The sequence below is a fragment of the Pan paniscus genome, chromosome 15, assembly GCF_029289425.2.
Source record: "Pan paniscus chromosome 15, NHGRI_mPanPan1-v2.0_pri, whole genome shotgun sequence".
Taxonomy (NCBI): Eukaryota; Metazoa; Chordata; class Mammalia; order Primates; family Hominidae; genus Pan; species Pan paniscus.
In genome coordinates, this window is record NC_073264.2 from 57,093,864 (window position 1) to 57,201,859 (window position 107,996).

At 40.4% G+C, this 107,996-nt stretch overlaps 1 long non-coding RNA gene across 1 annotated transcript; it reads left to right on the forward strand.

Moving 5' to 3' along the window:
• Positions 1-424: 424 nt before the first annotated feature.
• On the forward strand, positions 425-106,382 carry LOC134728895 (uncharacterized). The gene is made up of 5 exons (XR_010109756.1): positions 425-559; positions 54,825-54,902; positions 83,242-83,358; positions 86,592-86,727; positions 103,331-106,382. It is a non-coding gene; the product is annotated as an uncharacterized LOC134728895 (long non-coding RNA).
• The last annotated feature ends 1,614 nt before the right edge of the window (positions 106,383-107,996 follow it).

Genomic DNA, 107,996 nt, shown 5'->3' on the forward strand with positions numbered 1-107,996 from the left:
GTCACACCCCAGGGACCCTATCCAGTGGTTGCCAGTTCTGTTTCTCCACCCAGTGATAGAGCTAGACTGTTTTTATGACATTGCGATCCAGCCAACTCTTTGCTATAATCAATGTTTCCATTCTTTTCCAAAATAAACATGTGGATGGTCATTTGCAAACAGGGAAATGAAAGTTTTCCATCCCTAGGTGCAGTGCATATATTTTTGCAAACAAAGAATTTAGAAAAGGAATGTAATCTAATCTCTGGTGACTTTGAAATATGTCTGGGGCATTAGATCTTGGAAGGTAATTTGTTTCTTTCATTTAGATTCAGGTAAATTCCCCCACCCCACCCCACCCCAACCCCCAACCTGCTTTCTGGCTTTGTACAGAATTATCAAGCAGAATGGCTTAAAGACAATCGGACCTTATTGTATCACATTTCAGGAATGAGCAATGAGGAAACAGGAGCCAAGCCTGGAAATGAACATGTCCTTGTAAATGACCAAGAGAAGACAGGAGTTAAAATATGCAACTGTTATGGTGCCAGAAAATTGCCTGCCCTCTTTGAACGGACCGGTGAGTGCTATTTTGCATTTATATCAGGTTTTAAAAATAATAAATGCAATTCTTCCTGCTAAAATGACATGTAATTTCATAACTACTTTGAAGACAGCCCTACCTTTTTGTATTCAAAGAAATGAACAACTTAATGCCCTAAAAATCCCAGATATCAAACCTGTTTAATGTAAACAGATTTTGTTTAGTCTGAGTGATTGTTAATTTTATTTCAGAAAGAATGACTGATTAAGAGTTGTGCAGGTGTCATGATCATAGCTTACTTCTTGTTCACTGGGGATGTCAGAGGCAGCCATGCTGTTTATGTATCCACTGAGCTAAATTAGTATCGTTATCACTTTAGTAAAGCTCAGATATTACTGTGTTCTCTGCTAAAGAAACCAATTACAGTGTCTGCTGGACGGTATATTAAATGACACCATTTAATTAAAGCCTAATCTCTCTCCAAATGAACAATATTTAAAATTATTGTACATTATTTCATTCAATTACTGCAAACCTCTGTCCATTTTTAAGCACAGAAAAAACTCATTTGGCACCCTGACAGCCAAGAAGAAGAATTGCCGTTTTGTGTTGTGTTTGGTGCTGAGAGCCCAGTAACAGTCAATCCAGGACACGCATCAGTTCATGAGCTCTTTTAGTTTTAAAATATTTCAGATTTGTTTCTCAGGCCTCTTGGCAGCCAAAGGCCCTATTCTTCAATTGCCAGGGCTCCCTCCAAGGACTGGGGTATAATGGAGATCTCTAAAAAGAATATGTTTAGATGAATAAAGCCATTAAAGAAATACAATTCCCATGCCAGGAGCCAAGCTATGTAACTGACAGGATAGCAATTCATTTAGAATGAATATCTCATAAGGGAATGCAAGAATTAAAATGGACATAACAGTGAACTCAAGAGATAACCTGCAATAGAAAGGAAAATTCACTTGTTCAAGGGAGAAATGAGTTAAAAAGATGTAACTACTAAGAAAAAGAGATGGGGGGAGCCAAACGTGAATGGACTCTCATTCCTGCTAGTCATTTAATTTAGCCATGGAGAAATGTTGGCGCACATTTAGGTGGCAGAGCACAGCAGCCTCTAGCCAAGTAACAGTATATTGCTTCTTTAGCTTTATAATATCAAAGAATATGGTGCATGGATTGAGTGTGTTTATCAGTCTATTGGCTCATTAATAAGATCCCAAGAAAGATAAATATTAATAGCAATGATGCATCCCACATAGTGGAAATGGACTCCAGAACCCAGACTGTGGGTGAGAAGGTTAGAACTCAACCCTAGGCTCTAGCACCATGACTTGCTCACAGGAAGTCTTCTGCCAATGTCTTCCGGTTCCCTGAAGACATAATCTTGGTGTGTGAATTTAATGGCCCAAGGCGAAACCGATCTATTTCTTTTGGCCAGTCCTTGATAGGTGTGGCCTGTTGGAGTCCACGTTCAGACCTAGGGAACGGTGGTGGTCAGTGATGGCTATAAAGATGAATAGTGTATAGGGTAGGGAACCTCCACTCATAGGTCCCCTTACTTGTGCAGCTTCCTGGATTTTTTTCCCTTAGTGTTACATTTTGAAGACAACTGTTAATTTTATGTAATTTTAATCACCTACAGTTAGGGAACATATGCAATGTCCAAGGCTTATTATCGTGGCTATAAATTAGTCCTGTATAACATAGAGATTAAAAATATAGGTTTTAGAGTCCCTTACTCATTCACTCATTTAGCAAATGTTTACAGATTCCTAAAGAGACCCTACCCAGAAAAAAAACTCAAATTCCAATTCCCAGCCCACCCTTGCTAACAAAATAGTGTTGAACATATTACTTAACTTTCCTCATCTGTAGTGTGAGGTTAATAATACATATTTCCTGGGCTTACTGTGAAAATTAAGAGAGCCATTTCAGTGCCTCCCATGTAACAAATACTCAGCAAATAGTAAATACACTATGATTATTGCTTTACATAAGTAGATGCCAATTATCTTCCAAAGATTTATAGTTTGGCTGAGAGGCTGTACACAGAAAGTAATAATGATTTATTAAAAGCAATAGGTAAAGAACCAGCAAAAGTGACTGCCAGCTTGTGTGGGACTGTACCTCTTAACATCTATATATATGCATATACATACACAGAGAGTTTTTAAAATGAAATTATGCTTGCTGTCAAGAATTCTTCACACTGGAAATGGTGGTAGGATTGCTCTCTGTACTGGCAGAGTCCCCAGGATCGGGCCTGAAATTATTAGATGTAATCATCAGGTTGAGTTACTTATACAAAGCCAGTTATTCGCCATCTGCCATTTGGAGATGTGCCCTTGGGCCCTGCTTGGATACCAGCCCATTGCTATGCAGCAGGGGGAAATGTTTCTGTCCAAATAACTTATCTCTCAGTTTCGAATTCTAATGACAGAAAGGACTGCAAATAGATGCTCTGTCTTAATGATAAAGTGAACAATGGGCATTCATTGTGCTGCTCATGGGCAGAAACAATGGATAGGACATGCATTTGGAGGATTCTGAGATAGAATTGAAGAATAAAATATCTAGAGAACTCAAACTTTGTTCAAAAGATAAATTCTGTAGAAATTTGGCTAGGTAGGAGGAGAAAGTCCCGTGTGTCTACCCTGAGGCAGGGGTTAAGGCAATGCGGAATATGTGAGGGTTAAAAATTATAAAGCAATGTTAAGATGATGTGTGAAGCACGTTAGGCGCAAGTCATATTTACTGTGGTCTGGCTGAAATAAAAATAGTCATCAATAGGAGAGGCTTGGCCCTACCCTATGGAGAGTCTGAGAAACATGTGGGGCCAGGTAGTTAATGACACAAAATCGTTTCCAAGTAGTGATGGAACCCAGATGATTGATGAGAGAACTGAATCTTGTTATTGGATGTGTAAGAGAGCCCACTGTGCAAACTCTATACTTACAATCAATGTGGCTTTTATGGTTTTTAATGCCAAAAAAGCGATGAGGAGACAAAGCTTACTAAACTGACCTCCACCTTCTCTTCTTTCCCTGTCATGACTCACCCATACATATTGCTGAATAATTCTTCCTAAAGTACTGCTTTGACCATATCACGTCCCTGGTTAAAAGCCTTCAAAGGCTCCTCAGTGCACTGAACCAAAGTATAGGCATACCTCATTTTATTGCAGTTTGCTTTACTGTGCTTTGCAGATATGGTGTGTTTTTTTACAAATTGATTTGTGGCAACCCTGTGTCAAGTAAGTCTATCAGCATCAGTTTTCCAAACATCAGGTGCCCACTTTGTGTCTTTGTATCACATTTTGGTAATTCTTGGAATATTTCAAACTTTTAAAAATTATTATTTTATCTGTTATGGTGATCTATGATCAGTGTGATTTTCAATGTTACTACTGCAGTTGTTTTGGGGCACCACAAACTGTGCCATATAAGACGGTGAACTTCATTGATCAATGTTGTGTGTGTTCTGACTGCTCCAACAGTCGTCTGTCTCTCCTCGGGCCTCCCCGTTCCCTGAGACACAACAATACTAAAATAAGGCCAATTAAGAAGCCTGCAATGGCCTCTAAGTGTTCAAATGAAAGGAAGAGTCCCTGTCTGTCACTTTAAATCAAAAGCTAGAAAAGATTAAGCTTAGTGAGGAAGACATGTCAAAACCCAAGACAGGCCAAAAGCTAGGCCTCTTGCATCAATCAGCCAAGTTGTGAAGACAAAGGAAAAGTTCTTGAAGGAAATGTAAAGTGCTACTCCAGTGAACACATGAATAATAAGAAAATGAAACAGCTTCATTGTTGATAAAGGCTGAGAGAGGTGAGGAAGCTGCAGAAGAAAAGTTGGAAGCTAGCAGAGGTTGGTTCATGAGGTTTAAGGAAATAAGCTGTCTCCATAACATAAAAGTTCAAGGTAAAGTAACAAGTGCTAATTTAGAAGCTGCAGCAAGTTATCCAGCTCCAGCTAAGGTAATTGATAAAGGTGGCTACACTGAACAATAGGTTCTCGATGTAGAGGAAACAGCCTTCCATTGAAAGGAGATGCCATCTAGGACCTTCCTAGCTAGAGAGGAGAAGTCAATGCCTGACTTCAAAGCTTCAAAGGACAGGCTGACTCTCTGGTTAGAAGCTAGTGGAGCTGGTGACTGTATGTTGTAGCCAATGCTCATTTTCCATTCTGAAACTCCTAGGGCCCTTAAGGGTTTTGCTCAAGCTACTTTACCTATACTCTATAAATAGAACCAAGTCTGATGACAGCATATCTATTTATAACACAGCTTACTGAATACTTTAATCCTAGTGTTGAGACCTACTGCTCATTTAATATTCATTTCAAAATATTACTGATCATTGACAATGCATTTAGTCACTCAAGAGCACTGGTGGAGAGGTACAAGGTAATTAGTATTATTTTCATGCCTACTTATATAACATCCATCCTGCAGCCTATGCATCAAGAAGTAATTTCAACTTTCAAGTCTTACTATTTAAGAAATATATTTTTTAAGTCTTTAGCTGCCATAGATAGTGATTCTTCTGATGGATCTGGGCAAAGTCAACTGAGAGCCTTCTGGAAAGGATTCACCATTCTAGATGCCATGAAGTACATTCATAATTAATGGGAGGAGGTAAAAAAATCAATGGATGTCTTTGGGGGCTTCAAGGCTTCATATGGAGAAATTAACTGCAGATGTGGTAGAAATAGCAAGAAAACTAGAGTTAAAAGTAGAGCCTGAAGATGTAACTGAACTGCTACAATCTCTGATAAAACTTCAAAGAATGAAGAGTTGCTTATTATGGATGAGCAGACAGTGGTTTCTTGAGATGGAATCTACGTCTGGTGAAGATGCTGTGAACATTGTTGAAATGACAACAAAGGACTTAGAATGTTCCATAAACTTAGTTGATAAAGCAGTGGCAGGGTTTGAGAGGACTGACCTCCATTTCGAAAAAAGTTCTACTGTGGGCTAAATGCTCTCAAAAAGTATTTCATGCTACAGAGAAAACTTTCATGAAAGGAAGAGTCTATCAATATGGCAAAGTTCATTTCTGTCTTTATTTTAAGAAATTTCCACAGCTATCCCAGGCTTCAGCAACCATTACCCTGATCAGTCAGCAGCTATCAACACTGAAGCAAAACCCTCTCTCAGTAAAAAGATTATGATTCACTGAAGGCTCAGATAACTGTTAGCATCTTTTAGCAACAAAGTAATTTAAAATTAAGCTGTATATGTTGCTTTTTAGACATACATTTTTGCTCACTTAATAGACGACAATATAGTATAAACATCACTTTTACGTGCATTAGGAAACCAAAAACTTCTTATAAATACAAAACAAAACTCATAACAATTGCCAGTATTTAATTCAGTGCTGTGCTGACGCTGTGCTAAGGGCTTTACATGGATTGCCATATTTTAGTCTCCTCAAAAACCATATAAAGTGGATACTGTTACCACCTTCATCTTGAAGCATTTGAGATCCAGAGAGGTTAAAGTCAGCATATGATAACATATCTGGTAAGGGCCAGAGGTATAATTCTTTTGTAAGGCAACTTTGTCAAGGACTTTCAAAGCATATTTGAGAGGAGAGAGGTGGGAGTAAGAGGAAGGTAGTTGCCTGCCTCATATTCCCTGGCCCACCTGAGACCACCTGCAGCTGCAGGGGAAAACAGTTTTCAACACACCAACAGCTTCCCTCCTCAAGCACCTGCCACTCACTTCTCTGCCTGAGTGGTTCCTCCTGCACTCTCCCCATGCCTCCATGAATTCTTGGGGATAAGTTGGAAGTGCAGGGGAGCTCATGCCCCTGAGGCAACCCTCCACCAATGAGAGATGGCAAAGGTGGATAAGACCCAACTCTGTGTCCTCCAGTGTGGTGATTCTGAGGTGTGCTCTCCAGGGGACTTGAGCCTCAGCTACCCATAGTAGTAACCCTCCCATTAACACACTCATTGTTGGCTTTCTCCCCTGCCTATCTCATGTTCCCACTCCCTCAATTCTATGTCCAGGAATCACCACTCAAATAAACTACTGTCACTCAAGTCTTCATCTGGGGACCTCTTTTGGGAGGTTCCAAAACTAAGACAGTTTAGAGGGGGTGTATTTAAATCATCTACGCTCATGAGCATTCCATTTAGAAGAGAGCCCTATGAGGATTCTATCTTGACTTTTACCAGAAGGGAGAGGACAAAAATTTGAAAAAGGATGTTGAGGAAGATGAATTGTTTTACCAATGGTAAGGGCTGCAAATGAAGTTATAAAAGGAGTCTTTAAAATGCCACTTGCAGTATCTTGAGAGCAGCACCTTGCAGAAACTAGGCCTGTTTCCAGAGGGTTGGTGATAGATGGCATCCCCCAAGCCTCTGGGTGATGGAGAGACAGCCTGGGAAAATGCAGGAGAATTCTGTCTTTGTCCTGGGCTGTGAGTCCATCCTTCCCTCATTCTGTGCATTCACCTCAGACAGAGATAAGCTGATGTTTCTTGTTTCACAATATTTCAGAAAGCTTTGACAATGGAAAGTAACATAAGCACCTCTTTGTATTCTGAAGGAGCTGACTTTTTGAAGCCTAATTGCTAGGCATTGGTTCTAATACTTTTCTCCAAGGAACTGGTTTAATCTATTTTTATCCTCACAGGTCAGACACAAGATTTTGGTGATTTCCTACATGCTTTAAAAGCATAATCCCCACCATTTTTGGGACATCCACATCTTATTTAGCTTGATTTTATCTAATGCCTTTTCTAACTGAAAGTGAAGGATAGCATACATTTGTTTCTCAAAAAACAATAAATAAATAAAAGCATTGAGATTAATTTGCTCAGACATTTTCGAAGAAAATGTTCTATGTCTCTTGAGATAATTTTATACATCTCTCTGTGTGTTTCAATTAGGATTGAGGATGGATGCTCCAGAATTCAGAGAAAGACCCCTATCTAGCTCATTTGGAATTCCAGGGCAGGGGTATGCTCAAGGCTAATCAAACTGTGGATGCTTTCCCGGCCAGGTTATATATAAGCAGCATCAGATTCAGAAACAGTCGAGTGGTTTGCCCAGTACATTGCATGTAGATGATTTCCAACAGATATTTACTTAATTTTACTTAAACCAGAAAAGAAAGACATACTATATCAGAAAAAAAGTTTGTAATTAATATTAAGATCAATTCAAATATTATGAGTAAAATAGCACAGGCAGCACTGTACCTCCAACTTGAGTTTGCTTCCTTAGGTCATGTGCATGAGTGTGTGGTAGTCTACATGCATGTTCATGATTCAGGACTGAGCGAATATGTGAATTTCATGTCAATTTACTAGACTCCTACAGGCTTAAAACAATGCAATTACCGAGTTTCTGAAATTAGAAATCTGAAATTTTGTCAACACTAGGCTTTTGAGTTTGTTAGTATTCAGTTTGAATACTTGTTCTGCCTTGGTGGATATGTTACCTATGGCAAGTCTCTTTATTTCCCAGAAACCCAGTTTTTTAAGATGTAAGGTTGAGATGATACTCAGCCTAGACCTCTAGGAAGAAGAGCCAAGGCAAGGATTAAAGCACTGAAGCTTTCTTTTGACAAGTGCAAACCCAGAGCCATGCATGGAAAGGGAAGTAGGGAAGCAAGGCAAGGAAAGATGAGGAAAAATGTGATGCCATGTGCTGCTGGGCTGGCCACCACTTTACAGGAAGTTGTTCAGCGGGGTATTCATTAGAAAGCTTATAGAAACCGTATCTCAGAGCTATTCATGCAGGGGAGAAAGGAGAGGGACTTACTGGTTCAATCCCTTACTATCTCTTGTCTCCCACTGGTACAGATTGACCTCATTGGCAACTACCTTCTCCCCAGCTTCAAGGTTGCATCTTCTAGCCCTTTGGTGACTGCTCAGGAATCCCACCCCAATGGTCTGCAGTGTGGCATTTGATCCCAGTGTGGAAGCAGAAGGGGATTCAGAGATGATGAGGCTCAGCCGGTGTGGTGTGAAAGCTGGGCAGACTCAGGGGTTCACGTGGATGCTGATCAGCCAGGGGTGCTGGGCAGGGGCACAATAAAGGTGCTCACAGTGGTGCAGCCTGAGAGACGCCTTTGGAATGAAGCAGGTGACCAAGAGAATTGAGAAACCACACAAAGTTTATGCCCAATACATGCTGGTACCTACCACGTAGAACTCTAGTCAAAATTGAATCCATGAAAAGTATAGAGCGCAATACCTGGTGTCAGAGTGACCATGTGGACTCTGAACCAGATGACTTGTGTTGACTTTAGCTTTGCCACTTGAAACCATGTAAATGCAGGTAAGTCACTTGCTTTAAACCTTGGGAATCTCACTGTAAAAGGAACGATAATAATTGTATCGATTTCGTAGAGTTTGGGGCAGGAATAAATGAGATAATAAAGTGCCTAGCACAATGTCTCATGTGGGTAAGTGGTCAGTAAATGTTAGCCTTGATGGTGATGATGATGACAAAGATGATGATAATGAACCAACAGTGTTTTTATGTAAAGCAAAAATTTTGTTCCCTAGATTCCTGGGTTCCTGAAGCAATTCTTCTTTAATGTCAATTATGTATAATTGTCTGAGGAAATCATTTGTATCTGGCATTTTCTATTTTTTGGTTGCATTCTTGTTGTAGTTGAATTATATTAAATTTGATTTCAGTTTCTCTCAAAACCTTGGTTGCTGGAAATTTACCCAGTGGCTGAACATGATAGCAGCAACTGCTGTAAGAAAATCACTATGCAGACTATCGGGCAGCAAGATCTCTTAATAAATCTTGAGCCTGGTCTGAAGTTTAATAACTTTGAAGGCAACCATAGTTGGCCAGTCAACCAAAGACACACCAACTTTATTAATATGATGTTATGGAGTTCTTATCAATGTATGCATCAGTGGGCACCCTAGCAACAGAACCCATCTCAGTGCTGTCTACAAACATTTTTGGTTTCTGGTTTCTGCAATACTTTCTGAGTATGGATTGATCTGTGTCCTCAACTAGAGGCAAACTAAATGATTTTCATCATTCAGGGCTGAAATGTTCCTCATGAAAAAAAGAACTCATTATATATACTTAACTTTAGACACTTTTGTGCTTTCTTGAAAGAAGCCAGGAAACAAGTAGTTAAAAAAAATGGAATATGTTGCCTAAATTCACCATAGATGTAGGACAAATCTCAGCAATGCAGATCAGATGTCCATGTGGTCTGTATACCTTTGAAAGCTAAGTCAATTTGGAACAGGGTGTGTGGAGAAGGTGCAGGAGCCAGGGTACTTCCAAGGAGGATTTACACAATGCAATTTCCTTAGCCTGTCACTGTCTCTCCCCTCCTCCACATACACTTCAGCCTGTGAGCCCGTCTCATCTAGCTCATGTGCCCTGATAAATATAAACCTCTGAGAGTTGCCTCAATAAGAAAAAAAAAAAAAAAAAAACCTCAGTTAGTGACCTGGACCAAGGGCAGTAGTTCTGTATTGAAGGGAATCATTTTCTCAGCAGGCTTACTCAGCTACATTTTCTCAGCAGGTTTACACAGGTACTAGAGATTGGTTACAACCATGGATTTAGACTCACTCAGATATTAGTTTGAATCCTGTCCTGTCATTTACCATTTATGACTCTAGGCAGGCTACTGAGTCTCTGCTCCTCAGTTTTCCTATTTCTAAAATAGGGTTGATGACGAAAAAAAGATGATAATGGTAATTACTCTTTAAGAAGCCCCCTAAATGCCCCCTAAACTATACTATGTGCTTCATGTACATTCTTTCACTCATCTTCACAATCACTCTTTGATGCTTGTACCGTCACAAAAGACAGCACTCTTTAAGGAGTAGTTACTATCATGCTCACTACAAATGTCCACCCCTGTTACTCCAGAAAAACTCTTTCATTCCTAACTCCAGATACTGCTGCTAGGGTATGACAAATATTCTCATCTGTTTTCTTGAGGCATCAAAGCCTTTCCCTTTTTGTCCCAGTGCTAGATATATCCAAGATGTACTGATGGAAAGGATATTTTGTTCCATCATTCCTCCAAGAGCTGTGTAGTACAAGTAGTTTTGTCTTATATTATTTAAGGATATTGATCTGTTCTACTCCACGTTTACTTAATGAAGGGTCCGAATGAGGAATTGTTCTACACAATCAGGCTTCCTTATAACTGAACAAAATTTTAAAAGATAAAAGTAAAAGCCATAATAAAAATAATCTTCCCAATAATCCTGTAAAATATCTTTTGGATTTAGGTATTGAATTTTCTTTGGCATTGTTGGGAGATTTTGTAATTCAAACTGTTCTTTATGCGGCAGTTACTTTGTCACATTAGCTCCATTTTATAGATCTGTTCTATTGATGCCGGTGCCTACAGAGCAGCAGCCCTGATCAAGACAGGTAGTCAGCCTCCAGGAAGGTGAAATCTCTACTGCCAGAGAGAATATAAATACTCATTTCAACCTTTGGCTGTGATTTATTAGTAGTGTTTGGATGGTAATTTAACTTAACCCATAATGCATTGCTTATGGGTTATCAGCAGTTTATCATAGGCAGTGCCATGCACTCTTAAACTCCTGAACCCATCCTGAGAACCATCACAGACACAGAATTACTTGTGCTTTTCCAAAATGGCATATTTATTTTAGTTAAAAATTGTAACTTCCTGCAACCTAACTATTAGTTGACACATTTTTTAAAAAATCAAGCACAGTTGCCTGTAAGAATGTGCAGAACTATAAGTAATCTAACTGCAGAAACTCTGCACTGCTTGTGGAATACACACTAGACTGCAGTATCCATTGGCTCACTTGAGAGCGTTGGGAAGGGCAGGGGCTCCTACGCTCACTTCCAGGAGGTCTGGGTTTGGGCTTCCCTTGGAAGGTGTCCCCCACTCAGGACTCTGAGCATAAAGCCCACTTGGAGCTCATTTCAAGGACACCCTGGAGTCCTCTTCTGTGTGCAGTGAGACTAAGCAGAACCCAAGGAGCAGGTTTATGTCTGGGGTTGCCCAGAGGCAGAGGATTGGCTGGTGTGACTTACAAGGTTTCTTCTAGTTTAATGAAGTCTCTTCTGAGAGACTGTGATGCTGCCACTCCTCTTTAAAAGCCAGGGTTGATGAAGACAGATCTGAAGGAAGAAGCATGGCTATGGTATTTTAAGCAGCTCAGCAAAATGGTCATGAGGTGATTCGCGAACAGGACCAACTGAATGACCTGTAGGGCCTGTTGAACACGCAGGTCAGGGACTAGTCTACAGAGCTTTTGATTCAACTTTTTTGTGGGGCCTGGATCATTTATTTTTTGTCAACTTTATTGAGCTATAATTTGCATAACCTTTTGTTAGGGCCATATCCATATGGACTCATTTTAAGTACAAAGTTTGATCAGTTTCGATGGTAGTATATGCCCCTGTAACCATCACCACAATCAAGATACAGAACATTTCCATCACCCAAGAAAGTTTCCTGTTTTTTGCACTCAATCCCTGCATACCCCTGGATCCAGCTATCCAATGATCTGCTATCTGTCCCTATAATTGGTGCCTTTTCTAGAATTTTATAAATATGGTGTTATATAGCATATTTTTTGTATGTCTAGCTTATTTCTCTCAGCATGATGTTTTGAGATTCATTCTTTTTTTTACATTTCTGATTGATTCATTCCTTTTAATTGGTAAGTAGTAGTCCATTGTTGGGCTATATTGCAGTTCATTTATCTGTTCACTTTTTGATGGATATTTGGGTTGTTCCAGATTTTTGCTATGAGCAACTATGTAAAAGGTCTCTGTGGAATTGCTGGGTCATAAGTGTATGTTTTACGTTATGAGAAACTGCCAGATTGTTTTCCAAAATGATTGAATTAATTTTGGATTCTAATCAGCATTGTTCGAAAGTTTGTTACTCCATATCCTCACCAACACTTGGTATCATCAATCTTTTTAATTTTAGTCATTCTAGTTGGATACATATATATTATTACTATACTTTAAGTTCTGGGAAACATGTGCAGAATGTGCAGGTTTGTTACATAGGCATACATGTGCCATGGTGGTTTGCTGCACCCATCAACCCGTCATCTACATTAGGTATTTCTCCTAATGCTATCCCTCCCCTAGCCCACCAGCCCCTGACTGGCCTCAGGGTGTGATGTTCCCCTCCCTGTGTCCATGTGTTCTCATTGTTCAACTCCCACATATGAGTGAGAACATGTGGTGTTTGGTTTTCTATTCCTGTGTTAGTTTGCTGAAAATGATGGTTTCCAGCTTCATTCATGTCCCTCCAAAGGATATGAACTCATCCTTTTATAAGGCTGCATGGTATTCCATGGTGTATATGTGCCACATTTTCTTTATCCAGTCTATTATTGATGGGCATTTGGGTTGGTTCCAAGTCTTCCCTATTGTGAATAGTGCTGCAATAAACATACAGGTCCATGTGTCTTTATAGTAGAATGATTTATAATCCTTTGGGTACATACCCAGTAATGGGATTGCTGGGTCAAATGGTATTTCAAGTTCTAGATCCTTGAGGAATCACCACACTGCCTTCCACAATGGTTTAACTAATTTACACTCCCACCAACAGTGTAAAAGCGTTCCTATTTCTCCACATCCTCTCCAGCATCTGTTGTTTCCTGACTTTTTAATGATTGCCACTTTAACTGGCTTGAGATGGTATCTCATTGTGGTTTTGATTTGCATTTCTCTAATGACTGGTGATGATGAGCTTTTTTTCATGTTTGTTGGCCACATAAATGTCTTCTTTTGAGAAGTGTCTGTTTATCTCCTTCACCCACTTTTTGATGGGGTTGTTTGTTTTTTTTTTTTCTTGTAAATTTGTTTAAGTTCCTTGTAGATTCTGGATATTAGCTCTTTGTCAGATGGATAGATTGCAAAAATTTTCTCCCATTCTGTAGGTTGCCTGTTCACTCTAATGATAGTTTATTTTGCTATGCAGAAGCTCTTTAGTTTAATTAGATCCTATTTGTTAATTTTGGCTTTTGTTGCCATTGCTTTTGGTGTTTTAGTCATGAAGTTTTTGCCCATGCCTATGTCCTGAATGGTATTGCCTAGGTTTATCTTCTAGGTTTTTTATGGTTTTAGGTCTTACATTTAAGTCTTTAATCCATCTTAAGTTAATTTTTGTATAAGGTGTAAGGAAAGGGTCCAGTTTCAGTTTTCTGCATATGGCTAGCTAGTTTTCCCAACACCATTTTTTAAAAAGGGAATCATTTCCCCATTGCTTTTTTTTGTCAGATTTGTCAAAGATCAGATGGTTGTAGATGTGTGGTGTTATTTCTGAGGCCTCTGTTCTGTTCCATTGGTGTATATCTCTGTTTTGGTACTAGTACCATGCTGTTTTGGTCACTGTAGCCTTGTAGTATAGTTTGAAGTCAGGTAGCGTGATGCCTCCAGTTTTGTTCCTTTTGCTTAGGATTGTCTTGGCTATATGGGCTCTTTTTTGATTCTATATGAAATTTAAGGTAGTTTTTTCTAATTCTATGGAGAAAGTCAATGGTAGCTTGATGGGGATAGCATTGAATCTATAAATTACTTTGGGCAGTGTAGCCATTTTCACGATATTGATTCTTCCTATCCATGAGCATGGAATGTTCTTCCATTTATTTGTGTCCTCTCTTATTTCCTTGAGCAGTGGTTTGTAGTTCTCCTTGAAGAGGTCCTTCACATCCCTTGTAAGTTGGATTTCTAGGTATTTTATTCTCTTAATAGCAATTGTGAATGGGAGTTCACTCATGATTTGGCTCTCTGTTTGTCTATTATTGGTGTATAGGAATGCTTGTGATTTTTGCACATTGATTTTGTATCCTGAGACTTTGCTGAAGTTGCTTATAAGCTTAAGGAGATTTTGGGCTGAGACAATGGGGTTTTCTAAATATACAATCATGTCATCTGCAAACAGAGACAATTTGACTTCCTGTCTTCCTATTTAAATACCCTTTAGTTCTTTCTCTTGCCTGATTTCCCTGGCCAGAACTTCCAATACTATATTGAATAGGAGTGGTGAGAGAGGGCATCCTTGTCTTGTGCCAGTTTTCAAAGGGAATGCTTCCAGCTTTTGCCCATTTAGTATGATATTGGCTGTGGGTTTGCCATAAATAGCTCTTATTATTTTGAGATACAGTCTGTCAATATCTAGTTTATTGAGAGTTTTTAGCATGAAGTGGCGTTGAATTTTATCAAAGGCCTTTTCTGCATCTATTGAGATAATCATGTGGTTTTTGTCATTGGTTCTGTTTATGTGATGGATTACGTTTATTGATTTGCGTATGTTGAACCAGCCTTGTATCCCAGGGATGAAGCCAACTTGATCGTGGTGGATAAGCTTTTTGATGTGCTGCTGGAGTCTTTTTGCCAGTATTTTATTGAGGATTTTCACATCAATGTTTGTCAGGGATATTTACCTGAAATTTTCTTTTTTTTGTTGTGTGTCTGCCAGGTTTTGGTATCAGGATGATGCTGGTCTTATAAAATGAGTTAGGGAGGAGTCTCTCTTTTTCTATTGTTTAGAACATTTTCAAAAGGAATGGTACCAGCTCCTCTTAATACCTCTGGTAGAATTTGGCTGTGAATCCATCTGGTCCTGGGCTTTTTTTGGCAGGTAGGCTATTAATTACTGCCTCAGTTTCAGAACTTGTTATTGGTCTATTCAGGGATTCAACTTCTTCCTGGTTTAGTCTTGGGAGGGTGTCTGTGTCCAGGAATTTATCAATTTCTTCTAGATTTTCTAGTTTATTTGCATGGAGGTGTTTACAGTATTCTCTGATGGTAGTTTATATTTCTGTGGGATCAGTGGTGATATCCCCTTTATCATTTTTTATTGTGTCCATTTGATTCTTCTCTCTTTTCTTCTTTATTAATCTGGCCAGTGGTCTATCTACTTTGTTAATCTTTTCAAAAAACTGGGTCCTGGATTTATTGATTTTTTGAAGGGTTTTTCATGTCTCTATCTCGTTCATTTCTGCTGTGATCTTAGTTATTTCTTGTCTTCTGCTACCTTTTGAATTTGTTTGCTCTTGTTTCTCTAGTTTTTTTAATTGTGATGTTAGGGTGTCGATTTTAGATCTTTCCCACTTTCTCCTGTGGGCATTTAGTGCTATAAATTTCCTTCTAAACACTGCTTTAGCTGTGTCCCAGAGATTCTGGTACATTGTGTCTTTGTTCTTATTGGTTTCAAAGAACTTATTTCTTTCTGCCTTAATTTTGTTATTTACCCAGTGGCCATTCAGGAGCAGGTTGCTCAGTTTCCATATATTTGTGTGGTTTTGAGTGAATTTCTTAGTCGTGAGTTCTAATATGATTGCACTGTGGTCTGAGGGACTGTTTGTTATTATTTCCATTCTTTTTTTTTTTTTTTTTTTGAGACGGAGTCTCGCTCTGTCGCCCAGGCTGGAGTGCAGTGGCGCGATCTCGGCTCACTGCAAGCTCCGCCTCCCGGGTTCACGCCATTCTCCTGCCTCAGCCTCCCGAGTAGCTGGGACTACAGGCGCCCGCCACCACGCCCGGCTAATTTTTTGTATTTTTAGTAGAGACGGGGTTTCACCGTGTTAGCCAGGATGGTCTGGATCTCCTGACCTCGTGATCCGCCCGCCTCGGCCTCCCAAAGTGCTGGGATTACAGGTGTGAGCCACCGCGCCCGGCCTATTTCCATTCTTTTGTATTTGCTGAGGAGTGTTTTACTTCCAATTATGTGGTCAATTTTAGAATAAGTGTGATGTGGTGCTGAGAAGAATGTATATTCTGATGATTTGGGGTTGAGAGTTCTTTAGATGTCTATTAGGTCCGCTTGGTCCAGAGCTGAGTTCAAGTCTTGAATATCCTTGTTAATTTTCTGTCTCGTTGATCTGTCTAATACTGACAGTCAGGTGTTAATGTCTCCCACTATTGTGTGGAATTCTAAGTCTCTGTGTAGGTCTCTAAGTAGGTCTCTAAGAACTTGCTTTATGAATCTGGGTACTTTAGGATAGTTAGGGTAGTTAGCTCTTCTTGTTGCATCGATCCCTTTACCATTGTGTAATGGCCTTCTTTGTCTCTTTTGATCTTTGTTGGTTTAAAGTCTGTTTTATCGAAGACTAGGATTGCAACTCCTGCTTATAATTATTATTATTTTTTTTTGCTTTCCATTTGCTTGGTAAATATTCCTCCATCCCTTTATTTTGAGCCTATCATGTGTCTTTGCATGTGAGATGGGTCTCCCGAATATAGCACACCAATGGGTCTTGACTCTTTATCCAGTTTGCCCGTGTGTGTCTTTTAAATGGGACATTTAGTCCATTTACATTTAAGGTTAATATTGTTGTGTATGAATTTGATCCTGTCACTATGATGCTAGCTGATTATTTTGCCCATTAGTTGATGTAGTTTCTTCATAGTGTTGATGGTCTTTACAATTTGGTATGTTTTTGCAGTGGCTGGTACTGGTTTTTCCTTTCCATATTTAGTGCTTCCTTCAGGAACTCTTGTAAGGCAGGCCTGGTGGTGACAAAATCTCTCAGCATTTGCTTGTCTGTAAAGGATTTTATTTCTCCTTTGCTTAGGAAGCTTAGTTTGGCTGGATATGAAATTTTGGGTTGAAAATTATTTTCTTTAAGAATGTTGAATATTGGCCCCCACTCTCTTCTGGCTTGTGGGGTTTCTGCAGAGAGACCTGCTGTTAGTCTGATGGGCTTCCCTTTGTGGGTAATCCGACCTTTCTCTCTAGCTGCCCTTAACATTTTTTCCATTTCAACCTTGGTGAATCTGATGATTATGTGTCTTGGGGTTGCTCTTCTCGAGGAGTATCTTTGTGGTGTTCTTTGTGTCTCCTGAATTTGAATGTTGGCCTTCTTGCTAGGTTGGGGAAGTTCTCCTGGATAATATCCTGAAGAGTGTTTTCCAACTTGGTTCCATTCTCCCCATCACTTTCAGGTACACCAATCAAATGTAGGTTTGGTCTTTTCACATAGTCCCATATTTCTTGGAGGCTTTGTTCATTCCTTTTCATTCTTTTTTCTCTAATCTTGTCTTCATGCCTTATTTCATTAAGTTCCTCTTCAATCTCTGATATCTTTTCTTCTGCTTGATCGATTTGGCTATTAATACTTGTGTATGCTTCACGAAGTTCTTGTGCTGTTTTTCAGCTCCATCACGTCTTTGCATTTTACTCTAAACTGGTTATTCTAGTTAGCAATTCCTCTAACCTTTTTTCAAGGTTCTTAGCTTCCTTGCATTGCATTAGAACATACTCCTTTAGCTCTGAGGAGTTTGTTATTACCCACCTTCTGAAGCCTGCTTCTGTCAATTTGTCAAACTCATTCTCCATCCAGTTTTGTTCCCTTGCTGGTGAGGAGTTGTGATCCTTCGGAGGAGAAGAGATGTTCTGGTTTTTGGAATTTCCAGGCTTTTTGTGCTGGTTTTTCCTCATCTTCATGGATTTATCTACCTTTGGTCTTTGATGTTGGTGACCTTTGGATGGGGTTTCTGTGTGGACATCCTTTTTGCTGATGTTGATGCTATTCCTTTCTGTTTGTTAGTTTTCCTTCTAACAGGCCCCTCTGCCGCAGGTCTGCTGGAGTTTGCTGGAGGTCCACTCCAGGCCCTTTTTGCCTGGGTATCACCAGTGGAGGCTGCAGAACAGCAAAGATTGCTGCCTTTTCATTCCTCTGGAAGCTTCATCCCAAAGGGACACCTGCCAGATGCCAGCCGGAGCTCTCCTGTATGAGGTGTCTGTCGACCCCTCCTGGGAGGTGTCTCCCAGTCAGGAGGCATGGGGGTCAGGGACCCACTTGAGGAGGCAGTCTGTCCCTTAGCAGAGCTTGAGTGCTGTGCTGGGAGATCCGCTGCTCTCTTCAGAGCCAGCAGGCAGAACGTTTAAGTCTGCTGAAGCTGCACCCACAGCCTCCTTTTCCCCTAGGTGCTCTGTCCCAGGGAGATGGGAGTTTTATCTATAGGCCCCTGAGTGGGGCTGCCTTTCTTTCAGAGATGCCCTGCCTAGAGAGGATGAATCTAGAGAGGCAGACTGGCTACAGCAGCTTTGCCGAGCTGTGGTGTAATCCCAGCTACTCAGGAGGCTGAGGCAGGAGAATGGTGTGAACCCGGGAGGCGGAGCTTGCAGTGAGCTGAGATCGTGCCACTGCACTCCAGCCTGGGTGACAGAGCGAGACTCTGTCTCAAAAAAAAAAAAAAAAATAATAATAATAAATAGCTTCTGATAGCCTGAAAGCAACCCCATCCCCAAGTCCCAACCTCAGCTCTGAGGCTGCCCCTGCTGTTTTACCCCCAGGCTCACCCCTAATAAACAGGGCCTTGGGGACTCAATCTTTTTGAGCATCCAGGCTTGCCTTCTCTCTGCCACTCTTGCCCACTAACTCTGTAAAGACCATCTCCATGTGCTGTCCTCACACCTGCCAACTCCATTACTAGTCCCTTGGAGCTGAATTATATTGGATGAGTAGGTGTTGGAAGTGTAGGGGGTCACCTTCCTGACAGAGGGACAAGCAAGAACAAAGACTCATAGTCATAAAATAGCCTGACCCCTTTGGGAAGCCAAAAGTAAATAAATGTCCTTGGAGCATGGGTCAGAAAGGAGAACCAGCCTACAGAGGGCCTGTCTGCCATGGTCCAGGGTTTGAACTTTCTCCTTGGGCAGGCTGCAATGTGTGTTTCAGAAACTCTTCCGTGTTTCTGAAAAATTACCCCAGTATCTGGGAGGAAAATTAATTGGAGGGGAGGAACAAGGGAATAGAAAATTAGAAGTATCTTGTTGTATTCCAGATGTATCCCCAGGACTTAGCCCAGTTCTGACTTCTTGTAGGTACCTCATAATTATTTTTAAATTAAAGAGTGAAAAAAGGTGAATGAATCTTTTTGTGTTACTCATTTGGGTTTTTCTGTGTCTACCCCCACTCTCCAACCCACAAAAGGTAGTAGAACATATTGGGTGCAGAGCGGGAGGCACTGGGCCCTTCTCAGGTCTAAAGATCATCCCGCCAAGGTAAAGTACCTTGCCGGTCTCTGGGGCTGCCTTGTCATCGTCGTAGTTTTGGGACCTTTCCCACCTGGTCCTCACTCATTGCTTCATTCAGCAGTCTTTGAATATTTATTAGAAGCCAGGCGTAAGCTGGGCATATGAAGATGAGAAAACATTATCTCTGCTCTCAAGAAATTTGTATTCTTTCCTCTCATCTGTAAGTCTTAAGCCAGGGCCGGCGAACTTTTTCTATCAAGGGCCAGGTAGTATTTTTGGCTTTGCAGGTCACGTGATCCATTGCAACTAACTCGGCCTTGGTAGTGCTAAGGCAGCCACAGACAATCATAAACTCAGAGGCCTGGCTGGGCTCCAGTTAAACTTTATGGGCACAGAAACTTGAATTTCATGTTATTCTCATGTACCATGAATGTTAGTCTTCTTTTGGGGTTTTTTAAAAACCATTTAAAAATGATCAGGGGTTGTTCAAAACCAGGTAAGGGCAGGGCAGAATTTGGCCCATGGGCCTCAATGTAGCTTACCCCCTGCCTTAGGTGCTCTTCTCATAATGTATGGACAGAAATCTCTTTATTTTAACCTCAATATGGTCACCACTACCAGGAAACTCTCTCATGCTTGCCTCTTTGTTTCACCCTCCCACCCCCCATCCCTCCCACTCGAATCCAAAATCTGTGCTATCAGAATAATCTTCCTTCAACATAAACATGATCCATTATTCAACACCCACCCTCCAGGTGCCCCCAGAGCTGTGCTGTGGGTGAATCCCAGCCCCCCAGGCCCTTCTGTGTCTGCTCCTCATGGCTCCTCTCTGTTCTCCTCTCCAGCTTCTTTCTTGCCCCTTCCCATCCCAACACCCCGTTACCCCAGCTGTTCTAAGCCTTTTGCAGCAGCTCTCTCCAGCCTGTGTTCCTGGGCCCATTGTGTTTTCTCTGCCTTGGATCCTTAACCTTTCTATGTGGTGAACTCCTACTTGCTTTGAAGGCTCAGCTCACTTTTCACCTTTAGGTAGTATTCCTTGACCTCTCACCCCAGGCAGAATTAGACATGCCTCTCTGGGTTCCCAGTACTCCATGATGCCTACTAAACTTGTAGCACCTTGAAGGTTGTGTCTTGTCCTTTCCTGAGTCCCCAGTTCAGTGTGGACCATATAGAAGATGCTCTGTAGATATTTTCATGAATTCTCAAACATCAAGACCTATTTTTATATAATATATAAAAAACAAGTATTGTACATACACTCCTTTATTATTTTTCTCTTCCTAGTTTGATATGTTACTGCCACTATTAAAATTTAAGCTTTTAAGTGTAGACATAGAGTCCATTTTTCAGTATAGACCTTCCCCTTCCTTTAGAATACATAAAATAACACTCTACAGCTCATGGACTCACCAGTGGGGCCTCTGGGTGATCACAGTGGCCTTCATTAAAATAACTTTAACCACCTTCCCTACGAGGAAGCACAGAATGTCACTGAGGTCCTGTTGGTCTTTTCCTTTGACAGATGAGGAAACTGCAGCCCCAGAACAGTGAAGCAGCTTTCTCAAGGATACTCAGCTGGTAAATGACAAAAACAAAACAGGGGCTGGGAGCTAGGCCTTGGCATTACTAGCATTCTGATTTTTGAGGCAGCTTGCCAGTGAAAGCATTGTGCTGTGAATGTAGATTTGCAATTTATGAGCATGGAGGTGTGGGGTGGGTGGGGGGCGTGGGGGTGTGCCCAGGAGGCTGGGCCGTGGTAACCTTTCGTTCTTCACATTCTTTGAATAGGATGCCTTGTTTGCTTTTCTTGCTGCTTTCGTGTATCAGTCATTCCCTTAAAACAGCCACACTCATTATAGCTGGCAAACAAACGGTCGGGAACTAGGCAACTCCAATTATTTAACTCAGCATGTGAAACCATTTAATCAGAGCTCACAGGACTGAGGGGCAGTATTAAAAAGAAATAGGCACCCTGTCTGGCCCCCAGAATGAACTCTTTTCAGGAGAGAAGAGAGCTTATATTATTTATTGTGGCAGGACTAAGATATACTGTAGTATGTAAATGAGAAAAGGACTAGATGATAAGAGTGTGGAAACGAGGGTTCCGTCTGAACTCCCTTGCTGAGTCCTAGTTCTTTCTTCTTCCTTGTTTTTAGTTAAAATTTTGGGAAAATTATTTAATTATGGTGTAACTTCATTTCCTCACCATAAAATAGAATCACTGTTATTTTGTATCTTGGAAGCTGTCTTATGATACTGCTGTGAAACCTGCCATGCTGCTGCCTTCATCATCTTGCACTCATTCAAGTGGTTATAGTTACTGAAGTACCAAAAAGGCCACATTAAACAGTGGTTTCAGCCGCAAGAGGTAGAATTTGGTGGCAGTTCCGCCATGCACACAGACACATTTTTAAATGTTTAGAAATCATAAGCACACATTTAATCTTTCATTTAATTTTGTGTTCACCATCTTTTGCCTTTTTTTAAAAAAAAATAGTATAGGCAGCCTTTTGTTAAATATAAGATTGTAGGGGATGGGGCATTGTCTGGGAAATGTAATAATTGAAAAGCACATTGAAGACTGATTCAGACGGAGATGCCGCAGATGGCAAGAGTGCTTCCTCTCTCTGTATCATGTCTGGTTTCAGAAAAGAGCCTCGCAGGGCTAAGCGTGCAGGGGAGCAGGAGGCTCCGAGGGACAGGAGACTTCCTCACCAACCAGCCATCACTCAGAGCAGCACGCAGGGCTCTGCACACCCCCTTTCTGTCTCTCCTGAGGTGTTGTTAATTTGTAGAATATTATTTGAAAAATACTTGCTCTGTTTGTCCTCAAGGATATCATGCATCTTTTCTCAGAAAAACAAATTAATGCTCTCCTCTTGATGAAGTTTAAATAAATAAATGTACAGTCATGAGAAATATGATAGGATGCAACTTCTTTTTTATTTTCTTTTTTTAGAGTTGGGGGTCTCACTCTGTTGCCCAGGCTGGAGTGCAGTGGCAGGATCATAGCTCTCTGCAGCCTCCAACTCCTGGGCTCAGCCTCCTAAGTAGCTGACTACAGGCATGCACCCTCACACCTGGTTAATTTTTAAAACACTTTTTGTGGAGATGGGGGTTTCACTGTGTTTCTCAGGCTGGTCTTAAAATCCTGGCTTCAAGTGATTCTCCTGCATCCTTTGCCTCCCAAAGCACTGGGATTCCAGGCATGATCCACAACACCCGGCCTAGGATGCAACTTCTAAATAACTACATAGAAATATGCTTTTCTCAAAACACACAACAGCATGGGCTAAACTGTAATACCTCCATTCAGTAAAATTAATTTTGCTTAAATGCTACCCAGAAAGCCCCTTTTGTTTTGAGGGGTGTGTGTGTGTGTGTGTGTGTTTTCTGTTTTGGAATTTTTCTCTTTCAGTTCTCATTGTCCCTCAGAGCAGTTCTCTCTCATATGGCTTTGGGAGGCTACTGCTAGCCAAATGCTGCACAGATAGTCAAAGTCGGTAGTGTGCAGTGTGGGCAGTGCAGGAATTACTGGGGATTCAACCCATGTATAAGGTTCATGCAGCCTTCGTGAAGTCTGGACCCTGTAATAGGTCTTCTAAGTGGGCCTGACGAGGATTTTAATTATGTCCTGTCTCTCCCATTTCATTTGAATTGAGCTCTGGGGTCCAATGTCAGTGGAGGAAACTGGTGACATGTGCCCCTAGCAAAATGTCATATTCTTTCACTGCACAGAGAGCAAGACCTGGAGGAAAAGAGGACTAGCAGGAGAAACAGGGTAAGTGGTGGGCAGGCCCACGTTAACTATTGTAATTTGATTGGTCAAACAGAATCTTGGAACCATTAGATCACTCTTTGGATTGTTTTGCATTTCTGCCTGTCTCTTTTGTTTTAAAATCTCTATGTTTTAAAATTCATACCCCCCCCCAAAAAAACCCCAAATATATATATATACGTGTGTGTGTGTGTGTGTGTGTGTATGTGTGTGTATATATATATGACAGATTTTAACAACTCTGGCCAAGAAAAGCCATTCCCAGTAGAAATCATCCTGAACCACAACTCAACTGTGGGCCTGAGGCAGCCAAGAAATAATCTTTTTAAATATTCTGATCAGGGACTTGGAAAACAGAAAATTTAAAACTTCAGCTCAGAAGTGTATGATTAACTCTGAGCGGATGTGGTGGTTCTAGCCACGTAATTTTAGGCGTTCTAATTGGCAGTTTAAAAATAGCAGAGTCGCAGGCTGCTCCTCTGTGCTGCTTCTCCTTTGTTTCACCCATGAGTATGCACTGTACTTAAGGAGTCTTAAGGCTGCTGGTGACGGGCTGGGAACCAGGACTCTTATCTCCCGTCTCCCAGGTCTGCCGGACTCTGTCCTGACACACCACAGCGTCATAAAAACTTGTGTTTTCTTAGGATTCCTCCTAGCCGCCGGCTCACAGACGTATTCCTCTTCCTTCTCTAATAACTAGGTGCTTAAAGGTAGTGCTTCGATGATAATATTCAAGTAAATCAATTTCTGGGTACCTGAAACTTCCAGCTGAGCTGCGTCATTTGCTTGCCAGGTAACAAGTACTTCAGGATGTCATCAAGAAAAGGAAAACACTGATTTCAGATAACCAATTATTTACAAAATTCTTGCCCATATCTGTGTGAGGCAAGGTCCGTAAGATAAAACAAATGTTTGTTTCTCTTTACTGCTGTTTCCATGGGCAGCAAGATGACACATCAGCGTAGACACCCACGAGGGAGCTGCATTTTTCCCTTTTGCATTTCCAAGGAACCCCAGGAGTCCCATCTGGTCCGACATAAAGTCACGTATCTTTACCTAATTTTGGCCTCTGAGTTTTTCTTCTGGGAGACACTTGCTGCTTCACTGTGGAGGGGTCTAGGGGTAGAAAGCCAGCTGGAGCTGTGGAGCTGTTTATAACACCCCAAGGACTGTTGTTCTGCCCCAAGCAGGGGGTTTGTTAGGGCCCATGCAGGGGGAGTCTCAACGGGCAATCCCCCGTTCCTCGTGGGATGTGGTTTATTATTCCTGCTTTGAGTTTCATTAACGTGGAATCTTGCACTTTCCCAACCAATGACGCCACAAAAGAATAAACTATATTAAGTCCATAAATCTCAGACTGCCAAGTCCCTGGAATATCAATTGATGAAACTCTCCGCTTTCTAACCTGAGGTGAGTAATAAGTTTCCCTCTTCATTTGCATCACGGGCCTCAGGGTGGAGAGAGCACTGCTATTATCAGGGCACCCTTTTCTCTCTGCTCTCTTCCCTACAGGGTCTTGTAACCACTGCTCTCATACATCTTAAACCCTCTTGTAGGCCAGCATCGCAGTTCAGGCCTGTAATCCCAGCACCTTGCGAGGCCACAGTGAGAGGATCGCTTGAGGCTAGGAGTTAGAGGCTGCCATGAGCTGTGATTGTACCACTGCATTCCAGCCTGGGTGACAGAGCCAGACCCTATCCCTAAAAAGAAAAACCAAACAACAACAACAACAACAGCAACAAAAACCCTCTGATAACGCACTGTTTTTGAAAACAGGAAACAAACAAAGTTGTTTTTGCCTAGCTGACTGGGAACAGAAGGTGAGGCCTGCTGAAGGATTCTTGTCTTTCCTCCCAAGCTCTTGGATACATTTTAGGAATATTAACCAAGGCATGTGTTCCTCTCCTCACTCCTCAGTGTCTCCTTCAAGCCTCTTCCACAGGAGCCAGAAAGAAGAGGATTCACAGGAAAAGAGAGGCCATTCCCTCTCTTACTTCCCAAAGAGTCATGGTGAGAAAGAAGGCCCGAGGGTGGAGAGAGCCTTCCCTCTCCTTTCTTTTTTTTTGCAATCACGGGTGTGATTTTTCCTCTACTATCTTTATTTATTTATTTATTATTATTATTTTTTATTATTATTATGCTTTAAGTTTTAGGGTACATGTGCACAATGTGCAGGTCAGTTACATATGTATACATGTGCCATGCTGGTGCGCTGCACCCACTAACTTGTCATCTAGCATTAGGTATATCTCCCAATGCTATCCCTCCCCCCTCCCCCCACCCCACCACAGTCCCCAGAGTGTGATGTTCCCCTTCCTGTGTCCATGTGTTCTCATTGTTCAACTCCCAACTATGAGTGAGAATATGTGGTGTTTGGTTTTTTGTTCTTGCGATAGTTTACTGAGAATGATGATTTCCAATTTCATCCATGTCCCTACAAAGGACATGAACTCATCATTTTTTATGGCTGCATAGTATTCCATGGTATATATGTGCCACATTTCCTTAATCCAGTCTATCATTGTTAGACATTTGGGTTGGTTCCAAGTCTTTACTATTGTGAATAATGCCGCAATAAACATACGTGTGCATGTGTCTTTATAGCAGCATGATTTATAGTCCTTTGGGTATATACCCAGTAATGGGATGGCTGGGTCAAATGGTATTTCCAGTTCTAGATCCCTGAGGAATCGCCATACTGACTTCCACAATGGTTGAACTAGTTTACAGTCCCACCAACAGTGTAAAAGTGTTCCTATTAAAAACCCTAGAAGAAAACCTAGGCAATACCATTCAGGACATAGGCATGGGCAAGGACTTCATGTCTAAAACACCAAAAGCAATGGCCACAAAAGCCAAAGTTGACAAATGGGATCTAATTAAACTAAAGAGCTTCTGCACAGCAAAAGAAACTACCATCAGAGTGAACGAGCAACCTACAAAATGGGAGAAAATTTTCGCAACCTGCTCATCTGACAAAGGGCTAATATCCAGAATCTACAATGAACTCAAACAAATTTACAAGAAAAAAACAAACAACCCCATCAAAAAGTGGGCAAAGGACACGAACAGACACTTCTCAAAAGAAGACATTTATGCAGCCAAAAAACACATGAAAAAATGCCTTCCCTCTCCTTTCACAGGCCCCCCCTTCAGCATTGAAGTCATTCAGTCATCAAAGGGACCTGTAAGACGATCTGCCTGTTCTCCTGTGAACAATGGTTAAGAACGCATTCAATGCCTAGATTTTCTTCTAGGGTTTTTATGGTTTTAGGTCTAACGTTTAAATCTTTAATCCATCTTGAATTGATTTTTGTATAAGGTGTAAGGAAGGGATCCAGTTTCAGCTTCCTACATATGGCTAGCCAGTTTTCCCAGCACCATTTATTAAATAGGGAATCCTTTCCCCATTGCTTGTTTTTCTCAGGTTTGTCAAAGATCAGATAGTTGTAGGTATGCGGCATTATTTCTGAGGGCTCTGTTCTGTTCCATTGATCTATATCTCTGTTTTGGTACCAGTACCATGCTGTTTTGGTTACTGTATCCTTGTAGTATAGTTTGAAGTCAGGTAGTGTGATGCCTCCAGCTTTGTTCTTTTGGCTTAGGATTGACTTGGCGATGCGGGCTCTTTTTTGGTTCCATATGAACTTTAAAGTAGTTTTTTCCAATTCTGTGAAGAAAGTCATTGGTAGCTTGATGGGGATGGCATTGAATCTGTAAATTACCTTGGGCAGTATGGCCATTTTCACGATATTGATTCTTCCTACCCATGAGCATGGAATGTTCTTCCATTTGTTTGTATCCTCTTTTATCTCCTTGAGCAGTGGTTTGTAGTTCTCCTTGAAGAGGTCCTTCACATCCCTTGTAAGTTGGATTCCTAGGTATTTTATTCTCTTTGAAGCAATTGTGAATGGGAGTTCACTCATGATTTGGCTCTCTGAAGAAAACCTAGGCATTACCATTCAGGACATAGGCATGGGTAAGGACTTCATGTCCAAAACACCAAAAGCAATGGCAACAAAAGACAAAATTGACAAATGGGATCTCATTAAACTAAAGAGCTTCTGCACAGCAAAAGAAACTACCATCAGAGTGAACAGGCAACCTACAAAATGGGAGAAAATTTTCGCAACCTACTCATCTGACAAAGGGCTAATATCCAGAATCTACAATGAACTCAAACAAATTTACAAGAAGAAAACAAACAACCCCATCAAAAAGTGGGCGAAGGACATGAACAGACACTTCTCAAAAGAAGACATTTATGCAGCCAAAAAACACATGAAAGAATGCTCATCATCACTGGCCATCAGAGAAATGCAAATCAAAACCACTATGAGATACCATCTCACACCAGTTAGAATGGCAATCATTAAAAAGTCAGGAAACAACAGGTGCTGGAGAGGATGTGGAGAAATAGGAACACTTTTACACTGTTGGTGGGACTGTAAACTAGTTCAACCATTGTGGAAGTCAGTGTGGCGATTCCTCAGGAATCTAGAACTAGAAATACCATTTGACCCAGCCATCCCATTACTGGGTATACACCCAAAGGACTATAAATCATGCTGCTATAAAGACACATGCACACGTATGTTTATTGCGGCATTATTCACAATAGCAAAGACTTGGAACCAACCCAAATGTCCAACAATGATAGACTGGATTAAGAAAATATGGCACATATACACCATGGAATACTATGCAGCCATAAAAAATGATGAGTTCATGTCCTTTGTAGGGACATGGATGAAATTGGAAATCATCATTCTCAGTAAACTATCACAAGAACAAAAAACCAAACACCGCATATTCTCACTCATAGGTGGGAATTGAACAATGAGATCACATGGATACAGGAAGGGGAATATCACACTCTGGGGACTGTGGTGGGGTGGGGGGAGGGGGGAGGGATAGCATTGGGAGATATACCTAATGCTAGATGACGAGTTAGTGGGTGCAGCGCACCAGCATGGCACATGTATACCTATGTAACTAACCTGCACAATGTGCACATGTACCCTAAAACTTAAAGTATAATAATAATAAAAAAAAAGAACGCATTCAAGTGGTTTCCAGGGGGATGAGGCTGGGTGTGGCGGAGAGGGCTTGGGATCATTATTTAATTCGCTTGGCGGGAACACTGGTCCATTTTCCTTTTGTGATATGCCAAGGGAAAGGGTCTGGGACACCAGAGGTCCCTCATTCCTGATGATCAAGTGTGGCCATGCCTTCTTTTCTATGGAAGCATGGAATTGAGCCATAGTTCCCTGATTCTTCATTTCATTACATAGTGTGGGCTTCCTTTTGTGCTTTGAAAAGTATCTTCATTACCATTCTCATCTGATCTCTTTTTTACATCTTGCTAACAAGGCCTTCTGTATATTTGCAGGTGTTGAATTGTGAGTCTTTTTTTCTTTACTTTTCTTTGTATTTGCATTACTTTTTAAAAATTAATAGATTATATTTTTTGGAGCAGTCTTAGGTTGACAGAAAAGTGAGCAGAAACTGCAGTGCTCCCATATGGCTCCTTACTGCCCTCAGTTTCCCTTATTATTAACACCTTTTGCTTTTTATTAACATTATGAACAGCAGTGCCAGGTGAGAACTTTTGTGATGACAAAGGTGTGGGGAAAAGCAAGAGAGATCAGATTGTTACTGTGTCTGTGTAGAAAGAAGTAGACATAGGAGACTCCATTTTGTTATGTACTAAGAAAAATTCTTCTGCCTTGAGATTCTGTGACCTTACCCCCAACCCCGTGCTCTCTGAAACATGTGCTGTGTCAACTCAGAGTTGAATGGATTAAGGGCGGTGCAAGATGTGCTTTGTTAAACAGATGCTTGAAGGCAGCATGCTCCTTAAGAGTCATCACCACTCCCTAATCTCAAGTACCCAGGGACACAAAAACTGCGGAAGGCCGCAGGGACCTCTGCCTAGGAAAGCCAGGTATTGTCCAAGGTTTCTCCCCATGTGATAGTCTGAAATATGGCCTCGTGGGAAGGGAAAGACCTGACCGTCCCCCAGCCCGACACCCGTAAAGGGTCTGTGCTGAGGAGGATTAGTAAAAGAGGAAGGAATGCCTCTTGCAGTTGAGACAAGAGGAAGGCATCTGTCTCCTGCCTGTCCCTGGGCAATGGAATGTCTCGGTATAAAACCCGATTGTATGCTCCATCTATGCTCCATCTACTGAGATAGGGAAAAACCGCCTTAGGGCTGGAGGTGGGACCCGCGGGCAGCAATACTGCTTTGTAAAGCATTGAGATGTTTATGTGTATGCATATCTAAAAGCACAGCACTCAATCCTTTACATTGTCTATGATGCAAAGACCTTTGTTCACGTGTTTGTCTGCTGACCCTCTCCCCACAATTGTCTTATGACCCTGACACATCCCCCTCTTCAAGAAATACCCACAAATGATCAATAAATACTAAGGGAACTCAGAGGCTGGCGGGATCCTCCATATGCTGAACACTGGTTCCCCGGGTCCCCTTATTTCTTTCTCTATACTTTGTCTCTGTGTCTTTTTCTTTCCTAAGTCTCTCGTTCCACCTTAGGAGAAACACCCACAGGTGTGTAGGGGCAACCCACCTCTACAAAAGGACTTTCACTTCCATTATTTCATTTAATAGCAGACTGCACAGGAAACAAGAGTGTTACATGATGGTAAACATCATCATAGTTACAGATGGGTTGGGGACAGCTAGGAAGCCCACAGAGTCTCACCCCACTCCAGTTCTCAGGGACCTAACCATGGTGAAGATGGATTCATAAAAGAAGTAGGGCTTCAGGTGGGTTCCCCAGTGCCCAGAAGGGAAAAATGGGACTATTTCCTATTGTTGCTATAACAAATTACATTAATGCATTAGCTATTTATCCTGATGCTAAATAAATAAATAGCTAAATGCATTTAGCTAAATAGCTAAATGCATTTAGCTATTTATCCTAATGCTCTCTCTTCTCCCACCCTTCCAACAGGCCCCAGTGTGTGATGTTTCCCTCCCTGTGTCCATGTGTTCTCATTGTTCCGCTCCCACTTATAAGTGAGAATATGCAGTGTTTGGTTTTCTGTTACTGCATTAGTTTGCTGAGGAGAATGGCTTCCAGCTCCATCCATGTCCCTTCAAAGGACATGATCTCGTTCCTTTTCATGGCTGCATAGTATTCCATGGCATATATGTACCACATTTTCTTTATCTAGTCTATCATTGATGGGCATTTGGGTTGATTCCATGTCTTTGCTATTGTGAATAGTGCTGCAATGAACATATGCATGCATGTATCTTTATAATAGAATGATTTATATTCCTTTGGATATATACCCAGTAATGGGTTGCTGGGTCAAATGGTATTTCTGGTTCTAGGTCTTTGAGGAATTGCTACACTGTATTCCACAATGGTTGAACTAATTTACATTCCCACCAACAATGTAAAAGTGTTCCTATTTTGCCACAGCCTTGCCAGCAACTGTTGTTTCTTGACTTTTTAATAATTGCCATTCTGGTTGGAGTGAGATGGTATCTCATTGTGGTTTTGATTTGCATTTCTCTAATGATCAGTGATGTTGAGCTTTTTTCATATGTTTATTGGCCACATGACTGTCTTCTTTTGAGAAGTGTCTGTTCACTTCCTTTGTCCACTTTTTATTGGGATTGCTTTTTGAAGAATCTGTTTTCTTGCCTTTTCCAACTTCTAGAGGCTGTTTTCATTCCTTGGCTAATAGCCCTTTCCTCCACCTTCAAAGCCAGCAATGGCAAGTTGAGTCTTTCTCATATCACATCTCTCTGACATTGACCATTCTTCTGCCTCCCCCTACCACATGTAAGGACTTTTGTAATTAAGTAATTAAATTATACGCATGTGCGTAAAACAGGAGAATCTCCCCATCTCGAGGTCAGCTGATTAGAGCTTCATTCCATCTATAATCTTAACTCCTCCTTGCCAGGTGAGGTAACATATTCACAGGTTCTGGGAAATACGACATAGACATCTTCGAGGACCATTTTTCTGCCAACTATATGAAGCATTGTCCTGCAGAAGTGGAGCCTGGAGTCAAAGTCACCAGTGAATTGCAATCTCATCCTCCTCAGGGGTAAATGAAAACTGAATGACTTCTTCATTCAGTTCATGTGTCATTCCCTCCGGGAAGCCTTCTGTATTGTCTGGCCTGGCCAATACAGAAGACAATAGACATATGTGGCTATTGAGTACTTGAAATGTAACTAGTCTAAGTGTAAAATACACATTAGATTTCAGATACTTAGCACAAAAAAGAATAAAATACCTTACTAATGGTTTTGTTTGTTTTGTTTTTTCAAAGACAGGGTCTCATCCTGTCGCTAGGCTGGAGTGCAATGGTGTGATCATGGCTCATTGCAGCCGTGACCTCTCAGGCTCAGGCAATCCTCCCACCTCAGCCTCCTGAGATGCTGGGACTATAGGCACATGCCACCACACCTGGCTAATTTTTATATTTTTCTGTAGAGGTGAGGTCTCACCCTGTTGCTCAGGCTGGTCTTGAACTCCTGGGCTCAAGCAATCCACCCACCTCAGCCCTGCAATGTGTTGGGATTACAGATATAAGCCACCATGCCCAGACTTACTAATGATTTTTAAAATATTGAATATATGCTGAAATTTTAACATTTTGATATATTGGGTTAAATAAAATTGTGAAATTACCAACTTAATTTCGCTTACTTTGTTTTGTTTTTTGCTTTTTTAATGTGGCTACTAGAAACTTTCAAGTTGCATATTTGGCTTGTTCTACATAAGAGGTCTTCAAAATTTCGTGGAAAATGCATATTATGAAACTATGCATGGATTTCAGTTTGTTTTGCACCAAAATAAACTTTTAATAACTTGTTACAACATGTCTGAATAGGATCTAGTTTGAGGCGCTAAGAAGGTTAAGCCATCAGTTTGAAAAGAGCTTCCATCAAAGCAACATGAATTCTGCTAAAACTGAAGCAAAAACCAACATCAAATTTATGATAAAGCTTGGGTGGAAGAATGATGAGATCATTGATGCTTTATGAAAAACTTATGAAGACAATGCCCCAAATAAGTAAGCAGTTTACAAATGTAGAACTCATTTTAAGAGGGGGCTAGACAATGTTGAAGATGAAGCCTGCAACAGCAGACCATTCACATTAATTTTCAAGGAAAAAGTCATCTTGTTTTTGAAGAGGACAATTAACAGAAAAAATAGCTGACACCATAGACATCTCAATTGGTTCAGCTTATGAAATGCTGACTAAATATTAAAAGTTGAGCAGATTTTCCACTTGATGGATGCCAAAGCCTTTGCACCCAGATCAGTTGCAGACAAAAGCAGAACTTTCAATGGAAATTTCAAACAAGTGTCATCAAAATTCTAAAGCGTTTTTTCAAAGAATTGTAATAGGAGATGAAACATGGCTTCACCAGTGTGATCCTGAAGACAAAGCACAACCAAAGCAATGGCTACCAAGAGGTGGAAGTGGTCCAGTCAAAGCAAAAGAGGACCAGTCAAGAGCAAAACTCAGGGCAAAAGTTTTTTAGGATGAACAAAGCATTTTGCTTGCTGACCTTCTGGAGTGCCAAAGAATGATAACACCTGTTCATTATGAGAGTGTTTTGAGAAAGTTAGCAAAGCTTTAGCAGAGAAACACTCAGGAAAGTTCCAGAGTGAAGGACTGGAGAGTCCTTCACTACAACAATACTCCTGCTCATTCCTCACTTGCAGAAGGACAATTTTGTGAGAGTTTCCATGGGAAATCATTGGTCATCCACCTTATAGTCCTGATTTGTCTCCTCGTGACTTCTTTGTTGTTTCCTAATCTTAAAATATCTGCAAAGGGCACCCATTCTGTATAATGTATAAAAACTGCATTGACATGGTTAAATGCCCAGGAGCCTCAGGTCTTTAGGGATGGACTAAATGGCTGGTATGACCACTTACAAAAGTGTCTTGAACTTGATGGAGTTTACATTGAGAAACAAAGTTTATATTTTTTATTTTTATCTTTTCATTCCACTTTCTACAAACCTTTTGAAGTTCCTTTGTATTTTTATTGGCCAGGTCTGCTCTGGGCTGAGCCAAGTGCTTCTTCCATGTGCTCCTGCTGTCCTTTTTTTCTACTCTAACACTTACCTTCCAGCATAATTACCAACTTGCATGTCTACTTTCCCCACCACATGGTGAGTTCTTAAAGGGCAGGGGCTATGTCTTGTTAATCATTGTATCCCTTGTTCTAGTATAATGCCCAGAATGTTATAATACTAATCATTGTCATAATCATAATTAACATTTATATCGTGCTTACTATGTGCCAGGCTCTGTTCCAAGCACTTTCCCTAATAACTCATTTAATCCTTACAACACTCTCTAGCTATGCGAGTTTAGGAAGTTATTTTAACATTTTGTGTCTCAGTTTCCTTAACCATAATATGAAGATAGTAATACCTACCTCATAGCTACTCATAATATGAGGGTGGGTTAACTAGTTATTTTATATATACATACATATTCACATACACATGTACAGATACACATACATCCATATACATACAGTAGTACTCCGGTCTGCAGCTTCACTTTCCATGATTTCAGTGACCTGCAGTACAATAGATATGGAGACAGAGAGAGACAGAGAGAGAGAGAGACCTCATTCATATAACTTTTATTACAGTATATTGTTATAATTGTTCTCTTTTATTAGTTGTTGTTAACCTCTTAGTGTGTCTAATTTATAAATTAAACTTTTTCATAGATCATATAACAGGTATCATAGGTATTTCAAGGTATACATTTTGCCTATATGTATAATATAGGAAAAATATAATGTATATACAGGATCCTGCACTGTCTGTGGTTTCAGGCATCCCCTGGGGGTCTTGGAAAGTATCTCCACAGATAAGGGGAGACTACGGTACATACCTTTGTATACATAATGTTATATACATAGTCTATACATATAATATATAAGTATGTATGAATGTATATAATATTTATAAAAAGTTTAGAAGAGGTCCTGCACGTCCTCCATGTGATGAAAATGTTTTTTAAATAAGCAACTCTTTGAGAAAGGCGCTACTCTTACCTCCATTTTAAAGATGCCAAAACTGGCACAGAGAGGTTAAGCAACTTGCCCAAGTTTGCAAAGCTTGTTAGTTTTAGAGACAGGATTGTAACCCAGGCTGTCTACACCTTTTAAATACTATGTTGTACTGCTGCTTAATATTTGAATGCATGAATGAAAATATAAGTGAATTAAAGAAAGCTCTACAATACAGTGATTTACTCAACACTGCACTGCTTTTTGGAAGAAAAGTTGGGGCTAAAAGTCAAATTTGTAAAATTGAAGATGATTTAAGAGGATGACAGTGGGTGGTGAGGAGCCTATACATTATTCACACCTTAATGAGAATCAATTTAATAAGACTGTTATCTCTCTGCCATTTCCTGAGGTTAGTTGTACCGAGGGAGAGAATGGGAATAGCAATGGAGAAGAGCAGAGAAGAATCTGGGGTTGTGAGTGTGACGTTAAGAAAGACCAAGACTGGGTAACATAGACAGTGAATGTTTTGCCAGCAGGGAGACCTGGGGACAGGTTTGACTTTAGAAAAACTTCAAAGTTGTAGAAGTTTCTTTTGCTATAGTCAGGCCTGCTCAAAGAGTAGACTAGAATTGGCCATGACTTGGAGATTACAAGCCTTGCCCGTAAAGAGTACAGGGTGCAGAAGAAGGGATTGCTGCTCCCATTTCCAGGCCACACACATTCCGTTTGCTTAGGTAGAAGCATTCTACCCTGACTTTGTCTCTCTCATCTGACAAACTGACCCTAGAGAAGAAGCAGGGACAGATGGGAGACTCACATACTTGTCTAGAGTCTTCTGCTGTGACCCACTGTTGTGTGGTTTGAATATGGCCCCCAAAGTTCATATGATAAAAACTTAATCTTCAATGCAACAGTGTTGGAAGATGGAACCTAATGGGAGGGGTTTAGGTTATGAGGGCTCCACTCTCAAGAATGGATTGATGCCAATTATAAAAGTGCTTGTTCCTGTGAGTTTGATCTCTTGCTCTCTCTGGCACATATGATCTCCTGCCCTTCTGCCTTCTACCATGAGATGACACAGCAAGAAGGTTCTCATCAGATACAGACTCTTGACCTTGGACTTCCCAGCCTCCATAACTGTAAGAAATAAATCTCTATTCTTTATAAATACCCAGTCTCAAATATTCTGTTATAGCAACACAAAACCAACTAAGACACCCACCAAGTATAGGAACTTACCGGTGAGATGGATTTTTTTTTTCATTTGCTTGCTTTTTTTTTTATTATTATTATACTTTAAGTTATAGGGTACATGTGCACAATGTGCAGGTTAGTTACATATGTATACATGTGCCATGCTGGTGTGCTGCACCCACTAACTCATCATCTAGCATTAGGTATATCTCCCAATGCTATCCCTCCCCCCTCCCCCCACCCCACAACAGTCCCCAGAGTGTGATGTTCCCCTTCCTGTGTCCATGTGTTCTCATTGTTCAATTCTCACCTATGAGTGAGAATATGTGGTGTTTGGTTTTTTGTTCTTGCAATAGTTTACTGAGAATGATGATTTCCACTTTCATCCATGTCCCTACAAAGGACATGAACTCAACATTTTTTATGGCTGCATAGTATTCCATGGTGTATATGTGCCACATTTTCTTAATCCAGTCTATTATTGTTGGACATTTGGGTTGGTTCCAAGTCTTTGCTATTGTGAATAATGCCGCAATAAACATACGTGTGCATGTGTCTTTATAGCAGCATGATTTATAGTCCTTTGGGTATATACCCTGTAATGGTATGGCTGGGTCAAATGGTATTTCTAGTTCTAGATCCCTGAGGAATCACCACACTGACTTCCACAATGGTTGAACTAGTTTACAGTCCCACCAACAGTGTAAAAGTGTTCCTATTTCTCCACATCCTCTCCAGCACCTGTTGTTTCCTGACTTTTTAATGATTGCCATTCTAACTGGTGTGAGATGGTATCTCATTGTGGTTTTGATTTGCATTTCTCTGATGGCCAGTGATGGTGAGCATTTTTTCATGTGTTTTTTGGCTGCATAAATGTCTTCTTTTGAGAAGTGTCTGTTCATGTCCTTCGCCCACTTTTTGATGGGATTGTTTGTTTTTTTCTTGTAAATTTGTTTGAGTTCATTGTAGATTCTGGATATTACCCCTTTGTCAGATGAGTAGGTTGCAAAAATTTTCTCCTATTTTGTAGGTTGCCTGTTCACTCTGATAGTAGTTTCTTTTGCTGTGCAGAAGCTCTTTAGTTTAATGAGATCCCATTTGTCAATTTTGTCTTTTGTTGCCATTGCTTTTGGTGTTTTGGACATGAAGTCCTTACCCATGCCTATGTCCTGAATGGTAAAGCCTAGGTTTTCTTCTAGGGTTTTTATGGTTTTAGGTCCAACGTTTAAGTCTTTAATCCATCTTGAATTGATTTTTGTATAAGGTGTAAGGAAGGGATCCAGTTTCAGCTTTCTACATATGGCTAGCCAGTTTTCCCAGCACCATTTATTAAATAGGGAATCTTTTCCCCATTTCATGTTTTTCTCAGGTTTGTCAAAGATCAGATAGTTGTAGATATGCGGCGTTATTTCTGAGGGCTCTGTTCTGTTCCATTGATCTATATCTCTGTTTTGGTACCAGTACCATGCTGTTTTGGTTACTGTAGCCTTGTAGTATAGTTTGAAGTCAGGTAGTGTGATGCCTCCAGCTTTGTTCTTTTGGCTTAAGATTGACTTGGCGATGCGGGCTCTTTTCTGGTTCCATACGAACTTTAAAGTAGTTTTTTCCAATTCTGTGAAGAAAGTCATTGGTAGCTTGATGGGGATGGCATTGAATCTGTAAATTACCTTGGGCAGTATAGCCATTTTCACGATATTGATTCTTCCTACCCATAAGCATGGAATGTTCTTCCATTTGTTTGTATCCTCTTTTATTTCCTTGAGCAGTGCTTTGTAGTTCTCCTTGTAGAGGTCCTTCACATCCCTTGTAAGTTGGATTCCTAGGTATTTTATTCTCTTTGAAGCAATTGTGAATGGGAGTTCACTCATGATTTGGCTCTCTGTTTTTCTGTTGTTGGTGTATAAGAATGCTTGTGATTTTTGTACCTTGATTTTGTATCCTGAGACTTTGCTGAAGTTGCTTATCAGCTTAAGGAGATTTTGGGCTGAGACGATGGGGTTTTCTAGATATACAATCATGTCATCTGCAAACAGGGACAATTTGACTTCCTCTTTTCCTAATTGAATACCCTTTATTTCCTTCTCCTGCCTGATTGCCCTGGCCAGAACTTCCAACACTATGTTGAATAGGAGTGGTGAGAGAGGGCATCCCTGTCTTGTGCCAGTTTTCAAAGGGAGTGCTTCCAGTTTTTGCCCATTCAGTATGATATTGGCTGTGGGTTTGTCATAGATAGCTCTTATTATTTTGAAATACGTCCCATCAATACCTAATTTATTGAGAGTTTTTAGCATGAAGGGTTGTTGAATTTTGTCAAAGGTCTTTTCTGCATCTATTGAGATAATCAAGTGGTTTTTGTCTTTGGTTCTGTTTATATGCTGGATTACATTTATTGATTTGCATATGTTGAACCAGCCTTGCATCCCAGGGATGAAGCCCACTTGGTCCTGGTGGATAAGCTTTTTGATGTGCTGCTGGATTCGTTTTGCCAGTATTTTATTGAGGATTTTTGCATCAAAGTTCATCAAGGATATTGGTCTAAAATTCTCTTTTTTGGTTGGGTCTCTGCCCGGCTTTGGTATCAGGATGATGGTGGCCTCATAAAATGAGTTAGAGAGGATTCCCTCTTTTTCTATTGATTGGAATAGTTTCAGAAGGAATGGTACCAGTTCCTCCTTGTACCTCTGGTAGAATTCGGTTGTGAATCCATCTGGTCCTGGACTCTTTTTGGTTGGTAAGCTATTGATTATTGCCACAATTTGAGATCCTGTTATTGGTCTATTCAGAGATTCAACTTCTTCCTGGTTTAGTCTTGGGAGAGTGTATGTGTCGAGGAATGTATCCATTTCTTCTAGATTTTCTAGTTTATTTGCGTAGAGGTGTTTGTAGTATTCTCTGATGGTAGATTGTATTTCTGTGGGATCAGTGGTGATATCCCCTTTATCATTTTTTATTGCATCTATTTGATTCTTTTCTCTTTTTTTCTTTATTAGTCTTGCTAGCAGTTTATCAATTTTGTTGATCCTTTCAGAGAACCAGCTCCTGGATTCATTAATTTTTTGAAGGGTTTTTTGTGTCTCTATTTCCTTCAGTTCTGCTCTGATTTTAGTTATTTCTTGCCGTCTGCTAGCTTTTGAATGTGTTTGCTCTTGCTTTTCTAGTTCTTTTAATTGTGATGTTAGGGTGTCAATTTTGGATCTTTCCTGCTTTCTCTTGTGGGCATTTAGTGCTATAAATTTCCCTCTACACACTGCTTTGAATGCATCCCAGAGATTCTGGTATGTTGTGTCTTTGTTCTCGTTGGTTTCAAAGAACATCTTTATTTCTGCCTTCATTTCATTATGTACCCAGTAGTCATTCAGGAGCAGGTTGTTCAGTTTCCATGTAGTTGAGCGGTTTTGAGTGAGATTCTTAATCCTGAGTTCTAGTCTGATTGCACTGTGGTCTGAGAGATAGTTTGTTATAATTTCTGTTCTTTTACATTTGCTGAGGAGAGCTTTACTTCCAAGTATGTGGTCAGTTTTGGAATAGGTGTGGTATGGTGCTGAAAAAAATGTATGTTCTGTTGATTTGGGGTGGAGAGTTCTATAGATGTCTATTAGGTCTGCTTGGTGCAGAGCTGAGTTCAATTCCTGGATATCCTTGTTGACTTTTTGTCTCGTTGATCTGTCTAACGTTGACAGTGGGGTGTTAAAGTCTCCCATTATTAATGTGTGGGAGTATAAGTCTCTTTGTAGGTCACTCAGGACTTGCTTTATGAATCTGGATGCTCCTGTATTGGGTGCATATATATTTAGGATAGTTAGCTCTTCTTGTTGAATTGATCCCTTTACCATTATGTAATGGCCTTCTTTGTCTCTTTTGATCTTTGTTGGTTTAAAGTCTGTTTTATCAGAGACTAGGATTGCAACCCCTGCCTTTTTTTGTTTTCCATTTGCTTGGTAGATCTTCCTCCATCCCTTTATTTTGAGCCTATGTGTGTCTCTGCACGTGAGATGGGTTTCCTGAATACAGCACACTGATGGGTCTTGACTCTTTATCCAATTTGCCAGTCTGTGTCTTTTAATTGGAGCATTTAGTCCATTTACATTTAAAGTTAATATTGTTATGTGTGAATTTGATCCTGTCATTATGATGTTAGCTGGTTATTTTGCTCGTCAGTTGATGCAGTTTCTTCCTAGTCTCGATGGTCTTTACATTTTGGCATGATTTTGCAGTGGCTGGTACCAGTTGTTCCTTTCCATGTTTAGTGTTTCCTTCAGGAGCTCCTTTAGGGCAGGCCTGGTGGTGACAAAATCTCTCAGCATTTGCTTGTCTGTAAAGTATTTTATTTCTCCTTCACTTATGAAGCTTAGTTTGGCTGGATATGAAATTCTGGGTTGAAAATTCTTTTCTTTAGAATGTTGAATATTGGCCCCCACTCTCTTCTGGCTTGTAGAGTTTCTGCCAAGAGATCAGCTGTTAGTCTGATGGGCTTCCCTTTGAGGGTAACCCGACCTTTCTCTCTGGCTGCCCTTAACATTTTTTCCTTCATTTCAACTTCGGTGAATCTGACAATTATGTGTCTTGGGGTTGCTCTTCTTGAGGAGTATCTTTGTGGCATTCTCTGTATTTCCTGAATCTGAATGTTGGCCTGCCTTGCTAGATTGGGGAAGTTCTCCTGGATAATATCCTGCAGAGTGTTTTCCAACTTGGTTCCATTCTCCCCATCATTTTCAGGTACACCAATCAGACGTAGATTTGGTCTTTTCACATAGTCCCATATTTCTTGGAGGCTTTGCTCATTTCTCTTTATTCTTTTTTCTCTAAACTTCCCTTCTCGGTTCATTTCATTCATTTCATCTTCCATTGCTGATACCCTTTCTTCCAGTTGATCGCATCAGCTCCTGAGGCTTCTGCATTCTTCACGTAGTTCTTGAGCCTTGGTTTTCAGCTCCACCAGCTCCTTTAAGCACTTCTCTGTATTGGTTATTCTAGTTATACATCCGTCTAAATTTTTTTCAAAGTTTTCAACTTCTTTGCCTTTGGTTTGAATGTCCTCCAGTAGCTCAGAGTAATTTGATCATCTGAAGCCTTCTTCTCTCAACTCATCAAAGTCATTCTCCGTCCAGCTTTGTTCCGTTGCTGGTGAGGAACTGCCTTCCTTTGGAGGAGGAGAGGCGCTCTGCTTTTTAGAGTTTCCAGTTTTTCTGCTCTGTTTTTTCCCCATCTTTGTGGTTTTATCTACTTTTGGTCTTTGATGATGGTGATGTACAGATGGGTTTTTGGTGTGAATGTCCTTTTCGTTTGTTAGTTTTCCTTCTAACAGAGAGGACCCTCAGCTGCAGGTCTGTTGGAGTACCCTGCCGTGTGAGGTGTCAGTCTGCCCCTGCTGGGAGGTGCCTCCCAGTTAGGCTGCTCGGGGGTCAGGGCTCAGGGACCCACTTGAGGAGGCAGTCTGCCTGTTCTCAGATCTCCAGCTGCGTGCTGGGAGAACCACTGCTCTCTTCAAAGCTGTCAGACAGGGACATTTAAGTCTGCAGAGGTTACTGCTGTCTTTTTGTTTGTCTGTGCCCTGCCCCCAGAGGTGGAGCCTACAGAGGCAGGCAGGCCTCCTTGAGCTGTGGTGGGCTCCACCCAGTTCGAGCTTCCTGGCTGCTTTGTTTACCTAAGCAAGCCTGGGCAATGGCGGGCACCCCTCCCCCAGCCTCGCTGCCGCCTTGCAGTTTGATCTCAGACTACTGTGCTAGCAATCAGGGAGACTCCGTGGGCATAGGACCCTCTGAGCCATGTGCGGGATATAATCTCCTGGTGTGCTGTTTTTTAAGCCTGTCGGAAAAGCACAGTATTTGGTTGGGAGTGACCCGATTTTCCAGGTGCCGTCTGTCACCCCTTTCTTTGACTAGGAAAGGGAACTCCCTGACCCCTTGCACTTCCCGAGTGAGGCAATGCCTCGCCCTGCTTTGGCTCGCGCACGGTGCGCGCACCCACTGACCTGCGCCCACTGTCTGGCACTCCCTAGTGAGATGAACCCGGTACCTCAGATGGAAATGCAGAAATCACCCGTCTTCTGTGTCACTCACACTGGGAGCTGTAGACCGGAGCTGTTCCTATTCGGCCATCTTGGCTCCTCCCGAGATGGATTTTACTAATCATGTCTTACTAAACATAGTGGTTTTACACTTCAAAATTATTCAGTCCCTGTAGCTCAGACATAGGTAATCAGGCCAAAGTAAGTAACTTAAAAATGATTTAACAAAGAAAAATATATCTTTGTCCATGACTCCAAAGCAAGGAGTCAATATCGTTAACTCAAGGAGTTCATTGGAGCCACCAATAAATTGTTCACTTCTTGATGTATGGTGTTAGGGTCTTCTCTAGATGTGGTTTGGGTAAGTCCCAGAGACCTGCCAAACTGGGCACATCTACACTGGCAATCTCTTTGGTTCCATCTCAGGCTATTGGAAAATCGAGGTCATTCTGCAAGGCATGGACTGTAAATTTCCAACTCCGAGTCTAAATGTGCACAGAGTGGTATGTGTATGTCTCCAGCCAGATTTCACTGCCACAGGAGGTGGGGGAATCAAAGGCAGGGGCTGGTCTTTAAAAGGCCTGGAGAAATTTATGACTCAATTTAAAACCACTTGTAGTTTATTGAAGCAAAGGAAATGGAATCGCGAGCTTCAGGGCAGGAGCAGATTTTCTTTAATAGTGAAAGAGGAGCCTGTCCTTTTATCTAGTCTTTCATGACAACAGAACCTTTCCCCAAATCTCACAGATTTGGCAACAAAGCAATGATTAAGTAAAATTTATAAATGTCAAGACTGCCTTTTTTATCCTTGACGAATTGGAGGGTCCAAGAGCCTCCTGGGATGGCTCAATGGCAACAGAACAGTAGAAATACACAGCATAGGGGTACCCAAAGCTTTGGGTTTGGTCTCAAACTTGACCATTTACCTATATAACCTTTGCCAAGCAAGTAACTATTCTTTATGTAACAGATTGAGGGGAATGGAATAGAAGATCCCTCATCAAATGTTCATTAGTTATTTGATGGTGTACAGGAGTCCAGTTTGCAAGCCATATGAACAAGTACATTGAAGCACACTGGTAGATTTCTGTATGTATGACCTAGGCTCTGGGAGATAGATGTACCTGACCAGAATGGGTGCAATTAAGCAGTGTTTATAGCTGCTAGGAACAGAGACCTGACCAAAGTGGCTTAAACACACAGGATTTATTTCTTTCACATATTGTGAAGTCTGGAGGTAAATAGAGACTGGCCATGGCTCAACAGCACAAAGATATCACAACTGAGGTGTCTGTGATTTATTTGGACATTCCCTCATTGTTTCAAGATGGCTGCTGGAGCTCCAACAATTGCAATCTGAACTTCAGGCAACAGAAAGGGCAGCAGGGATAAAAAAGGGCCTTATTGGAAGCCTCAATCAGTGACTTTTGCTTCCATCACATCTGCCACCCTTAAATGTAAAGGAGGTCGGAAAATTTAAGGTTTTTCCCTGCGAGGCATATTTTTGACTCCAATAATGTAGAGAGAAGGGGAAGGTGGATATTGGGTTGGAAACTAGCAGTTTCTTTCTCAATATACAACCAGCGATTTAGTAGTGTGGGAAAATATGAATACAGCTGTGAGGGACATGTAAACTGAACTTGTGTGCAATTTGATCAAACTTTTCTATGTCTTTATGCACTCATGACTTACTCCTCTTCTCTCTCCTTAGATTACTTATCTAAAAAGCCCTTTTGCTCTCCTCAAGGTCAGGGGCCTTATTTGCTCACTGATTAGCAATGTACTTTGCCCATAGTAGGTCCTAAAAAAGACGCATTGAATTGTTTGATGCATGGGAACTGAATTGGATGCTTGGCGATAGAAATGTTTATACACATACTTACTATATGAAACAATTACTGATATTCTCAACTGTTTTAGACTGAGAAAAAGGTTACCAGGGAGATGTGTCGTCTTAACACTTCTTCAAGATATATTATTCTGTGAGACACTGCTTGAATGAGGGAATAAAACTGAAGTTTCCTGCTTATCCTTCCACACCCATCTTAAGTGTCACGCATTCTTAAAACTTTCTTTTTTATGTAAAAAGAGAAGATTACTCTGCCAGCCAAACATGGTACCTACCATGCACCATGCAAGTCGAAGAGAAGAATCTATTGGTGATTTCTGATCCTGACTGCAAATCAGAATCACTGGAAGAATTGTTGTGCAATACAGATTCCCAGGGCTCTGCCCCAGCGATTCAGATCCAGAGTCTGTAATTTCATATAGCACTCCAGATAATTAGGCTGTTCAGCCACACGTAGACATCTCTGGGGCAGAGTCCTCCCTTCTTTGTACCACGGCCATGGCTTCCCTTTGTAGCATTGATCACATGCTAGGTTAGCCTGCTCTCCTGTCTGCAACTCCACCAGACCCTGAAGGTGGGGCCATCTTCTCTCTCAGCATTCTCGTCCGCAGCCCAGTGTCTGAAGGCCTGATGCATAGTAGATTCTCTGTAATTATTTAAGATAATTCTGGTATTTAAGCAAATTGAAAGTACAGTTATCCACCTCTACAGACTCCCAGGTGATGCTGAGAACACTAGCACAAAGAAGCTTGTCTTACCTACCAAGCAACTTGTCTTAACTTTGACCTCTGGGACAGAATATTCTATGGATGTGACCAAAAAGGAGTTTCTAACACACTGGGTGGTGAGTTACCTTGCGAAGCCTGAGCATCTTCAACAGTACTTAATTGTCACCAAATAACACGTCTACAAATGGTTGTGATGCTGGTTACCTGTGGTGGTTATTAGGTTTATGAAATAATACATGTAAAGTGCTTAGCATGGTACCAGGAGCAAAACGATTACTCAATAAATGTTAGTTGATAATGGTGATAATTACAACTACAACTACAAGAGAAAACTTTGCTTACTAAAAGAAACTTAGGACATATAGAAAAGCATAATGAAGAAACCAAAAATTTACCTTTAATTGTGCCAGGCAAATCAATAGCCTTGTATTAGTATAATTTTTTCCAGTTTTTTTCCAAGCATCTATACTAACACATATTTTAAAAATATGCATAGGATATATTAAAAGTTCATATGATTTCTAAATATTTTAATATTTTACTTTGAATGTATTATTTATATCACATATAAGTTATATGTTAAATATTTTAAATATAAACAATATGGTATCTTTTACTACGACATAATATAAATAATGTATATAACTAGGAATAAGTATACCCAATTTTGTATCAAGCAGCCGCATCCCTGGAGATGACTCTTTATGCCTTTCCCTGTTTCACTAGCTTCATCATTCTGGGGTCCTTTAGCCACTACCCTCTCTTCCACTGTCTAGAGAACCCTGCCCTTGCTCCACATAGGCCAGGCTGGGGTGGCAAGGCTGGACTGTTCTAATAGTGACAATAATGGGTGTGTGAGCAGGAGGCCTGAACAGCCTGGTCCTGCTTGTGGGGTCCGCTGAGCTCTGGTCACTTTATGTTGCCAATGAGGGGACTCTTTCACCTTCAAGCTGTGCTCATGTTCATTCACGGGCCTCCCTTCTGTGCCAATCAGAAAGATGACATGTGGCTGTCTCTCTTGGTTGCCACACGTTAAGCCTCAGCTCACAATGGGTACTTGGTCTGGAACTATCCTGGGCATTTGAAAGTGACATTGCTATTTCCTACAATCTAACACTTGTGAATAATTTCTAGCCGAAGGTAAAAATTTACATTTCAATGACCAGCAAGTTTTAGCACATTTAAGAAATTGGCCTGAGCCTTCCAGGCCTTATACACAGGTTTTGTTAATGAATCTGGCAGAGAGTAGTTGCATTCCTAGGCTAAGTACTAGAACAAAAAGGACCTGTTTTCCTACGTAATGAATTGCTGAGAAATTATTCAAAATTTGACTTAAAAAGCCTCTTGCCAGTGAGCTCAATTCTCTGAGCCATGAATTAGATAAAGGGCTTTTATAAACCCACAGAGGGAAACCCTCTGAGGATTTATGTGGGTGAGGAGAGAATGTCTGTTCAATGCTACCATCTCCTCCCAAGTGCTTGTGCATGATGCAGAGGCTCAGGGACCTTGCATACAAACGCCAAGGCTGACTGGAGCCACTGCAAGGGTGGGCTCAGCAATGTTCATGCTGCACCCTGGCCCCAGACTCCCAGCTGCAGCTTCCACTGAAGTGTAGCAGAGTACTGCCTCTCCCCTGCCCCGGAGTCAGAGGCCACAGGGGAAAGAATGGTCAAGAGGACAGGGAAGGCCTCCTCCCCAGTCCCTAAAGCCATTGTCCTTCCTAAAGGACAACATCTTCCTTAAAAAAACTCTTCCTAAATACTTTGCTAAAGATGTTGTCCTGGCCAGGCATGGTGGCTCACACCTGTAATCGCAGCACTCTGGGAGGCCGAGGCGGGAGGATTGCTTGAGCCCTGGAGTTCGAGACCAGCCTGGTCAACATGGTGAAACCCAGTCTCTACTAAAAATACAACAACAACAAAAAAAGCCAGGTGTGGTGGCACATGCCTGTAATCCCAGCTACTCAGGAGGCTGAGGTGGGAGGATCACTTGAAGCCAGGAGACAGAGGTTGCAGTCAGCCAAGATCTCACCACTGCAATCCAGCCTAGGTGACAGAGGAAGACCCTGTAACCAAAAGAAAAAAAAAAAAAAAGACGTTCCTGCCTCCATCCTCAACACTAATTCAGATAAGATCTGAAGATCTGAACGTCTCGTAACACTGAGGCTTTTAGCTCCTGAGTGTATATGAAAGAGTGTTTAAAGATGATTCCAGGCCAGGTGTAGTGGCTCATGCCTGTAATCCCAGCACTTTGGGAGGCCAAGGCGGGCAGATCATAAGGTCAGGAGATCGAGACTAGCCTGGCCAACATGGTGAAACCCTGTCTCTACTAAAAATACAAAAATTAGCTGGCCGTGGTGGCGCACGCCTATAGTCCCAGCTACTCGGGAAGCTGAGGCGGGAGAATCTCTTGAACCTGGGAGTTGGAGGTTGCAGTAAGCCAAGATCGCACCACTGCACTCCAGCCTGGGTGACAGAGCCAGACTCTGTCTCAAAAAAAAAACAAAAAACAAAAAACAAAAAAACATGATTCCATGTAAATGAAGTCCCACACACTAGGAACAGAATTCCTTTCAGGAATAGAGCTCTAAGAATGAAGGATGTAGTGACCGACCAAGAAGGTATCAGACTGCAATGGGATTTCGTGATGTCCTTTAACCAAGCTTTCCCTAAAAACAAGGGCACTCACAGTCACACAGAGCTGTTCAACGCATTGACATTTTCTCCCGCCTACATTTTCCCTGATAAGAGATAAAAAGTCAATTTCTTGCCTTGTTTAACTTTCATTACCTATCAGCCTACCTGCCTTCCCTGACCCAGGTGTATCTCCGATTCAACTATGCCTCATGCCCACTGTCCACTCCAACGGTGTATGCCCTTGGACTGCCAGCTTGGAGTTCTGGCCTGGCTCCCACTAACTACTTGGGCATGAGGACAACCTGGATATGACATCTGTCAGCCCAGTGATGGCCAAGATAGTCTGGTGAAACCTACTTTGTTTGATTTCCAAGAGGTTCCAAAAACTATTTAGCAATTCCATGGAAGCAATGAGTGATTTCCTCTCTAACCAGGGTTTACATGCTCTTTAAGAAGGAAATAAGCAAGGGGCAAGAGGGCTTTTTTTTAACATTGGAGCCAGAAAGATACAATGGGTGAGCATGTCCAGAAGTATTGCGCCAGACTTCCCCAGTATAAAAACTATAAAAGCACAAAATTCCCTTCATGGATAGTCACTGGGCCTGGAGATGTCATCATTCTAGGTGTGAAAAACCCCATGTTTCTACTTCTAATAGCTGTCTTCTCAAAGTTCAAGAAAGCATAGACCAAGAGCTCGCATTGTTTCCTAGGAGCTAGAAAACAGATTGATATTAACAAGCGTTTTGGTGGATCCTGGAAGTGTGGCCTGGAAGCTGGTTGGCTCAGTTGATTAGAACCCTGCAGCAAGTGGATTAAGTTTGCATCAGCAGATGGCCCAGCCAGCATTCTTCCCATTTGTGGATACATTCATTACCCCCCATTTTCTGTATGGTCACATTGGGACAGATGAATGAGTGTTTATGTCATTCTGCCTTTAATCCAGTACATCTGTACTGAGTACAATCGCCAGCACTGGAGTAGGTGCTTCAAAATATAAAAATAAGTGTAAGTTTTTAAAGTAGTTGAAGATTGCTTCGAATTCATCATTTTGTTTTTCCTCTTCATTCTAAGGCTCTTGAAGCTGAAATCTTAAACTGGAAATCTCAGCCCTAAGTTTTCCAGCCATTGTGCGCCAAGTTAGCAAGGTATTAGCAGTTATACACTCTCCAGTTGTTGGAATCTGGGATTTGTCTGGCAACTGCATGCCCTTGATCAAAGCCATGACCAACTGCCCAGTCATCATTGTGCTATTATTGCCTTTGTTTCTTGATTTGTACCTAAAGGTGCCTCCTGGACATGAAGTTTTTCTTTAAATACTAAACTACTTTTATGAGGTTTGGAGAGTTCGCCTAGCTTTTGCCAGTACCTATTCTTGAGGAATGAACACTGATCTCTCTGTAACCAGCACTACTGGGTGGAGTCCTAGACTACACTTGGGCCACCCCTTGACTTACATGCTGTCTTCTGCCTGTGCCACTTCCACATCAGGAACACTTGGCTATTGACGCTATTTGGTCAGGGCTGAGCATAACATTTGCCATTTGGATGACTGGTGAACAGTCCCTCATGATCCACCTTTGGTCTTACCATGTCCTGGCTTCCTGTCTCTAACTGACTCACACTGAGGTTTCTGCATAAATTGGAGCTGAAACTCTTAGGACATAAAAACTTATGCTAAGTGAATTCTACCATCCATTTTATGCTAGTTGTCAGTATTATTCCTTTCCCATATAGATAGAACCCAGTATTGTAATCTCTCAAAGCATTTCATAAATCAGAGCTATTTCACTCTCTATGTCAGTATTCCTCAAAGCTTCCAAACCCAACCATCTCATCTGTTTAAAACAAAGAATTTTAAATCCCTCCATTTCTACATCGCTTTGGTCTTACCAAACATGCACCTCTAGGTTGAAAAGCCAGAACTTTAGAAGTTAGAAGAATGAGAAACTTATATAAATAACAGATACTTAATAATAAGTACTAGCTGTACTACAAATTAATTAGCAGTAAAATGTAATTAGCTGTAAAATACAGTAAGATGAAAAGGGTGCGACCAAGAAAGCATCCAAAGATGTTGCATTTGTCACATGCAACATCTTGTCACATGCAACATTTGTCACATGCAACAACAAATAATGTGACAGTAACACATTATTTGTCCTTCTGTTTTTTAAAGTTCTTGAATTGCCCATGGAAGATGCCTGTTGTCTTTTCTTTCTAAGTATGCTCTCTTCTGGTGATGATGAAATCACTCTTCTTTTTTTCTCATGCTCTGCTAATGTAGTACCCCTGGCTACAAGGGTGACATGTGGACCAGGCCTTGCTAATCAGAACACTCCATTCCCCCAGCCACAGGATTAGTTCAAGGATGAACATGTGACTTAAGCCAGACAAATCAGGGGCAGCCTATTTTTGGGGTATTAATGTTAACATTAAGGACTATGGGAACTTTTGTTTGTTAGGAGCTATTTTGTCCACCATACATAGAAACCCTGCTATCATGGAGGAAAGCAAGGTCATAAGATGCAACAAAACATATTTCTGATGATGCCACCTGACCTAGCCAAGCTTGCAGTTCCGTCTCATGAACTATTCAGTGGCATGAACACTTTGTGCTTTCCTTGCATTAGCATGAGTTAAATGTCTCTCATTTTAAATCAAAACATTCCTGACAACTATGGGTCTTCTCTTTAGGAATGATGAGGATTTAGTCGGGGACACAATGAAATTATGGGGGTAGAAAGTAGTGGGTGTTCCTGTACATACAAGGCAAGTAATATACAAGCCAAGCTCACAGCAGTTAACAGGTTTAGCTTTTAAAAGTATTTCTTCTCTTTCAGAGGGAGATTGACATTTGAAAACAAAAGATGTATTTTACTCTAGAGGCCCAGATAGTTATGACATGAAACCACAGTTTTCAAATATTGCTGGCTGAAGTCATTGGAAATTGCTGCATGATCAAACAAACTTGAGGGAAATCCAACTGTTTTTCAAGCATTTAGAACTAAAGTACAATGAATCACATGAGAAACCTCTCTGCTCTTCCACTTTGTCATGAAAATGCTAAGTGCTGAGACTTATCACATGAACGCATCATGATACATAATTTATTTTAGGACCAGGGTAATTTGCAGGCACTATCAATTGGCAGCATATAACAGAAAAAAATGAAAGTAATAGTGGCTTGAACAGGACAGGAGATTGTGTCTATCTCAAATGAAAGAAGTGTGGAAGCAGCCAGAGAAGAGCTGCTCTGGCAGCCCTACTGAGTCATCAGAGACCCAGGTCCCTCCCAGCTCTCCCCTCTGCCCTCCCTGGGGCTCTGAGATGTCTTCTTGAACTCCAGCCTCATATTTTTGCTCTAGGCAGCTAGACAGATGTAGGGACCAAGAGCATGACCCTCCCTTTTTGGAAACTTCCCAGAAGTCACATGGAACTCTATGGCCAAACTTGGTTACATGGTCACTGCCAACTACTTTATGGCTTGGTGAAGGTAGTCTTTCAATTGGGTGGCAATGTGCCCAGGTAAAGAGCAGGGATCATATTACATAGAAAAAGGACAGAATGGATGTTTAGGGGTAACTACTAGTCTGTGTGTGTTGGGAGGGGTATGTAACAGGGTGGAAGCAAGAATTCAGGGATCCTGAATCTTTTGAGGCTAACAGATATCAGTGCTTCCTAAACTTCGTATGTTTGAGAGGAAGCTATCGAATTGTTCATCATGGTGAATACTTGGTCTCTTACTTCTTTGAAAAACTTTGTGTTCCAGCTTTCTCTGCTTTGTCTCTCATAAAAATCAAGTTCCAAAAATGCACACAGTAGACATTTCCATTACCCACGGCTTTTTATTCATTGTATCAGCTAGGCTATTCATATGTTTGCTGATAATGGCTATAAGTCAAGATTTTAATAATAAAAATGAAATATGAATATGTTATTTTCTCTCTTACTATGCATATTTTCTAGTTCTTCCCTCTGAAAAATGAAAGCAAAACAATCATAGCTCTTAGATTCAATAAAAATTCATTTGGTTTAAACCTTTAGATGATGACAGAAAGAAGAATACTGCAGTTTGGAGGAGGTAGACTGAAAGTTCTTTCTCAAACGTTCATTGTTTATCAACTCCCACTGCCTCCTCCCTACCTCTCTGCAGCCTTCCAAAATTTAAAAGGCCCTTTATGGGGCAGGTTGGGGAGTCTCTGCATGGAACTGTGTATGGATTCTAGTCTGTGTCTGTTTGGTTGATTGATTGGTGAGTAGGTGAGTTGATTGGTGAAATAAAGAAGGATTAAAGAGTGTATAGAGACCTCCAGTCATAATGTCACATATGTTTATACTTTGATGTACTCATGCAAAACACATGGCAAAAATGGGTTTATTAATGTGAACTGTATAAGACTGCTGATATTTTATCATTTTACCAAGAAACTAGCAATTTCATATGGTCCAGTCTAGTAATGTAAAGAGAGAAAGAAAAGCAAAATGACATAGGATCAAAAATAAAACAAACATAACTTAAGATTTGGGAAAGAATCACTAAGTGATGAAAGGGGCTGAAACCACTGGTGTATATGGGATCTTGAACTCAGACAGTGGTATATAGGAGTTTGGCTCTTGTAGGGTAATGAAGACTCAACATGCTCTGTGTGAGATTTCTGAAGCTCACTGCTTGAATTAATGGAGCTACCCTGATCCTAAGAGGAGTCTGCAAAAAACTACTTCAAACTGTTGTCTGGGGCAAGGCTCTTCACATGATACAGGTCTAGGAAAATAGGAAGAACCAGATATAATCTCGCAACCTGGAGACAAACTAAGCCACTGGCTGGCTAGATGAATCTGCATGTCACCAATATCACATCAAGGCAGGAAAACTGAACTTCTGTTATGTTGCCAGATCTGGAAGCTAACTAATGACATCCATAAAACCACTGCACAAGGATAATTGCGCATAGGGGGAGAAAGAGAATGAAAAACACTGAAAATTGACCTGCAAACTCAAAATGCAAAACATGCAAAGAAATTTAATGCTAACAAAGATGACAACTTTGAATCTTTAACATGAATTTATTTTAGAGGAAATGAATCTTTTAATAAAAGTTTTATATTAAGCCATAAAACAAAACTAAAGATAAACTAAGAATGAGAAAATAAATAATTAGAAATTTTCAAAATTAGAAAAATAGTCATTGAAATAAAAGTTTAATAGATGCCGTTTACTTTAGATTGGAATGAATGAAGAGACAATAAATGAATAGGTAATTTGTACAGGACATAACACAGAGAGACAAAGAGTTTAAAATTATGGCTGAACTGTTAAAAGATACAGGATAAATGAAAAATCTCCAACATATATCTAATATAAATGCTAGAAAAAGAGATGTGAAAGAATAATAAAGAGTAATTATGTGAAGAGACAATAACTTTAACTTCTAGTTATGAAAGCATTTATTACTGCTTCCTACCAAGATTTTACTAACATGACAGTAAAAATATCACAAATAAATCGATTAAGTTATAGCTAGGAGAAATGAAAACAGATCCAAAACTTAAGCTTGAAAATAAATGAATAAATTATAGCAGATTTGGTGAATGAGAGCTTAAGCCAAATCCACAAAGGGAGAAGTCAACAGTAACCAACATGATTTATACTTCAAAAAACAAGAATGGTTCAGAAATTGGAGACTTGGATATATCTGACAGGAAAATTGGTTGAAAGTCTTTATTGAAGAAGCAGTGAACTACCCAGATCTCCTTTTTCACCAGGTCCAGCCAAGTCAAGTCACCACCCCTCCTCGCTCTCTGGGAAAAGACTGGAGTTTTGTTTGTTGAAGAAGTTATAGTGAGGGACTCTGGAATCAGGGAAAACAGGAACAGATGAAATGACTTAATTCCATTCAGTACAATTACAAGTACTGAAGAAAATGTGTTTCTAGGTTACCAGGGCCCACCAAATCCTCCCGCAAAAGAAAAAGACCCACACCAATGTATGTTATTTTGAAATTCCAAGTCCCTGGAGATTAAGAGGAGTATCCTGAGGTCAGGAGCTCAAAACCAGCCTGACCAACATAATGAAACCCCATCTCTACGAAAAATACAAAAATTAGCCAGGCGTGGTGGTGAGTGCCTGTAATTCCAGCTAACTGGGAGGCTGAGGCAGGAGAATCTCTTGAACCCAGGACGCAGAGGTTGCAGTGAGCCGAAATCGTGCCACTGCACTCCAGCCTGGGTGACAAGAGCAAAACTCCATCTCAAAAAAAAAAAAAAAAAGAATCTAGTATATTTTATTTATAAAAGTTCAAGCACAAAATATCAAGAATAAGAAATTTAAGCTGCCCAACAGCAAATTCTGAGAAAATTTTTTAGTCTAGAATTCTCTTTCTCTCTCTCTCTTTATTTTTTTCTTTTTGTTTTTGAGATAGGTCTCACTCTGTCACCCATAATGGAGTGCAGTGGTATGATCTCGGCTCACTACAGCCTCTACCTCCTGGGCTCAAGTGATCCTCCCACCTCAGCCTCCTGAGTAGCTGGGACATGAGCACCACCATGCCCAACTAATTTTTTCTTTTATGTAGAGATGGGATTTTGCTGTATTGCCAGACTGGTCTCAAACTCCTGGGCTTAAGTGATCCACCTGCCTCAGCTTCCCAAAGTGCTAGTAGTCTAGAATTTTATACTAGGCTACTGTAGTCTATTCATTCTAGAGAATGAAATAAAGATCTTGTTTTTCAGGCATGCAAGGTCTCAAAAAATTTACTTTCTGTGCACCCGTCCTCAGAAAGCTGTTTGAGAATATACTCCATCAACATCAAAACATAATCCGAAAAACGACAAAAGCATAAGATCTAGGGAACAGTGAATTCAATTAGAAAAGAAGAAAAAGGAATCGAGATGATTAAGGGAGATTCCTGGATTACAACTGTGCAACCAACCTAGGAAGCAACCCCTTCAGATTGTAAGAGGAGGTTGAAGGACTCCACGAGAGATATCTATAAGACATAAATAAAACTGGCAGATTATCTGATGTGTCTGATCATATAAAAATATGTTTTAAAGTTGGATTAATGCCAGGTATATAAAAATTTAACTGAATAAAAGAACAAGGCAATTATTTGTATAGGGGGAATAAAATTTTTCAGTAGAAAAATGTGATCACAGCATGGCTCAGTTATGAATAATAATAGTTATAATAGTGCAAATGTTCCCTCAGTTTAACTAAAATTATAACATAACTATATTGGAAGGATGGAGATTGCAAAATGTGTGTTTGAGGAGGGTGAGGATTAAAAGGGATAAATTGTTATCCCTCATGTTAGAAAGTCAATAGATAAATCTAAAACTAAAAAAAAAAAATAGTATACAAATGTTATTTTTAATAATAGAAGTAAACTCTAAAAGAAACAGCTAAAGTATTTAAAAGTAGAAAGTGGCTGCTTCAAAGGAGCAAAAAAAATCAGGACTGGAGAAAGGTGAGGCAGGAATTTGCTGTTTTTCATTCTGTCTTACAGAAATATTTTACTATTAAAATTTTGTGCATGTATTTTTATTTAGATAAAAATTGAATTAAAAGCCAAAGACAATAGCTAAGAATATTTTATGACTCCTCAGATGACATACACTCCAAATACCCAACAGAATAAATAAAAATAAATCTATTCCTAGACATGTTAGAGTAAAATAGAAGAATATAAAGGACAAAGAGAAAGCTACCAAACAAAGGAATAAAAGTTAGATTGGCAGAGGCTTCTTTTTAGAAGGAACTTTTAGACTCTTCAGAAACAATAGGCACTATGGAGACATAATTTCAAAGTGTTGAGGGTAGAAAAGCGCTGTCAACATACACATTTATACCGATATAAACTGTCATTCAGGAATAAAACTAAGACTTTTTAAAAGAAAGACTAACATATCTGATATGGTTTGGCTGTCTCCCCACCCAAATTTTTGTAATCCTCATAATCCCCACTCGTCTAGGGAGAGACGTGGTGGGAGGATACTGGATCACGGGGGTGGTTCCTCCATGCTGTTCTCCTGGTAGTGAGTGAGTTCTCACGAGATCTGATGGTTTTATAAGGGATTCTTTCCGCTTGGCTCCTCACTCTTTTTTCTCCTGCCGCCAGGTAAAGAGAGTCTTTGCTTCCCCTTCGTTTTCTGCAATGATTATAAATTTCCAGAGGCCTCCCCAACCATGTGGAACTGTGAGTCAATTAAACCTCTTTCCTTTATGAAGTTTCTTTATAGTAATGTGAAAATGGACTAACACAATATCACTCATAGAACAATAAGAGGATGTACATCCTCTAAAAGAACGATTAGAGAATGTACTTCAATACACATCAAAGTGAATTCAGGGGAACAGAATAGAAAAATTGATAATGGCAAATTTCATCAACAATTATATGTTTATTTACGAAACTATTAAATTTTTGTGCTTTTAAAATAAGGCAGAACTAAAACTCTAGGGAACAATAACATGAGGAAGGAAGTGTTAATGGGTAGCTAAAACCTGTTCAGGTCCTTATGGCAGGGAAAAAAGAGAACCCAGGTATACATTTTGAAAATTCAAGGGTATTTACCAACAGAATAGAAGTAGTAATGCTCTTATCCAGTTGGAGTGTAAGCTTGTATAACTTTAAAAAGCAAGTTGGCAATACCTAATAAAGTTAAAACTGTACAAACTCTAAAACCTAGGAATTGCATTTCTAGATGTAGATGCCAGAGAAACTCTCAAAACTTGCACAAGAGAAGTGCATGAGAATGTTCATTGCCACGTTGTTTGTGATGCAAAACGTTAGATGCAACCCAAATGTCAATAAAAGAAGAATGGTTAAAAAAATTGTTAATGGTTAAACAAATGTATTCATACAATGAAATATTATATAGCAAAAAAATTAATGGATTTAACTAGAGTAACATATATAAACTACATCAATCTAAAAACATCGAGGACAAAAAACAAGTTATAGTATGTGTGCAAAATAATATAATTGCATAGTTTGAAAACACACAAAACAATACAACTCTATGTTGTTTATCTGCAGTAAAAGTATACAAATTGCTTGGGAATTGGAAACACAATACAGGATAGAGTTTACCTCTGAGAAGAAAGGAGAGCACATGGAATTAGGGAGAGGTAGTTAGGTGACTTCAACTGTGTACGTAACATTTTCTTGTTTTATTTTGTTGAATATGAAGCAGTTGAGCAAAATGTTAAGATTTGTCCAAATTGGGTGCTGAGAACACAAGTGTTCATTTTCCTGTTCCTTATGCTTCTCTGTATGTTTGAAATATTCCATAGTTTTAATAATTTTTTTTTTTTTTTTTTTTTTTTTTTTTTTTTTTTTTTTGCTCAGGGGCACCAGGCCTCAACTAAAAATAATACTTAAAAAAGAAAGTGATCCAGAAGCCCAAGAGAAGGAATAATAAGAAAAAACTTCACAGGACTTAGCATCGCACTATTTCATAAAATCAGGAATGCAGCTGTCTTATTCATTGTCATGTTGATACCATGTCTAACATGTAGTTCATGCTTAACAAATATTAATTGAATGAATAAATTAGGATGTGTTAGGAGTAAGAGAAATAAAATACACAAGGAGTGGATGAGGGATGCCCATAATGAGAGCAGTGGCCTTTGAATATTTTTGTTCACATAACACTGATTTTCCAAAATAATTTTGAAAAATGATGTAGCCCTTGCACATTTTAGATTGACACCCCCCAAAAAATCATCATTAGCTGAATAGTTATGAAGGGTGTAATTTCCAGCATAGTGTAACTATTGACGTTTAAAAATAAAACCTTTACATTGCCCTTTAAAACATATCCAAAGGAATCTAACTACTGTAGTAATTTCATACGCATTATCCACTTAAAAAATCAATGTGTTATATCTAAGAAAAGAATTCTATTATCTCAAAAGATATATAAAGATCAATGCCAAAAATGAGGGAAATATATAAGCTCAGCTTTTAAAATGGGAAATTTTACATTATTCCTTTTTGTTCTTCAAGTTCCCCCCAAAGAAATTTATCTTAATGTAGTAATTTTACTTACAAATCTTACTTTTTTTACTCCATTATACTTTGCAACAAAAAATTGTGTGTATGTGTGTATGTGTGTGTGTGTATGGAATTTAATGTTTCAATTGCTTGTGACTAAGTCTTTAAATGATAAAATTTCTTCTGGATTGGTCATTAATATAAGCTTTAGAAATATTAATGAAAAATAGCAAAAATATGTTAGAAAGTTTGATAATGATTAAACACAAAAGTAAGATTTTATGAAAAATTTATTTCTTAATATGAATAGGGCATGTAAAATTTTCACCTTAATCATGTGTTAGTTGATGGAGATACTGCTAAAATAAGGTAGAGTTCAACAACAATTTTATTCCCATTTTGTTTTCATTGATATAAACTGAGAAACCATATTTAGCCAAGTGCAGCCTGTGTCCACAAAAACTTTGGGGTCAGTCTGCCTGAGTTCAAATCCCAGCTCTTGTCATTTCCTACCTCTCTGACCTTGGACAAACAGTTAACCTTTCTGAGCTTTCTTTTTCATCTGTAAAACAGGGATGATAATAAAACTTACCTTGTGGGGTTCTTGTGAGTATTAAATGGGTTAATGCTTGTAAAGGGCTTAAACCTGTCCCTGGCACATAATAACTTTCTCCAAGTATTTAAGCAAAGTGCTGAATAAGTAGATGGAATAGAAAGAGGTTTGCTATAATAGAGTTCCCAATTGTGTTCATCCGTCTGAGTTATTTGTAAAACAAAAAATCACATGATGATCTATTATCCAAAATTATTTTTAACAATATATGAGGTGACAACTAGATTCGGTCTTCCTTTAAAAGCTAAGAATTGAAAACCACCTGACATGAGAAAGAAATTGCTACCCAGTCATCAGGATCATTTCCTTTCTCAGTGCCCACACTAATGTCCCTAACTTTGCTTGGTGACTCAGAGGTTTTTACACCCCTGGATCATCAGTAAAGTTATAAATGAGAAAGCAAGAAGGCTTTTCTTGCCTTTTTTGATCAAGCGGCAAAGGCAGATTGTAAAATGGATTATTTGTTTGAAGGCAAGGTAACAAGATCGGTTATAGGTAAGGGTGCATCTGGAAGTCTGAAATCTTCACATTGACCCCAATAGAACTACGGTTGATGGTGAACCTTGGACATTTTTGTGACTCCCCAGCAGCTAGCGCTTCCCTGTTGGAGGTCTACCGATGAGATTCTGGCTCTGGGGGTGGCAGCAGCTATGTGGGATCCACTTTAGTCTGCACCAAAGGAAGCAGCTGGAATAACTTAGTTCCAGGAGGGACGAATAGCCATTCCTTAGCTCACAGGACAGAGCATCTCTGGCAGTCAGCAAACTGGGAGCTGGAGAGCAGCTGAGCTTGTGAACTGATTTGTGTTTCAGGGGTCACCTTCCAGCATTGCATAAAGCCCAGAGGGCAAAATTCTCTCTACAGCCAAGGACTCAGCAGCCTGACCCAAATGCTGGGTTTGAACCACAGATGTGGCTTTGCTTTAATCACATATTGGTATCAAATTCTTCTATACAAGAACGTCCTCTTTGTATTGGTTGAAAATGGGATTTTTAGCTGTATCCCTACACACACACTTGAAACCTACAAGTGAATTCAAATAGCCAGTTATTTTAAAAATTACCAGCTATTTTTTAAAATTCCAGATCACAGCTGGCTAGGAAATGCTTTTTTGGTTTTCATGAGATGCATGTGGGTGTGGTGGCACACACACATACACACACGCACACACACACACACACATACACACACACAGCCTTTGCCAAGAGGTGCCCACTGGGGCTCTTATTACCCCAGAGGCACATCTAACCTGCTTCTGGACTTAGGCACTAACACATTTCAAATACCAATGAAATATCACCTGATTGGGACTGCTCTCAGGTTATCAGTTATTTTGGGGGGACTGGGAGAGGTAAGATGTGCGCAGGGAATCATTTAATTTGTTGAAATTATGTGTATTTGTGAGAGCATTTGCCATGCCTCAAATGCTTTATGTAATTTTATAAAGTCATCTTGTAATCAAAAGCCAGGATTTAGAGAGTAGGCCATTCCCATAGAAAGAGAGAATGAAAAGGGTTAAAGAAAAGATAAAAAGCTATACTTCAAAAGGTCCTACAAGATTATTTATAGAAACAGCATCAGACAATGAAAACTGACAAAATTATTTCCCGATGTTACCTGGTCTGGTATCATCAAGGGAACCTTGCATCTGATTAAAAATAATTATTGCTGGCATTAAATCCAGTTGGAATCACCCCACACGATTTATCTTCTATTTCATGCTGCTACCATATGCCTGACATTGTGGTACAGAAACATTCTCTTTCATTCTGATAAGTAGTACTTTGTAAATATTTAGAGACGGGAGCTCTGGATCGCTGAACAATTCTGACAGGGAACATGTGCAAACGAGCCCGTTATTCGTGTTCCTGACAGAGACTCTCTTTGAGATGTGGGACCCAAAAGCATTCGTGAAACTGAGAATTCCTTTCCCAACATTCTTGTTCAGAATTAGCAGCAATTGGAGGAGCATGGTTGGGCACTCTACATGAGCCATGCTGCCCCAAGGGCGCACATACATCAGTGAGACATTTTGCTGTCTGGCATGTGCTGGATAAGTTGATAAAACTGCTACATTTATTCAACTGGCTTTTCCTGGAACATTTGATTCAAGAAACCATACCCAACATGACCTTATTTGGAGACAGGGTCTTTACAGAGGTAATCAAGTTAAAATGAGGTCCTTAGGACAGATCCTAATCCAATATGAGTGGTGTCCTTACAAAAAAAAAAGAAAGAAATTTGGACACAGACAAAGAGGGAGGACAATGTGAAAAGATGAAGATGACCGTCGACGAGAGAGAAGACGGCTATCTTCAAGCCAAGGAGAGAGGTCTGGACAGATCCTTCCTTATGGCCCTTAGAAGAACCCAACCCTGCCAAGACCTTCATTTCAGACATTCAGCCTCCAGCGCTGTGAGACAATACGTTCCTGTTGTTTAAGCCACTCAGTTTGTGATATACTGTTACAAAAGCCTTAGCAAATTGATATAGAAAGACTCCATACATAACACTCTTTGTAGACTTCTATTTGGAGAATTTGAGTCTCCGAAGAGAGAGAACTTTTACTTCACTCTTCAGGAGGCTGCTGCCTAGAGGAATCCTTGTCCTTCTTTACCTTCATGTGAAGAGGAGTGAATCATGGGACACACTGGTGCATCATGGGTAACTGACTGTGTGTGGCCCGGTGTTTCTCTCTTTGAAACTGTCAGCCCTCAGACTCTGCTTCCTCTTCACCACTCCTGCTTCCATGTGGCAAACTGTCCACACCAGGCTGCTCACTGCCTGCACAGGGGCAACCATCTTTCCTCTAGTGCTTGACTTGGGCTCCATTCAGGGAGAGTGGTAAGAAGTCCCAGGGCAGGCTCATGCTTAGCTGGCTTTCTAGCTAGCATCTACAGTGATAAAGTTTGTAGTTTGATATCTGTTGTCTCAATCCCTTGTGAGAATAATCTGTTAGCTGGGACTCTGGTACCCTGAATAAACCCCTTCGAGTTTATTTGACTTAAATACTAGATTGTGTGGGTCCCTGACTCTTCTGGGGACTTGAATTGGGCTATGGTGCTCATCCTTCTTGTTTATGTGTAGGAGTACTATCCCCCCAATTAGAATTTTTACAGGAGCATTTTAAAAACGTAATTGCAACATTCGGTTATCATTGGATTCAAGTTGGAAGTTTCTGCTCTTGTCATTTATGGATATCTGACATCTCCGCCCAAATGAGGAAACTTGTCAAATTGACATTTCTTCTGTGATAGTTGATGATGTTTCAAGAAGCCTATAGAAAATCATTCTCTGAAACTTCCAGATCATTTCCAAGGGACTTTTTTTTTTTAAAGCAACACCCCATCTTTCCCAAGGAGATTCTACTCCTGTTCTGAAGAATGCAATTTTAAACTTAGCAGCTGTCAGGAGCAAGGCTGGACATCTTAGGACATTGTACCTGGAAACACAAATCAAACTGTTTTTTCTCTGCTTTCCAACCACAACAACAATCAACACAGAACACTTCTTTGACCAAATGTGTGTGTGGGGTTTCCCCCACCAACACTCAAGCACTCAATTCTGCAGTGGACACCAGTTGGGAGTCCTCTAATTCAATTCCAACACTATCCTCCTGGAGATAGTGTTAGATTCCCACAGGTTGAGGGCTCAGTCCCCAAGACTGTCCTTCCCACCTCTGATGCCTGTCACAAGCCCCAGGCAATGTTGCCTGTGTTTCTGACCAACAAGCTATATATCAGAGTTCCCACAACCCCCTTCTCAGGTTTGAATAATTTGCTAGAGTGGCTCGTAAAACTCAGGCAAACATTCACTTATTATCAGTTTTTTGCAAAAGATACTTTAAAAGACACAAATAGTCAGGTCAAGAGATATATTGGGTGAAGTCTGGAAGGGTCTTGAGCATAGGAGCTTCTATCCCTGTGGAGTTGTGGTGCACCACCCTTTCACCTGCCTGTAAGCCTCCATGTGTTCAGCTGTCTGGAAACTCTTCTAACCCTGCCCTGAATCTTCAGTCCCTCTCCTCTCCCTAGAGGTTGGGAGGTAGAGCTGAAGGTCCCAACCCTCTAATCCTGCCATGGTCTTTCTGGTGACCAGTCCCCATCCTGAAGCTGCCTAGGGGTTGCCAATCATGATTCAACTCATTACCATACAAAACACATCACTTTGGAGATTCTAAGGACTCTAGGAGTTGTATGTCAGGAAACAGAGGTCTAAGACCAAATATATACTTCACAATATCACAGTCATTTTATATCTTACCTGCTCATTGTTAGAAATCATTTATTCATCTTAACTACATCTTCCTAAATATTTGCTATGTGTAATTTATCAAGGTAAAAGAGTTTTTCTCCTCAGCAAAGTCAGAAACTGGTAGCTCTTTGATATAAAAAGTGAACTGTACCAAAAATAAAGCCAATTGTCATGACATACAAAGAAAAAGAGGAAGAAATGGGAGAAAAATGTAAGGCAAAGAAGAAAATTCATTGTTATTAAAGTGTTCAAAGTATCTGCTCTAGGAAGTTAGAGAGCTGGCTTTCCATGTTCTCCTGAAACTGTGGACCAGAGCCCAGCCATGCTATCAGAAAGAGGGAGGGAGGAGTGAGAGAGAGGAAGGAGATAATAAGGGAATGCTAGTAAAGTTTTGAAACACAGAGAAAAAGGAGGAAATTATGTGTCTTCATATATTTTCTTGTGGTTAAACATACATAGATAAAATCAAATACCACAGCTTTTCTAAATAGTCACCAATTCCTTTTTTTTCCTTTTTCTTTTTCTTCTTCTTTTTTTTTTTTTGAGATGGAGTTTCACTCTGTCACCCAGGCTAGAGTGCAGTGGCATGATCTCAGCTCACTGCAACCTCCCCCTCCCAGGTTCAAGCAATTCTCCTGCCTCAGCCTCCCGAGTAGCTGGGATTACAGGCGTCCACCACCACGCCTGGCTAATTTTTGTATTTTTAGTAGAGATGAGGTTTCACCATGTTGGCCAGGCTGGTCTCAAACTGCTGACCTCATGATCTGCCCACCTCAGCCTCCCAAAGTGCTGGGATTACAGGCATGAGCCACTATGCCCGGGCCACTTTATTTTTCTCTATCAAATTTGAAGACTCAGAAGCTCTACTGGACAGGATTGAAAACGCCAATCTCAGCTCTTCTTGAGGCTCTCCACCCCACTCATTACATTAAAGGCTCTGGGGGTCAATTCAGCACAGTCTGGCCTTTTGTCTTCACTGGGTACCGCTGAAGTGCTTGGGCCCATGTGGTCCTTTGATAGCAGTCAGCAATCTCAAAAGCCTGGGGACTCTAGCACCAAGGACACAGACTTCCCTAAGAATACCACTCTGCCATTTTCCTCTTGGGTTGGCAAGCTCCATAAAGTGCTATAAGGGTTAAGTCTTGAAAACCTTGGAATGCACAAAGCTCAACTCTAATCTAGTCTCAGAGACTCTTCTGCACTGTGGGTCTCATATCATTTCCACTTCTAATACTGCAAATACTTCCCGGTAAAACATCCTCTTCTGATGAATCCTTAGTGACTGTCTTTCAACCAGTCTTTGGAAATAGACCCTGAGGATGGGGCTGGGGACAGGACTGCTGACACTGGCCAGCTTTCTTTTACCACTTACCCAACTATACTCTCATTTGGTATTCACCATCTAGAACTTGATGGCTTGGTACCTTTTCAACTTCAGTGTCTCTTCTGCCCCGCTAGTTCCAAGTTTCTGCAGACGTTGACCGTACATCAAAAGTCTTGAAATTTCCTACAGTGCCAGGCAGACAATGATTTATTTTTATTGACAGAGAAAATCAGTTAGCTAGGTTTTTCCTTTTATTATTTCAGCCCATTGTGCCCCCTTTCTCTTTGCTGAAACTTCCAGAAAGGGAGGTTTTCTTATAGAGCCTTTTTTCAAGGAGAAAGAGATTCACTATAACTTCTAAGTAATATTTATTTTATAGAACTTGGTCCAAACATTATTACTTCTCTGAAATTTTCCCTGATTTCTCTAAATATGAGTAATATTTCTTTTCTACAACCCCCCCACCTCCATAAAATATTTTAGCCCCTTTTCTTTTTTTCTCAGCCCTAGATATTGAAGGAGTGACAGTGAAGTGGCTGAGAGCACAGATTCTGGAGCCAAATTGCTTGAATCAAAAATCTAGCTATGCTCCTTCCTAGGTTTGCAACTTTGTGCAGGTTTCCTCATTTGGAAAAAAGTGATTACAATAGCACTTATCTCATGTAAGAATTATATGAATTTATACATAGAAAGTACTTGACGCAAAGTAGATATTTAATATACCTGAACTATTAACATATGCTGATTTGACTAACGGCACTTTATTGTTAATTTAGACATCCCTAATCATAATAGTAAAAAAAGACAATAACTTGGAGTAAATGGAAGAATTTTTAGAATAAATCACTGACAGAACTAAAATAATGACATGTTTCCAAAACAAGGCCCTTTGATGATCGGCTTTAAACAGAAGAAAATAATCTGTAGTTAGCGGATCAATTTTTAGAGTGCTTCTAAAGTACCTGAGTGCTGAAAACACTCCAGCACGTTAGAGACTTAATCTACTTTAAACATTGCATACTAGATATATGCACAATGTTTTACAAACCAAATAAATACAGGTGCAGTTGTCCATTTAGGAAGAAAAGTCACTATATTATTCTAAAAGTACCCAGTTACATGATGTCTAAAGGGTGACAAACGCTAACTTGGCCCAAATCAATGAAGTTTTTCAACATTGTAATTATTTATCTGAATATACCAAATGCAAATGACCTAGGATACTTCTAGGAACTGAGTTGTGCCCATATTTTGCTTTGCAAAGGGTGGTAGAGATGTGGCTTACCTTGAGATGCAGATCTATTTGCAGGCGGTTTATTGGGAGTACGCTGAGAAACAATACCCTTCAGGAAATGAAGGAAGCAAGACTGGGCAGAGGGAAATGAATGGTGATGCGGTTGCAACAGAGTCCTCTTTTGATCCCATAGGAACCTCTGGAGCTTGAGTGGCCCTTCAGAATTATGCAAATCGAGGAAAGGGTCTGAGCCTTTGTATAGCCACCACTACCCACATCCACACCCACACTCATGTTCCCTCTCCACCCTATATGCTGACCAGCCTGGGAGAGAGAGGGCATAACATCGGGCGAGGTAACTCCCTTCAGCTCTGGGCAATTTTTAAAGGGTAACTTTGCTGTGACCCTTCAGCAGCCAACACCGCAGGAAGCTGAGGGAATGAGGGTCTAGATTCTAACAGCAGGATTTGGGTGCTGTACCACAGCATCCACTACACCACATGAAGGAAGAACAATTCATACAACTTGACTTTAACCTTTTGGTTTGCTATATCTCAAGCAAGTGCTATAGGTTCTATTGCAGATGCTCCTTGACTTAACAATGGGGTTACATCCCCATAAACCCATAAGTTGAAAATATTGTAAGTTGAAAATGCATTTAATACACCTAACCTACTGAACACCATAGCTCAGCCTAGCCTACCGTAAACATTCTCAGGACACTTACATTAGCCTATGGTTGGGCAAATCCTCTCACACAAAGCCTATGTTATAATAAAGTGTTGAATATCTCATGTAACTCATTGAATACTGTACTGAAAGTGAAAAACAGAAAGGTTGTATGGGTACTTGAAGTATGGTTTCTACTGAAGACGTATCTTTTTTGCACAATGGTAAAATCAAAAAATTTTAAGTTGAACTATTGTAAGACAGGGGCCATCACCATCTGTAGTGGATCCTAATTTCAGGGCTGAACAAGTCACCTGTGGACTAATTGCCTAGGGTTCTTCTGTGGAAATTGAAACTACTATATGAGAAGTAGCCATAATGGGAGAAAAGAGTCACCTAGATCTGTTTTAAATTGAATATCCATGAACAACCTCTTAACAAGGCTTATACCACTTTAATACAATAGGTTCCCAACCCCTGTGACTTTCTCCCCTAGGGTCAAAAGAATAGCTCATTCACCTCTTGCCTATTGCATTTATCTTGATTCTCCCTGGGCAAGAAAGGGGAATCAATCTGGCAATTATGTGGACAATGAAACTCATAGGATTTTCTTCCTATGTACTGAAAATGAGAAATTAGAAGGATTATATCATATCTGTACTGAAAATGAGAAATTAGAAGGATTTTGCCTCAGTATTGGAACTTGTACATATCTTGCTTCTTCATGGTATCATAATATAGCACATTTGTTTCAAATCTGATTAAAATCCAGGAGTAAAAAATGTGTATTAATTGATCCATGCATTTAGGTAAATAATAAATTGAATCCCTAGATTGATTTTTCTGGGGAAGCCAGTAAAGTGAGAAATCTTGCATTATTTATCAGTGATCAACCAATGTAATGTTTAAGGCAGCTGAACCGGTGTCCATTCTGTCTCCCCTGGGAGAAGAGCAGGCTTATTTAAGAGAGATCAGATTTTTTTATACAGTATCAGATTTGTACTCCAAGTCTTTCAAAACTTGACAGAAGGGTCATCCAAAGCTGTCTTCCTGCTTTCCAGGTGAGTAAACCTGAGTAGAAGGAAAGACAATTCCTCTGTAACCTTAGAAAGAAGACAGTAGACCCAAGTGAAACCAAGTGTATTTTTACCAATCAGATGAGTCATTTTTCCCACAAGGTTAATTATCGTTAATGACTAATTAAGGAGTCATGTGAAGTATTTATCTTGAGAAATGTGGATCCATGTGGTTTGTGCTATTGGATTTTAGCTCTCTGCTGTGATAGCGCTCTTCAAAACACCCTATTGAGGTTAAATCTCTTTGGTACTATATGCTAGGGTTATGAAGCCTGAGGACATATTTTACAGTGACACTGGCCAGGTTTAGCCTGGCTTTTAGCTAACTGTGGAGCTAGAATTATTCTTGTTCATTTGAGGCTTCCAGCTTGGAATTTGAAGATAAATGAGTCAGTTCCATCTATTCTCTAGCAATTAACTGATAATTGGGATGTTTAATCGGAAAACTGACTTGAAGGACGTTAGCCTGATTAGATGCGTTGGCATGAAAAACAGGTTCTACTCCTAGTTCATCTACATTCACATGCTATATTAACACCCTAACTCCAGATCAAACCCAAATCCAGCTTGTTAATGAATATCTAAAAAATAAATGAATACTTACAAAAATGCTTTCTGGAAACTTAATAGATTTAGAAGCCAATCTTCTACAGACTACTTGAGTCACTAATATTTATTCTACAATTACTTACAGCTCACCTACTTAGGGCAAGGAAGGTGCTTATAGGTATGTAAACATTAATAATGTAGCTTTTGAATTCAAGAAGCCTAAGTCAACCTAAGTTTTTCTTAGAGTATAAATCAAGGTAAATAACACCCTCAGTTTCTTCTCTGAAAATCAGACAACCACCCAACTTCTTGATCCATACCATGAAGACACAATGGGCATGCAAGGTTTGTACCAAAATAATCAAGACTACACCTGTATCAGGGTTCTTTAGAGGGTCAGAGCTACTAGGTATATATAAAGGGGAGTTTATTAAGTATTAACTTACATGATCTCAAGGTCCTGCAATAGGCCATCTGCAAACTGAGGAGCAAGGAGAGCCAGTCCAAGTCCTAAAACTGAAGAACTTGGAGTATGATGTTCAAAGGCAGGAAGTAGCCAGCATGTGAGAACGATGTAGTCTGTGAGGCTAGGCCAGTCTCTCTTTTCACATTTTTCTGCCTGCTTATATTCTAGCCATGCTGGCAGTTGATTAGATTGTGGCCACCCAGATTAAGGGTGGGTCTGCCTTCCCCAGCCCACTGAAAAGTCAATAGTTAAGTCTAGGCATACCAGGAATGTTTTTAAAAACATAATAATGCCTGGACCACTCCTTCGCTGTGTTAAATCAGGATATCTGAGCATGGGAACTTTGCATCGAGATTTTTGAAGCAGCTTAGAGATTTTAACATGTTAAGAAATGCTGACAATAAGCAAATACAATTTTATTTAACTTTAAAGGTATGAATCCAGAGCTGCAGTCCATAAGGCCATAAGAAATATAGGCATGGGTATAAAGGGACATGGAAGCCAAAAAGCCATCATCTGGCCATCTGAATCTGGCCCTGCAATTGTCTCTTCACTCATGAATATGTGATTTTACTTGCCAGCAGAAACAGCTGACAGAGGATAGCCTCTGCCTCTCATCTGCCTTCCAACCAAGCAAGTATCATTTGATGACTTTTCACCTCTGCAGAATAGTAAGACACCATAAAAGAGGGGTGGAAATGGGGTTGAGATCTACAGCCTAAGTATCCCTCACTGACTCCCAATATAGCCAGGTGATTTGACTGGTTATTTATTCTTGGCCTCCTTCAAGGTTTTCACCTGACCCACACAAACCTTGGTGTCCCCAAGGTTCTATCCTCAGCCATGGCTTTTCTTGCCCAACAGGCTAACAGATGATTCATACTTGGAGATTCGTACTTGGGAGATCACCTCCATTCTCTTGCCCTCAGCTAGTATTTAACTCAATATCTGTAGCTAACACCTCTCCCCTGAACTTCAAATTAATATATCCAACTCTCTGCCAGACAGCTCCAGTTAGATATTCCAGGTAATGTGAAGTCAACCTATCACTAAGGCTGTACTTGTTTCTCTTCTTATTGCGATTCCAGTTACTATGAATGTCACCATCATCGACCCAGGCACCCAGGCTGCATTCCTCAACTATATGTAGAGCTCCTTCCTTTGCCTCATCTCTCATATTCGCTATCCAAGAACTACCTGTTTTGTCATCTAAATCTTTCTCATTCATCTTGTCCTCTCCAGCCCTGCTACCACTGTCCTAGTTCAAGCCCCTGTCGTTTCCCACCTAGATTTCTGCAGCAGCTTCCTAGTTGATTTTCCTAGATCCAGTCTTCAACTCAGCTCTGTCTTCTGTGTAGTTGACAATGATGGTATTATACACAAGCTTGATTACATCAGTTACCTGCTCAAACCTGTTCCATGGTTCTTCAACACCTGTTGCAATGGCCTTAAACTCTGCTGCACATCAAAATCTATATAGAGTCTATTATAAGGCATTATCTTGGGAGCTTAAAACTATCAATACCTAAGCCTCACTTCAGACCAATTGAATCAAGTCCCTAAGGTTAGAATTTGGGAATCAATATTTTTAAAAAGCTCCCTAAGTGATTTTAATATGTAGCCAGTGCATATGAGGCCTGATTCTGTGTTGGTTGTCTGTTGCTACCCAACAAAACTTTGTGCAACAACTCAGTGGCTTAAAAAAAATCATCATTTTATTATATCTCACAGTTTTGTGGATTGCAAATTCAAACAGGGCTTGTCTGAGCAAGCATTTTAAGAAGTCAACAAGTCAACATTTTAACAAGCTCCTCAAGTAATTCCTATCTACACTGAAGTTTGAGAATCAGTGACCTATAGGTCAAAGTCTAACATGCTTAAGTTATTTGAGGTCTTATTTTATCTGGCACTGGCCACACCTTGTCAGCTTTAACACTCTTCATTTTTCCCCCTGGACTTTAAGATTCAGGAACACTAACTAACTTAGTTTTCTGCACTTTATTCTCCATGCTTTCATTCATTGGTCTCTCTGTTCTTTGTTGTTAGACACCAACAAAGAAAATGTAGTAAACTTAAAGACACAGCAATTGAAACCAAAATTAAACAGAGAGAGAAAAGACTAAAAAAAGAAAAGAAAAGCAGAGCATCAGTGAGCTGTGGGATAATTTCAGGTGGCCTAATATATACGTTTTAGAGTCCAAGAAGGTGAGAAAAGGAGAAGTGAGTAATATATATATATATATATAAAATATATATATAAAAATATATATAATATATAAATATATATAAAATATATATATTTGATATATATATTTATATATAAAATTTATATATAAATATATATTTATAAAATGTTATATATAATATATGTTATATATTATATATAACATATATAATATATATAATATTATATATAATATATAATATTATATATATTATATATAATATATAATATTATATATAATATATAATATTATATATAACATATATAATATATATGTTATATATAATATATATTATATATATGAAACTTAATGACCAAAATGTTTTCCATTTCTTGCAAATTATAATCGTACCATTTCAAGAAGCTCAATAAACCACACACACACACACACACAAATGAGGAAAATGACACTGAGGACATAATCAAATTGCTTAAAACTGGTGATGAGGAGAAAATCTTAAAAGTGGCCAGGGAAAAAAGATACATTATTTTTAGGAAAACACAGGTTAAAATTTGCATTTAGTCACTAGAAACAGTGCAAGCCAGGAAACAGTGGAACAACATCTTTGGAGTATTAAAAGTTAACAAAAAATTCTGGCATTCTAAACTAGGGGTAGTTCAGAAATACTTACCAAAAACAAAGACTTTTGAACATACAAAAGCTAAAAGAATCCATCACCAGCAAACCTGCATTTCTATGACATTAAAGAAAGTCTTCAGGAGGAGGAAATTAGTCCACCAAGTATCAGATGGAAATCAGAATCTACATATAAAAGTATGAGGCACACCTGTAAATATAGCAAATATTTTTCTTATTTTTAGTCATTTCAAAATAAGTGGCCATCTAAAACCAAAATAGTAACAATGTGTTGTGAGGTTTATAACATATGTAGAAGCAAAATGTATGAGAACAATAGACAAAGGCCCAGAGGAGAGAAATGAAAGTATACTGGTATAAGGTTCTTGCACTACATGTGAAGTAGAATAATATCACTTGAAGGTAGACTGTGATTAATGAAAGATATATTCTGTAACCCTTAAAGCAACCACTAATATAAAACAGAAAAGGTTGTAACTGCTAAGCCAACAAAGAAGAAGAAGGAGAAGAAGGAGGATGTGGAGGAAGAGGAAGAGGAAAGCGGAGGAGGAAGAAGAAAGTGAGCATAAAGCCTGGAAAGGAAGAGGTAAAACTTGTCTTTACTTGCAGACAACATGATTGTGTATGGAGAAAATTCTACCAAATCTCCAAAAACAACAACAACAACAACAACAACAAAAACTAAAGCGGCATGATATGAGGTAGATAATTTAAAAATCAGTTGTATTTCTTTATACTAGCAGTAGACATAAATTTAAAGACAGTACTATTTACAATAGCATCAAAGATACAAAATATATGGGAATACATTTGACAAAATATATGCAGGACTTTTATACTAAAACTAAAAAGGATTGTCAAGAGAAATTAAAGAAGACCTAAATAAATGGAGAGATACTGTGTTCGTGGATCAAAACACTCAATGTTGTTCATCTATCAAGTTGATCTATAGATTTAATGCAGTCCCAATCAAAATTCCAGCTGGTTTTTGAAGAAACTGACAAGCTGATCCTAGAATTCTAGAAGATCTTGAATGACCAAAGAAACTTTGAAGAAGATTCTACCTTTTTAAGAAGGTTCCTAGACACGATGCTGTTGCTAAGCCATAGACCACATTTTGTGTAGCAAGACAATACTGTATGAATGTAACTAGATTTATATGTATCAACATAGATATATCTTAAAATAGTAGAAGGAAAAAAACAGTTTCAGAAAGATTTGTACAGTATGATAGCTTTGATGTCAAAATGTAAAAAACACAGAGTAGTACTATACATTGTTCACGGATACAAATTTAAGAGGAAAAAAGATTAAAAACATATACGTGGAGCTCAAAAAACAGGAAAGGTTGATTGTAGGAGGAAAGAAAAGGGAATAAATAGTGCTGAAGCGGGAAACAAGAATTTGCACTTTAACCATAATTATATGTTTTATTTATATTAAAAAACCCTGAAGGTAAAATCTAGAAGAATAACATTTTTTTCCTTCTGTTGGATGTGTATACAGAATTTTATAGCATAAGGTGAACTTTGACATATTTTAAACTTATAAAACAAATGCAAAAGGAAATTCATTTCCCTTTCCAACCTATCACACATTACAACTTCTATAATACTAATAGTGCCAGATCCAACCTATTACACAGTTCAACTTCTATCACAACCTATTACAAATCCAGCCTATTACACAGTTCACCTTCTATAATACTAATAGTGCCAGAAACCTCCACACCCAGTGCAAAGGTGGTATGTTGCTACTGGGCCTTGAAGACAGATAGCCTCACCAAAGCCTCACAAAATACAAGGTAGCATCGGATAATGTCTTGGTAGAGACCCTAGCACACTCTCATTTTTGTGGCCTCAGGCTCCCTAAGCGAATGCCACTTTGCAATGATATTTTCTTTCTTTAGTCATCAGCTTGTGCTCTAGTGTAGTTGAAATTTATGGACTATACATGTATATGACTGACACAATTTGATTATAATATGATATTTTGCATGTAGGTGGCAATGCTATGCTTGAAATGCAAGTGTGGGAATAGCTGTAGCCATATGATTTTAAAGGGTGGGATACTTTAGCCTGGTCACATATGATTTGACAAGACAGTGCAGCCTTCGTGCCTGGCTGCTCTCTTTCATAGACAGGCCAACATTAGCTGGCCTCCTGAAAGGAAGAGCTCCAGAGCAGTTTAAGGAATGAGGATAGTCACCTAGTTTGTATTACTATAGTTGCAGCTCCTGAGACCTTTTAAATTCAGGTTATTTCTTCCCTCAAATGGATAGAGAAGGACCCAACGTCCCAGGAACACATAGGCCATCAGAACAACTCCTTCCTCACAGCCAGATTGCATTAAGTCCCACCTGAATTGGTGAGAAACTTTAGCCCTTTAATTTTATATGAATCCTCCCTCTTCCCCCAACTCGGTAATGGGAGGACAGTGAGTGCCATTAAAGTGTGGTTGTTTTTGATGTCTACTCTGAGTCTGTGCTTTTGCGTAGAAGAAAAAGGTCACACTTCACTTCCGGAATTAGAGAATGGATCTTAACCACACTGGGAGACTTAGTTGGGTGCAGGGCTCCCCTCAGCTGTGATGAGGGAGCCTCGGCTTATGATCCAGCCTTCCACTTACTCATCCAGCCTCTGCAGTCAGTGTCAAGCCCAGAATCTGCAGTCTGGGCCCTGGCAGGTTCACAGAGGTGCCCCTCTAGAAATGGAACTTGGCCCTTGTCCCTCTAGGCACCTGTGAAGGTGGGAATCCATTGCAGTCATTGTTGGGGAAACTGGAATGATGCCACTGTACCTTGAGGCCAGAGATCTTGTCACCACTCTGGCAAAAAGAGAAGAATGCTCTTCTGTATTTTGCCCAAACACGGAGGCAGGGAAAGAGAAGGAAGAGTTGTCAGGAAGGTTTATCGAGCCCCAAAGTGCTGCAGTGCTTAATATACAGCCATTCAATTTCACAAAGCTAAGCTTTGTTTCTACAACAACACATGCTGTCACCTGCACTAGGTCGGGATGACTCTGGTATCACCTGTTGGACCATTTCTGAAATCCCCTTCCATTCTGGTTTCCTGGGCCAGGCTCCTTGTTCCCTGTGATAACTTTTCTCTGAAGACTTGAATGTCCTTCTGGCTCCTATTGAGATCAAGCCAGCCCATCAGACATGGCTGCAATTCCCAACAGTGGACAGGATCAAGTCCTTTGTTTTCCCCAGGAAGCTTCAGTCCCCTTGTAAATTAGTGGAAGGGAGAGCAAATGTCAAGGGGAGGAGCAGAGTCCAGTCCTACTTACCAGAAGCTTCAAGGGCTGGTTAGTGCCTCATGGAGACTCTGTTGTCAGCAGGTTACCCCTTGTTTCCCTTTGGTTTCCATTTGATTCTAACATGAACTCTGTGAGCTGGATAGTATCTAGATATTCCAGTTGGGACTCAGTGAATTATAAGTGAAATGGTCATTTACAGAAGAGAGAAATTAGTCAGAGAAGGTAAAATGAGCCGCATTTTAAAAGAGAAAGATTTAGAAAGTAACTGTGAAAAGTGACATTTTAAGTTCAGAGTGTTTAGGGAGGGTTAATAGCCCAAGCAAATAATTCAAAGACAGAATGAGCTTGGTACACATAGGGAGAGAGTGCACAGACAGCCCCGCTGGAACAGAACTTATGATGGTCCAGATTCAGATAAGTGGAGTGAGGCCTGTCTCCAGGGGTATCCAAAGTTAGGCAGGTGAGGCAAAGGAGGTTATTAAGCCAGGACAGAAAGATCTCCTAGTATAAAAATTCTGTGGGCTGAGGACAGGGCCAAGAGAATGACAGGAGAGAAAAATCTGGGGGACAGTAGGTTGGAAGTTACCGCAGTAACTCAAGCAAGAAAGGCCCAATCTAGGGTGGGAATAGAAAAGAAAGGACAAATCTGAGGCATTTCAGGATAATAGGCCACAGTAACAGACAGAGGATAATGAGGATGTAAGAGTCTAAAGTGTGCAGGATATAAATGGGACTGTAGAAAACAGGAGCCATTTTGGAAGGAAGAACCAATTATCTTTGGGACATGTTACACTTGACGCAACGGAGCAGTTTGAAATCCAACAAAAGATAAATTTTTAAAGAAAAGTATCTATTAATTATAAAGTTGGAGTTGAACTCTTGAGAAGAGCAATTTAAGACTGAGTTTCTATATTATAAAGTAGCCCTTCAATGTCTGAGATTTTGCATAGGTAGACCTGCGTGAAGTGGTCTCAGGAGTTCGGAATAAGAGGACAGTCACAGGATAACATTCTGTACTGTGGGATGATCATGTGGAATGTCATAAGACCAGAAGACAAAGTGCTACCATTGGAGAGAAGTAGCTTATTCATTTGTTATTCAGCCATATCACATCAGAATTGGAAGTATGGATACCACAGTTAAAAAGAGATCAAGTTTCTAAGGTCTCCAGGGCTTTGACTATTATTTCAGTAAAAGACATAGTTTAACTAAAATCCCAAAATATTGATGGGAAACTTGAGCTAGAAGTTAGAGTTGATTCAATAACATAATGAGAAAAATTGCTCTTCTAATCTGAACTGTGTTCTGGAAAACCCTTTTGATTTACTGGACATCTTGTAGGTTTTAATCATGCAAAGGTAATCCTGGAGCTTCAGAAATTTGAGTGGCTGCATATTAAAGGCAGTGTTGGGTTTGGCATGTGGATTATCTGGAGTATGAGGGAGTGATGAGCCCAGGGGTGGGGCCGGTCTGAAGCATCTCTGCACAGCATGGTGAGTGTAAAATCTTGGTGGATGAGAGGCCAGCAAGGATGTGTAATGTTCAACTTAAAATTGCTTGAAATATTATGTTTAAAATATCTCCTCTTTGGAATAGACAAAACATTTCTTAAGACAGGACTTAGAATATATAAACCATAAAAGAAAAAATTCAATAAATTTGACCTCATCAAAGTTAAAAACCTTTGCTCATCAAACAACAGCATTAATGAGATGAATAGACAAGCCACAGAGCAGGAGAAAATGTTGGCAGAATATATACCTGAGAGAGGGCTTTTATCCAGAATGTATAAAGAGCTCTCATAATTCCTTAGTAGGAAGACAACTCAGTAAACCAGGCAAGAGACTTAACAAACACTTCACCAAAATAAGATATATGAATGGCAAATAAGCACATGAAATGATTTTCAACATGAAATCATAGGGGAAGAGCAAATTAAAACCACAATGAGATACCATTACGCGTCTGCTAGAACATCTAGCACTAAAAAGACTGCTAATTGTAAGTGTTGGCGTGGATGTAGAGGAAGTAGCATTCTCGTGTTGTGCTGGTGGAATTCTAAAATAGTACAATGATTTTGAAAAATAGTATGGCAGTTTTATGAAATTAATCATACCTAACACACGGCCCAACGAGTCCCAATCCGGGGTATTTTTTCCAAAGGAAACAACACATGCATCCACACAGACTTTTGAATAAATGTATGTAGCAGATTTAGCCATACTAGACAGACAACTCAGTAACACCAGATGTCCACCAACAGGTGAGTGGATAAACATTTTGCAGTATAGTCATACAATAGGATACTACTCAGAGGGGAAAAATACTTAAGTACTGATACTTAACAACAACATAGATGAATCTCGAAAACATTGTGTAGAGCAAAATAAGCCAGACACAAAAAAATACATATGGTATGATTTGATTTATATAAAATTCTAAGACAGACAAAACTAATCTATAAAGACAGAAAGCGGATCACTGGCCGTCTGGGACTAGGGGTGGGGTGGGGAAGAAATTGACCAAGGGGCCAAGAGAACTTTGTAGTATGATGGAAGTGTTCTATATCTTAATTATGGTGGTGGCTACAAAATAACTACCTGAGTAAAACCTCAGCGAACTGTACTCTCAGAAGGGATGCATTTTACTATGTTTAAATAATATCTCTATAAACTTGATTTTTAAAATCTTCTTTTCTTACCCCAAATATTCAGTAAAGTACCTTCCACATATAAAGCCTTGTAAGTGTTTTTGGAAATTCAAATATTTACATCAGGATTAATATGGTGTCGAATAAAATAACACATTTGAATTAGTGAGAGCAACCCTAAATTGAATGATTTAAGCAAGGTCAGCCTCTTTGAGCCCACAGTAAAACTGAGAAGATAAACTCACACTCTGCCATGTCCTTTCACCACCACTTTCCCAGAAAGTTACAGAAAGCTCAGGGCGGGGGAGATTTGGACCTCTACAAGACATAGAATAAGGATGCAAGGCAAACTTACCTCCATCTCAAGGGGCAGGGAGATCCCAGCTGCCATGTGGGTTATATTAAGAATAACCTTTACTGGGCCATTCTGATATGGCTTGCTGGGTTTGGATATGTGTTTGAAAACTTTGTGTGGAAGCTTGAAGAATTTGGACAAACTCTCAGTAATTTTTATTATGTACTCACCAATGAGATCCAGTGATGATGTTTAGTCCAGTCATGTTTGGTTTTTTTTTAGTCCAGTCAATTTTTTTCCTGCCCTTTGTAAAGGCTTCCAAAACCAATCTTTTCTCCCCTTCTCCCTTCCTTGCCCTTTGTTTCTCTCTCTCTCTCTCTCTCTCTTCTTTCTTTCTTTCTTTTTTTGAGACAGAGTCTCTCTCTGTCGCCCAGGCTGGAGTGCAGTGGCGTGGTTCAGGAGATTCTTCTGCCTCAGCCTCCTCAGTAGCTGGGACTACAGGCACACACCACCACGCCCAGCTAATTTTTGTATTTTTAGTAGAGACAGGGTTTTACCATATTGGCCAGGCTGGTCTCGAACTCCTGACCTTATGATCTGCCTGCCTCGGCTTCCCAACCTCTCCCTTTCTTTTTCATTATTTCCCTCTCCTTTTCCCTTTTCCTTTCCCTCTTCCTATTTTCCCCTTTCTCTGCCTTCTCCTCTGTGCCTCTTTTCTTCTTACTTTCTGCTTCTCCATACCTTTTCTACCTTTATTTACTTAAATATTGTTTTATGCAATACATTTGTCGTTCTGGTAAAAAGACAATTAATTGTGTAAAATAAAAACAAACAATGATTCTACAATATTAAGCATTATTTTTGTTTATCCCCAAAAAGTGAAAGCTGGACTTCAAACAATTTGTTTAAAGGGCAGCACTCATGAGAGTGGCTTGGATCCAGACTTCGCTGAGTTATTACCGGAAAAAAGAAACACAAAAACTGACCAAAGGCCTAGCTAATTTATGAATGAGAGCCTTGAATCAATTCACACAAAGAACATAGCTGTCCTCACACTGTCCTCCTGTCACTACTTGTAAGTTTGTAGCATTTCATAGTAAATAACAACAGATAATGTTACTCCAGACACAAGTGCCCAGCGGACTCGCCTACCAGGGTGGCAGACGACGATAAGTGTTGTTGTGTTTCTTTTGTTGGGATTTTTTAAAGTCTGAACTTGGTAAAACTAAAAACACATAATCAATTTTGAGACAGACGTAAAATCTTCTCTGCAATTCTCTCTCAAGAGAGGACAAAAATAAGCAGCCTCCAGTGCAAGAAATGACTGTGGTTCCATGGAAAGCTTTGACTCTGTTTGCCTTCCCCATCCATTCGAGCACTCCAAGAGCAGCGTACAATTATGGAGAAAAAACCTTTGCAAACTTGTTCTAAAAGGGTTATTTTGGGGAAAGTGTAATTGAAAAAAATCATGGCCAGTTGGTTTAGAATTTGCTCATGTAAAATGCATGTGTGTTTGCCTTCCACAATGCACAAAGGGTTTCTGTTATAAGCCGCCCTTGTACCAGTGAGGAGGGTTGGCCTACTGGCAAATTTATCAAGGGATTTCTCAGATTAAGTACTGTTTGTCTGTGAAATCTTTTGCAGATGGTGAAATTATTTTAGTTCACTCTAGTATCCTCCAGATTTGTATATTAAAAAATTGAACCTATGAGTTGTTACAATGCTAGGATCTAATTAGACACACTATGCAGATATGGCTTTTGCAAGAAGCTATGACATCCAGCTAATGTCAACAAGCTTAATTTAAGAATAAAGAAAGATGTCCCAAATAATCTAATGGCTTCTGGCAGGAAACAGGTGAAGAAAAATAAAGAAGAAAGGATGGAAGAGAGGAAGGGAGGGAGGGAGGGAGGGAGGGAGGAAGGGAGGGAGGAAGTGAATGAGGGAGGGAGGAAGTGAATGAGGGAGGGAGGAAAGAAGGAAGGAAGGAAGTGAATGAGGGAGGGAGGAAGGAAGGAAAGAAGGGAATGAGGGAAGGAGGGAGGGAGGGAGGAAAGGAAGGAAGGAAGGAAGGTACCTCTCACATTGAAATTAGAAATTTTGCTGGAAAATGAAATCCATTCTTCTGCCACCAGAAGCATCCATTTTCAGCACATGGATCACTGCTTCCGAATAGGGTGCCAGCTGTGTGCCATACACGCTGTTGGCAGGGAAAGATTCTGCTTTGAAACCTCAGGTTGGTGTCATATCACCAGAAGATCAACCAACCTGGAAGGCCAAGGATGTCATTTATCTTAAAAAGACGAGATGGGAAAGGTGAGCTCCCTAGCCCACAATGCTCAATCATGTGAAGGAAATCAAGTCCCTCCTGTAGGTCCCACCAGCATCCACCATGGCGAAACTCTGGGATAACAGTGATGTAGAACATGTGGCCAGAATGCGCTTTCCATTTCAGTGCAAGCTCCTAGAGAGTAGGGCACACACCTCTGTCCCTGCAGGGGAAAATAATAATAACTGGAGTTTGAAGGGGGAAACTGGGAATGCGTCAAGGTCAGATAGGAAGCTAGAGGCTGAGCAGGATTTAATCCAAGTCGTCTGACTGCAGGTTCTTAACCCCCGTTCTACACTGCCTGCCCTGTATGGGGAGAGGGGCAGCATTAGGAATGTTTGTTATTGACAGCTTCCAATTTCTAGGATTCTTTTCCATGATCCATTAGTCAACCTCCCTTACTTTATCGCCACCCCCAAATAGTAGTACAGACAAAGGCAAAGATGTCCCTGTAGGTTATACAGAGAAAAAATAAGAAAATACTTGTCTCCCCAGTACCAGCAGCTTTTCACTGCAGCAAAAGCTTGAAGCTCTGAAAAGTAACGAGAAAATGGGATGGGGAGGGAGAGGGGCAGGAATGAGACAATCAGCATGCAAGTTACAGGATGCATTTTTCTGTTTACCCAGGAATGTCTGGTTTGGGCTTATCTTGATCACTCTTTGTGCTTCTTTTAATGTAGACAAAGGAAGCTGTGAAGCAGAGAGCTGAAGAGAACTCCAAAGGTATTGGACATAGCCAAAAGTCTAAGGGATTTCAGCTGAAATCCAATAGGAGCAAGAGGGAGAGGGTCATTATTTATGCTCTTCCTAAGCTGGGGAGGGGAAGCGGGTTGCCAGGGAGAGAATCTGCTCTGTGTATCTGATTCCATATAGCTAGCATTCCAGCTCCAGCCCACAAAGATGGGTGAATACAATGATATATTGGAAGATAAATCATTGCAGAGTCAACGGAAAGAAAAATCTTTCTTACCTCAGTGTACAGTTCTAACCCCAGGGGAGCACATCTACTGTCCATTAGGTATTCACAAAGGTAAACAGATTGTTATAATGGCTGCAAAGCACAAAGGCTACAGGCCATCAAACAAAAGGACTAAATGCATTGACATCAGAAACCTCTGGGAAGGGAGTCGTTAGCTGTGAACAGGCAGCAGCTGGTGAGACAATGTCCCCGTAGTCCCCAGAGCAGGAACTCAGATGTACCACCAGCAGTTGTGAGTTGCTTAGTCTTTTGTCAGTCTCCACCTACCACCGTTTCTAGACCCCAACCCCCATCCCCTGCCCCAATTCCATCTCTCAAATCAACCTTTGGACTTTAATAAAGAGACGTGTGCAATTTTAACAGCTTATTAAAACCTCCAGTCCCACCTGTGCAGACTTGCCTTTTTACTAATCGTTTTTATAATCTAAGTCTACCTCACTCATCTGGTAAGTGTCAGCGATGATTTGTTACACAGGTGTGTGGTTAGAGTTTCTGCAGAGAAACGTCCTAGGTCAAACCAGTGTAGCCAGAATCCTTCCAAGAGACCAACTCTGGGCAAAAACTGCTTTTAAAAATGTGGAATCAAAAATTTTCTTCCATAGTAATAGAGCAAAATCAAAGAACAGTTTGGAAAGAATTGTTTTTGTAATTGATTTAACTATATATTCAAATATTATTCAGTAGTCGTGAATATTTTTCATAGGCCTACTTTGTCAGGATGACAATTTTTTTTTCTGCAAGGTTTGTGTGAGAAACCCTAATAGGAAAAGTGGGATTAACTGATGGTTTTGACTTACTCTCTTTATGTACTTCCTGCATGGAACTGGGAACAGAGTATGGGTGGCCTGCAAACCACAATATAGGCTAAACCTGTGTTTAACAAATCAATTTGATGAGTATCAACAACATTTTTTTAAAGTGGGACAGAATGGAATAGAGAATATCAGAATTGATTGCATATGGTAAGAGTAAGTATGTTTTTCACGAAGAGCTTGCTTCAGCTTTGTGTGTTTATTGGTTCTTAAATCTGGTGTTTATGTGGATCTCATAAAAAATTTGAAAGCTACTGTCTTGACAGACAGCAGAGAAAATGGCAGTTTCTGTTAGATGGAGAGAGGTTGGATTATTCAGGATGTTGAATATCAAGATAAGGAACTTGACTTCATGTAGAATTCATTGTACCTTCTTAGGCAGAGAAATGATATGATAAAGGTGAAGTTTTTAAATGAGTTTTGCAGCGGCATGGGTGATAGCTTGGGGGAGGGGGCTGGATATAGAAATGAGAATATCATTGAAGGTTCTCAGAACAGAAACTAATTCTTGCTGTCTTGAGCATAAAAGGAATTTTTCAAATGGATTATCACATCACTCACAGACATGCTGGAAGATTAGAAAACCAGGTTTAGGAAATGAGCAGGAGTGAAGGGGGCTGTATAGCCAGAGCCATGGTTGAAATCACTTCCATGGGATTGGTCTGGTGAGGACACCCATAGCACAGTGGCTGACCACTGGGCACTGAGGCTGACCTGGCGTGCTAGGACCTCCTGTGTGACACTAAAGGCATCCACTGCTGTTGCTGCCAATGCTGCTGCCACCTAAGATTTCTCAACTGTTTCTGCCCTGTGCGTCACTAGCCCCAGACTTCATATCGAGGATGGATGCTTCTGATTAGGCAACTGAGCTCCAGCTGCAAGAAGCTGGGAGACGGATGAGCTGCCCTTCTGGGCTTCTGCAGCAGGAAGCGGGCTCTATCTCCTATCAAGATTCACACAGTGGAGAGCTGTCGCAACACAGGAAGAGGAGCTGGTTAATCATGGACTAGCTAGACTATTATTGCAGTATTCCAGCTGAGGTGATGAGGGCTTGGACTAGGATGGTGACAAAGAAAAAGAAACTGGAAAGAACTAACCTGAGAGAATAATGAAGGAAGAGGCGGACTTGGTGATGGATTGCATATACATGATTAGCGATGGGGAATGGAAAGAGCTAACTCCAGGCTTCTGTCCTGAAGTTCATGAAGAGAGACTGTTTCTGCCCACAGATGTAAGAACTGAGAGAAGAGGAAACTGTAGAAAGATTGTGAAGCTGTATTAATGGGGACAAAGGGCTTAATTGTTTTTGGAATTAGCGGCCATGGTGAAGATAACTCCTTCAGCTGGTCCCAATCTTTGGGATCATCTGCAAAAACTAATTGTGTATCATTGTCTTCAGTGGCTCTTCTATATAGTGTCACTGGTGCTCTCACATTTTTGTGGGTTCAGGATTTCCTAAATCAGTGTTCCTATGTAGCCTTGTAGTCTGCATTCTAAACCCTTTCAATAGTTATTTTAACATGCATTTGGAAGACTCGGACTCAAAAGAATCTAGAATGCTTCATTTCTTTTAAAACTGTAACATTTAGCACCCACAAGAATCTCAATTCCCACTGAGATTCAGCATGTTGAAAGACACAAGGGTGTATTTACAATGCAAACACGCAAGCCCAGATACACACTAGATAGTACATCTATGTGGTCATTCACTGCCCATGCTTTCCCCCTCCCAGAAGGGGAGGTATTCTCTATCTGTCATAGCTCAGATACCCTTCATCCTCCCCATTTGAAATTAGGACTGGAACCTCATAGCCATGTATCTACTGAGTTGATGTGCAACCTTGCTCATTTGCATCCTATGTCTCACTACAGCTTCTAATACTCAGTTAAGAAAGTGCAGCAGGCTAAGTTGTTAAGAGAAGATGAAAAGACCAGACAAGAGAAGGGTTCAAGTCAGTTGGTAGCAGCTTGTATCTAGAAGAATGGATCCTAGATCATTGCTTTCCTGGTGTCCCTTCTTCATGCATCTTCCCCACCTCCTCTCATATGCAGAATTCGTCCTATGTGGTTCACATTTCCTTGCTTTTAAGATGAAAGCAAGATATCAAAGTATCCCTAATTTTAAAGTTTTTATTTTCCATTGGACATTGTGATCTCTATACTTCCAAAGTTCCATTCTTTTCCTTGTATTTCAGACAAAGAAAGTGAGAAATTATAAATGAAGGATTGAATTTAATGGGAGTTAGGTGAAAAGAGATTTTGGGTGAGAGTAATTTTTTCACTTCTGGAATAATATTTTAAAAGACCACAAAAACCACAAATGTTTCAGTGAGTTCAGAATGAGTTCCAATCAATTCTTTTATTTTTGCAGCTTTAAAAATTATACCAAACATGTCACTCCAGATCCAGTTTTACCTTTCTCCTAAACACAGGTAGTGTTTTTCTTTTCGCAAACAGGGATTGGAGATTGGACATTACATTCATACATTACACCTTCTTAAATCAAAGGAAAGACACAAACAAGAAGGCTGGAAAAAACCCAGCTGTATTTTATTTGATTCAGTAGTCAAGACGTAGTGATATATACTGGAACACACTCAGAATCTTTGCACACAGGGTCCCTTCTACCTAGAATTTTTTCCTGCTCCCCCAGGCCATACCCCTTCATCTCATTAATTCCTACTCATCCCTCTTAGATCTCAGCTCAGATGCCATTTCCTCAGGGAAGCCATCCCTGACCTCCAGGTCGGGTCAAATCCCGTGGTGTCTTCTTTTCATAACATTCAAGTTTGCACGTATAGATCTCCTTTTCCACTACATACAAGGGCAGCAGTATTTCTTTTTGAATTGTTTATATGTTCTAGTATCTTACACAGTGCTTGACATATAACAATTGCTTAATAACTATTTCCTTAATGAATGGCTCGTGAGTCAGAGTTCCTGAGTTCGAATTCTAATCTTGTTCCTAATGGTGCTGTGTGACCTTGGAAGAATTTTCTTCTTGTTGATCTTGATTTCTTCATCTATAAATTGAAGATTTGGGGCTAGATAATACCTTAGAGGCTTCCACTCTGAATTTCATGGTCTTGAAATGTTATGTGCAAATAATTTTTTGGTAAATTAAATAATACTAAAATTTGCCTTTAAGAAAAATTCTATAGTAAATTCTTTTTTTTTTTTTTTTTTTTTTTTTTTTTGAGACAGAGTCTTACTGTGTCACCAGGCTGGAGTGCAATGGCGTGATCTTGGCTCACTGCAACCTCCGCCTCCCAGGTTCAAGTGATTCTCCTGCCTCAGCCTCCTGAGTAGCTGGGACTACAGGTACATACCACCACGCCCAGCTAATTTTTGTATTTTCAGTAGAGACAGAGTTTCACTATGTTGGCCAGGATGGTCTTGATCTCTCGACCTCGTGATCCACCTACCTCAGCCTCACAAAGTGCTGGGATTACAGGCATGAGCTACCGTGCCTTGTGTAGTCAATTCTTAATGATAGATGAGGGAATATACTTCCTCACCAGTTGAAACATTTTATTAGGAGAGGTAAACTGATTATTTTGAGCTGATGGGGAATGCTTATTTTGAGATGTTTGACAGTCTCCTGTATTACTTAGGTTATCAGTTCTTAGGAAATTCAAACTGGGACAAATTATTGTGAATTGAAGTGAGAATAGGGGACCATCTATTAAGGAGAAATGAAAGGGCTATTACAGGGCCAACTGATAGGGAAAATAAGAAAAGAAAATATTTATATATACACACATACACGTGGATTCTGCTTTGCCTGGGTGGCTAGTGAATCCTTTTGAAAAGTGAATAGTTGTATGCAAAAGTATTTTGTACATTCAGGTTTTCATCTAATGAAATTTGGAAAGCCATGTCTAACCAAGCACATTTTGATCTCTGTGCCCACTTCTTTGTATCAAATTCTGCATTCTACAACCTTAAAGCCAGCTTCTAGAAAGATGCTCTAGTTGAAGGTGGAGACTGAACCACATGAGGCCCTAAGCAGGAATGCATTCCTGCTTCAGATAATGACAGGAGAAAATATCCTCTGCCTATATTTGAAACTCGGACAGAAGGCTTTGTCTTAGTCCATTTGTGTCGCTATAACAGAATACCACAGTCTTTGTAATTTTTAAAGAAAAGAAACTTATTTCTTGTATTTCTGGAGGCTGGAAGTCCACAGTTGAGGGATCCACATCTGGCGGGGTCTTTGTGCAGCATCGTCCCATGGTGGAAGGCAGAAGAGCAAGAGAGTGCAGGACGGCAAGAGCAAGAGGGGGTGACAAACCCACTCCCATGATCATGACATTAATCCATTCACAAGGGCAGAGCCCTCATAAACTAATTACTTCTTATTAGGCTCTACTTCCCAACACTGTTGCATTGGGGATTAAGTTTTTAACACATGAACTTTGGGGGACATATTCAAACCACAGTAGTTTTTGACACTTTGCCAATGTCTTTCATAAAATGTTTGTCTAAAAGTGCAACTGCAGCCCAACCATCTCTGAAATGTATCTCATTTCACTTTAGGACATTCATCATTCTCTGTTCCTTTCTCTGCTGTGCTTTAATCTCATAGGGGTTTTCATTAAAAACTGATGTGAGGAGCAGAAGCCATGTCAGTGTTATGAATGGACTTCTGATAACATCTCCTATTGGGCTGGAAGGGAGATGCTTGCTGAACTGACATGCTGGGTGAAAAGCAAACTTAAGCTGCGAACCAGATGGGGAGCAGTAGGTGGTGATTGGACGCTGAGAGCTGGCATTGTATCGGCACTCCTTGGGTTCAGTAGCTCAGGCCCAGAGTCCAGTGCCCAGTTAGAGGGATGAGCAAAAATAGGGGCCGCTGCCCTCAAGAATCAATGCCATTCATGGAGGGAAAAAGAATAGGACCAGGCCAGAGTGCCCTGCTCCAGGCCTCCTCCTGTGTGTTGCCCTCAGGGGTGTAGTGCAGCTTCCTCTTAGCTCACAGTGACCCTTGAAGCCAAGGCAGAGATTTCAGTTCAAGATGCTCAAAGGTTGTCACTTCCTGCTCCCTCATCATTCATATTTCTCCTCTCTCAGCAGGATTCAAGCAAAGAGGTAGACATAGGTTACTATAGCAAAATAATAATAACTAATATTGGTTGAGTGGTTCTGGATCAGGCAACGTGCTAAGTGCCCTATATATATTCATTACCTCATAAATGCACATAGCAACCTTATGGCGTAGAACTCTTTTCCAAGTGAGAAAATCAAAGCACAGAATGGTTAAATAACTTACTCAAGGCCTCAGGCTGGTCAATGGTGGAGCCAGGGTTTGAAATTGAGATATATGACTTTGTAGTGTGAACAGATGCTTTCAAACATCTAGTCAAGGCACTTAACACATCAAGTAGGTATAAATGGATACATGGGCATGTGGCCTCGATCAGGCCTTACAGTTGACATAGTAAAGATTAGACACTAGTCCATGTCTTTACATAGTTTACATTACCATATCTTATCACAAAGATCCCCCCTGTAATTTTAGACATTCTGAAATACTAAAAAAAGTAAGAAAATCATTTGCTCAAGATCAAAGATCAATTAGACTTATGAATGAAATCAGGCCTGATAAAATTTCTGCCATAGGAAAACTTTTTTTGCTTCTAGGACTGATGTTTGGGGGCTTATCAAACAGGAATGGGAACATCCAGAGATTTGGGGCATGATTTTAAAAGATTGTGGTCTGGGAGTAAAAAAAAAAAAAAAAAAAAAAAAAATCTGAGTCTTAGACTAGTGCTGCCTCCATTCAGCCACCCTGGGACTTTGAGCAAAGCTTTTAGAACTGGGTCTTGGGATTCTCATCTGAAAATTGAGGGGTAATTGGATCAATGATTCTCCCTTAAAATCACCTGGAGAGCTGCTAAAAATAGTAATGCCCTGATCCCAATCCAGATGATTCTGATTGAATTTGTCTAGAGTGGGGCCTAGACACATAATTTTTTGAAGCTCCCCAGGTGATGCTAACATCAGCCTGGTTGAGGAAACTGCATCTGATGGTCTCTTATTTTTCTGGTAAACCTAAAATTCTCTGAATTTGCAATATGGAGTCACTGAGCTAGGAGACAGGCAATTTCCCAAGGAATTTTGGGGTGATTTTCATCTCAAAAGACAGAAGTGCAGAAGGTTGAGTGAATATATATATATATATATATATATATATATATATATATATGTGTGTGTGTGTGTGTATATATATATATATATGAACAATTTAAACACTTATCTGGTACCATTTGTGGATTGGAAGATGTGTGCCTTAGGTAGTCTTTTCCTTCTCTCTAAACTGACATAAACAAGTTAGCTAAAATCCCTAAGATGTTCTAATCTGATTTCAGCCTTTTGTGGCAAACTATGAAGTACATTGTTAAGAACAGAGCTAAGGTTTGAAAGCACTTAACAGTGAAAGCTGTGAAACAGCCTGAACAAGAGAGTGGGAAAAAAGTATTTGCTTTATAAATATACGGCCTCAAAGTCTTTCTTGCTGAGTTGCTGAGTCTTTTTTTTTTTTTTCTTTTGAGACGGAGTTTCACTTTTGTTGCCCAGGCTGGAGTGCAATGGCGCAATCTCGGCTCACTGCAACCTCTGCCTCCCAGGTTCAAGTGATTCTCCTGCCTCAGCCTCCTGAGTAGCTGGGATTACAGGTATGTGCCACAGGTGAGTCATTCTTTAAATTAAGCCTGGTTCAGAATTCTCTTAGAGAAGAGGGTGAGCAAAGGAATAGAAATCATTCTATTATAAAGATACAGGCACACATATGTTCATTAGAGCACTATTCACAATAGCAGAAACATGAAATCAACCCAAATACCCACCAATGATAGACTGGATAAAGAAAACGTGGTACATATATACTATGGAATACTATGCAGTCATAAGAAGGAATGAGATTATGTCCTTTGCAGGGACATGAATGGAGCTGGAAGCCATTATCCTCAGCAAACACAGGAACAGAAAACCAAACACCACATGTTCTCACTTATGAGTGGGAGCCGAACAATGAGAACACGTGGACACAGAGAGAGGAACAATGCACATTGGGGCCTGTCAGCGGGGCAGGGGGAAGGAGAGCATGCGAGGCTTAATACCTAGGTGATGGGTTGATAGGTGCAGCAAACCACCATGGCACATGTTTACCTATGCAACGAACCTGTACACCCTGCACGTGTATCCTGGAACTTAGGATAAGATAAATTTAAAACAAAAGAAAAGGGGGTGAGGAGGACAGACAGGAAATAATGTTAATATATGATGTCAGTGGTGTAAATATTTAACAACTGCTTTCAAAACAAAAGGCTCTGATGTATAGTATTTGTCAATTTCTGTGGTGTAAATGCTCCCACCATGGCTAATTTCAAGCTAGCAACCTGATGTCACTGAATGCAGAGTTGAACGAGAGACATACAAATGGCTCTCATGAACCATTATAAACTGCTCCAACACACCCTACTTAGGTTCATAAAGCAGCATAGTGTGAATGATTCAATCAGATTGACTTCCTCTGTGATTCAGACATCTGAGCAGCCTGAAAGTTCAGGATTGAGAAAGCAGTAACAAGGTGAGGGCGGGGGGAGGACAGGATGAAAGCAGCAAAGAAAAATGGGAGATACTACTTAATGCCACTAATTCAATAGACATTCTACAAGTAGCTACTACTTGCAAGCTTCTCGGATGTGTGTGTGGTTGGGGGTAGAATAGCAATTTATTACAGGTGGACATGGAATATAACCCTTTCCTTCAGTTGGTTTACAATCTGGTTTTGCCCAGAGCTGACTACTGGACCTTGAACAGTGTTCATGGTGATGGAACCAGCTGAGGAAACACTAATGGATCCTTTATAACAACAGGGAGACCTAGCGGACAGAGTTGCTGTGACAGTGATTGTCACAATGTTAATGTTTAAAACAAGCATCAATCAATGTGATAATCTTAAGAGAAGGAAAACCAAAACTGCCCAACATCATCCAATCACTCACTCAGAAGTATTCTGCTACCATGTTTTGCAATTGATCATTCTGATCAGACTTCTGAGTCAACTCTCCTTGTTTTGAAATAGAAAGGAAGAGAAAAGAAAGAAAGGGGAACAAGAAAGAGAAAGAAAGAGGAGAGAAAGAAAGAGAAAGAAAGAAAAAGAAAAAGAAAGAAAGGCAGGCTTCAGGTCAACTGTTTCACATCAATAGAAAACTTAGATGGTAAAATGCTGTTGCATTGCAATATCTGCTGCTTGAAACAGGCAAGGGGGTCTTATTTCCAAGCAATGCGAGTTCAGTTATCTGGTATATTCATTCATTCACGCATGAATATATATTTATTCATCAAATATTTACTGATGGTCTTCTAAGCACCAGGCCCTGCAGTAGGCATTAGAGATACAATGGAGAACAAGATAGATGCAGCCACTCCCCTTATTATGCTTAAAGTCAACTGGAGGAAGTCAAGCAATAGGAGCTGGTAAACCAATGGTTACCAACTGTGAGGCTACCAAGAAGAGAACAAGCAAGGAGCTATGATAAAGGAAAGCATCAGGAATCTGGTCTGAGGGTACTCAGATAAACCTCGCATAGGTTACTTTTCAATCTAGGCATGAAAGGTGAAGAACCAGCCAAGTGATGTGTGAGAGAAGGGAATGGGGAGCCTGAGGAGTGGACTGGCAAGCCTATGAGGCAGAAGAGAGAGCATATGCAAGGACCTAATGCAGGAAAGAGCTTTGTGTGTTCAAGAGCTGAAAATAAGACAGCCAAATCTATAAAGACAGTAGATAAGTGGTTGACTTGGACTGGGGAAACTGGGGGAATAGGGAGTGATTGCTAAAGGGTACGGGATTTTTGGGCGGAGATAAGATGTTCTAAAATTGATTGTGGTGATGGTTGCCCAACTCTGTGAATATACTGGGAACCATTGAATTATATATTTTAAATGGGTGAATTGTATGATAGGTGAATTATAACTCAATAAAGTTATTTAAAAAATTAAACACCTGAATATTTGGAACTTAAGAAGCAAGGGTGGTGCAGAGAGAATGAGATGAAGTTGGAAATTCTCAAGCAGGCTCACATCAGCTGGGGCCTATAGATCTAGGTAACAAAGTCAGATTTTATTCTAGGTAAGACAACAGCAGCTGCCATATTGTCTGCTGTGTGGATTTCGGGTGGAATGAGAAGGCAAGGGTGGCAGGAGAGAGAGATCAGTTAGGAAAATGTTGCAATAATCTAGGGAGATGAGGGTTAAGATCAGGTGGTGAAAGTGGGGATGGAGAGAACTGGGGATTTGAAATATTTTAAAGCATGTGATTGATGGGAATTGGTGAAGAATTGAATGCAGGGAATGAGGGAAATGATCCATCAAGGAGAATGCCTTCCAACTTGTATTCTTTCCCAACTGCAGCTTCTAGATTCTGAAGCAGGAAACACAAATAATCAGAGCCTGTGGCCCTTTTAACCCAGGGCTTCCCTTAAGAATTTTGTTCAGGGTCAGAGACTGAAATGGTGAAGAGGCTCTGCTATAATCTCTAATAAATCCCTCTCCCATCATTCACACATACTCCCTTCTTCTCTCATCTGGATTTGTTGCAAGACCCAAAGATCCCAACAGTCCTTCCTGTGTCTTGCAAACTGTAGAGGATCTCTTCATTTTATTTAAGTTGTGTTAGAAAAAAATAGTGATTAGGCAAAGAGAAGAGGATGAAGAGCCCAGTAAACAGGTGTCTGAATGCTTCACACTTCCTCGGGAACCTGTCTACATCTTCATCATCTGTACTACAGTCCCACTTGGCCAAAAGTGAAGTGTGGGCTAGGCTGGCCTACATCAGAATAACTGGTTTGTTTGACTTCTAAGGAATCCTGGATTACTAAGCTCTAGGCAAAGATTCCCTCTCTGCATGGCCACAGTGATTATAACCACTTGCTGGTCCTGGAATCAGAGAACTCTCAGAGGACAGCCTACATCTAACAGCAGCTCCTCCGAGTCTAGAACCTGACCCTTTCCTTTCACTGGCTGCCTCCTCTATTATCCATATGGCTCTTAGGCCAAGAATATGTCTTTACTCTTCCCTGTTCACACCTCTGTCCTCATATTTCCCATCTGTCTCTTCTTGAAGCTGAGGCTGGAGCATTGAAATAGTGGAATAGCTCAGGGCTGGTCTGATGGTAGTGGGTTATCAGTGGTTGTTTCACTAAAGCTGGTATACAACACCCACTCCTAAATTTGCCTGGCTTTTTTGAAAAAGAGAAAAAAGCACAGACTTTGGAGGCAAACAGAATCTCCCTGCTCTAACTAGCTGGGTTCTCATGGCGAAGGTACATAACTTCTCTGGGCCTGTTGTCACATACTCCTGCTTAACCAAGAGCTGCAAACAAAACATGGATAGAAAGAAATACGAATAAAATAGGATGCAAACCCAGAGTTGGTGGCTTCACTCATTCAAGAAACAGCTATTGAACACCTACTCTAGGTTCAGGTTCTGCAGGTGGTGAGGATATTATGATGAGTAGAACTCACGAACCCCTGCCCTGGGGAGCTTATGTTTTATTTCTTTCTCTAACGTAAACAAACTGTGGTACAGTATATATACAGACAAGTGCACAAATATTGTGTGCAGCTTGATGAGTTTTTGTATATGTATATACCAATGTAACCACTGCCCAGATAAGGAAATAGAAATATTTCCAAAATGCCAGGAGGTTTTTTTCATGTTTCTACCCAGTCAATACTACCCCTGCTCAGAGGTAAACACTGTCCTTACTTCCATGACCATAGACTAGTTTCGCTCATCTTGAATGCATATAGATGAAATTACATAGTATACACTCTTTGGGGTTGCTGTTTTTGTGTTTGGCTTCTTTTATTAAGGAAAAATTTCTGTAAGGATCACCCATGTTATTGCAGTATCACTAGTTTGTTCTTCTTTATTTTCATATAACATTTTATTGAATGCATATATAATTATTATTCATTCTACTGCTGACAGATAATTGGTTTGTTTCCATTTTAAGATTTTATAAATAAAGCTGATATGAACTTTTTTTTTTTTTGAGACAGAGTCTCTCTCTGTTACCCAGGCTGGAGTGCAATGGCACCATCTTGGCTCACTGCAACCTCTGTCTCCTGGGTTCAAGCAATTCTCCTGCCTCAACCTCCCGGGTAGCTAGGACCACAGGCACATGCCACCAGGCCAGGCTAATTATTGTATTTTTAGTAGAGATGGGGTTTCACCATGTTGGCAAGGCTGGTCTCGATCTCCTGACCTCAAGTGATCTGCTTGACTCAGCCTCCCAAAGTGCTGGGATCACAGGCATGAGCCACTGCGCTCAACCTGATATGAACATTTTTATACCTGTCTTTGGTGGACTTATGCACTCATTTCTCAGAAAGATAGATAGATAGATAGATAGACAGATAGATGACAGACAGATATTTCAAAGTAGAATTGTTAGTAATGGTAATCTTTGGTAACCTTGGTACACACTGCCAAACAATTTTCCAAAGTGGTTGTAACAATTTACATACCTCCCAGCAATGTATGAGATTCCAATTGCCACTGGGAAGAGGGACAGTCTCTAAATATAAGAAGTTACATTATATAGCATGTTAGAGGTGAGAAATGCTGTGGGAAAATAAAACACGAAAAGAAAGACAACTTCAGAGTCTGTGTTCCATTATGTGTCCCTATTTATCTTTTTTAACCATTTCACATGTAACATATTCAGAGATGATTTAGTCATCAGTTAAAGGAAAAAATATTTGTTGGACATCTACTATGTATCCAGCACTACGTTAGAGGGATAGAAAGTGTTAGGCAAGGTCTATGCTTTTAGGGAGTTGAAAATATGGAGGTGAGTCACAATGGGCAGCTGATCCAATCTGAAAGTGAGCGGCATTGCCCCGGGACAGACTGTCAATGTGACAGGAGATGCGGGGAGGGAGAAAAAAGTGTCAACTAGGCAACGAGGGGAGACTCCAGAAGAGAGATAGACATGTGTCAGAATACAAACTCATTCTTCACATTTTCCACCTATTTAAATCCTCTCCCTTTTTTTGTGTTCAAAAAGACCTCACAATATCTTTGTGCAGCCATAACCTACCTTTTCTGGGAGGTTCGCGACCCATACATCACTTGAGATTTCAATAGCATTTGGTGCATTCGTTCCTACAATAGACACTGATCTCTGGCCTTGTGCCAGGCACCTTTCTAGAGGCCAAAATATATACAGATGCATCAAAATATTCTCTGCCCTCAAAAAGTTTATTGTCTAGTAGGAGAGAGAAAATAGATGTACAAATAACTATAACAAAAGAGGAAGATAAATGTCATAAGAGGGGTATTAGTGAAACATTTTAGGGGTTTGGGTGGGAGAGAGATGTTGAGAGATCAAGTAGCTAAAATTTCACATAAACAGTACACATGCACCCTCTGTAATACACACACACCACCCCCCCAACACACACACCCAGAATTAGCTGTTTCTGCAGCCAAAAGCAGAACCCATAGTTGGCTGAATGGCTGTGTCTTTTCTACTTTATATGTTTCTGTCTCACACCCTGAGAGCTAATTCTCCAAATGCTGCCCAGAAGGAAATTGCCTTCATTGTGGTCCCTGCCATTCTATTGTAAGGATCTAGCAAGTCCCAAAGCAACCTAGGAAGTAGTAAACTCTTCAGCTCTGACTAGTGCCTGCTTGGCGAACTGAAATGTGGTGTATGGAGAGGGGAGAATATGGAAAGAGGATGTGGAAGGAGAAGAAGGCAGGTGGAGTGAAGGAAGAAAAAGAAAAGACCCTGAGAAGAAGGCTTCAGATACCACTGCTATGGTCTAGAGTCAGCAGGAAAAGCAGCTCAAGATTTCCTCTATGTGCTGTGCTTTCATAGAATATGAAACTGGCGATTTAGAAAAAAATTATGCAGACGATGGAGCTGGCTCTGGCCCTAAATGAGTCCCTTCTTTGTCCTTCTGTTTTTGTGTGTGTGTGTGCGTTTTTCTTTCTTTCTTTTTCTTCTTTGAGACAGGGTCTCACTCTCTCACCCAGGCTGGAGTGCAGTGGCGTGATCTCGGCTCACTGCAACCTCCGCCTCCCAGGGTCAAGTGATTCTCCCGCCTCAACCTCTGAGTAGCTGGGAGTACAGGTACGTGCCACCACGCCCGGCTAATTTTTTTGTATTTTCAGTAGAGACAGGGTTTCAACGTGCTGGCCAGGCTGGTCTCGAACTCCTGGCCTCAAGTGATCCACCCAGCTCAGCCTCGCCGAAGTGCTGAGTCTACAGGCATGAACCACTGCGCCTGGCCTGTCCTTCTGCTTCTGAGAACAGGAGTGAGATATCGATAGCTCTAGGCCCATCTTGTACCATGAGGCTGAGGCCACACACTCAAGATAGAGGAGTTGGAAATTGAGCTCAAAGGAGCCATCAGGGAAACAGCTGTCAAAGTAGCCTTGGATTGTCTATCTCCAAAGAAATATAGTCCCTGTTTGTCTAAGACACTGTTATTTCGGGTCTCTGTTATTCACAGTTCTAACTGATACAGAACTTTTTCTGATATTGCATGAGTTTATTTGACAAATTAAAATTTACAAAACAATTCCCAGATGATTACCATTACATATGAGAGCAATATGATCTTTCTTCCAATTATATTTTAAATCACAAAAGTAATTTTGTACTTTCAAACAATATGGAGATATTACAGTAAAGAGCAACAATTTCTCTTTAAAATTCTCATCCTCCTCCTCCCTTACCCATCCTATTTATTCCACTCTCAGCTTCCAAAATAAGCATTTTCAAGTGCAGGGATCATCTTTTAGATCCTTATCTAGACATTTACAAACCTGTTGAGGACCTCACACACACTTTTGTTTAAAAAGTAGTCCTTGACGAGTTAATGGGTGCAGCATACCAATATGGCACATACATACATATGTAACAAACCTGCACGTTGTGCACACGTACCCCAAAACTTAAAGTATAATAAATAAATAAATAAATAAATAAATAAAAAGTAGTCCTACTATGCATATTATTCTACAATTTCTTTTTCACTTTACAATGTGGCAGGAGTATCTGTCTGTAGTGGTGTATACTTTTCAAGCACTTTGAAGTACTTCATAAGTATGGATGAACCAGGTCTAACTAAGCAGTTGCCTCTTGATAGACTTTTGTGTTGTTTTCAATTTTTAAAATCATAAATAATGCTTCAATCAACAACCATTGCAGGAGTGAGATTTTAGTAGGATGGATTTCCAGAAGTAAATATACAGGGCTTTGACTTAGGAAGTAGACTTTTACACTTTTTTAAGAGTTGAGAGTCACATAGCAATTTAGGTTGTGTTGCCCCACAAGAGCAGCTACAAGATGGCAGAACTAAAGAAGGAGGTAGGGTTAGTGGGAAGGTCAAGTGTCAAGTTCAACCTCTTGGCCTTAGGGGGCCGGAAAAGGAGATGTTCTGTGAACTGAGGGAGGCCTCACATGTCCAGTGAATGGACACAGCTGGCCTTGTGGTCAGCTGAGCTGATTGCCTCCACCCCCATGTATCTTCTCTGCCCAATTTCAAACATTATTCTTTGTGGCTGAGTGAACACTAGGATCTGGACTCAGGAAAGGAAAAGTCCTTCCCAGGGACAGTTATACAAGTCTGCCATTGCTTTACATTCCTCTCATCATAACTGATTTTAACAAACAATTCAACTCTCTGCTGAATGATGTTCGTTTTAAGAGCGCCCTACTCTGGGATCAGTACACACCATCACATTGGCTCATGGTTCTTGTCTTCACAATTTCCCAAGAGCAATGACTGAAGCCAGCCCAGGGCACATTTTGAGCAGGAGACTTTGGATCTATAAAGGCCAACTATTTCAGGCGGGAGGCCAGAAGCTTCCTAACCAAACAAGTGCAAACTTCATTTTCTTTTGCAGTCAACCATTTCCTTTCATCCCAATCTATTTCTAGAGCTCTGGGAATAGGTCACATCCTTCTCAGCACATTGTTGTTCAGCAGAAGTCCGTGAATTATTGAACCAGCCTGGTGCCTTCAAACTCTGGACCAGAGGTTCTTGACCTTTACTTGGTCCATGCATACACTTGGCAGCCTGCTGAAGCCCACGAACTCCTTCTCGGAAAAATGTTTTTAAATACTTGACATCAAATATGTGAGATTACAAATGAAACAAGTCATGTAGAAATATAATTATTAAAATATTAAAAACAAAGGTGTGACATAGTATGCATGCCTTTTATTAACATTAAATAATATTTAGCAGCAGGCATAATAAGCATCATTTTGAAGCAGTGATACGTGTGAGCAAATTTCAAGATGTCTGCAATAACCGAAAAGTGGTATGAATGCATCTGTCATTTCTACAGATGACAAAGTCAAAGGTACTGCTAATATCACTGTGGTCTGTTGCCTACTCTCATAAAGGAAATACTGAATTTTAGTTAGAGGTTAATGAAAAGAAAGATGCAATTTTTTTCCCACACAAGATCACAGACCCTAAACTCTTTAATGTAAGAATCCCTAAATTATCTTGCCTGCTGGACCTCTCACCCTGATGTCCCATAGGCAACTCCAATTCAAACAAGTGGAATGGGCTCATCATCTCATCTACTCCTCCACTCCCGATCTCCGTGGCTGCTCCACCCAAGCCCGTAGCCTGGGCTGGCTACAAGGCTGCATTCTCCCTCACTCCCACAGCCACTCCCCTCCTTGGCTTCCCTCCTGTAAGTCTCTTCACCCTCCACTGCTATTGCCTTGGCTTAGTCTCAACTGGCTGGACCTTGCAATGGCCTGCCATCTGGTCAGCCTCAGCCCCCTGCCCCTCCAATCTCTCCTCTGCATCGCTGGGGGAGGGATTGTTCCAAAACAGCAATAGTTTACAGTTTTAACATGATTAAAACCTTCTGTGACTGCAGGGCAGAGCCCAGTCTTTTTAATGTGGTGTAGAAGGCCTTCTGAAATCTTGCCCCTACCATGTTTGTGTCCCGGTCACTTGATGCCCTCACCAACACTCCAGATTCCAACCGTCAAGACCACGACACACTCCCTCCTTCACCCTGCTGTCCCAGTCAGTGCCGACTCATCTTGCAAGACTCCATTCAAGGGCCACGTTTTCCCTGAACCCTTTCTTATTGATCTACATCCCCAACCCTATCTTGCATGTATGAGAGCACACGCACGCACATGCACGCACACACACACACACAGAGTTAATTGACTATTTTCTCCTTTTTTTTTTCACCACATCCAGTAAATATAAATATTTCCAGCAGTAGCAATTGCATGTCTTTATTTTGCTTGTTTGTTAATGTGACAATCTTTTTCCACTAGACACTAAGAGTCCTTCAAGGGCTGGTACCATGTTTTTGTTTTTGTTTGTTTTCCTTTGATTCTCTAACATCTAGCACAGTATCTAACACACAGAAAATTCTTCTTATGTGTTTGGGTTTTTAAAAAATGACAACCAAAGAATGAATAAATTAATGAGGAGAGAGAAGTACACCTATAATTTATTTAAATAAAGTTTCGATTGTAGCACAGAATCATATTAAAGAGTATTGTGGAGATAAAAACACAGCCCCTCTGCAATGTAATTTATTCTTCAACCATTCTGTTGGGCATGCTCCTCAGAGATGAAAGAACTAAGCGATGGAGGAGGTCTATATCCTGCTTCATATCTGAAGTTTGTTAGAGAGAATCTAGAACTCCATCCTCGGTACCACTGCTGATTTGCTGTGAAATATGTTCTGGGAAATATAAGGCATTGCTGACCCCAGGAACAAATGTTTTTCTGCCAGTAAGTAAGAATTCTAATCCTGTTTGAAACCAATTCCAGGTTTGGAGAGTCAAGGAGATCATTGAGTCAAAGTCTCATTATGTCTAACAGAACAAAATCATATTTTTAGCCTTCTACTTCATCACATCTGTGTTTTCTATCTTCTGACATTCTTACTTCACCTCTAGTCTCTCTTGTTGGCTCAGTATTTCTTCTTAAAGAAATATTCTTCCCACTCACTACATTAATTTGTAAGCAGCCACTGGACAGGACTAAGCTATCCATGCAATTATCCACTGGTACTGCAGAACTTCTACCCAAATGAAGCATGGTAGGAGTGGAATGATGACCATTCTCGTTTTCTAGAATTCTTCCAAATGAGGAGGAAAATTTAATATTTTTTCGTTAGTCAGTTCCATGCTCAGTATAGTATTAGGTTGGGGCAAAAGTAATTGCGGTTTTTGCCACTACTTTCAATGGCAAAAACTGCAATTTCATTTGCACCAACCTAATATTATTCTATGGGCTAACAGTGTTTGTGAGTTTTTATGATCACTATTTGGGGACTACTATCTTCAGAAATATTATTGCATTAAGATCCTTTGCTGTGTGCCTCTGGCCAGCAGGACTTTCCTTTGGCTGTGAAATGTATGTGAAGTAGCTGGGCAGATGCAACGGCTTCCACTAACTCACTAGAGAAGTTGGCTCCCTTGTTAGGAAGACCCTCATTATCACTAACTTGAGAACTGCTGCCAGGTATAAGACAAATGTGTTGGTGCCATAGTCATTCATCAAATGAAGGGAAAGAGTGACCTTTGCCATCTATTAGGATGAGATGGAATGCTTTGGTGTCAGCTCAGCTAAAGTGGTATATGTGCCCATATCCATCCATTCAAACCCAGAGTCAGGGAATTGTTAGGAGTCATTTGACTGAGCTTTCTGCTCCTGCACAGATGAGTGTTTTATACAATTCGGACTCTAGTTCTAATAGTCCAAAGCCTTTCATTATTGCCTGGCCTGAGAGAGACTTCTCATTCAGTGCCTTCCATTCTTTTAAGGACAAGGGACATCTTTTGCTAAATGTTGTTGGAATACATAGACATTTAGTTGCAGCTTCTCAAAGAAAAAACATCTCTCACCAGAGCTAGCTATCTTTAGCGAGGTCTTCCCTATGTCTTTTTTTGGAAACATGAAGCATATATTTCTCTGGCTAATTGGTATTTCAAAAGCAAGCTCAGAAACAAGGCAAGGACTCCAGAAAGTTTTTGTAGAAATGTTTATTTTTGATGTAGCCAAGGCAATTTAAACACACACTTAATCAGAAGCAGGGATAGGTTGGAAAATAGATCTGAGGTCTCAAGAATTATCGGACGAGCAGACTAGAGAGGTCCTAGGAATATTTTCTGGACATGGGATTGTGGGCTAAGCAAGTGAATTCAGCAAAGGAGGTCACAGGAGTGGATCCTGTCAACTCACCTTCCCGCACCTCCACCTCCACATTTACCTGCTTTGCTCCTTTCGTGCCAACCAGCCCACTAATCCTGAAACCCACCCCATTGCAGGAGCTGGTTTCCTTAGAGACAAAACTAGGGCCAGAGAAAGTAAGCGTGCCGACCGGGCCAGGGTATTGGATGCTCCAAAGTAAGAAATGGTGCTGAGCCATAGGCTGAGGCTCCATGGGGCAAAGCCACTGCCAGAGCCTTGTGCCAGGGAGAAAGTCAAGGAGTACCAGGTTCCAGGAGCGAGAACCAAGCACAAAGACCTGTGCCCAGAGATGCCAGGCCAAAGGGTAAGGGAGAGCAGATCCCAGGTCACTAGCTCCAAAGTCCACGGATGCAACGGCTTATTCAAGAAAGGCTCAGCACTCATAGAGCATGGGCTGAGATGAAATTGGAAGCACTTACTATTTTTCAGCTGTACCTTTCATATATGAGTCAAAGAAATTCATGAGTAGACACTAATTCCCTTCCTTGTATTAGAAACAGGCATCTCTCTATCCTCTATTTCAAAGCTGAGGCCTTCCTCAGCACGCTGGATTCCATGTCCCTCTGCCTTCCCTATTACTGTGCACTAAATCACTCTCTCTGGCTCTGCTATCCTCAGTCTTTCTCCCTTGGATCTTTCATATCATCCTATAAACCTATCCCATTTCCCCACACCGGGAAAACCAATGATTTCTTAAATGCTGCCTTCTCCCTTAAGTGACTTAGAGAAAGAGAGAGAGAGAGAGAGAGAGAAAACTCTGCAATGATGAACGTATACATAGGTCATAAAATTGATTTTTCTAATCCAGAAAATTATGACAAAGGTCCAGATGAAGAGGAGCGAGATAGTATACAGTTGGCTTCTGGGCAATTGATATTCTATATCTTAACCTGAGCAGTGAGCATTCAGTATTTATTTTTTAATTTGTTAACTGAACACATAGGTTATATGGAATTTTCTATGGGTAGGTTGCATTTGTAAAATTTAGGAAGTTTTTGAAAACTGAAAGAACAAAACAGCAACAAATCCTGTGCTGGGGGTTCTGTCTCTTCTCCCTCTGGCGACCTTCCCTCTGTATTGTCTGTTATTTCTCAGGCAAGTTTTCTACACAGCAAGAAAGTTTGCCATGAGCACACCTCACAGTTTGCAATGAGAGTGAAAAAGGGCACGTTTTCCCTGAGATTTGTATATTAGATCTCTGGGAAGACATTCATTGGTCTGCATGTGTTTATGCCCACATTCAGTCGTGTGCCGGTAACCTGGCTCTCGGCAAGGAGGGAGGGACTAATTTTTAGTGTTTGCTAATTTCTGTGGTGTAAATACCTCCACCATGGCTAATTTCAAGCTACCGATGTAATGCCACTTGTGAAGTGGAAGGAGCCCATTCTAGCACATCACTGCCACATCGCTGATCAAGTCACTGTGGCCAGGGTGATGAGACACATACTCTGTCCATCCTGGAGCAGGAAGCATAGCATAGTTTGGACAGGACACCATGAAGGTTTACTTCAACAGAATTACATGCAGCAGGGAGGTGTGGCTGGCCAAAGGAAATAAAGAACTAACACCAGAGAAAAGGAATGAATGCTGTGCAGCTGAAAAAGCACATGCCCATTGGACTTTAATTTTTTCCTTTTCCCTTCCCTCTTCCCATTCTCTGTGTTTGGTCTGCATGATCTCATCCATCTCCATGGCATCAATTCTCATGAAGTAATGATATCCAAAATCTTCAATCCTCTCCTGGCTTCTGAGCTCCATCTTCACATTTCACCTGTCAATTGGATATCTCCATCTGCTCGGTCCCAGCAACCACAAACCATGCATATTGTTAAGTGAATTCATTCTCCCTCCCCACAAGCATGTTGCTCTGGTTCACTAGTTAAAGACTTCAGAGTCATCTCTGTCTCACTTCACTCTCCCTCACTCCTATCTCCCTACAAACAGCCCGAGTCCTATTGATTTGTGCCTCTACAATATCTGTGAGATATATCCTTCTTCTCCCCTTTCCAGTGCCATTGCCCGAATTTAAACCTGCACTGTCTTGCACCTTGATTTTTAGAGTGACCCCCTTCCTGCTTTCCAAGCCTCCTCCCATCCATCCAAACTTTAAACAACGCAACTTTTAAAAAATACAAGTGTGATTATGCCCTATCCCTGGGTCAAGACTGTAAAGGCTCCCTGTGTCCATAGGATGAAATTCAGACCCTAACTCAGCACACCAGGCCTTTGACACCTGGCTCAATCTTCATCACCTGGTCACACCAGGCATTCTCATGCTCCTTGGCTTTTACACGTGCTGTTCTTTCTGCCCAGAATTCCTTCCCCATCCATTGTTTTTACTGGACTCTTGCTCATCTTTCAAGTCCCAACATAAAATTGGATCCCCTCTCATTACCCACCCTCAACCATAGAACTATCTAGGCTCCAACATCTTGTGATCCAAACCTTAATAATAATACTTACATTGTATTATAGTTAGCCATTTATTAATAAATGTTTTGGATGAATGGAATGAATGGGTGGATGGATGAATGAATGAATAAATGAATGAATTCTGGATGAGTAATGAATAGGAAAGGCAAATGGATAATACCCACCAAGCTCTGCAGTCCTGGAGGTTTCTGTTCAGTGATCAAAACCCCTGTTCTCCCTTATAAGCGGTAAAAGTTTTATTTAAGTGTTAAAAATTTAAAAAAAAACCAGTAAATTATCTAGGCAGAGTCTTGACAGTTAGGACCATAAGCTCATCAAATAATTGGGTGAAAGATGCTGACAGTTCAAGAAGAACACATCTCCTTTTGAAAAAGCATCTGCATTTACACCTTATGTTCACATAAACACATTTTTCTCCATTTCATTTATAATCAAATATGTTTTTATTAAAAACATATTAAAGAATTATTTTTGAGATATACCTTCTGCATCCATCTGCTAGGAGGTACAGTGCTGCATGATGTAACAATAAAACCTTTTTGTAGTAAAGCTGGGATCACCACGAATCCTGAGGCATTGTCAGCTTTTTGTGTGATTCAGTCTACTAAAGTGAAGGGGTATTAACTTCATTTTCTCTCACTTTGCCAAAAGACAAATTTAGGCACAAGAAAAGGCAAGTTTGACTCAAAGGAACATAATTTGATCAGCGTGCTCCTGTTTCTTACTCTAGTTTCTAGGACACACTTGCCTTCTTAAGAAGGATTAAATAACTTCAAGTGGAAAATTAAGTAAAGAGAACTGATTACTACAGAAATAAGGATCTTGTTATTATGTAAATGGTAAGACTGAAGGAGAAAAACTAAAACACAAAACCAAGGATAGACTGTGGAAGGAAAATTGAATCCAACTACAGTGTTTATCAAAATTTCATCTGCCAGTTTTAAGTTCTATAGGATAATATGGTTTTAAATTTTCAGGTCATCCTTGGCTGGGCACGGTGGCTCACATCTGTAATCCTAGCACTTTGGGAGGCCGAGGCAGGCTGATCACAAAGTCAGGAGATCGAGACCATCCTGGCTAACACAGTGAGACCCTGTCTCTACTAAAAATACAAAAAATTAGCTGGGCATAGTGGTGGGCGCCTATAGTCCCAGCTACTTGGGAGGCTGAGGCAGGAGAATGGCGTGAACCTGGGAGGTGGAGCTTGCAGTGAGCCAAGATCGCGCAACTGCACTCCAGCCTGGGAGACAGAGTGAGACTCTGTTTAAAAAAAAAAAAAAAAAAAAAATTCAGGTCATCCTCTAGTTATAATTTCCTTCTTCATATTCATATTAACATTTGGGTATCTTAAACATGTAAATGAAAATCATCAATAAGCCTCAACTAAATTATAAGAGCAAATACTTGATCCTAAATTGAAGTTCCATATGGCCCAATCTTTATCTACTGCGATAAATGTCTGTGGCAGGAATAGGAAATATATGGGATTTTTGCCATTTTTCTCTTCCTCCCATGCCCAAGGTCAACAACAAAGAATCATAGCAGCACTTTGGGAGGCTGAGGCAGGCAGATCACCTGAGATCAGGAGTTCGAGACCGGCCTGGCCAACATAGTGAAACCCCATCTCTACTAAAAATACAAAAATTAGCTGGCTGTGGGGCTCACGCCTATAATCTCAGCTTCTGGGGAGGCTGAGGCAGGAGAATTGCTTGAACCTGGGAGGTGGAGGTTGCAGTGAGCCAATATTGCACCTCTGCATTCCAGCCTGGGTGACAGAGCAAGACACTGTCTCAAAAAAAAAAAAAAAGAATCATAGCATTTGTTATTGTGATCTGTATGCCAGTCTTCGAATCTTCAATACAACATTATCCGTGGCGGTCACCAGTAATGTATCACTGTTAGCCTACATTTCAGTCAGGGATGAGCAGGAAGCAGCTGGTAGATTCAAACTAGTAATTTTAAGGGTGCTTAATACAGGGACTATTGTTAACCTTTATCACTCTTAGGCCTGAAGGGACAAGTGGTTACAAGAATCTAGAAGGAGTGGCTGCATGGAGAAGGCGTTTGACAGGAGCCTTTGGTGGAGAGAAGCAGTCTTTGCAATCAGACAAGGAGGGAGCTGGGGAATCCATACCCAGACCTCACTCTCCTCCCTCCTCCAGTCTCCTGCCAGAGTGTGCCATTAACCAAGCACAGTTGGTTCTGTTGCATGAAGCAGGGTGGAGAGTAGATTTGGAAAGGACAGTGGCAGACATCTGATTGAGATAGGGTTGAAAACATGCTGCCATTTATAATTTCCCTCATTGTGCTGTCTTTGCATGTGAGCGCAAAGACAAAACAGATGCCGATGCTAGGATGTCATTGACTTTTCATGTCTTCATTTCCCAGTGGTTAGGCAGGAGTGAGCCTGCAGACCTCTAAGACAGATGATGCAATTCTCCAAGCTTAGCATTCTAAACCAATTGAATTGTTGGCAAAAGACTACCAGCCGATGCTTTTAGAAAGATGTGATAGACTATTTTGTTTCTAACATGTCTCAAGCAAAGCACCCAAGAAAAATTTCCTCCTCTTTTTCATCTGTCTGCAGATGGGATCCTTGTTTCTCCGGAGTCATCTGCAAGTGTTACTGATCTCCCCATCTGAAACCCCAGTCAGTGGAAGAGAGTGAGATTTCAGGGGAGTTTATTCATATCCAGTCTATATATTTTTGATTGAAACCTGATATCTTGACTCCAAGTGTCTCGTGATCTGCTGTCACCCAAATGTGTTTTTGAGGCTTCATCCCAGTGGTGTTTTCTTGTGCTGCAAATAGAAAGCTTATGCTTTCTTTCCTGCTGTGGAAAATGTTTGTATGTCAGTTTTCAGAAATAAATATTCTAAAACTGTCCATGGAACATTCCAGGGTGAATCTTAAGAGTGGAGAAGGCCTTGTTTAAGTAGGGTTTGGTTAGCATCTGGCCTGGATTTAAATGATCACATTAGGAGAGCAGCCTGTGAAATTTCAGCTTAATTAACTATAATATTTACTATTAGTGCAAAGAAAAATGGGAGAAAGAGAGGAAAACTGATATTAAAAATAAATTTACTGTATTGCTTCTTTCCGCCTTTTGGTAAAAGGGTAAGTAAAACAAGGAGGTGCAAATAGGCATTTTATATATAATCAATTACTATTTCTCATCTGGCCATTTAAAAATTCATTCAATAGATATTTTTAGTCAGTGTGGTCAGTGTATCTTTAGTGTTTCAACAGAAAAATGAAGGGAAAGTCTTTTGGCATATTTTCCAGTTGTATTTAAAGACATTTTTCTCACTTTAAAATTAAAGACTACTTATGAAACAATAAAATCTCTCTCTCTCTTATGCTGTATGTTTGAAGATCTTCCAAAACTTTATAAATAATAAGCTTCCAAATATCCTTGTGAAAATTTGGTTTTATTTTCCCTGGGCCAGAGAAATTACATGTGAGAAATAAAGGTCCAAAGGCATGGGACAGAGAAAATGGGATTCTCCTGTTCTGTGCCCCCTTCACCCCTGCCTTCATGCCCCTTGTTTCCCAAGCTCTCCTTGGCCTTTCCTTTTGCTCTCCCATCTCCATTCTCTGCTATTGTTCTGTCATCCCCAAGTCCTTTCATTTAGTTCATTTTTATGCTTTCCTCCTTTGATTCCTCTTTAACACCCATGGTTCCTGGGTTTTGTGAGCCTTCCCATAACTTGGGGTCAAGTATTGGAGACGCCTGGGTATCTGAATATTCGCCAAACCCCACTTGTCCTTCCTGTGTCCTGTGGAAGGCTTTGTGAAGGAAGAGACTTTGAGGATGGGCTCCACCAGAGGAGAGGGAGCAGGGAGACCTCTAGCCAGTCAGAGGAGTCATGGCCTGGCATTGGCAAGAGAGTACCAGCTCACCTTGGAGGAGAGGGAGCTGTGGAGTGAGTCATATCACAGAGCAAGAGAACACAGTGGGGAAAGGAAAAGGGAGAGGCAGAAGCTGGGAGACTGACTAGATTCGAGGAAGAGAAGAGGAAAAGTTCAATGCAGGTGCTTAGAGAAAACCATCAGAGATTGGAAGAGAACTAAGCGTTCAGTGACAGGGAGGCTAAGGGATGAAAAATTCCCAAAGGAAGGCATCCAAAGTGAGAGATTTCAATAGAATAATTAGGCTAGATTGCCATAAAAAGACATAAAGGTATTGAGTTTTAGCATCTCGTCCAAAAAGTTTGACACAGTGAAACTTAAGAAATGCAGCAGTGGCTTAATGGATAGCAGGCATTTTTTAAAATTTTAGGCATGAGGCTAAATATGAGCTTGAACATGTGAGAAGAGGTTCCCATTAAAGACATGGGAGGAAGTGGCATCGTGGACACACACAGAAAGGTTATCTTGGAAAGATAAGGGACACAGCTTCCTGCCTCTGAGATCAGAGGAAGGAGGGTGGAATAAACATGACGCAAATCTGATGCAAAGGGTAGAGGAGTTGAGGAAGTTTACCTAGGATGGCCTCCCTCTTCTCACTAAAGATTGCTAATGAAAGGAGCTAGGAGCTCTGAAAGTAGAGGAGTGCCACTTTAGATCATGTACTTGGAAAAGCTGATCTGTAAAAAGTCGTAAATGTCCACTTGGAATGCCTAAGAAGTATATTTGAGACACAGAATGAAGAGCAAGAAAACAATGCTGCTATGGAGGTGGGGGGAAATGGAAGCTGGTTTTGAAAGCAAGCAATCCCAAAGACCAAAAAAAAAAAAAAAAAAGCAGCTTCACATTCACATTCTAGTTGTGTGCCTAAACTTCCTTCCTTACTGATTTTTGCAATAAAATAGTAGACCAATGGTTTGGACATGTGTATACCAAAGAGAGCTCTGATAAATTAAAAGTCACTTGGCAGAAAGCAGTGTTCTGGATCTGGAATGCCCATGGTATATCAAAAGGTTCTTTGTAGAACAACCCCACAGATCAAGGGTCTGAGGTAGGAGTTTCTGAGTTATCTAGAGAGCTAGGCTATGGACAGGGCAGGAAATTCCTTCATAAATTACCGACGTAGTATTTGCCTTTCCTAAATGATCATAGAGCAAAGTACAATGAAAAGAGCACAGTGCTGGGCTCTGAGAGTCCAGAGTTCAAGTCTGGGATCCCTACTTACTATATGGGCAAGTTACTTAATCTCTCTGAATCTGATCTATAAGATCTAGATAATCATACCTACCTCATAGAACTGTCAGAATTGGATGACATAATACATTCCCCTTCTTCTTTCCCTACCTGCCTGAACACTTCGAAAATTTCAAATTCTAAATTGTGGAAACGAGTGTATTTATTATATCCATCATGATTCTATAAACATCTCTCTTAAAGATTTAAGGATGAGTTTTTTAAAGTCATGAAAGTAGAGAAAGGAATTATCAGGGACAATCTCAATGTAAATCTGGAAAAACCAGTAAGATACAGGACCTCCCTGAAGTTTCCCTGGGGTTTCCTTTGGTCTACTGTTTGCTGCGACTGCCTCCAGAGCATGCTCTCCTGAATGTCTGAAAAGAGATTTGACAGGGAGGGGGAACCTTGAGAAAGAGAAAAAAGGCAGGCACTCAACGAAATCAAGATAATGGAAGGTTTATGTCTCTTCCCCTAGGAATGACAGAATCGGGTATGTGAGACTTCCTCAGAACTGTCTAATCTGGGTGTCAGGAATTTGTTTCTAGAAAGACAAGCCCAGTCCTAGGATAGCAGAGCCATCTATTCTGAAAAGTATGATAAGTTAGGCACAAAACTAACAATAGCTGCACAACTCATTAGGTTTCCTAGTCACAAAATTCTCAACATTGACATTCCTTAGCTTTGTAAAAATGTTGAAAGCAACCTCTTTGCATGAAAAGCACACTACTTCAGCAAGAAAATGGAAGTGATGAGAGAAGAACTGTCATGAGGTTTCTACCTTGCATCTGCCAGCCTACCTGCTGCTGGCCTAGCCTCTACCTTCCCCTATCACTGTGGTGACCTAGCCTTGCTCCTGCCCTCGGCCAAAGTCTCTACCTGGGTGCTGGTTCTACTGTCCATTGTACCCAAGGACATTTGCTCCAGCAATTCCCTGCCGCCTCCATCCCCAACCCTACACCTTCAAGTTTTTCTCTATAGTGGCAGTCCTATCAACTTACAAACATGCTGTTCTTTCCTAAAAATAATTCTCTTCTCTCCCTACTTCCGCTTCCAGTTATATCCCATTTCCTCCTCTCTTTAAGAAGAAAACCCCTTGAAGGAAACATCTGTTCTTGCAACCTCCAGTTGCTTCTCTCTCTTTCTCTCTCTCGTGAACCCAGTTTGGGACCCCCACTCACACTACTCAAGGTCACCAATGGTCAAGAACACTGCTAACTCTAATGTAACTTCTCAGACCTCCTCTTAATTGACCTATGGGCAGCATTTGACAAAGTTGGATGCTTTATGCCTTGAAACACTTTTCTCTCTTGCCTCCCAGTTTCTCCCGGTGTTCCCCCAACTTCACTGGCAGTGCCTTCCTCATCCCTCCAAACTCTAAATGTTGGACTTGCCCAGGGCTCATCTCTTGATACTTCGCTTTTGTAATTGCATTTACTGTCTTGGCAAACATTTCCAGTCTTACAACTTTAACACCACCTCTGTGCTGATGACTCCCAAAATTGTATCTTCACTCTGGACCTCTCCATTAAACTCACAACCATCTACCCACTTGACTCTCCAATTGGATATCTAATTGATGTCTCAAACTTAACACGTCTGAAACCGAGATCCTCACATTCTTCTTGAAACTATCTTTGCCTGCAGTCTCCGGTTGTTGGCTACTCCATTATTCCAGTTGTTTCAGCCCAAAGATCCTAAGGGCATCCTTGACTCTTTCCTCTCTCACACTCCCTATATATGATCTGTAGACAAATACTGTTGGATCATATATATATATATATATATATATATATATATATATCTGTCATTCCTAGGGGAAGAGACACCAGGGTCTTTGCACTTGCTGTTCCCTCTGGATTGCTCCTCTGCCAGGTATTCTTATGGCAAGATCCCTCACTTCCTTAGTTACTCCATCTTAGTTACTAGCTTTTTTATATATATAATAAATTATATATAATTTTTAAAAATTATATATTATATAATATATAATTTATATATATTATATATAATATATATAAATTATATATATTATATATTATATAATATATAAATTATATATAATATAATATATAAATTATATATAATATATTATATAATATATAAATTA